This window comes from Tympanuchus pallidicinctus, unplaced genomic scaffold, assembly GCF_026119805.1.
Source record: "Tympanuchus pallidicinctus isolate F22 unplaced genomic scaffold, pur_lepc_1.0 scaffold9, whole genome shotgun sequence".
In the NCBI taxonomy this organism is placed as follows: Eukaryota; Metazoa; Chordata; class Aves; order Galliformes; family Phasianidae; genus Tympanuchus; species Tympanuchus pallidicinctus.
Genome location: NW_026294813.1, coordinates 22,886,861 through 23,023,672, shown reverse-complemented (window position 1 = coordinate 23,023,672; position 136,812 = coordinate 22,886,861). Strand labels below are relative to the sequence as shown.

The window sequence follows — 136,812 nt, the reverse complement described above, 5'->3', positions numbered from 1 at the left end:
CACCCACGTGGAAATGAAACCATGCAAAGAGACTGGCCCTATGACAACATCCTTGCCAGCTAGAGGGAGACACACGGCAGAGAGCAGACAGGGCAGAAGCTTGGAAGCAGCAGGCACTGTGCTCAGCACCAACGTGGGCCCAAGTTGCTTCCAAAGCACAAAGGCTCAAAGGAACCGCGTTTACCCCAGGGGACTGCAGATGGAGCTTCCCTGTTAGTCAGCATTGCTCAGCTCAGGGACGAGCTGTGAGCTCTTTGGCAGGGCCCAAACTCTTTGAACACAAAGAGCCACAATTCAAATACATTTCTATAGGTAGCACTCGCGTCTGGATGTTTGCACAGGGCTGGTGAAAGAGCCAGAATGTCAAGAGATCCATTTTTCTGTGCAAGAAAAAATTAGTATAATTTCCTATCGGCCGAGCTCCTGAAGAGCTGCTGTACAAATATTGAAAGAAAACAGAGCACAAAAAGATTCAAAAATACATGTAACCTTTAATAGATGAAACGAACCCAGTAGTACGGCAGCAGCCGGCAGCAGAGCAGTGGGTGAATCGCAGAAGCCCTGGACAAGGAACAAAAGTGCAACCCTAACACAGAGCCCTGGACTCACTAAGAAGTGCTCTCTGAGCTTTGCAAGGCTGATCAGCAGAAAGTTGGCTGTTGGAGATGACACAGGTGCTCTGGTCTAAGAAAAAAGTCTGCCTTTCTGCTCAGAATATGCAAGAAAGATACTACAGAGTCCTGAGTACCACAAAGCTGCACTCTTGATTTTCTAAATTCCCATGAAATGGCTGGATTAGAAGTGACCATGAAGGTCACAGAACCATGGAATGTAGGATTGGAATGGGCCTTGTAGGTAACAAAAGCATGGAATGCAGGATTGGAATGGAACTTGAACGTCACAGAAGCATGAAATGCAGGGTTGGAAGGGACCTGAAAGGTCACACAACAATGGAATGTAGGGTCGGAAGGGATCTTGCAGGTCACAGAACCATGGAATGTAGGGTTGGAAGGAACCATGAAAATGACAGAAGAATGGAATGTAGGGTTGGAAGGGAACTTGAATGTCACAGAAGCATGGAATGTAGGGTTGGAAGGGACATTGAAAATGAAAGAAGCATGGTATGTTGGGTTGGAAGGGACCTTGGAGGTCACAGACCCATGGAAAGTAGGGTTGGTAGGGACCTTGAAGGCACCAGAAGCATGAAACGTAGAGATGGAAGGGACCTTGAAGGTCACAGAACCATGGAATGAAGGGTTGAAAGGCAACTTAAAAATGGTCGAAGCATGAAATGTAGAGTTGGAAGGGACCTTGGAGGTCACAAAACCTTGGAATGTAGGGTTGGAATGGAACTTGAAGGTCACAGAAGCATGGAATGTAGGGTAGGAAGGCACCTCGAGGGTCACAGAACCATGGAATATAGGGTTGGAAGGGACCTTGAAGGTCACAGAACGATGGAATATTGGGTAGGAATGGACCTTGAAGATCACAGAAGCATGGAATGAAGGGTTGGAAGGGACCTTGGATGTCACAGAACCAAGGAATGCAGAGTTGGAAGGGACCTTGAAAATGAAAGAAGAATGGAATGTAGGGTTGGAATGGAACCTTGAAGGTCACAGAACAACGGAATGTAGGGTTGGAAGGGAGCTTGAAGATCTCAGAAGCATGGAATGAAGGGTTGGAATGGAACTTGAAGGTGACAGAACCATGGAATGAAGGGTTGGAAGGAACTTGTAGGTCACAGAAGCATGGAATGTAGGGTTGGAATGGACCTTGGAGGTCACAGAAGCATGGAATGTAGGGTTGGAAGGGACCTCGAAGGTCACAGAAGCATGGAATGAAGGGTTGGAAGAGACCTTGGAGGTCGCAGAACCTTGGAATGTAGGGTTGGAATGGAACTTGTAAGTCTCAGAGGCATGGAATGTAGGGTTGGAAGGGACCATGAAGGCCGCAGAAGCATGAAATGCACGCTTGGATGGGAACTTGAACAGAACCATGGAATGAAGGGCTAAAAGGGACACTGAAGGTCACAGAACCATGAAATGTAGGGTTGGAAGGGACTTTGAAGGTCACAGAAGCACAGAATGAAGGGTTGGTAGGGACCTTGAAGGTCACAGAAGCATGGAATGTAGGGTGGAACACAACCTTGGAGGTCACAGAAGCATGGAATGTACAGTTGGAAGGCACCTTGGTGGTCACAGAAACATGGAATATAGGGTTGGAATGGACAAAGAAGGTTACAGAAGCATGGAATGTATGGTTGGAAGGGACCTTGGAGGGCACAGAAGCATGGAATGTAGGTTTGGAAGGAATTTGTAGGTCACAGAAGCATGGAATGTGGGGTTGGAAGGGACCTTGAAGGTCACAGAACCTTGGAAAGTAGGGTTGGAATGTAACTTGTAGGTCACAGAAGCATGGAATGTATAGTTGGAAGGGACGTTGAAAGTCACATAATCATGGAATATAGAGTTGGAAGGGACCTTGGAGGTCAGAGAAGCATGGACTATAGGGTAAGAATGGAATATGAAGGACACAGAAGAATGGAATATAGGGTTGGACGGATCTTGTAGGTCACAGAAGCGTGGAATGTAGAGTTGGAAGGGACCTTGAAGGTAACAGAAGCATGGAATGTAGGGTTGGAAGGGAAATTTAATGTCGCAGATGCATGGAATGGATAGTTGGAAGGGACCTTGCAGATCACAGAAGCATGGAAAGTAGGATTGGAATGGATCTTGAAAATGACAGAAGCACGGAATGTAGGGTTGGAAGGGACCTTGCTGGTCACAGAAGCATGGAATGTAGGGTTGGAATGCAACTTATAGGTCACAGAAGCATGGAATGTAGGGTTGGAAGGTAACTTGAAGGGCAAAGCACCATGGAATGTAGGGTTGGTAATGACTTTGGAGGTCAGAGAACCTTGGAATGTAGGGTTGGAAGGGACTTTGAAGTTCACAGGAACATGCAATGCAGGTTTGGAATGGAACATTTAGGTCACGGAAGCTAGGAATGTAGGGTTGGAATGTTACTTGTAGGTCACAGAAGCATGGAATGGAGGGTTGGAAGGGACCTCAACGGCCTCAGATGCATGGAATGTATGGTTGGAAGGGGCCTTGAAGGTCAAAGAAACATGGAATGTGGGGTTGGAAGGAATTTGTAGGTCACAGAAACATGGAATGTAGGGTTGGAAGGGAACTTGAAGGTCACAGAACCTTGGAATGTAGTGTTGGAAGGAACTTGCAGGTCACAGAAGCATGGAATGAAGGGATGAAATGGGACTTTTCGGTCACAGAACCTTGGAATGTAGGGTTGGAATGTAACTTGTAGAGCACACAAGCATGCAATGTAGGGTTGGAAGGGACCTTGAAGGTTACAAAACAATGGAATATAGGATAGGAATGTAAATTGTAGGTCACAGAAGCATGGAATGTATGTTTGGAAGGGACCTTGAAGGTCACAGAACCTTGGAATGTAGGGGTGGAAGGGACCTTGAAGGTCACAGAAGCATGGAATGTAGGGTAGGAATGGACCTGGAATGTCACAGATGCATGGAATGCAGCATTGGAATGGAACTTGTAGGTCACAGAAGCTTGGAATGTAAGGTTTAATGTAACTTGTAGGTCACAGAAACATGGAATGTAGGGTTGGAAAGGACCTTGGAAGTCACAGAACCATGGAATGTAGGGTTGGAAGGAACTTGTAGGTCACAGAAGCATGGAATGTAGGGTTCGAATGGACCAAGAATGTCACAGACCCACAGAATACAGGGTTGGAATGGACCTTGAAGTTCACAGAAACATAGAATACAGGGTTGGAATGGACCATGTAGGTCACAGAAGCATGGAATGTAGGGTTGGAAGGGACCTTGAAGGTCACAGAACGATGGAATATTGGGTAGGAATGGACCTGGTAGTTCACAGAAGCATGGAATGTGGAGTTGGAAGGGAACTTGAAGGTCACAGAGGCATGGAATGTAGGATTGGAAGGGACCTTGGAGGTCACAAAAGCATGGAATGTAGGGTTGGAATGGACCTTGAAGGTCACAAAAGCATGGAATGTAGGGTTGGAAGGGACCTTGAAGGTCACAGAGGCATGGAATGTAGGGTTGGAAGGGACCTTGAAGGTCACAGAAGCATGGAATATAGGGTTGGAAGGGATGTTGTAGGTCACAGAACCATGGAATGTTGGGTTGGTAGGGACCTTGAAAGTCCCAAAAAATTTTAATGTGGGGTTGGAGGGGAACTTGCAGGTCACAGACGCATGGAATGTAGTGTTGGAAGGGACCTTGAAGGTAACATAACCATGGAATGTTGGGAGGAAAACGAGCTTGGAGGTCACAGAAGCATGGAATGTAGGGTTAGAAGGGACCTTGTAGGTTACAGAACCATGGAGTGTAGGGTTGGAATGGACCAAGAATGCTACAGAACCATAGAATACAGGGTTGGAATGTAACTTGAAGATCACAGAAGCATGGAATGTAGGGTTGGAAGGGAACGTGAAGGTCACAGAACCTTGGAAGGAAGTTCCAAGGGGTTGGAAGGAACTTGTTGATCACAGAAGCATGGAATGTAGGGTTGGAATGGACCATGAAGGCCACAGAAACATGGAATGAAGGGGTGGAATGGACCATGAAGGTCACAGAAGCATGGAATGTAGAGTTGGAAGGGACCTTGTAGGTCACAGAAGCATGGAATGTAGGGTTGGAAGGGACCTTGGAGTTCACAGAATGATGGAATATTTGGTAGGAATGGACCTTGAAGGTCACAGAAGCAAGGAATGTAGGGTTGGAAGGAATGTTGAAGGTCACAGAACCATGAAATGTAGGGTTGGAAGGGACCATGAACGTCCCATAAAAATGGAATGTAGGGTTGGAAGGGATGTTGAAGGTCACAGAAGCATGGAATGTAGGGTTGGAAGGGACCTTGAAGGTCACAGAGGCATGGAATGTAGGATTGGAAGGGACCTTGGAGGTCACAAAAGCATGGAATGTAGGGTTGGAATGGACCTTGAAGGTCACAAAAGCATGGAATGTAGGGTTGGAAGGGACCTTGAAGGTCACAGAGGCATGGAATGTAGGGTAGGAAGGGACCTTGAAGGTCACAGAAGCATGGAATGTAGGGTTGGAAGGGACCTTGAAGGTCACAGAAGCATGGAATGTAGGTTTGGAAGGGACCTTGAAGGTCACAAAAGCATGGAATGTCGTGTTGGAAGGGATGTTGAAGGTCAAAGAAGCATGGAATGTACGATTGGAAGGCAGCTTAATGGTCACAGAACCTTGGAATGTAGGGCTGGAATGGACCTTGAAGGTCACAGAATGATGGAATATTAGGTAGGAATGGACCTTGAAGGTTACAGAAGCAAGGAATGTAGGGTTGGAAGGAATGTTGAAGGTCACAGAACCATGAAATGTAGGGTTGGAAGGGACCATGAACGTCCCATAAAATGGAATGTAGGGTTGGAAGGGATGTTGAATGTCACAGAACCATGGAATGTAGGGTTGGAAGGGATCTTGAAGGTCACAGAGGCATGGAATGTAGGATTGGAAGGGACCTTGGAGGTCACAAAAGCATGGAATGTAGGGTTGGAATGGACCTTGAAGGTCACAAAAGCATGGAATGTAGGGTTGGAAGGGACCTTGAAGGTAACAGAAGCATGGAATGTAGGGTTGGAAGGGAAATTTAATGTCGCAGATGCATGGAATGGATAGTTGGAAGGGACCTTGCAGATCACAGAAGCATGGAAAGTAGGATTGGAATGGATCTTGAAAATGACAGAAGCACGGAATGTAGGGTTGGAAGGGACCTTGCTGGTCACAGAAGCATGGAATGTAGGGTTGGAATGCAACTTATAGGTCACAGAAGCATGGAATGTAGGGTTGGAAGGTAACTTGAAGGGCAAAGCACCATGGAATGTAGGGTTGGTAATGACTTTGGAGGTCAGAGAACCTTGGAATGTAGGGTTGGAAGGGACTTTGAAGTTCACAGGAACATGCAATGCAGGTTTGGAATGGAACATTTAGGTCACGGAAGCTAGGAATGTAGGGTTGGAATGTTACTTGTAGGTCACAGAAGCATGGAATGGAGGGTTGGAAGGCACCTCAACGGCCTCAGATGCATGGAATGTATGGTTGGAAGGGGCCTTGAAGGTCAAAGAAACATGGAATGTGGGGTTGGAAGGAATTTGTAGGTCACAGAAACATGGAATGTAGGGTTGGAAGGGAACTTGAAGGTCACAGAACCTTGGAATGTAGTGTTGGAAGGAACTTGCAGGTCACAGAAGCATGGAATGAAGGGATGAAATGGGACTTTTCGGTCACAGAACCTTGGAATGTAGGGTTGGAATGTAACTTGTAGAGCACACAAGCATGCAATGTAGGGTTGGAAGGGACCTTGAAGGTTACAAAACAATGGAATATAGGATAGGAATGTAAATTGTAGGTCACAGAAGCATGGAATGTATGTTTGGAAGGGACCTTGAAGGTCACAGAACCTTGGAATGTAGGGGTGGAAGGGACCTTGAAGGTCACAGAAGCATGGAATGTAGGGTAGGAATGGACCTGGAATGTCACAGATGCATGGAATGCAGCATTGGAATGGAACTTGTAGGTCACAGAAGCTTGGAATGTAAGGTTTAATGTAACTTGTAGGTCACAGAAACATGGAATGTAGGGTTGGAAAGGACCTTGGAAGTCACAGAACCATGGAATGTAGGGTTGGAAGGAACTTGTAGGTCACAGAAGCATGGAATGTAGGGTTCGAATGGACCAAGAATGTCACAGACCCACAGAATACAGGGTTGGAATGGACCTTGAAGTTCACAGAAACATAGAATACAGGGTTGGAATGGACCATGTAGGTCACAGAAGCATGGAATGTAGGGTTGGAAGGGACCTTGAAGGTCACAGAACGATGGAATATTGGGTAGGAATGGACCTGGTAGTTCACAGAAGCATGGAATGTGGAGTTGGAAGGGAACTTGAAGGTCACAGAGGCATGGAATGTAGGATTGGAAGGGACCTTGGAGGTCACAAAAGCATGGAATGTAGGGTTGGAATGGACCTTGAAGGTCACAAAAGCATGGAATGTAGGGTTGGAAGGGACCTTGAAGGTCACAGAGGCATGGAATGTAGGGTTGGAAGGGACCTTGAAGGTCACAGAAGCATGGAATATAGGGTTGGAAGGGATGTTGTAGGTCACAGAACCATGGAATGTTGGGTTGGCAGGGACCTTGAAAGTCCCAAAAAATTTTAATGTGGGGTTGGAGGGGAACTTGCAGGTCACAGACGCATGGAATGTAGTGTTGGAAGGGACCTTGAAGGTAACATAACCATGGAATGTTGGGAGGAAAACGAGCTTGGAGGTCACAGAAGCATGGAATGTAGGGTTAGAAGGGACCTTGTAGGTTACAGAACCATGGAGTGTAGGGTTGGAATGGACCAAGAATGCTACAGAACCATAGAATACAGGGTTGGAATGTAACTTGAAGATCACAGAAGCATGGAATGTAGGGTTGGAAGGGAACGTGAAGGTCACAGAACCTTGGAAGGAAGTTCCAAGGGGTTGGAAGGAACTTGTTGATCACAGAAGCATGGAATGTAGGGTTGGAATGGACCATGAAGGCCACAGAAACATGGAATGAAGGGGTGGAATGGACCATGAAGGTCACAGAAGCATGGAATGTAGAGTTGGAAGGGACCTTGTAGGTCACAGAAGCATGGAATGTAGGGTTGGAAGGGACCTTGGAGTTCACAGAATGATGGAATATTTGGTAGGAATGGACCTTGAAGGTCACAGAAGCAAGGAATGTAGGGTTGGAAGGAATGTTGAAGGTCACAGAACCATGAAATGTAGGGTTGGAAGGGACCATGAACGTCCCATAAAAATGGAATGTAGGGTTGGAAGGGATGTTGAAGGTCACAGAAGCATGGAATGTAGGGTTGGAAGGGACCTTGAAGGTCACAGAGGCATGGAATGTAGGATTGGAAGGGACCTTGGAGGTCACAAAAGCATGGAATGTAGGGTTGGAATGGACCTTGAAGGTCACAAAAGCATGGAATGTAGGGTTGGAAGGGACCTTGAAGGTCACAGAGGCATGGAATGTAGGGTAGGAAGGGACCTTGAAGGTCACAGAAGCATGGAATGTAGGGTTGGAAGGGACCTTGAAGGTCACAGAAGCATGGAATGTAGGTTTGGAAGGGACCTTGAAGGTCACAAAAGCATGGAATGTCGTGTTGGAAGGGATGTTGAAGGTCAAAGAAGCATGGAATGTACGATTGGAAGGCAGCTTAATGGTCACAGAACCTTGGAATGTAGGGCTGGAATGGACCTTGAAGGTCACAGAATGATGGAATATTAGGTAGGAATGGACCTTGAAGGTTACAGAAGCAAGGAATGTAGGGTTGGAAGGAATGTTGAAGGTCACAGAACCATGAAATGTAGGGTTGGAAGGGACCATGAACGTCCCATAAAAATGGAATGTAGGGTTGGAAGGGATGTTGAATGTCACAGAACCATGGAATGTAGGGTTGGAAGGGATCTTGAAGGTCACAGAGGCATGGAATGTAGGATTGGAAGGGACCTTGGAGGTCACAAAAGCATGGAATGTAGGGTTGGAATGGACCTTGAAGGTCACAAAAGCATGGAATGTAGGGCTGGAAGGGACCTTGAAGGTCACAGAAGCATGGAATATAGGGTTGGAAGGGATGTTGTAGGTCACAGAACCATGGAATGTTGGGTTGGCAGGGACCTTGAAAGTCCCAAAAAATTTTAATGTGGGGTTGGAGGGGAACTTGCAGGTCACAGACGCATGGAATGTAGTGTTGGAAGGGACCTTGAAGGTAACATAACCATGGAATGTTGGGAGGAAAACGAGCTTGGAGGTCACAGAAGCATGGAATGTAGGGTTAGAAGGGACCTTGTAGGTTACAGAACCATGGAGTGTAGGGTTGGAATGGACCAAGAATGCTACAGAACCATAGAATACAGGGTTGGAATGTAACTTGAAGATCACAGAAGCATGGAATGTAGGGTTGGAAGGGAACGTGAATGTCACAGAACCTTGGAAGGAAGTTCCAAGGGGTTGGAAGGAACTTGTCGATCACAGAAGCATGGAATGTAGGGTTGGAATGGACCATGAAGGCCACAGAAACATGGAATGAAGGGGTGGAATGGACCTTGTAGGTCACAGAAGCATGGAATGTAGAGTTGGAAGGGACCTTGTAGGTCACAGAAGCATGGAATGTAGGTTTGGAATGGACCTTGAAGGTCACAAAAGCGTGGAATGTAGGGTTGGAAGGGACCTTGAAGGTCACAGAAACATGGAATGTAGGGTTGGAAGGGACCTTGAAGGTCACAGAAGCATGGAATGTAGGGTTGGAAGGGACCTTGAAGGTCACAAAAGCATGGAATGTAGTGTTGGAAGGGATGTTGAAGGTCAAAGAAGCATGGAATGTACGATTGGAAGACAGCTTAATGGTCACAGAAGCATGGAATGTAGGGTTGGAATGGACCTTGAAGGTCATAGAAACATAGAATACAGGGTTGGAAGGGACCTTGAAGGTCACAGAACCATGGAAAGAGGGGTTTGATGGGACCTTGGAGGTCACAGAACCTTGGAGTGTATGGTTGGAAGGGCCGTTGAAGGTCAAGGAACCATGGAATGTCGGAAAGGAAGGGACCTTGAAGGTCACAGAAACATAGAATACAGGGTTGGAATGGAAGTTGAAGGTCACAGAAGCATGGAATGTAGAGTTGTAATGGAAGCTGAAGGTCACAGACAAATGGAATGTAGGGATGGAAGGGACAATGAAGGCCACAGAACTTTGGAATATACGGTTGGAAGGGACCTTGGACGTCACAAACCATGGAATGTAGGGTTTGAAGGAACTTGTAGGTCACAGAAGCATGGAATGTAGGGTTGGAATGGACCATGAAGACCACAGAAAAATGGAAAGTAGGATTGGAAGGTACATTGAAGGTCACAGAACCTTGGAATGAAGGGTAGGAAGGGAACTTGAAGGTCACAGAAGCATGGAATGTAGGGTTGGAGGAAACTTAAAGGTCTCAGAAACATGAAATATAAAGCTAGAAGGGACATCGAAGTTCACAGAAGGAAGGAAAGTAGGGTTGGAATGGACCTTGAAGGTCACAGAAGCATGGAATGTAAGGCTGGAAGGAACTTGCAGGTCACAGAAGCATGGAATGTAGGGTTGGAATGGACCATGAAGGCCACAGAAAAATGGAAAGTAGGATTGGAAGGTACATTGAAGGTCACAGAACCTTGGAATGAAGGGTAGGAAGGGAACTTGAAGGTCACAGAAGCATGGAATGTAGGGTTGGAGGAAACTTAAAGGTCTCAGAAACAGGAAATATAAAGCTAGAAGGGACATCGAAGTTCACAGAAGGAAGGAAAGTAGGGTTGGAATGGACCTTGAAGGTCACAGAAGCATGGAATGTAAGGCTGGAAGGAACTTGCAGGTCACAGAAGCATGGAATGTAGGGTTGGAAAGGACCTTGGAAGTCACAGAAGCATGGAATGTAGGGTTGGAAGGGACCTTGGAGGTCACAGAAGCATGGAATGTAGTGTTGGAAGGGACCTTGGAGGTCACAGAACGATGGAATATTGGGTAGGAATGGACCTGGAAGTTCACAGAAGCATGGAATGTTGGGTTGGCAGGGACCTTGAAAGTCCCAAAAAATTTGAATGTAGGGTTGGAAGGGACATTGAAGGTCACAGACGCATGGAATGTAGTGTTGCAAGGGACCTTGAAGGTAACATAACCATGGAGTGTAGGGTTGGAATGGACCAAGAATGCCACAGAACCATAGAATACAGGGTTGGAATGTAACTTGAAGATCACAGAAGCATGGAATGTAGGGTTGGAAGGGAACGTGAAGGTCACAGAACCTTGGAAGGAACTTTTCCAAGGGGTTGGAAGGAACTTGTCGATCACAGAAGCATGGAATGTAGGGTTGGAATGGACCATGAAGGCCACAGAAACATGGAATGAAGGGGTGGAATGGACCTTGTAGGTCACAGAAGCATGGAAAGTAGGGTTGGAAGGCACCTTGGAGGTCACAGAATGATGGAATATTAGGTAGGAATGGACCTTGAAGGTCACAGAAGTAAGGAATGTAGGGTTGGAAGGGATGTTGAAGGTCACAGAACCATGAAATGTAGGGTTGGAAGGGACCATGAACGTCCCATAAAAATGGAATGTAGGGTTGAAAGGGACGTTGAAGGTGACAGAAGCATGGAATGTAGGGTTGGAAGGGACCATGAACGTCCCATAAAAATGGAATGTAGGGTTGGAAGGGACGTTGAAGGTGACAGAAGCATGGAATGTAGGATTGGAAGGGACCTTGGAGGTCACAAAAGCATGGAATGTAGGTTTGGAAGGGACCTTGAAGGTCACAAAAGCATGGAATGTAGGTTTGGAAGGGCCGTTGAAGGTCAAGGAACCATGGAATGTAGGATTGGAAGGGACCTTGAAGGTCACAGAGGCATGGAATGTAGGGTTGGAAGGGACCTTGAAGGTCACAGAAGCATGGAATGTAGGATTGGAAGGGACCTTGAAGGTCACAAAAGCATGGAATGTCGTGTTGGAAGGGATGTTGAAGGTCAAAGAAGCATGGAATGTACGATTGGAAGGCAGCTTAATGGTCACAGAAGCATGGAATGTAGGGTTGGAATGGACCTTGAAGGTCATAGAAACATAGAATACAGGGTTGGAAGGGACCTTGAAGGTCACAGAACCATGGAAAGAGGGGTTTGATGGGACCTTGGAGGTCACAGAACCTCGGAATGTAGGGTTGGAAGGGCCGTTGAAGGTCAAGGAACCATGGAATGTCGGATAGGAAGGGACCTTGAAGGTCACAGAAACATAGAATACAGGGTTGGAATGGAAGTTGAAGGTCACAGAAGCATGGAATGTAGAGTTGGAATGGAAGCTGAAGGTCACAGACAAATGGAATGTAGGGATGGAAGGGACAATGAAGGCCACAGAACTTTGGAATTTACGGTTGGAAGGGACCTTGGACGTCACAAACCATGGAATGTAGGGTTTGAAGGAACTTGTAGGTCACAGAAGCATGGAATGTAGGGTTGGAATGGACCATGAAGGCCACAGAAAAATGGAAAGTAGGATTGGAAGGTACATTGAAGGTCACAGAACCTTGGAATGAAGGGTAGGAAGGGAACTTGAAGGTCACAGAAGCATGGAATGTAGGGTTGGAGGAAACTTAAATGTCTCAGAAACAGGAAATATAAAGCTAGAAGGGACATCGAAGTTCACAGAAGGAAGGAAAGTAGGGTTGGAATGGACCTTGAAGGTCACAGAAGCATGGAATGTAAGGCTGGAAGGAACTTGCAGGTCACAGAAGCATGGAATGTAGGGTTGGAAAGGACCTTGGAAGTCACAGAAGCATGGAATGTAGTGTTGGAAGGGACCTTGAAGTTCACAGAACCATAGAATACAGGGTTGGAATGGACCATGTAGGTCACAGAAGCATGGAATGTAGGGTAGGAATGGACCTGGAAGTTCACAGAAGCATGGAATGTCGGGTTGGAAGGGACCTTGAAAGTCCCAAAAAATTTGAATGTAGGGTTGGAGGGGACGTTGAAGGTCACAGACGCATGGAATGTAGTGTTGCAAGGGACCTTGAAGGTAACATAACCATGGAGTGTAGGGTTGGAATGGACCAAGAATGCCACAGAACCATAGAATACAGGGTTGGAATGTAACTTGAAGATCACAGAAGCATGGAATGTAGGGTTGGAAGGGAACGTGAAGGTCACAGAACCTTGGAAGGAACTTTTCCAAGGGGTTGGAAGGAACTTGTCGATCACAGAAGCATGGAATGTAGGGTTGGAATGGACCATGAAGGCCACAGAAACATGGAATGAAGGGGTGGAATGGACCTTGTAGGTCACAGAAGCATGGAAAGTAGGGTTGGAAGGCACCTTGGAGGTCACAGAATGATGGAATATTAGGTAGGAATGGACCTTGAAGGTCACAGAAGCAAGGAATGTAGGGTTGGAAGGGATGTTGAAGGTCACAGAACCATGAAATGTAGGGTTGGAAGGGACCATGAACGTCCCATAAAAATGGAATGTAGGGTTGGAAGGGACGTTGAAGGTCACAAAAGCATGGAATGTAGGGTTGGAAGGGACCATGAACGTCCCATAAAAATGGAATGTAGGGTTGAAAGGGACGTTGAAGGTGACAGAAGCATGGAATGTAGGGTTGGAAGGGACCTTGAAGGTCACAGAGGCATGGAATGTAGGATTGGAAGGGACCTTGGAGGTCACAAAAGCATGGAATGTAGGTTTGGAAGGGACCTTGAAGGTCACAGAGGCATGGAATGTAGGATTGGAAGGGACCTTGAAGGTCACAGAGGCATGGAATGTAGGATTGGAAGGGACCTTGAAGGTCACAGAGGCATGGAATGTAGGGTTGGAAGGGACCTTGAAGGTCACAGAAGCATGGAATGTAGGTTTGGAAGTTACCTTGAAGGTCACAGAAGCATGGAATGTAGGATTGGAAGGGACCTTGAAGGTCACAAAAGCATGGAATGTAGGGTTGGAAGGGATGTTGAAGGTCAAAGAAGCATGGAATGTAGTGTTGGAAGGCAGCTTAATGGTCACAGAAGCAGGGAATGTAGGGTTGGAATGGACCTTGAAGGTCATAGAAACATAGAATACAGGGTTGGAAGGGACCTTGAAGGTCACAGAACCATGGAAAGAGGGGTTTGATGGGACCTTGGAGGTCACAGAACCTCGGAATGTAGGGTTGGAAGGGCCGTTGAAGGTCAAGGAACCATGGAATGTCGGATAGGAAGGGACCTTGAAGGTCACAGAAACATAGAATACAGGGTTGGAATGGAAGTTGAAGGTCACAGAAGCATGGAATGTAGAGTTGGAATGGAAGCTGAAGGTCACAGACAAATGGAATGTAGGGATGGAAGGGACAATGAAGGCCACAGAACTTTGGAATTTACGGTTGGAAGGGACCTTGGACGTCACAAACCATGGAATGTAGGGTTTGAAGGAACTTGTAGGTCACAGAAGCATGGAATGTAGGGTTGGAATGGACCATGAAGGCCACAGAAAAATGGAAAGTAGGATTGGAAGGTACATTGAAGGTCACAGAACCTTGGAATGAAGGGTAGGAAGGGAACTTGAAGGTCACAGAAGCATGGAATGTAGGGTTGGAGGAAACTTAAAGGTCTCAGAAACAGGAAATATAAAGCTAGAAGGGACATCGAAGTTCACAGAAGGAAGGAAAGTAGGGTTGGAATGGACCTTGAAGGTCACAGAAGCATGGAATGTAAGGCTGGAAGGAACTTGCAGGTCACAGAAGCATGGAATGTAGGGTTGGAAAGGACCTTGGAAGTCACAGAAGCATGGAATGTAGGGTTGGAAGGGACCTTGGAGGTCACAGAAGCATGGAATGTAGTGTTGGAAGGGACCTTGGAGGTCACAGAATGATGGAATATTGGGTAGGAATGGACTTTGCAGGTCACAGAAGCATGGTATGTAGGAGTGGAAGGGACCTTGAAGGTCATAGAAGAATGGAATGTAGGGTTAGAAGGGACCTTGAAGGTAACAGAACCTTGGAATGTAGGGTTGGAAGGGACCTTGTAGGTCACAGAACGATGGAATATAGGGTTGGAATGGACAAGGAAGGTCACAGAAGCATGGAATGTTGGGTTGGAAGGGACCTTGAAGGTCATAGAAGAATGGAATGTATGGTTAGAAGGGACCTTGAAGGAAACAGAACCTTGGAATGTAGGCTTGGAATGTAACTTGTAGGTTACAGAAGCATGGAATGTAGGGTTGGAAGGGACCTTGAAGGTCATTGAAGCATGGAATTTAGGGTTGGAAGGGACGTTGAAGGTGACAGAAGCATGGAATGTAGGGTTGGAAGGGACCTTGAAGGTCACAGAAGCATGGAATGTAGGGTGGAAAACGACCTTGGAGGTCACAGAGCCATGGATTGTAGGGTTGGAAGGAACATGCAGGTCGCAGAAGCATGGAATGTAGAGTTTGAAGAAAACTTAAAGTTGACACAAGCATGGAATGTAGTGTTGGAACGGACAAAGAAAATCACAGAACCTTGGAATGTAGGGTTGGAATGGACCTTGAAGGTCAATGAGCCTTGGAATGTAGGGTTGGAATGGACCTTGAAGGTCACAGAACCTTGGAATTTAGGGTTGGAATGGACATTGAAGGTCACAGAACCATGGAATGTAGGGTTGGAAGGAACTTGTAGGTCACAGAAGCATGTAATGCTGGGAGGAAAACGACCTTGGAGTTCACAGATGTTATACAAACAAGCAGAATATGAATTTTAAGAAGAATGTAGATTTCACATTTTCGGGGCAGAACCTATTTGGGTAGAGCACTTCAACAAACTCCGTGAGATTGGGTGCTACCATTTAGTGCTGCCTCTGAAAGATGGGTCTCAGGTCCCCAGGCCACCATGACATGTCCCATGGGATAAGCCCCTCCCCATGACCTCAGGGAGATATAGAGTAGGAATGGAGCTTGGAGGTCACAAAAGCATGGAATATTGGGTTGGAAGGGAACTTGAAGGTCTCAGAAGCATGGAATGTTGGGAGGAAAACGACCTTGGAGGTCACAGAACCTTGGAATGTAGGGTTGGAATGGACCTTGAAGGTCACAGAACCTTGGAATGTAGGGTTGGAAGGGACATAGGAGGTCACAGAAGCATGGAATGTAGAGATGTAAGGGACCTTGTAGGTCACGGAACCATGGAATGTAGGGTTGGAATGGAACTGGAAGGTCACAGAAGCATGGAATGTAGTATTGGAATTCACCATGAAGGTCCCAGAACCTTGGAATGTAGGATTGGAAGAGACCTAGAAGGCCCAGAAGTATGAAATGAAGGCTTGGATGGGACCTTGAAGGTCACAGAAGCATGGAATTTAGGTTTGGAAGGGACCTTGAAAGTCACAGAAACATGGAATAAAGGGTTGAAAGGGACATTGAAGGTCACAGAAGCATGGAATGTAGGGTTGGAAGGGACATTGAAGGTTACAGAACCTTGGAATGTAGGGTTGGAAGGGACCTTGGAGGTCACAGAATGATGGAATATTGGGTAGGAATGGACTTTGCAGGTCACAGAAGCATGGTATGTAGGAGTGGAAGGGACCTTGAAGGTCATAGAAGAATGGAATGTAGGGTTAGAAGGGACCTTGAAGGTAACAGAACCTTGGAATGTAGGGTTGGAAGGGACCTTGTAGGTCACAGAACGATGGAATATAGGGTTGGAATGGACAAGGAAGGTCACAGAAGCATGGAATGTTGGGTTGGAAGGGACCTTGAAGGTCATAGAAGAATGGAATGTATGGTTAGAAGGGACCTTGAAGGAAACAGAACCTTGGAATTTAGGCTTGGAATGTAACTTGTAGGTTACAGAAGCATGGAATGTAGGGTTGGAAGGGACCTTGAAGGTCACGGAAGCTTGGAATTTAGGGTTGGAAGGGACGTTGAAGGTGACAGAAGCATGGAATGTAGGGTTGGAAGGGACCTTGAAGGTCACAGAAGCATGGAATGTAGGGTGGAAAACGACCTTGGAGGTCACAGAGCCATGAATTGTAGGGTTGGAAGGAACATGCAGGTCGCAGAAGCATGGAATGTAGAGTTTGAAGAAAACTTAAAGTTGACACAAGCATGGAATGTAGTGTTGGAACGGACAAAGAAAATCACAGAACCTTGGAATGTAGGGTTGGAATGGACCTTGAAGGTCAATGAGCCTTGGAATGTAGGGTTGGAATGGACCTTGAAGGTCACAGAACCTTGGAATTTAGGGTTGGAATGGACATTGAAGGTCACAGAACCATGGAATGTAGGGTTGGAAGGAACTTGTAGGTCACAGAAGCATGTAATGCTGGGAGGAAAACGACCTTGGAGTTCACAGATGTTATACAAACAAGCAGAATATGAATTTTAAGAAGAATGTAGATTTCACATTTTCGGGGCAGAACCTATTTGGGTAGAGCACTTCAACAAACTCCGTGAGATTGGGTGCTACCATTTAGTGCTGCCTCTGAAAGATGGGTCTCAGGTCCCCAGGCCACCATGACATGTCCCATGGGATAAGCCCCTCCCCATGACCTCAGGGAGATATAGAGTAGGAATGGAGCTTGGAGGTCACAAAAGCATGGAATATTGGGTTGGAAGGGAACTTGAAGGTCTCAGAAGCATGGAATGTTGGGAGGAAAACGACCTTGGAGGTCACAGAACCTTGGAATGTAGGGTTGGAATGGACCTTGAAGGTCACAGAACCTTGGAATGTAGGGTTGGAAGGGACATAGGAGGTCACAGAAGCATGGAATGTAGAGATGTAAGGGACCTTGTAGGTCACGGAACCATGGAATGTAGGGTTGGAATGGAACTGGAAGGTCACAGAAGCATGGAATGTAGTATTGGAATTCACCATGAAGGTCCCAGAACCTTGGAATGTAGGATTGGAAGAGACCTAGAAGGCCCAGAAGTATGAAATGAAGGCTTGGATGGGACCTTGAAGGTCACAGAAGCATGGAATTTAGGTTTGGAAGGGACCTTGAAGGTCACAGAAACATGGAATAAAGGGTTGAAAGGGACATTGAAGGTCACAGAAGCATGGAATGTAGGGTTGGAAGGGACATTGAAGGTTACAGAACCTTGGAATGTAGGGTTGGAAGGGACCTTCGAGGTCACAGAACCATGAAATGTAGAGTTGGAAGGAACTTGCAGGTTGCAGAAGCATGGAATATAGAGTTTGATGAAAACTTAAGGTTGACACAAGAATGGAATGTGGGGTTGGAAAGGACCTTGAAGGTCACAGAAGCATGGAATGTAGGGTTGGAAAGGACCTTGGAGGTCAAAGAAGCATTGAATGTAGGGTTGGAAAGGACCTTGAAGGTCACAGAATCAAGGAATGTAGGGTTGGAAGGGACGTCATAGGTTAAGGAACCATGGGATGTAGGGTTGGAAGGGGCCTTGTAGGTCACAGAAGCATGGAATGTAGTGTTGGAAGGGACCTTGAAGGTCACAGAACGATGGAATGCTCGGTTTGAAGGGATGTTGAAGGTCACAGAACCTTTGAATGGTGTTGGAAGGGATCTTGAATGTCAGAAAAGAATGGAATGTAAGGTTGGAAGGGACCTTGGAGGTCACAGAAGCATGGAATGTAGGGTTGGAAGGGACAAAGAAGGTCACAGAAGCATGGAATGCAGAGTTGGAATGGAACTTGAAGGTCACAGAAGCATGGAATATAGGGTTTGAAGGGAACTTGGACGTCACAGTACCATGGAATGTAGGGTTGGAAGGGACCTTGAAGGTCATAGAAGCATGGAATGTAGGTTTGGAAGGGACCTTGAAGGTCATAGAAGCATGGAATGTAGGGTTGGAAAGGATGTCATAGGTTAAAGAACCATGGGATGTAGGGTTGGAATGGAACATGCAGGTCATAGAAGCATGGAATGTAGGGTTGGAAGGGACCTTGAAGGTCATAGAAGCATGGAATGTAGGGTTGGAAGGGACCTTGAAGGTCACAGAAGCATGGAATGTAGGGTTGGAAGGGACCTTGTAGGTCATAGAAGCATGGAATGTAGGGTTGGAAGGGACCTTGGAGGTCACAGAAGCATGGAATGTAGCTTTGGAAGGGAACTTGAATGTCACAGAAGCATGGAATGTAGGGTTGTAAGGGAACTTGAAGGTCACAAAAGCTTGGAAAATGGGGTTGGAAGGGAACTTGTAGGTCACAGAAGCATGGAATGTAGGGTTGGAATGGACCTTGAAGGTCACAGAAGCATGGAATGTATGGTTGAAATTGAACTTGAAGGTCACAGAACCATGGAATTTAGGTATGAAAGGAACCGGGTAGGTCACAGAACCTTGGAATGTATGGTTGGATTGGAACTTGAATGTCACAGAACCATGGAATGTAGGGTTGGAATGGAAATTTATGGTCACAGAACCATGGAATGTAGACTTGGAAGGGACCTTGAAGGTCACTGAATTTTGGAGTGTAGGGTTGGAAGGGACCTTGAAGGTCACAGAACCATGGATTGTAGGGTTGGATGGAACCTGGTTAGTTTAGAGTGACTCTGCTTTCTCTTTCTTTTTCTTACCAAATTGGATTCTGGTATTTCAAGGCTTTTTTTAAAATATCATTTTCTCTACCAGAATGCCTGCAAAAAATGATTCCACCACCATCCTTTACTTTCCCTCAGATGCTACAGTTTCTGAGGCGAATGGCTCATCCTTACTGTCAGGAATTCGGGTATTCCCAGTCCACAACAGGTGTGTTTTGTGGATCTGAGCCCTACAAACAGTAACAGATTCCATTTTCCTGTCAGCCCCTCGGCTCCACGCTGTGTGGTGCAGCACTGCAGCCATTCTCTGGGATGTAAACCCATCTCCTCATTTCAGCCACTCACCTGGTGAACTTAACTGCAGTGGGACCCCACAGAGCTACGTTTACAAGAAGGCCTGGCAGCACAGCAGTACCCTAAGCCCTCGTGTCATCTTTCCACTGTCAGAATCCTGCAGCAGCCCCAGCATTCTGAGTTGCTGTGGATCCCAGTGACCACAGGAGCCAGCAAAGCACAGCACGACCCAGGGCTTTGTGGCTTGACTTCCCTGCAGCCGCCCAGTCCTCCTGCACGTGGCACAGCAGTGTTTGAGAGAGACGCAGGACAGGAAATTGCCAAATATTTGTAATTGCATAGACGACAGAATCACAGAATCGAAGGTTGGAAAATGCTTCCAGGATCATCCAGTCCAAACACTGACCTAACTAAAGTATTTCCCCACTAAGCCTTGTCCCTCAGTGCCACATCTACCCCTTCCTTGAACACCTCCAGGGGCAATGATGCAACCACCTCCTAGATATATGCATATCATTGCCTGCAGAATAAGCTTTGAACTCTTTATTTAGTAGCAACGTGGGTGTGATACAAAAGATTTCGGTACAAAAGGTGGGTACTTTTTTTTTTTTTTTTTTTGTAATTAAAGCAAATGTGATATTCTGCATTAACTGTATTAATTCTGTATGTGATATTCATGCATTAACATCATGAATTCTTTCAACAGATGAGAAGTGCCTCCATAATCAAAAAAACTGCTTTATTCCAACAGCAAAGTAAATTTAGCACAGGTTTAATTGTCAGATATTGTTTATAATCACCTGTGGTTGTTGGGGCTGCAGTCAGTACTGCCACACCTCTGTAAATCACAATATTCAATGATTCACTCCAGCTACAAACACTTCTGGGGCAAACAGGCAGAGTTTGGTCCTCCTTCGGCTTTAGGAGAGCAATCTTCTGGGAGTGAAACGTAATTAGACAACAAGTAACTCGTACGATGTATTTTAATTAGTGGTTTTGTGACTGGCATCTCTCAGTTGCATAAATATCAGTGCAGTGGGAAATGCACTCAGGGGAAAAGGTGGTGACTGAGAGGCAGATTTCAGCAGCACAGCCCACCAACGGCCCCCCTGCAAACATCACAGCATGCAGCCAGCAGCCACCCGAGCAGGAGCTGGGACGGACTCGTCATGAAGGGTTTTTCTTTATCATGTCATCCCAACCATCACTTTCAACCCTCTGTGTTGAAAAAAGGCGAGCAGATCTGCACAGGGAAACAGCCCTATTCATTTTTAGCCCGTCTCTGCAGCGTGGTACAAAAACCCTCTCTGTTTCTTGGGTAGGCAAGAACCCACCCAGCAAACACTCCTGAGGACAGACCACAGCCTTTCAAGGAATAAACAGCCTTGCTGCACGCAGTGAGAGAACTGGAAGTCCTCACAGCCTCTGAGATCGCTCCTGTGCGTGTTTCTTCCCCAATAAACAAGCATATCTATTTATCTATCTATATACATATACATATATAAAACACATACTATTATATACAATATTATATAATATTATATATTATTATATGTTATACATATTATTATATATATATATACATACTATACATACATATTATATAATATTATATATTATTATATGTTATACATATTATAATATACATATATACATACTATAAAGACAGATATATATAAGTGCATGTAACTAACGAGATTTTATATATGTAATTATTAAACCACAAACACACACACACACAAAAAGGGCGGTAAAACATGAATCTAGCAGGTTGGACACGCCGTTTTAAGGCTATTCAAAGGACGAACTACACGCCACCGCACCGCAGCCCCGCACCGCGGCGCTCGGCCCGCCCCGCACGGCCCCACGGCTGCCAATGCGCTGCGCCCACGCCACGACGGTGGCCGCGAGAGCTGCCCGGCAGCCGCCTGACCCGAACGGCTCGGCCGTGGAGGAGAGCCCCGCCGCGCTGCTTGTCCCTCTGCTGCCCCGCGCACAGTCTCGGCTCGCTCCGCGTAGCTGCCTGCTCGCGCTCCCGCCCCGATCCCCGTCGGCCGAAAGAGCGTCAGGCACCTGCGTGAGCAGGCGGGGTCCTGACGTCAGGACCCCGATCCGCGGTGCATGCCGGGAACTGTAGTTCATCAGCGTTCGCGCGATACTGGGCGCGGGCGGGGCGAGCTGGAGAAAAGAACTACAAATCCCGGGGAGCCGGGCGCTCCGGCGGTGGGAGCGGTAGGGCCGCGGGGCTGCGCTGGAGACGAGCGCTCAGAGCCGGGGATCGGTGCTTGTCCGCGGGCCGCCATGGATCTCTTCGGGGATCTGCGGCGCATGAACAAGCGGCAGGTAGCAGCGGGCCGGGGCGGGGGGTCGGAGGCGGCTGTCCCCGGGCTGACGGCATCTCGGGGCGTTGGAATGCCGCCGGGTCCCGGAGCAGCCGGTGCGTAAGCGCTGCTGGCGTATGGCTGCGGCCGGAACGGCGCTGCGGCTCGCTGCTGTGGGCCGGAAATCTGCCTCGTGCTTAATGTGACACCGCAACTTGTGAAAACACGCTGAACATGTTCTCTCGTCCCGTGCAGCTGTATTACCAGGTCCTAAATTTTGCGATGATCGTCTCCTCTGCCCTCATGATATGGAAAGGGCTCATCGTCATCACTGGCAGCGAGAGCCCCATCGTTGTGGTGCTCAGGTGAGTGACGGTACTGCGCTGCTTAAGGCGTCGGGCTCCTTCCCTGCTCCACAGGCAGCTGTGCAGGTCTGAATCGCACCCGCACGGAGCAGAGCTCCCTCCGTGCTTAGAATGCAGGCTGTCAGTAATGTGTGTGGAGCAGCAGCTGTGTGAGACCTCGGTCTGTTTCCTTAAGGAACGGAGCAGCTCCCTGAGATCACTCATGTTGCCCAAGGAGGCTGTGGATGCCCCATCCCTGCAGGCATTCAGGGCCAGGCTGGATGTGGCTCTGGGCAGCCTGGGCTGCTGTTTGGTGACCTGCACACAGCAGGGGGTTGGAACTGGATGAGCGCTGTGCTCCTTTGCAACCCAGGCCATGCTGTGATTCTATGCCTGAGAAATTCTGTGTTGTGTTTTCTAAAGGCATTGAACAGTGTTAGGTCTATTTGTTAATTTATTTTTTACCACATGGACGTTTATTTTAAAGCTATATTATGGTAAAACTCCTTTTATTAGTTACGGTGGAGCATTGCCTCTCTCTCAGTGGTAATTTATGGCATGTCAAGACCCAGTCCTGCAGGCTTCTGTGTGCTCATCAAATTAATGAAGTTAAATGTATGTTCATGGAAGGTTCAGCCTTAGAGAAACAGAATGGACATCAGTAAGGAATCATGCAGAAAATAACAGCATTTTAATGGGAAAAGTCCATTACTGTGACAGGTGACAGAGCCCGAAATCCTACCTCGAAAGCTATTACCAAAATAACAAAAAATGTCTGACTGGAAAAAAGACATCAGTTTTTCTGATCATTACAGAATCACAGAACGGCCCTGGTTGGAAGGGACCTCAAGGATCACGAAGCTCCAACCCCCTGCCACACGCAGGGCCACCAACCTCCACATTTCAGAGCAGCCCAGGCTGCCCAGGGCCCCATCCAACCTGGCCTTGAACACCTCCAGGGATGGACGGGGCATCACAGCCTCTCTGGGCAGCTGTTCCAGCACCTCACCACTCTCATAGCAAAGAACTTCCTCTGACATCCAACCTCAATCTTCCCTCCCTCAACTTCAAACCATTTCCCCTTGTCCTGCTGTTATCTCCCATTTCCAAGAGTTGACTCCCCTCCTGTTTGCAGGCTCCCTTTAGGTACTGAAAGCTGCCATGAGGTCACTCCGCAGCCTTCTTTTCTCCATGCTGAACAAGCCCAGCTCCCTCATCCTGTCCTCATAGGGGAGGTGCTTCAGCCCTCATTATCATGATCATGATTAGCCATCATTGATATAAAAATAAGCCTCATTCCTGTCAGTTCAACTCTACCCAGAGAAGCATTTCGTGTGTTTCTGTGAAACACTTCCTGGCTTTTGTCTGTCACATTGTCTTAACCTGAATGGCTCATTTTGTTCCTTTGTTGGTACTGTATGGTACTGTTACTTTTCTGTACAGCTTGTTTGTTACTTTCACTGAGGCAGTGAGGATGTCTTCTAGGGGCTGGCCCAGACTGGGGCTCACTGGGCTTTGGGTTGCATGTTAGTTATCTGCGTGGTGTTCCTGATGGTGCTAATAAACTCTTTCCTTCTCTTTTTTTTTTTTGTAGTGGCAGCATGGAGCCAGCTTTTCACAGGGGAGACCTCTTATTCTTAACAAATTTCCACGATGACCCAATCAGAGCTGGTGAAATAGTCGTGTTTAAGGTTGAAGGCAGAGACATTCCAATTGTTCACAGAGTAATCAAGATTCATGAAAAGTAATGCAGCTTGGCCTTTCCCTTCTTTCTAAATACAATTTCCCTCACTGTGACTTTCAGTTGCTTTTCAGTTTGGGAATATCTCATGAAAAGGAGCACTTGAGGATTTGCTTTAATGTGCAGCTGGTCAGTAGGATGTGATCTGTTCCCAGTTCTGGGGCGTGCATCCTGTGACCCTGCCTCCCATCCTTCAGCAAAATTGCTCAGGTTCAAAGTAGGTCGATTTATGCCACAGGGAGTTGTGCTGTTTTTACCCTTCTGGCACAGGCCTCACATCATGAGCAGTTCTTCCCAAGGCAGTTCTGCTTTTGCACAGTGAAAAGGTAGTGTGCATATAGGAAGCACTGGAGTATTTGCTCCTTAGGAGCTCTGAGCAAGTGTTGAACCAAAATCCTGCATGTGTCATCCACACATACATAGTGCTAGAAAGGGAGCAAAACTTGACAGGTTTTCTAAGATCAGCACTTCGAATTATACCAAACAAAGCACAGAAAACACTATTTCCATTTGAAGCAGTAGGGAAAGGTTATTATTTGGGTAGGTTTAGGGTTTAAAATCTCTGTTCCTGCAAAAGGAATGAACCTTCTTAATGGCCAGAAGTTGGGGTATCAGCACTGCTGGGCCATAGCCCTGCACACAGGGTTTCCCATGCAGTAACAGCCCCACAAAATGTTTCGTCCACTCGATGATATTTAAAGACTGATGACCTGTATTATTTTTTTATTCTCCCTTTTACAAATACCAGATACAACTGAGGTTTTGCTGTACGGTGTCACTAAAGAGTGAGTGACTTGAAAGTGTGTTGCAGTGACAAAATGTTGAGTTATGTGCAGATTTGCAACTGTGCTAATTGATCGCTAATTGATTTGTATTAACCTCAGAGGAGGACTAAGCTAAATTTTGATTTGAGATCTTCCATTAAAATGATGCTTCCTCTTAAGGAGGGGGGTTGGTTTTATGGTTGGGTGCTGTTGTTTGTTTTGTTTTGTTTTTTAATTAGTCTGTGCTCTCCTGAAAATACAGAGAGTAGCAATGTATGTGTGGGGGGTTGTTTTGTAAAACAGCAAATACTGTTTTAGTTCTAAAAAATTAAAAGTGAGTGCCTTTCATAGTCATCACATAACTGCTGACATCAGGTGCCAGTCGGGGAGCATTTTGTACCACCTCTCCTGCTGAAATTTGTTGTCAGTAAAGGCTGTAATGTTGATGACTTAATGGTGCCTGTTAATAAGCAGGACTGGAAGTAAACCTGGTTATCTAATCTTGTAGTACTTCCCGTCTCCATTGTGTGCTTTCAGGATGTTGATTGAAGTTTTTGCATTAAGTGGTTCAGTTTATCACCTCGTTGCCTTTTAGAGAAAATGGGAACATCAAATTTCTGACCAAAGGTGATAACAATGAAGTTGATGACAGAGGCTTGTACAAAGAGGGGCAGAACTGGTTGGAGAAGAAAGACGTTGTTGGAAGAGCAAGGGGGTAAGTAATGCAGAATGGCTGTGTTCTTTTTTACTGAAACAGAGAACAAGTGATGACCTTAAATCTGGGTTCTGCTGGGTACAGAGTGAACAGTGTGGTATTTTTGAACTTCTTAAGTAGGCTGGTAATTAAGCTAATTTCCGTGGGAAAGTTACTTTCTGCAGTCTGCTCGCTGTTCTGGAGTGGCAATTAATTTCTTGAAGAAGCAGCGTGTAATAAAAATAGTTCACCAGTGTGCAGCAGTCAACCAACCTTTTCTTGTGGCTTCTGGAAGCTGCCAGGAAATGATTCCCACATCCCACAGTGATTCTGTGTAAGGTTTCAGCATTTGTCCACTTCCCTGCTTGAGAAGAGGATTTTCTCAAGTTATCCGTAGTTTTGTGTAAGAAATTTGCACCTGGAGCAACTCCTGCTTGGAGCCTCATGCCGTTTGTGGGGTGCACACGTATTTCAAATGCTGTGGATAATATTTAGCAAGGTGAGGCATCTGTGTGATGGAAGGAATGGGCGCTGTGAGAGTCTGCTCCTGAGTTTGCGTTGTGAGATGCACATCATCCTTAAGGCCCTTGTTGTCTGCTTGAGTGTTTGTTTCCTCTGAAACCCATTATTGGACACTCCTGAGGGTTCATTTTACCTTCCTCTGTTCTTCCGTTACAGGTTTTTGCCTTATGTTGGTATGGTAACCATAATAATGAATGACTATCCGAAATTTAAGGTATGTATGCAGGCAGCTTGAATACGTAAATCTAAAGCTGTAAAATACCACGTAAGGTAATAAGGAAAGAGTCTGGCTTATAGAACAGAATTTGTTACCTAGTGTAGAAGGAGCATTGTTTTCTTGTCTGCAGCCTGGCAGAAAGTGGTGCTTTTATTGATTCGAAGGCAGTTTACAGCTACCTCATGAATTAAGCACATACAGTAATGCTTATTTATAAAGAATATTGCTGTATACGAAATATTGCTGTAATTCTGCAGGAACTGCAACTGCTCGCTGCCGCGTGTCATGTTGCAGGGGGCACGTTTTGAGCAGTTTGTCATGTCAGAACTTCCCTGGAGAAGAGTTGTCATCAGTCTCCTTTCTGTATTTTCTTCTGCAGTATGCTCTGCTGGCAGTGATGGGAGCTTATGTGCTCCTGAAACGGGAATCCTGAGGCACAAAAAAGGAAGTCAGCTTTCCAAGAACGACGTATCAAGTTAAATATATGGGGATAAAAAAAGCGTAATATATTTCAGATGTTTTAACTTCTGTCTACGGTTCCAAAGCTGTGCAAACTTTTGTCTTGTCTAAATAAAGGGTGTTACTGATGAGTGAAGCTTTTGGCTCTGGGTTCATTCCTTAATGGCGTATTTGCTATCTGAAATAAGCAGTGCTTCCACTTGGCCTTCTGCAGAAGGGAGATAGTGACCGTCCAGAGCTGGAGCAGCTCATGCACTCCTTGCTGTGCTGTGGGTGCATTGCTCTCAGACTGCAGTATAATGGAGGCTCCCCTCGCTTTCTCCTGCCTGCCTGTTGAGGTGTTTTGCTCTTTCTGTTCACAACCTTACGAGCTTTTCTGTCAGCACTTAGAAAGACACAGTGCACATGTCTGAATGTGGTGAGCTGTAGGAGTTTGGCCACACTTTTACCTAAAGAAAACATGCTGGGTGTGGGTCTGGAGGAAGGAAAAAATGCAATAATACGGAAGCAATAACAAAAGCAATAACACAGAAAGGAACTTTCACTCTTCATTGAGAAATGGAAACTTCTTTTCTCTGAACGTGAAACTTGCTCCTTGATGTTCTAGCGATGAAGAAGGGAAGGACCTGATTTTTTGGGTCATGACATGATTCTAGAATTCAGGCTGTTGACGTTCTTGCTTTTGTGTTCCTACCTGTGAAATAAAACCAACAAATTTTTCCCGGGGCTTTATAGAAACCCGAATTACTAGATGAAAAGCACAGTGGTGCGCTCAGTAATATTACCAGTCAGGAAAAAGCATAACCCAGATTCCTGTTTTGAGGACGTGTTGTTCTGTCTATGACACCTGAAGAGTGTCAGACATAAGACTGATCTTTCATTTTAAGCTAAGAACAGCCTTACGTGAAGTCCTGGGTCTCCTTGGCTTCCAGTGTCAGCATTGTACCCTCAACAAAGCAGAACTTGTTTTCTTGGCGTGCTTTGTTTTTGTAGCTCTGATGAGGAACAGCGTGATGCTTTCTTTCCTATGGAGGTCTGTTTCTTCTGCAATCCCCCACCTCTGCAGAAATACGCCGTTACACAACCGTGGCACCCCTTCTGCTCCAACTGAAAGGCAGGCAGCTGCTGGGTTCTTCCGAGCACTATGCTTCTTCTGTGTCCTACTGAGCAGTTATCACAACAAACCCTAATATAAAAACGAGTTATTCAATTGGTGCAGAATTAAAATTGAGCATAATAAAGGGCCTGTCAGAGTAATGCAGTTATTCTTAATGCAGTCTTTCTGGAAGTATGTCATCACGGTTAAGTAAAAATGCAGTAATTTTTGGGGGCAGTGCACGGGTGGTGTTACTCAAATTGGAATTGCTTCCATACAATCACAGTCCTCACTGTGAGACTGGGACTCTGCACATAAGTGCTATGATAAATTCTGCCCGTTTTGGTGGGAATTTTGTGCTGAGGAAACACAAAGTGGGTAAAAACGAGCCAGGATTGACTTAGCTGTGCTTGGAAGATTGTAATTCTTGAGAGTGAAATCCTGCGTCTCGTTCTGGCTCCCTGATAACCCCATCCTGTGGAACTGGCTGGTGGTAGAGTTAAATGCAGGTGCACCTACATTACCTGCTCTTATTGCTCGGCGTTGTTTGTCCTGCTGTACCTGCTCTTCGGTGCTGTGCATGACAGCACAGCTCCACTTACCTTCCTGATTTCAGCTGGATACACAGAGAGCTGCTAATCGCATCCAAACTAAGCAGCTTTTGTAAACCAAAACAAGTGTGCAACTTGTTCAACCATCCGGTGCAGACAATCCACCTCTTGGCCTTTGCAGTCTGCTGGGACTGAGGTGGAGGTGCTGTGCTGAGAACAGCCTGAGAATAGGTCTTTTCCCAGTGCCTGCCTCCTGAGGGCTTTGTGTTGGTGTAGGAATGAGATGTCTGATGCTGATGCTTCTTGCATCAATTTGTTGACGTATCTGAGAACTAGAAGAACTGAAGACCAGACTGGTACAAAATGAAGGGAGGGTCTTTAAACACTGATGTTTGGAGGAGCCGGTGCAGCTTGGCTGGTTGTTCTCCGCTGGGTCTGTGAGTGGAGCAGACTCATCAAAGCCTCTGGGAAAAAGAAAAGCAAATGCTGGCTAGCCTGAGAGATCCTCATATCTGGGGTGGTGCTGGAGGAGCAAAGAAACACCACGAGATAGATAGCATCCAAAGCCATAAGGCACAGAGCTCTGTGGGCACCTGAACCCTTCCTTGCACTGACGTTCTAACTCACGGCACTGAGAAGATGTGAAATTAAACCACCTGAGGGTTTAGGGTGCCTTACAGTGCCAAGGCCCTACACAGCTCAGTGAGAGCATTTGTGCTGTAATCATGATACTTCTGTCAATGCAGAATATGAAGCCTCTTTCTCAGCAGAGAGGAAGCGATACTGAATATTAAGCCTGATTAATCACGTCTCTTTTTCTCAGAGAAAAAAAATGCAAATGATGCAGCACATGCCTTTTGCAGAAGGGATGCTTTGCACAGCGCCAACAGCCTCGCTTTTCTGACACCAGTGCTGCTGACAGCACTGGTATAAACCCACGGAGAAATCCTTCCAGTACTCAGCTCTTCACAGCGCCAAAGAGGTGGTTCAGACTTCTCTCTGCCTTTTCTGCTCATCACACATTGCTCTCACTGTCTTTTCTTACTCACTCAAGAGCCCCAAGCCCGCAGCTGAGGGTGCTTTGAAAGGCAAAAGGGAGAGAAAGCAGAAGCGCCCACAGACTGCTGTACGCCTGTCCTGCGGTGGCTGTCAGTCCCACCAGGAGGAGACGGGGTGCCCACAGGACCAGCCCAGCCCTTTCTCTCTGTGTTTAATCAAGATAGTGACCAACAGTGATGAAAACAGCCATGTCCTTTGCCTGCCTGTGTGGGTTCTATCAGTGTTTGGACATCTCGTGGGCCCAAAGCAAACAAAATGTAAAGGATGAAAAGTTAAATGTTTCCCTGCTCTATAGCTTGGCTTGATTCAGTCTGTTCCACCTCTTTTGTCACCGTTTTCATGCTCCAGCACCTTGCTTTCGTACAGAACCAACTCTGCTTCTCTATCATCCATGTGTAGCGATGCTATCAGCAAAAACTGAAAGCCTTTATGGGGTGCGTGTGTCATCTGCAGGCATATGAAAATCCGATGTGGATGGGGGCAGCATCCCCATTCTGAAGCCATTTGAAAACTGAACATACATCTGGATCCAAATTGAGCAAACAAAGCTGCTACAGACAAAGCTCCATTCCATTCGTGGTGATGTTAGGACAGCAGGACAGTGAAGGTCACATCAGCTGAACTGGAAACTGTGTTTGGGGAGTGGGATGCCTGCATGCCAACGCCAGCAGCTGCAGCATGGCCCAAGGAGCTGCATTGGCTCCTGCTTCCAAGGAACATCTCCTTTTTGCAGCTGCTGTGTGTTGTGGCTGGAGCCCTGGGGCCATTGACAGCCCTGGGGCTTCCTGGCTCTGCCCCTCCTATCACCTCTGCTCACTGCCTAGTAGCAATCCAGCCTCCTGCAATGAAGTTTCCTCCATTTTAGCTTCTCAGCACCTGCAGCTATACATGGAAGGAAGTTGGCACTGGGAAACAAAGCGTAGTTTCCTATTTCCTCTGAGCTTGTTTCTCACAGGTTTAGCCTGCAAACTAAGATGCCAAGCTAAACTAAGCCAAACTAAGATGCAAGCCAGCAGATGAGTCACCTGCTGGGTGCTCTGCTAACTCAGCCACAGCTGAGGAAGTTCTATAGAAGCAGCTCAGACTGCGATGTCAGCCCCATCCCCAAGACACCAAGTTAACATAGTGAGTTCATTTTCACTTGCATTCAAAGAAAGGAGGTAATAAATGAAATGATAGAGCAAGAATAGCACAGAACAAGGCAATGCCCCTAATCTTACTACTTAGGATTAACTACAGTGATTAGGAAAGACACATCACCAATTGCCCCAATATTTTGCTATCATCCAGACCTGCATCCACTGGATGCCCCAGTTGCAGTGAGGGTTTGCTTCCTGGGAGCTGGGAGGTCCTGGCAGGTGAGATCTCCAGCTTCACTACTGGAGAGTCCAGCTTTTCTACCTTTGAACAGACAAGCTTACATACCTTCAAGCATGGAAACATCTGGTTTAATTCTCCCTCTTTGGATTCCACTTCCAGCCTGGCCAAGGCTCAAGGAGGAACCATGGAGTCTGTGTATTAGTGAGCCTTGACACCATGCTTCTGAACAAGGAAAGGTCCACACATTTTCATAATGCTTCATGTAAGCTACATCTCTTGCTAACGAGGCACCTTATCCAAGATATGTATTTTGCTAATGGTCGTATCCATTTGGTTAATGATTGGATACTGATGATGCATAAGGGGTTGTGAGATTCATCCAGAAGTCCACGTTGGTTCAAGGCCTACAGTTCAAGCCTTCAGCAGCACAAACAGTGCCGAATTTCTTAAACTCCGCCTCATTAAACAAATGCACATCACTTCCTGTTGTTCACTTCTGCCAAGCTCCTTGCACAAGAACATCAACAGGACGGAGCTCTTTACAATAAGAGCAGAGAGGCTGGTGCTGCCCCATCCCTGCAGACAGCCGAGGTCGGGCTGGATGGGCTCTGAGCACTGCTGGAGCTGCGGGTGTCCCTGTGCACTGCAGGGAGTGCGACCTGATGGCCTTCAGGGGTCCCTTCCCATGAAGATTCTATGGCTTTGTGGTCTGGCTGTTTGCACAGCGCTGCCCCCCGCCCCGCTCTGCACCATTCAGCATCTCCAACATTTGCAGAGCGCTCCCCGGTGATCGCTCCCTTATTACATTGCTGATGCACTTAAACCCCTGTTTGCTCTGTGCACACATCGGAGCTATCTGCAACGTCAGAACTGCTACAAAAGGCGGTGAGAGGCGCAGTGTTTTTCTTTCACCCCCTTTTATTTCCATAAAATCCGACTCGCTGACGGACCGCGTTTGCCTGAAATGTGAAGGAAGCAAAATAAACAGCAGTGCTGTGAGAGCAGCATTAAAACGCAGCCATGCTTTTCCACACAGTCACTTACTTTGACACGTGGACAGATACATGATGAGCAAAAAGGGGTCTTCAAACAAGGAGAGCTGTTCCTTGAAGCTTGCATACTTGTAGCCGTTACCGGGTTCCTTCTTTAGGGCAGAAGGCACCCCATAGGACTCAGTTTCCTCCTCTGAGCACGTGTTCTCACTGACTTTCAGGATGACTGTCAGCATAAGAGCAAAGGTAAGCCTAAGAAAAGGCAGACAGGCCTTCAGAGCTGCTTCCATTTTGGCTAATCATTGGTTTTCTCTTTCAAAAATCCCTCAAGTGGAGTTTCTATTGGTGGCTTGCTTCAAATGACTCAGCTGAATGCCTGAGGGACTTCAACAGATTTCTGTATTTGCTTCATGACGATGCTCCGAAACGCGTTTCTCCCACCTCCACCCCTCCCAAAAAAAAAGGATTCAAAAAGCCAATGTTAATTAAAAAATAAAAAATATATTAAAAAAATAATAATCACCTCAAGCCCTACTTTGATCCCCCCCCTGCAGACTGTTACTTCTCACCATAATTGCAATGGTAACCTGCAGGGAAACAAATTAAGACGAAGAGAGAAGATACAAAAATGGAAGTGCTCCAGAAGCAGCCTCCAAGCAGAGCAACCCGAGGCAGTGTGAGATGAGATCCAACATGAGAGAGCATCCTTCATCAGGTGGGATGGACGCAGACATGTCATGCACAGGCAAAATCTGAGAAAGGCGCAGCCACTGTGGCTGAGGAAAGCCAAACATTCTGCTTTGGTGTTGCTGTTTATCTGAAAATGCACATTTTTTTTCCTGAGTTTTCCATTTCCTGGCTTGAATGGTGATGAGCAATTGGGATGTCCCACGGACGGCGACGCTGTCACTCAGCACAGAGCATGTGTCTTCCGTAGCGACGCCGCGCACTGAAACTCCTGACTGAGGCATGAAAATGCCATTGTAAATTAAACAAGAACGCATAATGAATAACAAAAATGAAAGAGTGAATCACACGAAGCAATAAAAGGAGACGCAATAAACTGAGATTAAACAAGGGAACAATTTGGCTCATGCAGGAGGGTACACAACTGACTTCAGGAGTGCTTGAGCTGGATAATCCGCCCAGTAATTACGTTACTTTACATCCCTGGTAGCTTCCAGCAGGAAGCACTGTGGGTGCAGCTCTGTGGGGTCAGCTGAAGGACCTGGCTATCCCTCGCAGCCAGCTCTGTTAACAGCATCTCTGACACCGTGACGTGTCTCTCCAGACACAGAACTGTCACATCAACCAATTCCATGCGACTTCACCCCTCTGCCCGTTCCCCTTGGGGGCAAGCAGCACGTCAGGGCTGCACATCCTTCTGCCACGCATCCACCTTCACTCCACTGAGGCCGCTTTGAGGAGCACACGTTTGTGTTCCAGCTCTTGGTGGCCTTTACAGCCCTCTGTCATCCACTTCAGGGACTCACCCACTTCTCCTCCTTGCTCTCAGCAGGGTGGAAATCACAGAATCATAGACTCACGGAATGGCCTGGGTTGCAAAGGAGCACAACGCTCATCAGTTCCAACCCCCTGCTGTGTGCAGGTCGCCAACCAGCAGCCCAGGCTGCCCAGAGCCACATCCAGCCTGGCCTTGAATGCCTGCAGGGATGGGGCATCCACAGCCTCCTTGGGCAACCTGTGCCAGTGAGGAACAGCTTTCCATTCATCAATACAGCTGGCCAGCTCTGGGTGCCCTGAAGTGCTGGAACACCACAAGGAGAAAGTGCTGCAAACCCGAGTTGTATTTGCAAATACCTGCAACAGCAACTTCAGGTGATAACTGGAAATTAAAAGAAACTGCCTCAGAGCTTGAAGTCATGTTGTCCTTTGAGTTTGCTCGTTTTCTAGTGATCTCTCCACCTCAGAAGTGCGGGAGCAACTTTTTTCCCCCTTAAGCTCTTGCAAAAACTTCTCAGCCTGTTCAGGCATTCCCATCCAGAGAGGCAAACTGCTTCTGTGAACACTTGTGCTTTCTGTAAAGAAGATAAGACATTTTTGTTTTTAACTTCTTCCAAAAAGGAGTTCCTGCAGCGGAGATGTCACCCGGCTCCCTGCCCCAAGCCGTATTGACGGCACTTTGCTTTAGCACGTAAATTAGGACACAGACATGAGAACCTGCACGGCCGACGGTAAAACCGCACCGTGCCATGGACATCCCCTCGCTTATGTCCCCTGACCCCCGTGTCCCATTCCGGGTCCCTGCGGCAAAGCCCCCCCCGCCGCTGCTGCCCCGCGCAGACCGACCCGAGCCCGCCGGATGTACCCGAGGGGAAAACCCACTCCTCGGAAGTTTCTAATTCGCGAACGTAACTAATGGTGAAAACGGCCCCGAGCGCCGTGTAGGGCTGTGTCTCCATCAGAGCGAGAGCTGCCACGGCCCGGCTGCCCGCGGAGAACGGGGACAGCCCGGAGCGCCGGCGGCACCGGGACAACCGGGCTCCCCAGGGCCCGGAGGAGCGGGACGAGCGGCACCGGGACGGCCGTCGGGGAGCACGTGCGGCGGATAGGGGCAGCGCCGGGGCTGAGCTCCGGGATGGAACCGACCCCGCCTCCCCCCTCCGAGAGCCCTCCGGGGCGGGGAGGAGGGCGGGGGGGTCCGGCTGCCCGCGGCATCACCCGCCCCCGCCGGAGGCAGGATGGAGGCACGGGGGGCCGGGGGCGGCCGCAGCCCCGGCCCCGTGAGGAGGCGTCAGGCGCGGGAGCTCCGGTCCCGGCTTCGTATAAATGGGGGTCGTCAGAGGCGGCGTGTCAGCAGCGCTCTCGGCCCAGCCGCAGCCAGAGCCGGAGCGCGAAGCCGGGCTGGGGCCGGCCCGCAGCGGAGTGCGGCTAGACGGCGGCGCGGGCAGGGAAGCGGCACCGGCACGATGGGCGGCGGCGGCCCCCGGCGGCCCGGCGCGCTGCCGCTGCTGGCTCTGCTGGCTCTGCTGGCTGCGCAGGGCGGAGCGGCCCCGCTGCAGCCCGGCGGCTCCCCAGCGCTCACCAAGATCTACCCCCGCGGCAGTCACTGGGCTGTGGGTAAGTCTCCGTGCCGCCCCCCGCGCTCCGCTGGCCGCTCCGGGGGCTCCGTGCTGCTCGCCCGCCGCCGCCGTCGGGTCTCCTTCCCCGCTCCGTCCCGGGAGCGCCGGGCGGGCTGTGGCTGTGCGAGACGAGTTCCTACATCCGACATCAAGGCATGGGAAGTCTAAACTTTCAGCTTCTTCACTCACAACTTGTTTCACCATTCTAATCAGGTGCTGCTCCCTATTTCCGGCAAAATGCTTGGTTATCTCTCTCCGGTTTGTAGCAACATCCCCACTGCCGGCGTAAGAAATCAGTTGTGTGTAACACTGACAGCGCCTTCAGTCCCTGCTGTGCTTCAGTTTCAAAATCTTGCTTCCGTTCCCCTTCCCTTTCCTTTTCCCCTTCCTTTTCCCTTTCCCTCCCCTCCCCTCCCTCCATACCATCACTACTCCTAGCTGATGTTTGTACCCTTAAAGCCATGTTTTGCCTGTTTGGATGAATTTCATGCCACAGTCCTTGTTCTTACAGGGCACTTAATGGGGAAAAAGAGCACTGGGGATTTTCCTTATGCTTATGAAGAAGAAAACAAGATCCCATTTTCAGCCTCACCTGAAAATATCAAGCAGCTGGATGACTATCTGCAGCGGGAAGAAATGTCCAAACATTTGCTACAGCTGCTGGAAGGGAATGAAAATAAAAGTTCTCACTTCTCAAAAGGAGGGCTTCCCTGGCACGCCAGGAACTCCTGGGAGACAGATGACAGCAGCAGCTGGAAAGATGTAAGTAAGACAAAATGTGTGAGCGCATTCCTTACAGTTTTTGTTTTAAAGTGGCATACCATCTCTTGACTTCTGCATTGACCTGATCGTTATCAGAAGCGTGTCTAACGCAGCAGTCATTCAGTAAACGCAGCATTCATTCAGTGAAGCAGGATTTTACCCTTGATTAGGAATCGTGGGTCACATACGCCGTGATTTATGAACAATTCACCAGGTGTTCCACAGGTTTCAGTGCCCAGATTCCCTTTCAGCCCCCCCTGGTTGCCAACATTCTTGGTTTTTCTGGCACTTCCCCAGGCTGAGATGACCGCATCAGCAGCAAGTTCTGTGTCAAATCAGCAGAACCGAGCTGAAAAACAGGTGTGCATGCAGGGAGGAGGCAGAGAGCTTTACACATCCTGTATAAAGCTGCCCCACACGGGCTGTGTGTTCTGGCTGCTGTTGCCTGCTCTGGCTTGCGAGGCACCTCATCCTGGAGCTAAGCTGCTCCCAGCTCTGCTTTCAGCACACCCAAATCCCTTCCCCAGGCATCAGTGTGTCTGCCTGATGATGCTGACCACTGCTGTGGTCGTGTTTGGTCCCACGGAATCAATCTCTGCCTGCAGGCGAGCTTTAACGATTGCCGTCCTTAATCCAACCTCTCCTTCCCTTAAGAAACGGTACCTATGAGCGCCAGTTCATGAGGTGTGGCTTTGGTACAGATTCACCCCCATTCCTTTGGGAAACCCCGTGAAATGTACTTGGAAGGATGTTTAACAGAAGGTAATCGAGGTCCAAAGGAAGGCTTGCTGTGTGCACTGCAGAACTTACAGTATGACTCCTTTCTCTGCAAAGCATCGGGTTCCAGGATGGTGATGGAGCTGCACATCTCTTTTTGGGCAGCATTGATACGGTATAGAAAGAGTGACACGTGCTTTTAGAGGCACTGATGAGAAGGGTTTTTCTACCCATTCTCCAGCAGTGCGTATTCCTGTAGAGGTAACTCTGCCCTCCTGAATTCCCAGTGCAGTGAAATCATTGCTGCTGACTTGAATAAGGATTTACTCATTCAATTAAGCTGTGATTTAAGTCTCTTAGAGCACTGATGTGAATGCTGCCCGTGTGTTTGTTTCTGGCTGTGGCTTTATGACAGCGATGTTTAAAATAACTGTGATTGATATGGTCTATAAAGGGAAAGCTATTTGTCTCTTCCTCAGTTCTGCAGCGTGCAGCTCTGTAATCCAGTTAGACAAACTCCATTATGTTATATGGAGAGGGAAATATTTTTACTTCTAAAAGCATTTGGTAATAAATCGTATTTGAATGGCCAGATGTTGCCCTTATTGAATTCTATTCACATCTGTGTGCTTTTGCTCTGAATTAATATCCACTTTTTTTTTGGGGGGGGGGGGGGTCAGACATTGAACGTATTTATGGAATAAATAATGGGGTAATAACAAATACGTGGAATAACATTGCCTTAAATCTCCAGAATTATCAAACGAGTGGCAAAATAAATCACGTCTCCTATGCAACCGTGATACGTGACATCAGCAGAGCCTCGTTTTGCCACAGAACCTTTCATTTCCAGCATGCAAAGTTGCTTTGTCTCTCCCCTGCACCATGAAAGGGGCGCCTACCCCCTGCTCTCCTCTTGCTGGATGCAAACAGCCGATTGCATGCAGCCTGGAGAGGACAGAATGCACTGTTCTTCCACCAGGCTCCAAAAGCAAAACCCCAGCATCCAACAACCCAACACAGACCTTCTGCCTTCCGGGTGCAGGAGGTCTGAAGACCAAAAGCGACTTGCTTTGATGCAGGAGGGCTGTGTGCTCAGATGCTGTCCTGGGGGATGTGTTGTAGTGGGAAATGCTGGCAGGAGGTGGGTGTTGGACTGGATGGTCTCAGACGCCTTTTCCAGGCTTGGTGAACTTGTGATCCTTTCCCAGATGTTTAAATAACGATTGCTGTTATTTTTCTTTCCCGACGAGGCAGTGTTTATTTGCAGGGGCAAATTCAGGTGCATAGGAAATTCAGCCTCACGTGTACACGGCGACATGAGAGCTGACACGACCTCTGGATTTCTGTTCTGTGGATGTAGTGTTGATACCTAAACACACATATTTTGTATACTCTCTGGGTCTGAGGGCTTCCATCTTGCACTTGGCCCACACGCTTCCTGTGCATGCTCAGTGGAGTTGCCTGTGTATGGGGACGGTGGCTGGGCATCAGGTGGCTGAGCAAATGGTGATGGGGCAGTGGCTATGGGATGTTTGCAGTTGGCCCTCGGTGCCGTTGTGCTTTTCCAGCCACAGTGTGTTTGAAAAAGAAACTGACTGTGAGAGGCAGCAGATCCCGTGTTCGGAATTGGTTCGCTGTGAAACTGCCCTTTGGGTGGAGGTACTGAAGTGTGAGCAAGAGTGATTTGTGTGCTGTGCAGCGATGCATTACCTGCCCTGGGACCAAAGAGTGACCAGGGAGCTGCAGGCAGGGAGCAGTGCTGTGGTGCTGAGCACGGGGAGCTGCTGTGTCTCTCCACCGAGCATCATTGAAGGCAGGCGCTGCTGGGAAGGGCTCTGTTCCATGGAGCCTGTCAAATTTCAGTGCAGTTTTTGAATTTAAAATCATAGATTGGAAGTTACTGACCCTGAAGTCAAAAGCTGCAGCAGTAAATTCAGGTCTGCCCTTCAAGTAACTCGGCTCAGAGCCTTGGGTGCAAGCTCTGATTTGTTCTGAGCATTATCCACCATCAGTGCTCATGCTGTGCCATTCAGTTCTCAACAACAACAACAACAACAACAACAACAATAATAATAATAAAATTCGGAAAGACCGAATGGGATCAGTATCAAAACAGACAGTCAAAATGGGAGAGAACTGAGCATCACAGTTGTGGGAATTCAGCGGCGGGTGGAGTGCCTGAGTTCCATCCTTCTGTCTTAAGGCAGCTGTGGGCTGAAGGAAGACTTTGCTGCTCTTTATTCCATGGATAAATTGCAGTTGAAGTGTTTAAAGATCGGAAAGGAAATCTGTCCTGCAAGCTGGCCTTGGTATAAGTCGGACAATAAGCTCTAAACTGTTCCTGTGTCTCGGCTTTTTAGCAGTAATGAGGCGTTATATCAACCGAGATAGCAGACAGAATGCTCTGGGAAATGACTTTCCTCTTACTTTGCTGATTGGCCATTAAGCTGATCAAGACAAAGGATGTCTTTTTGTGTTTGTTATGTGAGCACACGAGGCAGCTGTGTATGAGGCTGATGAGCTTAGAGAGTGACTTCTGCCAGGCCTGCTCTGTAAATGCCATTTTTTCTCTTTTTATCAGATGATGGAGAATTTGCTCCAAGTTGTGAATATGAAGGAGAGCACTCCGAGCTGAAAGGAAGTCTCTAAACCCGAAGAATTGGAACACTTTCCATAAGAGACTATGTTTCACAACCACTTGATTGTTATCAGATAATCAGCAAGGTTTCCTTTCTGTAAACAAGATTTCCGTTGTGTAAGAGACCTAAATACACGTATTCTTGTATGTTTCGGCAAAGACCACGCTCCCTACTTCATTTCCGACGCTGCCCTTTCTCCCTCGAGCGGCTGTGACAGCCGCAATGCTCACGGAAGGGTTCTTACAACGAATTACACCCGCCCGCTCCGGTCGGACACCGCGCGGCGTCCCGGCGCTGCAGCGGATGGCGCTGATGGAAGGAGCCGCGGCTGCTCTCCCGCTGTGCCCGACGCGGCCGCCAGGGGGCGCCGCAGCACCGCAGATCCGGGGCGGTGCGGAGCGGTGCGGTGGGAGGCGCGGGGCGATGAGGGGAGTCCGCCTGTTTTCCCAGTCCTTTCCCAGCTGGTTAGTCCTTCCCGCCCTCCTCCTTCAGTTTTTTCCCTCCTGGAGGATGGGGTTCTCTTCCCCCATTTAGGATCATTGGTTCCTAACAGTTGGAAGGGACCAGTAGGTCCCACTGCCTGCGGTGCACAGGAGCACCCACAGCTCCATCAGGTGCTCAGTGCCCCATCCAGCATGACCTTGGGATGGGGCACCACCACCTTTCTGGGCACTCAGGTTCCTCACCGCCCTCAATGTGAACGACTTTTTCGACCTAAATCTCCACTCTTTAAGCTTGAAGCCATTTCCCCTTGTTCTATCGCCACAGACCCTGCTGAAGCGTCTGCCCCCTTCTTTCCTGCAGCTCCCTTTTAGACACTCACAGGCTGCTCTCAGGTCTCCCTGGAGCCTTCTCTCCTCCCTGCTCTCAGCCTGTCCTCACAGGGGAGCTGTTCCATCCCTGGCACCACTTCTGCAGCCCTCCTCTGGATGCGCTCTGTCAGGCCCACGTCCCTCCTGCGCTGAGCACTCCCCATCTGGACACGGCACTCCAGGTGAGGTCTCACAGCTCGGAGCAGAGGGGCGCATCCCCCCCTCGCCCTGCCGGCCACGCTGCTGCGGATGCAGCCCGGGACACGGTTGGCTTTCTGGGCTGTGAGGTGACACTGCTGGCTCGTACCCAGCTGCCGTCCAGCAGCGCCTCGCGTCCTTTTCGGCAGGGCTGTGCTCCATCCTTGCATCCCCCAGCTTGTACTGAGGGTGCAGGTTGCCACAGCCCAGGTGCACTCCTTGCGTTTGGCTTTGTAGAACCTCTCACAGGCACCGCTCAGCCTGTCCAGGTCTCTCTGGGTGGCATCCTGTCACCCTTGGGCCTGCCAAAAGCACAAAAGCCTTGGTGTCATCCACAAACTGCTGAGGGTGCGCTCAGTTTCTACTGCCTGTAGGATGGCACTGGTGGTGATGCGACAGGGAGGGAAAAAGCAGAGGTGCGCCCACGGCAGCTGTGTGGCTGCAGGACCACAAGGCCCCGAAGATCTGGGGCTGCCCACCATGCAGGCCGTGCTGCATCCTCTGTGCTCCCTGTGCTCCCTCCCATACCAGCAGCCCGAGCTGCAGCTCTGCCTCCTCCTAAGGCCATCCAAATCCCTGCTGCCCATCACTGTTCTCCCGTAACTGCCCTGACCTGATCATTTTAACCTCTTTTCTACACAGGACCAAACATTTCAGGGCTTTACTTCACCGTTCTTAGTGCGGCAGGAACTTCGTATGCCAAAGGGCTGACGTGTCGGCCAACATTCACATCACACATTAGCAAAATAGAGAAGGCACGATGTTTGTTCTACCAGAAAGCCCAGCAGTGCTGTCAGGATGGCAGCAGCCCCACTCTAATCCTCCCCAGCTTCTGGTTTCTGTCCCCCCACACGTGCAGGCAGGTGACACGAGCTCCCGCATAGCCCAAAAGGCTTTATTTTGGGGGACGAAACAAACGCAGAGGTGGGTTTGGTCCCCAGGTCCTGTGCCTGCCCTCCCCCCATAGATGGAATGGGCACAGCTCAGCCGGGATCCCAGCACAGTGCCCCCAGCACAGCCAGCACCCAGCGCGCCCTCCTGCCTGAACCCAGCACCATCACAAGGGGCTGCATCTTTCGATAGCTCCATTTACAGCTGTTTTATGGGTGCGACTTTTCCTCGGAGCTCTGGGTAGCCGCAGGGGTCGGCAGCAGGGGCTGGCAGCGCCGTCCTGCTGATGGAATTGAAGCAAAAGGAGAAAGAGCTCCGGCAGAAATGGCCGCGCTAAGAGCCTTAGCGCAGTCAGAGCAAAGAAGTGGTTAAGGATCTAGATGATTTAATCCAGTTTTAAGAAAAGGTTTTACAGTGAGCAATTAGATGCTGGTTAAGGAATTAATCACTAATGGGTCATTAACTCTGACTGCTATTGTACAGTTAACAAGCCGAGGCAGGATTATTAGACTCAGCACCCAATTAAGGAGGAGAAGATATTTACAACAAACGGAACAAACGGGATTTTAAAATGGAACGGGACAGTCGGAAAGCGCAGGAAGACAGAAAACCAGGCGGGGTGCGGGTGCGTTTGTGCTCAGCCCTTTATTGGCTCCGAAAACATTTACCTTTCCACGTTCAGGGGGGCTGAAGTGCTAACACCGTCACTTTCCTCGGAGGACGCGGCTGCACACAGGGGCCGATAATCCGGCGCAGGGTTCAGGCGGACCGCAGGTGACAAAGGAACTGCTCCGTACGTCCGCGGAAGAGTCCCGTCGCCACAGCCCGGCGAGGCACGCCGTCTTTCGCCTGCAGGTTTTGGATAAAGAGCTTGAAGAGAAGCGAACGGGAGTCCGCAATGCTCCGCCGTGCCGAGCAGAACTCCGCGGGTCCTCCTGGCGGCCGTGCGGGATGCGGGAGGCAGCGGGATGCAGGCGGGCAGGGGGATGGTGTCAAAAGGTGGGCGAGCATCCCTGGACCCCAGGGAGCACCCCCGGACCCGAGGAGCACCCCCAGACCAAGGGGTGCTGCTTGCTGACCGCAAGCAACAAGTACTGCAGGAGGTATTCCATCCAGGTGATGCACATGAGCAAGAGCTTCCGAAACAGAAGGATCCCAGTGATTAGCTGCACCCACTCTGTGGACACCAAGGGGCATGGGGGGGTCGGAGGGGGGGGGGGAACGACGGGACTCTGCTGCAAAGGAGGCTGCGGAGGGATGCTTAGGAACTGCTGTCTGAGGTGAAAGAGCTCCCTGAAGTGAAGCTGAGCGGAGCTGACATGCTTGCTCCTGACAGGGCTCTTAAAGATATGCACAGATTGTGAAAATATAATTAGAAGCCAGCCTTTGTCTGGCCACAACGAGTGGGAAATGGTGAAAGCAAAGGCCTCCCGGCCGGCATTGAATCGTCCCTGGGACACAATAAGGGCGCTTGTGCATCCTTCTCCTTTCCCTAATGAGAAATGTTAATTGCCACAACCTCCAGAGTGTGCAGAGTGCCCCGTGCCCAGCGGAGGAGAGGGGCGGTTTCATTACAGCTTCTCAGCCCCATTACGGGCAGTAACGGAGATAATGGAAAAAAAAGGGACGCTGCAGTTACAGCTGAGGTGGCTCAGGAAGGGTGCTGTGCTGCAGGGGGTGATCATGGCCCTGCACCCTGACGGCACTTGGCCCCACAGCACTCAGCCCCACGACGCTCAGCCCTACAGTTCTCAGCTCCACAGCCCTCAGCCCGACAGCGTTCAGCCCCACAGCGCTCAGCCCCACAGTGCTCGACCCCACAGCACTCAGCCCCACAGCGCTTGATCTCACATCTCTCAGACCCCTCCGAGGTCGAGCCCACGACACAGCCCTGCTACGCTCAGCCCCTCAGCACTCACTCCCTCAAAGCTCAACGGCGCAGTGCTCAGCCCTGCAAACACTCAGCCTTGCAGCACTTGCTCCAGAGCCTCAGTCCTGCAGCACTTGAACCTGCAGCACTCAGCCCCACAGCTTTCAGCCCCGCAGCTCTCAGCCCCACATCACTCGGTCCCACAGCTCTCAGTCCTGCAGTTCTCAGCCCCTCAGCACTCAGCCCCACAGCTCTCAGCCATGCAACTCTCAGCCTCTCAGCTCAGCCCCGCAGCTCTCAGCCCTGCAGCTCTCAGTCCCACGGCTCTCAGCCCCGCAGCTCTCAGCCCCACAGCTCTCAGTCCTGCAGCTCTCAGCCCCACAGCTCTCAGCCCCGCAGCTCTCAGTCCTGCAGCTCTCAGCCCTGCAGCACTCAGCCCCACAGCTCTCAGTCCTGCAGTTCTCAGCCCCGCAGTTCTCAGCCCCATAGCACTCAGTCCCACAGCTCTCAGCCCTGCAGCTCTCAGCCCCACAGCTCTCAGCCCCATAGCACTCAGCCCCACAACTCTCAGCCCCGCAGCTCTCAGCCCCGCAGCTCTCAGCCCCGCAGCTCTCAGTCCTGCAGTTCTCAGCCCCACAGCTCTCAGCCCCGCAGCACTCAGCCCCGCAGTTCTCAGTCTCATAGCACTCAGTCCACGGCTCTCAGCCCCACAGATCTCAGCCCCACAGCTCTCAGCCCCACATTGTTCAGATCACAGTTCTCAGTCCCGCAGCTCTCAGTCTCGCAGCTCTCAGCCCCGCAGCTCTCAGTCCTGCTAGTTCTCAATCCTGTAGTTCTCAGCCCCACAGCTTTCAGCCCTGCAGCACTCAGCCCTGCAGTTCTCAGTCCTGCAGCTCTCCGTCCTGCAGTTCTCAGCCCCGCAGCACTCAGCCCCACAGCTCTCAGCCCCGCAGTTCTCAGACCCATAGCACTCAGCCCCACAGCTCTCATCCCCACATTGTTCAGATCACAGCTCTCAGCCCTGCAGCTCTCAGCCCGGCAGTTCTCAGTCCTGCAGCTCTCCGTCCTGCAGTTCTCAGCCCCACAGTTCTCAGCCCCGCAGCACTCAGCCCCGCAGTTCTCAGACCCATAGCACTCAGCCCCACAGCTCTCATCCCCACATTGTTCAGATCACAGCTCTCAGCCCTGCAGCTCAGCCCGGCAGTTCTCAGTCCTGCAGCTCTCCGTCCTGCAGTTCTCAGCCCCACAGCTCTCAGCCCCGCAGCACTCAGCCCCGCAGTTCTCAGACCCATAGCACTCAGCCCCACAGCTCTCATCCCCACATTGTTCAGATCACAGCTCTCAGCCCTGCACCTCTCAGCCCGGCAGTTCTCAGTCCTGCAGCTCTCCATCCTGCAGTTCTCAGCCCCACAGCTCTCAGCTCCGCAGCACTCAGCCCCGCAGTTCTCAGACCCATAGCACGCAGCCCCACAGCTCTCATCCCCACATTGTTCAGATCACAGCTCTCAGCCCCGCAGCTCTCAGCCCCACAGCACAGCCATCCCCTTCCCTGCGCAGTCACCGGGGAGCACAGGGCTTGCAGGATCTGTCAGTCCTTTTCTCTGGGGTCAGTGTGGGCCAGAAGCACAGGGTAAGGTGGCAAAGGACATCTGGACCTCAGGCCACCCTGCAAAACTGTGCGAGGATGGCAAGCACCACTGCGCCACAACCCTGGCAGAGCTCCGTGGCGGCTGAGGGAGCACCATGGCCACACTGCGGGACAGGAGGACCCCAGGGGCTGGCAGCCCTGGCAGCCCCTTAGAGCACACAACCTGCAAGCCAGCGGTGCCACTGAATGGCACAAAAGCAGAGGACCCTTCCCGCACCCTGCGGGTCACAGCATCCAGGCACTCCATGCATCTCTGCGCTCTACAGCAGCTTTTATTGCGACCTAAAGCATCCAGCCAACGAGGGAGAGTGGCAGAGCTTTTCCTAAACTACAGCCCAGCCCCAGCTCTGCGGGACACACGGCACAGGGGGTTCAGAGGACCACGAAATACAAAGTCGGGACGCGGACGATGTCAGCAACGGAGCGGTTCGGGGGCGTCCCACGGCCTCCCAGCAACCGGCGCTCTCAGCAGCCGCAACCCAGCGAAGGGAGGGAGCTCAGATGGTCTGCCAAGGCTTGCCGATGGACTGGATGTGCTCCTTGGCCTTCATGCGCAAGGCGGCGATGCTGGTGTTGCGCGGGTCCCCTTCGTCCAGGGGGAACTTGTCCACAAAGGCGGCCCCGCACTGGTAGGGCGGCGGCGGCCCCATGGCTCCCAGGGGCTGCAGCGCGTGGGTCACGGCCGGAGAGTTCAGGAAGGGCGGCGGTGTGTAGCTGGCAGGCAGCCCCTGAGGAGGGGCCGCGAAGCCGGGCAGGCTCTGCAGGGCCGCGCCGCCGGGCACGGGCGGACCGAGCCACGTCTCCAGCGGCAGGCTGCTGCCCAGCGCGCCCACCGGGGCCGCCTGCGGGGAGCGGCTGAAGGAGAGGATGGGAGAGTCCTGCAGCTTCATGGAGCTCACCTCCAGCTTCTCCTGCCGCCGCCACTTGGCCCGACGGTTCTGAAACCACACCTGCAAGCACAGCCGCGTTATTCGGAGCGGCGCGGCATCGGTGACCGCACAGCAGTGCCAGCCCCGCGGCGGAGCCGTCCTGCCTTCCCCGGCCGTCCGCCGTACCGGCACGCAGCGCCCGGTAGGGACACGGGGGAGAAACGGCGGCGGCCGTGCCTGGGAGCCCGCAACCGAGGCCGCCCAGACGGAAAGCGGCCCGGCGGGTCTCCGCGGTTCATCCCGGCCGGGGACAGCCGGGACAGCGGCATCGACAGCCGCCGCCGCGAGTGCGCAGAGCCGGGCCGGGGCTTCCGGGGGACAGAACGCGGGGTCGAGCCGAGCCGAGCCGAACCGTGAGGGACCGCCGGCAGCCGAAGCGCGGGCGTTACCTGCACGCGGACCTCGGGCAGGTTGACCTTCATGGCCAGCTCCTCGCGGCTGTACACGTCGGGGTAGTGCGACTTCTCGAAGGCGCGCTCCAGCTCGTGGAGCTGGTAGGTGGTGAAAGTGGTGCGGTTCCGCCGGTGCTTCTTTTTGGGCTGCTCCTCGTCCGACGGTTTCCCGTCGCTGCCGCCGCCGCCGCCGCCGCCGGGCAGCTCGGGGCTGGCGCTGCCCGGGCAGTACGGCTCTGCGGGGAGAGACAGACGGGTGAGCGGCGGGGCGGCCGCCTCCGGGCCCTCCCCGGGGCGTGGGACACGCGTCCGCCGCCCGCCGCGCTCACCTTGGAAGCGGCCCTGGTGCTCGGCCGGCGGCGGCTCCGCGGGTCCCTTCGGGAGGCAGTGCCGCGGTCCCCGCTTGTCCGCCGCTTCTTTGGCGCTGCCGGCGCCGCCGTCGGGCTGGAAGGGGCCCAGGAGGCCGTCATCCTTGGTGAACCCCAGGATGGCCTCGATGCTGTGCAGCCTCGACGGGTTCCCCCCGGGGCTGCGCGCCGCCGGAGCCGACAGAGAGAAAGCGCCTTCGGCCATGGCGAGCGGGGAGCCGGGAGGGTGCATGGGGCGGCCGGCCCGGGGCGGCGCGGGCGGCACTGGCACGGCACTGCGCGGCGCGGCGGGCTGCCCTCCTCGGGGCGGGGGAGGAGTGCCGAGGGGCGGTGGGCGACGGGGAAGGCGAGGCCCCGCGCCGCTCCGGCCCGGCGGGGGGAGGCAGGGCATCCCCAGAGCCCCGCCGGCGGAACCCGCCGGCCCCCCCCTACCCTGCCGCCACGCCCCGCCGGCTCCGGGCGGCCCCGGGCGATGCCATTCGGGGCCCGCGGGGCGGGGCGGCCCCCCGGCTGCCGATGGGGCTGGCCGCAACAGGGCAGCCGAAAGCGACCCGCGGCTGCGGACCCAGAGGCGGCCGAGAGCCGTCGGAAACCGTCGTGGTACGGCAGACGGCGAGAACCGGCCCGGGAAGGGCGCTCCGCGACGGGGCTGCGCTGGAACGGGAGCACCGGGCTGTCTGGGTCAGGGGCCGATGGGCAGTCGGCTCCGAGCCCCAGCCTGCGCCTGTCCCGTGAGTTTGGAAGGCACGTCGGCCTCGGGGCGGTTTTGCCGTGGCACTGCCCGGTGGTTAAGCGCACAGAATAAAAAGCACTGCGGGGAAAAAGCTGCTGCTGTCGGGGTGCGCCCTCTGAGTCTGACTGCCTTCGAAATCGTGTTTACAGACTGAGTGAAAATGGGCTCTGGAGGAGCGGCCCTCAACCTTTCAGCTCTCTTCCCGTGGAAGGCTCGAGAGAACATTTATGGGAGCAGTTTCCAAGTTGCTGGTATTGCTTCCGATAGGAGAAGAGCTGGTTCCACATCCCCGTACCCTGCGGAGGACGTGGGACTGGGGGTTAAGAGGGCAGGGCTGTCCCTTCAGGTCTGTGTCCTCCTCCCAGTTCGCAGCGTTTCCTTCTGCCCTTGCCCACACCTTTTTAAGGTTCATGGGCTGATGTCCCAGAGTTTATTCCTTCCAGCACTGCTCAGCTTCTCCTAAGAGTTGCAGGTGAGGTTGTTGGTCACCAACTGCTGCTTGGAAGAGATGGGGAGGGGGGGGAGGTGTACAGAAACAGCTCAGCCATCCATTGGCAAGGAGGGAAGAGGCCAACAGAAGAAGCAAGAAAAGGTTAGTGTGGCTTTTGTGCACAATATAAAAAGCAAGTCAATGCCATTGGAGGGGCATTGGAGGGTACTCAAAGCAATCAGCCAGGGGCCATTGTGTTCCTTTAATCTACATGTGTATTTCCCAAGAACTCTATTAATGAAGATGAATGAACTGTGCAATGTCCCTAATTTCTTGTAATTCGGAGCTGGGTTTTTACGGCACTCACAACCAGTGCAAAACATGTCTGGCTCTCCAGAAGATCTGGGCATGCTCGGGAGTTGTTTTTTTTTTGCCTGTCTTAGTGGGAAAGGAGACAGACAGCAAGGTGAGGTGAAGCTGCATAGCCCTGCTGCAGACTCTGGGCCGGCAGTAAAGTTCCCATGAAGGGAACTGGGTCCTGGTGCAATTGCTTCCTCTTGAGCACCTGTTACTGCTATTAATCATAACGTGACATGCAGCAAAATACTTCCTTTCCCAAAGAGGTGTATGTATCCCCATACCTGCCCCCTATACCTCCTTCCTGCGGATGCAGAATGAAATCTGAAACGGGAGTGATTTTGCTCCTGTTGATGCTTTTGAGAGAAGCGTATGGCGTGGAGCTTCAAGCCACGAAACCAGCGCATAAAATGTCGTGGGTTTTGCTTCCTTTCCTGTGGTCTTTTCTTTCTGTTGAATGGGAGTAATGAGATCAGCCTGCAGGTGGGTCCGTCGCTCTGCACACCGGTGATGTGCAGCAAGGATCACTGCCCTGAGCGATGGACAGCACAGCAAATCGTGGAGAGGAAGGTGGGAGCAAGGTGAAAAGGGGAGTGTTTGTTATCAGGAGCCTGTGCCCTGTTTGCTGATTGCTCTGCGTTACCCAATGAGCTCAGGCGTTGGGCTCACCTTGCTGATGTGCCCCTCCGGAGCAGGGGAGTGGAGGTTCATGCTGTAAGGCTATATTAATGCAATCCTTCTTTACTTGTTTTCCAATTAGCCTAATTGAATTCGGATTGCTTAAAAGTGGGCACCAGAGACATTTATCTTGATGGGATGACGGCCTTGAGCTCTAGCGATCCTATTAACTGTAAGAACACAAATCCCAGGTAGGGCCCGACCAGCAGTAGCTCCCATGTGACCTAATGCCTTTAATCTGCTCCTCTGCACACACACACACACACAGACAGGCATGCACACATGTGCACACATGCACACAGGTGCGCGCGCATGCATACATGTGAGTTTGTGCACACATGTGCACAGAACACAGACGTGCAGTGCCTGCCTGTCAGGAGAGGAAGTATTCTATGTCAGGATTTGGAGAAAGGCCTTTTATTACCCTTAGGATTGGAATCAGAGACCCATTAACTGGTTGGGTTGGGCAAAGCCCTCTGTCCCTCCGGTTTCTCACTGCCCCAGCACTGTGCCCAGCCCCGTGCTGGGGGGCTTTGCAGGTCCCCATGGAGCAGCCCCCAGCTCCCAGTCCCAGCTCCAGCACTGCCCAGCACAGCAGTGCTGCTGGGGGCAAGGGCTGCTGCTGAGCTCCAGGCTGTGCCCAGTGCACTGGGCAACACTGCAAAGACCTGTCTGCGCCTTCATCGCATCATCCCTTCAGGTGTTGATATGCATGGGGTTGAGGCATGCATAAACGTGGTGGTGTATTCATATACATTGAGTTGGAGCAGTCAGTGTGCTGCCTGTCTGCTTTGCTACCTCACTGTCTGACCCCCAGGGCTTTGCACGGCTCAGTGCTGAGCTCTGTGAATGCCTCCCCTGGGGAAATGCTGTACTGCTGCAGCTGATGGCTCTGCCCAGCTCGGGGGGCTCTGTGCCCCAAGCTCCATACTGGCTGCTGAGGGCTGCAGGAGGTGGGCATGCTGCTGGCCCTGCCGTTTCTGGGGTCCTCTGGCTTCACCCCCAAGCTAGCTGCTGCTACCTGCAGGTCACTGGTGGTGTTAGGGTTACGGTTGCACTGCGCTGCATTGCACTGAATCGCACTGCATCTCGTTTCATTGCATTGCATTGCATTGTATTTTGCATTAGGGTTAGGATTGCATTGCATTGCACTGGTTTTGGGTTAGGGTTAGTAGCACCTGGCAGTGCTGGTCTTGAGGTTTTGGTGACCACATGCTGCAAGCTCCTACCACCCAGGGACGCTACAGCCAGGATGCCGTCCAGCACCTCGTGTGACCTGACCTTGCCGTGCCTGGCTGAAGCTTTTTATGTCTCTGGCTCTAAAAATGGTGCCTAAGGCACTGTAGGCCCTGCCAGCAGCAGATCAGCTCAGCTGTGCCCAGTGCCGGGCCAGGCAGCCTCCCTCACTGTAGGTAGGGGGCTCTCATCCCACCCATCCCATCCCCCAGCCACCTCCAGCCCCGCTGACCCGGACCGCATTTTGGAATCTCGTTAATCACTCGTTTGCTGTTTCTGACTGTACTTTCTTCTCTGACCCTTTAAACCACAAAAACGCTGATCCTGTATGTGCTTACGAACTTAATTAGCTCCTTTAAACCACCAGATGCTTTCAATAAGATTTTCAGGATGTCCCAGGCACATTTTAATTCAAAGGTCAAAAGTCTTAGGCCTGTTTACCGCGGCGTTTTATGGATAGGATAACTCAGCCTGAAAAGCAGCAGAACAGCACAGAAACACTTAATAACTTTATACAGATGCAGAGGGAGGTGGATGGATCCTTGTTAATCAGAGGCCAATGGAGCTGGGCTGGAAGGGGAGGGGAGGGGAGGGGAGGGGAGGAGAGGGGAGGGGAGGAGAGGAGAGGAGAGGAGAGGAGAGGAGAGGAGAGGAGAGGAGAGGAGAGGAGAGGAGAGGAGAGGAGAGGAGAGGAGAGGAGAGGAGAGGAGAGGAGAGGAGAGGAGAGGAGAGGAGAGGAGAGGAGAGGAGAGGAGAGGAGAGGAGAGGAGAGGAGAGGAGAGGAGAGGAGAGGAGAGGAGAGGAGAGGAGAGGAGAGGAGGGGAGAGGAGGGGAGAGGAGGGGAGAGGAGGGGAGAGGAGGGGAGAGGAGGGGAGGGGAAGGGAAGGGAGGGGAGGGGAAGGGAAGGGAAGGGAGGGGAGGGGAAGGGAAGGGAGGGGAGGGGAGAAGAGGGGAGAAGAGAGGGGAGAGGAGGGGAGGACAGCGGAGGGGAGGGGAGAGAAGGGGAGAGGGGAGGGGATGGAGGGGAGGGGAAGGAAGGGGATGGAGGGGAGGGGAGGGGTGGGGAGGGGAGGGGAGGGGAAGGGAGGGGAAGGGAGGGGAGGGGAGGGGAGGGGAGGGGAGGGGAGGGGAGGGGAGGGGAGGGGAGGGGAGGGGAGGGGAGGGGAGGGGAGGGGAGGGGAGGGGAGGGGAGGGGAGGGGAGGGGAGGGGAGGGGAGGGGAGGGGAGGGGAGAAGAGAGGAAGGAGACAAACCATATTTAGTGCACTTATTCATTTTGAATGAATATTTTTATTTGACTGGGTGGAGGCTGAGAGAGAAGAGACTTACAGACCTGTAGGAAGGTGCTACATATCCCCATTTGCGTATTTAATTCACAAACCACTCTTGAAGAATTTACAAAGTGCTTCATTTTACGTAATATCAGGGCCCTGTATGAGTGCTATTACATGTATCAGCCACGTGAGAGAGCAGTGTAGCTCCTGTGTGGGATGTTGTGCACAGTGTCTCATTGCTATGAGCGTCCTGCAGGTCCCCATCACATCCACACACAGTGACATGATTGATTGTCATCTTATGCTTCACTTTTTGCCTGTACGTTTACAACATCTGCGACCAGAACCAATGTATTTTTAAAAGAATTCTTGCAAAATGTTCAACATTTGAATATTGGCTTTGCTTTAAAATGTTTAAAATGAGGTGTTTCCATTACATATGTGTATTTCTGAGGGCAGTATTAAAGGAGTGATTACCTGTAGGTCATGCAGTGGAAGCACAACTGTAATTGACAATGACACATTTAGTAGCATTCTGAACACTTTGGAAAGGCACGCTTTTCCCCCAGCATTTGCTTTTTTTTCCCCATTTTTTTTTTTTTTTAAAGCCATCTTTTCCTTGAGGAAAAATGTTATATTTTAAAAAAATAAATAAATAAATAGAATCATTTCTGCCTTTACACTAAGCAACTACAGCACCTAAATATACCCCCCTGGAGGTTTTGGTCTCTGTCTCTCTCTCATATTGACGTGTGTTGCCATGGGGCTGGGTGTACCCCTCTGCCCTCCCTCCCCCTCAGCCCTGTGAGGTGGGGTTGGACTGACAGCCCTGGGGTCTCCCCTACATCACAGAACATTTCTGCTCAGCAGCCTGTTTGATTTCGGTGAAGGTGGCCTGTGCCTTTTCCTTGATCGCGTCCATGTCCATGTTCTGAATGTTCTGCAACTGTCCCAGGATAGAGTCCTTGTCCTCTTCCTCTATCTGATCCTCTGCCACCATTTTCTGGAGGTCTTCTGGCAGCCCCACGTCATCTCCAGCCATCTGTATTTGGTTCTCATCCAGTTCGCTCTGACAAAGGACAGAAAACAAAAGCAGTGCTCTATGGGATTTTGGGACCTAACAGCGAGTCTCCTTTGGTTTGTTTATTTTCACAGAACCGATCACCAAGGTTGGAAAAGACCTCCAAGGTCACCCAGTCCAACCAATATTTCCCACTAAACCGTGTCCCTCTCTACAACGTCTGAACGTTCCTTGAGCACCCCAGAGATGGTGACCCCACCACCTCCCTGGGCAGCCTGTTCCAGTGCCTGACCACTCTTTCAAAGAAGAAATTTCTCCTAATGTCCAACCCGAGCCTCCCCTGGTTCCTGTACCCTTTTGTGTTTGAGAGTGGGTCAACAAGTTGAGTTCACTGTACGGATATTTGCATTGAAATATGTTGTAATCACAAACAGGTTCTGCTCCAGAACGGAATCATCCACCACTGCTGTGTGATGTTGGCCTATTGCCCACGGTCACAGAACTGGTAGCAAATCAAAGTAAATCAGACAAGTTGGGTGCTTTGTACATATCTGTGCAAAGAGATCTGCAAAAACAATCACGGTGATGGGGTCTACCACAGACCCACAAGCACAACCACAGCACTTCATTCTATATTCCAGCATCATTCAAGTCACGCTAGTTTTGACGTCTGTTTTCTGTTCCTGTTTTGGAGTTTCATCCTGGAAGGCTCCTCCTATTCTTGCATTTCATATACTTTCTACTGGGAAGAAATAAGCAGAAGGCAATGATCCAACTGCACGTTGAAACAGAGGGCATTTCAGGGGGTGAGCTGCGGTCTGAGCAGCTAGACATGCAGAAGAGGACCAGAAATGGTCTGCAAAGAAAGTAATCTAAATTAAAAAACAAAAAAGGGTACAAGTAGTGCTTCTGACACGAGGTCTGAGCGCTTCTCCAGGCTCTAGGCTCTCTTCCCGCCTGTCGCTGCTGCTGTGTCGGTTTTAGACAATGGTGATGCTGTTCACATTTCCTGGTGGATTCCCGACGCATCCAGAGCTCCGAAGAACAGGATATTTTGACACAGTTCACACATCAAAGATAAGCATTAATGCCTCATTACGTCTCCAAAATGAAGCATGACAGCAGCAAAGGGCTGATATGAATAAGCGTCAATGCTGTCAGCAGGAGGTGTTCTTGAGAGTGAGGGATCTGCATGAATGAATGAACGTAGGAGTGAATGGAAGGATGTATGTGAGCAATGGCTGGGCAGTTTCAGGGCTCTGCAAGGACAAGGCAGGTTGGTATGCTTGACTGCACGGACTGATTTTAATGTTGCGTTTATTTGCACTGTGTTCTGTCTGCACCAACTGTGCTGCTCTTAAATCTCATTTCTCCCCATATGAAAAACACAGAGGGGTTTTTCGTAATGGATTCTACTATGTGGCTAAAATGGATGAGGGTGCTGCCAACAGGTCTGTGGGAGATAGAAACCACATCCCAGTCAGTGTAAGTGTTCCTTAAAGCAGGAGCAATGTTTTACACTTTCCGTCCACGAGCACTAGCTGCAGGATGAGTTACCCTTCTGAAATGCTCAGCACAGGGAGATAAAAAGGTACGGAGTGTGTTATTGCACTCCCTCTAAACAGCCCAACACTCGTTTTCTTTCTCTTAGGGAGACCTATTGAAGACATCATCACTGCATGCTAGCAGATATTATGTGTAAAAATGGCCACACAACACACAGAGTCCATGTTGGCAGTGCCAAGTACTGCTTGGCATGGATCTGCAGCAAAGCCCTGCTCTGCTGAAGCCTGAGATGTGACGCACAATGCTGTTTGGGGTTTCAGAGGATCTCTGACCCCAGCTGAATGTGTTCAGATTTGGACGAAGGTAGCACAGTTCTGCCAGAATCACTGGAATTACACCTGCATTCAGCCCGGCCCTCAGCAGCCCTAACACGAGCTTCAGCCATGAGGGTTGCACTCCAGCAAATGAAAAAGACCACCAAATCTGCATGGCCTCTTCTTTTTCTTCTGAAGTTTGCCAGATCTGGCTCTGTCACCTGAGTGACTAAAAATGAAACACTGCATTAAGTGTCTGATTAAGGCATCTGAATTCCGTGTTTGTTTTCGCGTGTCTGGCTTTTAAAACCCGGTGGAAGTAAGGTTTGTTTTCTCGCGAGGAGAGGTGAGGTTTTCCCACAGGATGTTCTGAAAGTCAGTCTAACACCACAAGCGTGCACACGCAGCGTGCATGCAGCTCCAAGTGCTCTGCATGCAGTGCTGCTGATGCACCGCTGCGCTGTCCTGCAGCAGTGCAGGTCAGAGTGCAGCTGGGGCCGCAGCTCCCTGCTGTGCCAGCACACACGTGGGACAGGACTGCCCCTCTCCCAAAGCCGGGTACAGCCCTGTGTACAGGATACACCCATCTCTGCGAGGTTTCAGTCACCCTTTTAGGATCTCTGCCAGAACAGAACATCTATTGCTAGTCCATTAAACACGCCTGGCAATGGCCTCTTGCCCCAGGGCCAGCTGGCCTGCAGTGAGGCACAGCCATGCTATTGAGCTCTCTCACCCTACAAAACTGGGTGCTCCCATCCCGTTGGGAATGCCTGTCCTCGCTCCCAAAGCAGCCCTGTAAGCTGCTTGGGAGGCTGCCCAGGCCAGAACTGGGGCAGACACCACTCTGACCATTCAGCAGCACAGATGATGGAGCCCAGCCTGGGAATGTTCTTTGGTCCAGACCGTGCTACTGATGCAGTCAGACTCGGCCAGGTCTGTTCTGCTACAGCAATGATCCAGCAGAGCTCTTGATACAAGCATGGCACACAGGCATAAGTAGAAAAGAGTCTAATCGTATGTTTACATCAAGTCTGTAAATAGAAGCAATGAAAGCTTGCAGTGCATCCAGAGCTGTTCCACTTTGGGCTGTTAAGGAAAGATTCAGATAATCAAGAAGAATCTCCAAGTTCAGCATTTTTTTTGTTTGTTTGTTTTCAGGTACTTACCTGAAGCCTGCATAAAGAACTCCTGAGATAAGTTCCTCTTCCTGCCTGGCTGATATGCATCTCCTGTGGCACAGCTGAAGGCAATATTCATTAAAATGGGGCTTTGCAATATTCCCAGCTCAGTGCAATAGAGCAAAAGCTGCTTGAGATGACACCGTGTGTTCTGCTCACAGCGAGGTGCTTTCCTTTCAGATGCCTTCATCAGCACTTGCTATTGAAACAGCACCTGATGGCATATGAATACTCACTCCCTCTAAATACCAGTGAATGACAGACTGTTCAGCAGCAGAGAACTGGGGGAGCATTGCCCACGTCAGTGCTTTGGGCAGGGATCCACCTGCCTGGAGCATATGGCACAGCTTCTTCCCAAGGTATGCAAAGTTCAGTTGTCAGCACAGACCCCCATCCCTGGGGCAGAAGGCGTGCCTTGTTGTAACCATACTGTGACAGAATGATGGTGTTTGAGAAGACACAGTGGATTTATGTGCAGATTGATGGCTTGAGAGGGGTGGTGGGGCCACGGGAAGGAGTTGCTGTGCTGCAGATGCAGTCCTTGGACAGGTTGGATGGGTGCAAGATCAGATGTTCCTCTCGTGCATCACTGGCACTATCACCTCAAGCTCCTGTGATAAGACCTTGCAGAATTCAATTGATTCCTGGATTCCAGCTCAGAAAGAAGGCAAAAACTGAATAAAAGTCTTTATGTGGGTTGTTTCTGTGTGTGTGTTTTGTTTGCTTCTTTGTTAATTTAGCACGAATCATTACTTGCATCACCGCGCATTAGCACAAGCTTAGCATGCACATCTTCTGGCAATGCTCCTCCTCCTCCTGCACATGGAGCTCCTCAGCCGCCCGCAGTGGGACATTGTGAACCCCAAGCATCAATCAGAAAGATCAGAGAATCAGAGTATCACAGAATGGCCAGGGTTGGAAGGGAGCTCAAGGATCACGAAGCTCCAACCCCCTGCCACACGCAGGGCCACCAACCTCCACATTTCATAGCAGCCCAGGCTGCCCAGGGCCCCATCCAACCTGGCCTTGAACACCTCCAGGGATGGACGGGGCATCACAGCCTCTCTGGGCAGCTGTTCAAAGATGCTGGAAGCAATCTGCGTGCGTCCCAAACATGCACTCGCCAGGACCCTCTCATTTCCTCACCTGACCTTCTTGCTGCATTCAGTGGTTATTACCAATGCCTCTTTCTTGGTTCTAGGCGTGCGGTGTCCCGAGGCAGTTCCATGGTCAGAAGGGCTGCTCTACACCCATCCTAGTGGTGTTTTAGATTAAAGCTTTTCATTAAACATCTCTAAACTTGATCGTATCAGATGAACAGCTTTCAAAGCGTATCTGATGGTGGAACCTTTGTTTTCACCCTATGGCAGATACCAGATCTGTTCTTAGGTGACCCCGCATTGAAAGCTGCTTACAAATAAGCAAGCTGAACGAAATCAGCTGGCAATATCACATGAAGAGCAGTAAAAATGCACTTTCTTTTGTTTGGAACTGATGTGCTGACTACTCTGCAAAGGAAAAATTGTCCACAGATTGAATGTCTCATGGCTAAATACATCTTTCTGACGACAAACCTAAGTTGACAATTCTGTTAATAGGATTAGGTTCATTAAGGGACTGCTTTCTCTTATAAATCTATCCCAGATAGCATGGAGCTTTAGATTTTGCACTGAAAAGGAGGCCCTGCTCAGCCCTGAGTTTCATGCTTTCATTTACAACGTATGCTTGGTGGATGATACTGGCAATATTCAGAGCTCCTCTTCCAGGCTGTGCTACCTGAAATAATTGCATTTTTCAGAATAAGGAATGCATTTGGGCTGAGTTATCACAAGTTGCAGCACAGAAAGTCGACTGTAGCCTGTGCTGCATCAAAGCAGTGCAGCCAGCAGGGTGATTGGGGATTTGCAATAAGAGGGGGGAGGCATTGGCACAGGTTGAGATGATGGTGCCCCATCCCTGCAGACAGCTGAGGTCGGGCTGGATGGGCTCTGAGCACTGCTGGAGCTGTGGGTGTCCCTGTGCACTGCAGGGAGTGCGACCTGATGGCCTTTAGGAGTCCATATCATCCTTATGCCATTGACAGTATCACTTTTGAGGGTTTAAACCCACATCTTTGCAGAGCACGGTGAGGCTGCGGGGAAAATGCCATCCAGCAGCTGTCTCAGCTTCCAAAAAGGAAAACAAAGCCTAACATACACACACAAAAAAAATCTCATGATATTTTACTGCTCATCCACTAATTAAAATGCTGGTGTTTAGAGATTTAAGCCTACAATCCAATCAACCACTTAAAATCTTGTACTTCCCTTTTTTACATAATTAATCCTCCTGTAATTAAAGTTGCCCTCAGGATATCTTTTCCTCTTTCTGTGCTTGTCACTCTGCTGAGCAGTTGCAGCCTGGAACAAGAAGCATTTTGCCACTTGTGAATATAGAGAAGCATGGTGGATCCTCCTCCTACCCTGGGGATGCCACCAGTCACACTCAGAGCTGATGGACATCCACGTTTCTTGCAGGAATGGGAAGATCCACTGTATCTGTCCAGATCTACAGGCTGGATGGGTTTCTGGGCATCCAGTGGAGCTGCAGGTATCCCTGTTCACTGCAGGGAGTGGCACAGATGGTCGCTGTGAACCCTTCCAACCCAAACCATGCTATGATTCTATAATTAATGCTCATTCACAGCAGAAGGAATAATGGTGGAGTCCACACTTTTACTGCTGACTGTCAGCATTCCTGTACAGGGTCACACAGCCTGCACCCTGAGTAGTGAACAAAGAGATCAGAGCTTCAGAGGTCCTCCATTGGTGAAGACAGAAAACTGTGCATCTTCGGACAGCTTGAAGAAACAAATGCCCTGACAGAGTCTGTGGATCTGAAATCATTTGCTGTATAGAACTGCACTCACTTCCCATCTGCTAATGACAGCCTGCTTCTACGCTGTACATTGTGAGGAAAGGGCAACTGGAGGTGGCTGAAGTGAGGCTTTCTTCACATAATTATTTCCCTTGCTTTTGTTTTTCTTTTTTTCCTTTTTTCCTCTTTTTTCCTTTTGTAAATTTTTTTTCCCCATTTTTCCTTTTTCTTTCTTTCCCTTTCTTTCCTTTCTTTTTTTCTTTTTTTCCCCTTTTTTATTTTTCTTTTTTCCTCCATTTTTCCTTTCTTCATTTTCTTCTTTTTCCCCCTTTCTCCCCCTTTTTAAATTTTACTTTTTCTCTTTTTTTTTTCCTTTTTTCCCTGTCTTGCCTTTCTTTTTTTCCTTTTTCCTCCTTTTCCTTTTTTTACTTTTTTTCCCTCTCCTCTCCTCTCCTCTCCTCTCCTCTCCTCTCCTCTCCTCTCCTCTCCTCTCCTCTCCTCTCCTCTCCTCTCCTCTCCTCTCCTCTCCTCTCCTCTCCTCTCCTCTCCTCTCCTCTCCTCTCCTCTCCTCTCCTCTCCTCTCCTCTCCTCTCCTCTCCTCTCCTCTCCTCTCCTTTTCCCTTCCCTTCCCTTCCCTTCCCTTCCCTTCCCTTCCCTTCCCTTCCCTTCCCTTCCCTTCCCTTCCCTTCCCTTCCCTTCCCTTCCCTTCCCTTCCCTTCCCTTCCCTTCCCTTCCCTTCCCTTCCCTTCCCTGTTCCTTTCTTCTTCTCTTCTCTTCTCTTCTCTTCTCTTCTCTTCTCTTCTCTTCTCTTCTCTTCTCTCTCTCCTCTCCTCTCCTCTCCTCTCCTCTCCTCTCCTCTCCTCTCCTCTCCTCTCCTCTCCTCTCCTCTCCTCTCCTCTCCTCTCCTCTCCTCTCCTCTCCTCTCCTCTCCTCTCCTCTCCTCTCCTCTCCTCTCCTCTCCTCTCCTCTCCTCTCCTCTCCTCTCCTCTCCTCTCCTCTCCTCTCCTCTCCTCTCCTCTCCTCTCCTCTCCTCTCCTCTCCTCTCCTCTCCTCTCCTCTCCTCTCCTCTCCTCTCCTCTCCCCTCCTCTCCTCTCCTCCTCATACCTGTTTCAAAACATCCTCTCCTGCTCTCTAGGTATATAACACTCCCCTCCCTTGGGAAGCCAGTGAGCGACGTCCGCTCTGCAAAAACCTCTTTATTTCTCTTAGAGAAAAACGTCTTTTCCAACCCAGGTTACCAACGAGGCCTCCAGGCTGTCTCAGTACAGATGGCACTGCTTTCTCTAAGTCACGAGGCTGGTTCGCTGCTCAACCCAACGGCAGCTTCGCTTCGGGTTGCGCTGTTTGTGCAGGGAAGAGCCATGCACTTCCACGAGCACGGCACTAGAGGGCTGCTGGGCGCTCCGGAATGGGCTCGGCATCTCCAACTCCGTCGGAAAAAAAAAAGAAAGGTGGTTTAAAACTCGAATGTTTGGGCTCCTGTGGGTGAGGCTGCGGAGAATCAGGACAGGAATCGAAATAAATGCCGTTTTCAGAGCAATGCTTGGTGATTGCGAGCAGTGCCACATCAGACTGCTGGAAGAGGGCAGCACCGAGGTCTCTCCTGTTATTCAGAACGTCGTGCAGGCATTCTTCATAGCAGGAGTTCCGTTGATCTCAGGTCGTCCTGCAGCTCCTGCTCCAGTTCACGAGTTCCATTGGGCTCTTCCCCCCGGCTCTCACAGCCTCATCTCAGCCAGAGTCACACCTTTGTTCTCCTGCAGTTACGTGCAGGGAAGCACCATCATCTCAATGTGAAGGGATATTTCTGCCAAACCAGGGGCGGTCAGCCCTTCATGAGGAACAGCAGACACAAGGCCAAGCTGCTGAGGGATCCTGGCCACTCATTTTCTCACATTCCTTCCATACTAAGGGTAAGAAACTACACAAAACACCTTTGCTGCCTTTGGCCAGGTGGGATTCTTCCCTGTGTTCAAAAAGGCAACAGCAAACCGTTGGCACAAAGGTGCTTAATATTGCTGCTTAGGTTGACAGCAGTTTTTCACACACACAAAACACCCCGTTTCTGTAGAAATATGGCATGGGGTATTTTTACTACCTAAAGGTTCTGGCATCAAAAAGCCCCACCTGTTTTAAAATAATACACGTGGTTGTTTTTTTTTTTAAATAATATCCTTTAGATATATTTTCTTTCCATAAGGAAAATGACTTCACAAAGTTTTCTTTTAAATGGAATTGTTGTAAAATTTTCAGTGAAAATATTGTGACCAACTTAAAGAAGAAAAGAAAGGAAAAAAAAAAGAAGAAGAAGAAAAGGAAAAAAAGGAAGAAAAGAAAAAGAAGAGAAGAAAAAGGAAGAGAAGGAAGAAAGAAGAAAATGAAAAGAAGAAGGAGGGGAAAAGTGGGGGGGGGAAGACAAAGAAGGAGAAAGGAAGAGAAGAAAAATAGATATGGCTCCCTTCGAACCATGCAGAGGAGAAAGAAGAAATGCTTGCAAAGTCTTTTCCTTTGGTAATTTTGGGCTGCAGATAGGCCTTTGTAACACAGTGATCCCAATGAAACCAGTGTTGAGATGAAAGGGGGGATCAGATAAAATTGCAGCACTTTTTTCGGGTAATCGATGGCCAGTGAAGGATGTAGCATGGATTAGGACAGCAGCAGCCATCAGATGGCAGAACCTGTCCACGCAGCAGGATACAACCTCACTTCTGTCTCCCTGGCTTCCTTACAGCGCATCCCTCTGGCTGGTGTCAGCAGGCAGGATCCACGCTGCAGCCTCACACGACCACTTCGCAGGGCCTGTGCTCTGTCAAAGCTAAAATCATGAGAGCTGGCAGCTCCCAGAAGGGTTTCCCCTCGGTTTTTCTGCGACCTGGGTCACAATGGGGCAGATGCCCACGGGTTTTGGGGTGTCTTGCTATTCCCTGCTGTGATAGCAGCCCTTGAGCCTTTATGAATGAAATACATTGGAGTATTAATAATTTGTTAACTGAGGGCGTCTTAAATGTGTTGGACACCGTCTTGATAGTTAATTTCATGACTGCTGCTGAATTAATGTAGAGACTAAAAAGTTGCACGGGTTGTTCTCACCCCTGGCTTGGGCCATCACCCCAATTAAATGCCTCACCACAAAACAGGAGGGGCTGGGAAATGTGAGACACGTACTAATAGAATATTGTAATTACACAGAAACAAAAGCCAGGATTTTAACTACCTGGGCTCCGAATTAATGAGGAATATGGGCTCTTTGATGCCCTCACGGCAAAAAAGACATGGAGGCCCTGGAGTTTGTCCTGGAGCTGAGAGGGGTCTGGGGCACAGTGCTATGGGAGCAACTGAGGGAATGGGATGGGACATTTTGGAGCAGAAGATGCTGGGGGGAGACCACATCGTGCCCCACAGCTCCTGAAAGGACGTTGTGATGGCAGGGGGAGCGGAGTTGGATTCTGCTTCTGTGTGACCAGCAATTGGATGAGAGGGAATGGCCTCAACTTGCACCAGGTTGCATTTTAGGGAATACTTCTTCTTTGAAGGAGTGGTCGGGCACTGGAATGGGCTGCCCAGGGAGGTGGTGGGGTCACCAGCCCTGGAGCGTGTAGATAAGGGACTAAGGAACAGGGTTTAATGGTCAGTAGTGGTGGTAGTTGGACAGTTGGACTTTGTGACCTTAGAGGTCTTTTCCAACCCTGATGATCCTATGATTTATATTCTTGAAATTCCTTAATGTTCAGCACATGGAGTACCTTTGTAGTTATGCACAGCAGAGCCAGGAACAGGACTTCAGTTAAACGCATCCCAGTTCATCCTATTTGGAAGCAGGGTGATACAACAAGGGCATTAGACAGAAAAGTCTGTATCTTCATGGGATCAACGGAAGAGCAAGCCCTGAACTGAGCTGACTGCAAGAAATGAAGCGAGAAAAACACAGAGACTGCACAGATCACAAGGTCACGGCATTGTCTGCAAAGGGAGAAGCAGGAAGCTGAGGAAGATGAGCAATCAGAACGTGGAGTGGATAATGACGGTGTTCTCAGGAGGTTTGGATGGATGAGACTTGAGGTGCTGATCTCTTTGCACTGATGAGTGTCCCCACGTGGCTGCTTTGGGTTGAGTGCTCTGTGTCAGAGCTAACAGTGCAGGGAGGTTCGAACAAAACGGAAAAGCAAAACCAAATGCCACAGACCCACTTGGGTGAACAGAGAGGGGTTTCATTTCTGTGGCCCAGAGGAGAATCTCAGGTTGTGGGGAGTCCCGAAGTGCACAGTATATCACGATTAAATGATTGCAGATAACGTGGAGATATTGCAGAAAGTGGAAAACAATGCCCTTTGGGTTTGGGGTTTTTTTTTGGGGGGGGGTGGGGAGGGAATAACGAATGGGGGAGTTGTTTCACATTTTTCTGTATTTCCAGAGGGAACAGGAATGGGATTCCTCTCCTCTAAAGAACAGCAAAAGCCAGGCACCTAGCCTGATGTTAGCACCACTGCTGATGGAGACGTCCTGCGGAATACTTTCCATCTCATCTGGTGTTTGGAAACAGTGGTGTAACGGTTCCTTATTTAGTGCCTTCATGACACTCCTGGTCTGACACACATCCATCATATCCCCTCACATCTGACGCTCCTGTGCCAAGGTTGTTTGGTATTTCATCACTTTTGCTGTTCTCTTATCGTTATTTTGAGACAGAACAATCAAAACCGCATTACAAATTCAAGTTGCTAAAGACAGCTGCTGCCGTCCAATGATGTTTTCTGGTTTCGCCATCTATTCCCTTCCTAATGATTCTTCAACCACCTGTTTCCCCTCCGTGGCTCCACCGACGTTTCCAGCAACCCACCTGCGATGCCTCTGAGGCCATTTCCTGGGCAGCAGCAGTCCATTTGGAGCCACTCACCCGCACCCCGCAGAGACGGAGAGGGCTTTCCTTCCCTTCCCTCCCACCCCACACCAAGGCACTGCCCACATCACCAGCTCTCCCTCCAGTTCCTCATTGTGAGCTTTCCTTTCAACACCCTGAACAGCCATTGAATTCCTCCTCTGGCCAATTATGACACGAAGCAGCATGGATTTCTGTCAGCATGTTGCTGATGGTCCTCTCTGCTGTAAGGACGGATCACTCCCATACTTTCTGTCCCAGCTCTCTGATCTGATTTGGGAGCCAGCAAAGCTTTGCTTGCTGTTAGGAAACCTGCACGTTTGTGCCTTGCCATTTCTGCTCTCTGTGCTTCGGTTTCCCTGGGAGTACTTTACAGTATCAACAATGTTAAAGAAGAAAAGGACATGGCAGGACTGCTTCCACTTCTAGGAGGACAATGGTACAAATCTGTATTCTGGATTCTGGAGACAGCAAGCGTAGAAGACTTTTCAGTGGTTTTCCCTGTTTGCTTTCAGGGTGTTTTTGCACTGTTTTGTTTTTTAACCGGTGTTGTTGCTGAGTTACAGCCGTGCACACTGCTGGTAGGGCTGGATCTGAGCAGAGATCCAGCTTGTCTGCTCTCTTATTTCAGACTTAATGTTACGGAGATAACTACAACCATACAATTCATCTACTGAGTGGGAAAAACGGATCTAAAGCAGTGACCAGGCAGAAAAGAGGGCTCCAGGGAGACTTGAGAGTGGCCTTTCAATATCTGAAGGGAGTATAGGGAGGAAGGGGACAGACTCTTTAGCAGAGTCTGCTGCGATAGGACAAGGGGAAGTGGTTTCAAACTGGAAGAGGAGAGATGTGGACTGGATACAAGGAGGAAGCCCTTTACAATAAGGGCAGTGAGGCCCTGGCACAGGCTGCACAGAGAGGTGATGGTGCCCCATCCCTGCAGACAGCCGAGGTCGGGCTGGATGGGCTCTGAGCACTGCTGGAGCTGCGGGTGTCCCTGTGCACTGCAGGGAGTGCGACCTGATGGCCTTCAGGGGTCCCTTCCCACCCAAACCGTTCTGTGATGACTCTACAAGAAATGTCACCTGGGGCCCCTTTGCGTCCCGTACTGCAGTGCCATCCCACTGACAAAGGCAGGAGCTGCTTCCAGGCTCTGTGATGCAGAGCTGTCTGCTCCACGCGCAGCCGCTGGGCTGAGGCAGGGCTGTGAGCTGCGCCTTACCTTGGGCAGTCGGTACTTCTCTCTCAGGTGAACCCTCAGGCAGGCTCTTTCCGCCTTCTTTTGTGCAAACGCCGCATCTCTTTCCATCCTGGAAAATAAGAAGGGAAAAAAAGTTGTTTCTTCGAGATACTGATAAAATGGCTGTCCTTTACGCTGAGGCAGCTGCTGGGCTACAGAAGGTTTGGTGCAGCAGTTACCCCTAAGGTTATCTAACTTGCCCAAAGGCACAAAAGAAGTGATAACAACAAAGTGATGTCGGGGGCTTAATCCCAAAATCAGTAGCTGAGGAATTGCTGGAGCTGGAAATTGTCCCTACATCATCAACAGCCCTGGGTGCCCTCTGCCAGCTCCAACTCCTCCCAGTCTCTTCTGAACCCATTTATTGCCCTATCACAGCACATGCCAGTTTCTCCTCTATGGAAAAGAACTTCCTCTAGCTGCGATTTTATAAAATGCACTCATTGAATTTGATTCTTGCTTAGATCACTTATATCTATTTGCACACTGTATGTGTTCAAAGATCTCTGATGACGTGTACTTTCTGTTTTTAAAAATTGTTATAAGCAGGAGGGGAATAAACTCTTGGAAAGGGTAGATAGTGATAGGGCAAGGGGGAAAGGTTTTAAGCTTAAGGAGGGGAGGTTTGGATTGGATGTCAGGGGAAGTTCTTTGCTATGAGAGTGGTGAGGTGCTGGAACAGCTGCCCAGAGAGGCTGTGATGCCCCGTCCATCCCTGGAGGTGTTCAAGGCCAGGTTGGATGGGGCCCTGGGCAGCCTGGGCTGCTGTGAAATGTGGAGGTTGGTGGCCCTGCGTGTGGCAGGGGGTTGGAGCTTTGTGATCCTTGAGCTCCCTTCCAACCCTGGCCATTCTGTGAGGTGATGTTGAATGTTCTTCCCCCCCATCTTCTTCCCCCCTTCCTTTTTCATAGGAATCCTCAGCCAAAATTTGTTTTGCTCCAGCCAGCATCCAAACTACTTGCAAGATGAAATGTTATTTATTTTCCCTCCCCTTTTGCAAATGAGTTTTTGGATTTTTTTCCTTTCCGGTTCTCATTAGCTGGAAGCCAACTTAAGCGTCATTCAGCCAGAAATTAGGGGGATGGTTGTGAAGAGAAGGTTTGTATGCTAGTGGCCTGTTTTCCCATTCGTTCTCAGCCTTTCTCTTCCTCGGCCACTCCTCCACAGGAGCAGTCAGTGGTCGTACAGCGTTGGGAATACCCCCTCTGGGACATCACATCCCTTCCAGTGATGCCTGTGAGAAGTGGAAGGGGGGGATTCTCTGCTCGACCTGAGCTTTTCACTTGCTCTGATGTTGCTGGAAGACTTGGCAGCCTTCCCCCATCACCCGGGTCCTGTTATGCTGCAGGGTTTAATTATGGGAGGCAAAGTGCTGCAGCTACAGGAGCCAGGTATAGGGGCTGTTGCATGACAGCCAGGAGCAGGTGTGCAGCACTAACTGGTGGCTCCTTGCCCTTAATGCTGGAGATTGCCAGCAGAAGACACCTGTTTGCTCCTCTGAACTGCATGTTCTCCTAACAAACAGCAATCCCTGCCTTTCTGGTGAGCTTTGTTGCATTATAAAAATAAATGAATGCACCAAAAGGCCAACAAAGCACAGAATCCTGGCCAACGCCGGGACATCCGTGTATCAAAGGCCATGACTCCAGCAGAGCTCGTCACCTCCCTGACTTCTCTTACATAACCCCACAGCATGGACTGTCCTCAGCAAACTGCTTTCTGACAGCAATTCCCATCTTCCAAACTGAAGCACTCCTGCACTGGCTCCTCAGCACATTTCTGTATGTGAAGACACACCACTCTGGTACAAATAATACTCTTTACAAGAGTTTTCCCCATCCCAGTGACCCTGGTTTGCTCTCCAGCCTCAGCAGAGAGCCCTTCCACCCGCAGCTGATGACAAAAATGTGAAGCAAAATATCCTGTATTTTATTCCAGATCAACTGATACCTGTTTGAGGTGATATGATAGAAAGGGCTGCTGCTAAATACAGACCTGGATACCTCAGATTCCACCGGTCATTAACCTTTCACCTATAATCATCTTACACACAGGATTTACACAATCATTATGTAATTGATCATTAGAAGAACAGATGCATCTCAGATTTAAAAGTCAATTGTTTTCTCCATAATTATGCACGATTTGAACTCCCACATGCTAAAAGTCCTCTGATTTACTCCCGTTTTCATACAGAAAAATAAATAACATTTGTGGAATTTAACCAGTTGTGAAGGGCTGATCGATTTAAGCTGAATTTACAAAAAGTAATGAAAAGTGCAGCAATAGAAAGAAACCATTTAACAACTTTCCTCTAGGTCAACATCACCCTTGTGGCACAACACGCATTACTTTTTCTACATCTGCCACGATCAACATGGATGAAGAGAAGTTTACTCTGCACAGAGTTGCAGGAGAACAAATCATGCCCTGTGAGAATTCATTCCTGCACCACAACCATCCTCACACCTATGGGAAAATGTGGTAGATAAAACAACCTCTGTTCGGATTGGATCCAGCTGAGGAGAGGACAGAGGGAGCAGAGGAGAGAGGGAGAGTCAGAGAATGGGGGGGGAAAGGGCAAACACAGCATTTTACCATCTGCAGTTGGTGAGCTGCTGCTTGGGAAGCCTCTAGCAAAGATTGCCCTATTTAAAACAGAGGTGGAGGGGAGAGCTGACGTTTGGGTTTCCTCTTGGGATCTCTCTACCTGCCCAAGGTCACAAAGACGCAGCCCCATGCTGCTGATAAGGGAACTGGTACTCACTTCTCCTCAACCATTTGCTTTTGGTACTCCTCATACTCCTCTCTGGTCATTCCTGCAGCAGCTGCTGGGTCGGAAGGAGTGCTTTCTTCTTTGCTTTCTTCTCCTCCGCCTCCAAGCCCCAGATTCTTCACCTGGTTGCTCAGCATGCTTTTCATCAGGAAGGCCATCCTTAAGAGGAAAGGAGCTACGAGCAAACCACCACGGGAAAGCCAAAACCAACCAACAAACAAAAGAGTAATTTCCAAAATCAACAGTCGCAAGCAGGAGAGTTTCTACAGCCACGGCAGCTCCTCAGGGGCACAGTGCTAGTGAAACGTGAATGCCAAAACCAGTTTGTCAGCCATAATCTGGATTAAAGAGTGAACTCCTTAATATCTAGAGGCAGATGGTTCAGATTACACGCACACACACACAGAAATCATTAGATGCAGCTACCTACTTTTTATATTAATACCTTAAGCTAATTACAGTTGAAAAAAGAAGAGTGTGCAATTGCACTTTGACTTCTTCCATTTAGAACTCTCACTTTCCCAAGGACCAAGGCATCCCCAGGACCTGAAATAAATCCTGATCAAAACCAAACAACACCTTCCTGCTTTGTGCTGGTTCATTCCACTTTTCCCCATCCTGCACCATGACCGGTGCTGCCCACGATATCTGTTGGTTTGGATCTTAACTCTCAGTAAAGGAGAAATGAATCTGAGCTACAACGCATCCTTCACGTGGATCCTCTGTGCAGCCTCCTCATCTTTCCCAGTTCTGCTTACACCATGGCTCCGTTCTGGTGAAAGTCTGCAGGATCTGCTATCTGCACCATAGATCACCTGGGGAAAAGAACATCACCTGCTAGAAGTTCATGATTTGGGGTTTCGAATGTTTGCTTTACTGTGCCTGGCTGCACATGGCTTAATGGAATATTCTGTAGTCTTGATTATCTAAATGGTTCTCTCAGCACTCTCGTAATTTCACTGAGATGGGAGGATTCCAGTCTGCCTAATGCCTTAATCTGCATTAGAGCCTTTCTAATTAAAGCAGCCCTGTTACTATTTAAAAATGAAAAAAAAAAAAAAAAAAAAAGATAAAAAAAATAAACAGGACCTTCTGTAATCCTGGATTATTAATGATTAAACGAGAAACTTGGGATCTATTTTTCAGATGGAGTTATCACGGCAACAAGAACTCCGAATCACAACAAAATTACTTTGATAGACTGCAGATAACAAGTACTTCCTTTGTTTTAATCAAAATCGATTTTGAAGCTCATTATGTGCTTTCAGGACTGTGTGTAAATGGGCCCCGTGAACTTGAGAACAGGCATTTCAACGTTAGATTTGAAACTGAAGACAGAAGTGTTGTGGAAGGTACTGAAGTTATAAAGCAATGACTGTACCTTGCTGTTTACACGGATCACTGACTTAACAAAAGCTTACAGCCAGGTGCTTGTAAGTGCTGGTGTTGCTACTGTCTCAGCTTTAAATCAACGCCCTTTACTTTCGGTTTAAATTCAATCAAGACTAAAGGCTCTGTTCCTGTGTTACCTGGTGGAGCTGAGCTTTTTTCTTTAAAAGAAAAAAGCCCCTGATTTGTACATCCAAAGAACAGAGGCATCTCCAGCATCAGAATAGACTCAGGAGTCCTGAAACAAGCAAATCAAAGTCCAAAGGCCTGTGGAAAAGACACACAAAACCACTATAGATGTGCAAGCATCCGAACAAGAGACTGTGCTCCCAAAACAGCAGAAGCAGACAACTCTGACCACACAGCTCAGATGTATCTGTGCATCTCTGAATGGTCCTCTTCATTCCTCCAGAACGAAATTCCTCCCGCCTTTCATGCAGCAGTCTGAACACAAGGTCACCTATAAAGAGATAAATGGGATCTCTGAGTCTTTCTCAGCTTGAAGAGCTTCACTTAGAGATACATCTGTGTATCAGTTTGCTCCTGGTTGAGGAAAGCCGGTGGCAAATGAGATCGCTCAGATTCTTGCAGGTTACAGCAAACAGTTACTGGATAGGACAGGATAAACGAAACAAAACGTGAGACGTGCATGCACAAACCATGAAAGCTGATTGAGGAGACTGGCTAACTTGTTTTGGGCTGTTGTACCCCAAGAAACCAGAGCAGAGCACCAAGACGAGGGCAGTTAGGGAACCCGGAGGAAGAACTACAGGCATATGTGCAACCTTCAGCCCAGAACAATTAGGTCGTTTGTTTAATCAAAGCAGCCAGCAAGTCACTTAATTCACTGCTAAGAAACCTCCAAGCTGGCACGTTGCTCTTCACTTGACCTTAAACACCCAGCGTCAGGCAGGGCTGAGCTGAGACCATGAAGCTCCCTTGAATGCTCCCCTGGACCTCAGTGACACATAAGAGATTACAAGAAAGAAGTTTATTAAAAATATGCATCTTTATTCAAATAAGGTTATCTCTGAACTCCCACCCTCTGTTTACATCAGTCAGAAACAAACAACAGGAAATGTCAGCTGTGTGTTATGTTTTTTAAACAGCAGAAAGTCGTCAGTGTTACAGTAATCGATGTACTGATGTCATTTTCTCCAATCAACCAACACAGTAATTCACAAATGACTGAAATTTGCTAGAGAGATTCCAGTATGACCGTTTATTTAATAAGCTTTAAGACAATGAGATCCCCTTGACACTGCCAAATATTTGCTACCTCAAATACTGTTATTTTCTTGGTCTCCTCCATATTGTCAAACATATTGGATTCCAAGTTGCCTTCATCTGCAAGTCCCGAAATTTCACTTGACAAAATGAAACGCCCTATATCAGTGTTGAAAGAAAATTCTAGTAGCCCACCACAAAGAGAGGCCATACTGACTGACAAATATCCTCAAAGTCCGAATTTGTTGCTATCACCTCAGGTGGGACAGGGTTTGGGCTGGGTAACTGGGAGTTTTCCTTTGATCCAGTGAGTGGCGAGGCAATTACTGATGTTCCAGGGAGCGAAGACTGTGAAATGAAGCAAAGTTATCACTTTTAGGATGGTGCACTTCATACCCTCTGCTCACTAACACAAATGATTCCCAGATGCACACAGACACAGGTCAGATCTACTAGCAGCATCAACGCACAAGCTGAGCCCCATACTGAGGGTACAATTGTAGATTCAAGTATGTTGCTAGCCTCTATCCCCAATTTTTTTTATTTTTATTTTTACAAGAAAAGACAACAGCATTGTTTGTCCAGCTTTGAAACAAAGTTGTAATTGGAGAAATTCACAGTAACAAGAAATGCAGGCTTCCTCCAACTGACACATTGGAGCTGTTCCTCATCATGCCAGATGGACACACCTGACTTCTCAGAATACGCTTGTTAGCCTTCCTGCCTTGCAAAGCCTGTATTCAGAGAGGGAGCTCACTGAGGTGTTGCACTGTGCAGGAAAGCTAGCAATTGACACGAACAACACTGTTCTCAGAGCAATTTAAGAAAATATATCCAGTTGTAATTGCTTAGACTCAAGGCACCTGTAAATATTTGCTGGTGTTAGAACTGAACGGATAAATTCCTGTGCTGTTCTGGGTTCTTTCATTGACTTGTCCTGCTTATCCAGCAAGATGAGCCTGAAGCAGGAGTTTCTCCAATTAGTACAGCAAAGTCTCAAATTTGGAAGTGAATGTATAAAGCTCTATCATTTACAGCATGCTACATACTGTAAGTACATCAATAGGTGTGCAGGTAGTATCCATTTATTGGTACAGCACGAACACCCACTTCTGGAGCTCTGTTTTGGTAACAAAACATATTGCATAGATTTATCACGTCTTCAAATTGTCAGGCACAATGCTAGAGTGTTCTTCATTACAGTGAATTTGGCAGCAAGCACTGCACTCCAAGAGAACAGACTGTGGAACTGCAGGAGCATCATGCTAGATTACAGACACATTTTGCAGATTTTCAGACAGACTCATTGTTTAGAAGTGAAACATCCAGACACATCTGTGTGTTTTCACAGAATTGGAAGGAAAAAAACCACAGAAATATCATCATTCTGCACATAACTCAATGACAGAGTTACCACAGGTAAGTAAACATGTCAAAACAAATTCATTTCACGATTCTAGTTTGAGCTTTCTCATTTGTTTCACTCCTGAAGCAAAGCGTTCATCTAATGATATCAACAACATGTGACCAGCCTTATGCTCTTGGTATTAAACTGGGAACTGACACACAATACTGCTTCTGCAATAGCTGCTGGGCTAACAAACATGCCTGAATCAACAGCTTGTGAAGAAACCCTTTCACAGTCAGTATGTGTAGTTCAGAATACTTGCCAGGTCAGCATTTAAATCAAAGCATCTGTATTCGATACACGAAAGACACGAGACAGCTTTATAACAATAAAGGCATATTCATCAATTAAACACACCCTTAACAAATCCAGATTGGAAGAGGTATCAAACTATGGCACCCTTCCTAAAAATGTTCCAAAATTTTCTAAAATTAGACAGACCTGAAACTACAAAAAAATCTTTCAATACACCAGAAGAAACTACAGTATGTTTTCTCTCACTGCCTAAGGACAGAACCCAGAATAAGGAGACAAACATCTGTTAGCCTGTCCCATGCAGCCTGCATTCTATTCCAGGTATTACTAGCCTGCAAAAGGCCTCTTTGTGTCCATGCACTACAGAGAACTTAAACTCTATACTTGACAAAGACCTAAATTTCCAAAAATCATTCTTGAGCTATTAGATCCAAATAATAAAAAAAAAAAATAATGAAATGTTTATAACAAATTTTCACCAGAAAAAAAGAAAAACAAAACAGAAAAGTGTAATTTTAGTGGGTTTTGTTTGTTTTTGTTGTTTTGCTTTTCATTTTGCCTTGTTTCGGTTTTGGAGGGTTTTAGAGAGCAGTGGTTTTATTGTTTGTAATTTTCCTAATCTGATACGGATTCTCAGTGGCAAGATTTCTGCACAGGTCTCATCATCAACAGCCACCTAACAGGGGTCTTTCAAATCCCTCCACTGAAATTCTGACAAAATAGGAGGAATTCAGTGTTTGCCTTCCAGCATTGATCAGAAATCTCATTGAAAACAGAGACCTAGCTAGGACTTGTAGTCTCCCCCTGCCTAGCATTTGCTCTGCTGCTCCCAGGTCTGTTTTAATTCTAGAATTAACAGCCTAAATAAGAACACGTTTTGTTTGACAAAATTATGTAATTCACAGTCCTGAAGTACATCAAACACTAAATTTTCCCTCATGTACAGAATTGCATGGTTTTCTGTGCATACATACTGCTGTTATGTACACACAAAAGGAAGAGGTCATCAAAAGAACTTTTTGGCTGCTGCTTCCTGTTGACTCCTGAAAGAAAAATCAGAAAAATATTCATTAAGCACGTAGAAAAAGAAACAAAGAAAACCAACTAGCTACCAGGTTTAAACAAATATTTATTTTGTTTTAGGATTAAAAGTATTCCTCCTCAACAGAAGCCTAGGGAAATGGAGTACAAGTCACAGAATCACAGAACAGCCCGGGCTGGAAGGGACCTCAAGGATCACGAAGCTCCAACCCCCTGCCACACGCAGGGCCACCAACCTCCACATTTCACAGCAGCCCAGGCTGCCCAGGGCCCCATCCAACCTGGCCTTGAACACCTCCAGGGATGGACGGGGCATCACAGCCTCTCTGGGCAGCTGTTCCAGCACCTCACCACTCTCATAGCAAAGAACTTCCCCTGACATCCAACCTCAATCTTCCCTCCCTCAACTTCAAACCATTTGCCCTTGTCCTGCTGTTATCTCCCCTTTCCAAGAGTTGAGTAAAAAACTCATATCTTAAGTCATATAGTAGAAAGTAGAAATTCCCTCTATACAGTTCCAATTCTGCATCACAGACAGAAACAAATTCTGGGTAGAAAACAAACTGTGTATGGATCTTAAAAATAAATTCTCTAAAGCTTCTCAACATCTGATTTTCCTTTGCCTGACAGGAAAGGAAACGTGCAATTAAGAAGTGATTAATGAGCTTGCTTGAAATGGATCTTCCTTTTCCCTCTGACACAGAACATTCTTGTTTTTCTCAGTGGATATGGAGGCAGTGGATCTATCATGCACAAAAGCTAGAATTACAGAGCATCAAGAAGAACTGAAGGAGATTTGCTCATTTAATCTGGGAAGCCATCTTGATGCCACGTTGATGGCATAACGTGACATACATAAAGAATGTACTCCCTCCACTTTGTGGAGAAGCAGACACACAAACAAAAATGCCACCAGCTATGTTAGTATCATATTAATAGCAGTTATCCTTCCACAGAGACAGCAAACTGCATTTTCTCTTTGAAGAATACTGCAACTATCTCGGTCCACTCATCTTGATAGGAGTATGCAGCAGAGAAACAGGAGAGAGGACAACCAAACAAGTCCTTACACTCCACGTGTTTTCTTTTTCATCAACGTTTAATTTAAACATTACAGCGTCACAGGGAGGAAGAAGAGAGAAGAGCAAACATTCCAATTTGAAAACAAACACACACAAAAACCCTACATGACACTCAGAGCTCCATCAACGATCAATGACCCTTTATAATTAATATCATTAAGAAAAAGTTGACAGAGGCATTTTTGTCAATTTTGTCAGAGCTGGTAGATACACGCAGTACAAACTCAGATGACATCAGATCTTGTTAAGATGTTAATGAACTTCAGTAAATCCAATAGAGGACCACAGGAATGGTCAGGGGCCGACATGCAGGCCTCAGGTGGACTGGGGAGCAGAGGCCAGGGGAACGGGACTTCATGCTGGACAAAAGCAGCCTCAAGAGGCCTTGACACACTGGAAAGTGTTAAAGAAACTGAGCTTTTTTAGGGAGATACATATCATCAGACAGAGAGACAAACTGAAGCAAGGAAGGTTTCCACTAGATAATACAAGGAGGAGGGAAACAAAGTAAGCCTCATTATGCTAATGAAACACGGGAAAAGGGATCCCAGACAACTAGTGAGTTTGAGGTTCTGAAAGATCTGATCAGTGAAAACCCTAAATGAGCTGGTGTGAATTCAGTGCTAACTCTGCTTTGAGAACAAGGCTGAACTAAAGACCTCCCAAGTCTCCTCCAATCTGAATGACTGCTCATGTCACTGCAATTCCATTTCACCTCAGAAGTTCTAAAATTACTTGCCTGATGGCTTCAAAAAAATACATACTTACCTATACATGATATAAGCAACGAATAACACTGTTTGCACTGCTACAAAGATGAAGAAGTGCATTGTAGATAAGCATGATGGAAATGGTGGCAAATCTGGACATTTTGGTTTCTCATTAGATGGCTAAAAAGACAAGAGAAGCAGCAGTTGAGAAAAGAGTAAGCAGGATACACCACTAAAAGACTGTTAAATAAGATACAAAACAAGGCCTCTGTAACATGATCTAGAAATTAAAACACAAACAGAAAAATACAGACAAAAATGACAGCCACTCTGAGAGCAAGCTGAGTAACACTAATCTGAGGTCAGAGGGGAAAGAGTAAGTCTTTAGTCAATTATTGCAGAAATTAAAAAGCTTGCATGGGATCACAAGCTAATTCAGCTTAATTGTTACCTAAGCAAGACTAAAGGTGCTCCTGAATGCTAACACTGTCATCTTTCACACTCAGAGACCTTAAGCAGCGTTTGCCTAAGTTCTCCCTGATTAAACCTCCCCCTCCTGTGATTAAGTTCAGAAGTCTCCTCTGCACACAGCTGCAAAGCAGTGGGACAAACCCAAAAAAGCACCTAGAAAAACTAATTGCATGACCTTGTTTCCACAGGAATTAGAGTAAAAATCCTGTTCTTTGTGCAAAACTTCTCATCAAGACACAGATCATACAGTTGGGTCAGGGCAGTGCAGTTTTAGCAAAGCAGCTTAATGAAGGATTAATTGCTCTGTAAATTGCATGCTGGCTCATCCCAGCTTTTTACTAACAGCCAAATAAAGAAGTATTACAGTCATGCCTTACTCTATCAGCACATAAATTACCATATTTCGTTGCACTAGATGCTCAATGTCCCTTTTCACTACGTGAAGGTGTTCTTTGATGTCATTGAAATGCTGTGTTGTTTCGTAGACTCCCGCCGCAGGGCCAGGATGCTGAGCTCCACTGATCAGCCTCAGAGTGTCAGCCATGGCATTTCTGAAAAGAGACAGACCACAAAACACCACTCAACACAAAGCAGTTCTTACACAAACAGCGTTTATGCCGCAAATATTATTGAGATCAGCTTAAAATACCTAACTGCCCCACAACAAAAATTTGTAGCTTCCCATCAAGACGTAATTCCTCAATCCACCTCATTAATTCCTCAAACTACCACATTAAATGCTTGATTCCACAGACAGATTCAATCTGTACGGTGCAGCATCTCCTAAAGTTGTGCTGAAAGGAAGACCTGGCAAACATTCTATTGCTACACATCTGCTTTGCCCCACTGATGAAGTCCAAAACAAGCCTTTCATCCACGGCTCCCGCCAAGGCTTTAGGATAAACAGAGTATAATACAATCTTCGAAGAAAATCAAAGCTGTTCCAGAAAAAATAAATAAATAAAAGCAGTCATGTAAGAAATAAAAATAAAGAAGAGAGGCTTTAGGGATAAGAAAAGATTTAGATACAACCTTGTTTCATGATTATCATTTATGCGAGAAACTCATTTCCCATACGCACTGCCATCATACTTAATATTGCCCTCACGTGAATTAATTTTCCTGCTACAACAAATCAGATTGAATCCCTAAAAAGTTTGGGCTCCATACCTACTTTACCTCAAACAAAACTAATCAATGAGAGAAAAATACTAAATCTCCAATCAATACATTTACAGTTTGTTTTGCCGGCTGTGATGTCTCTTTTCAGTTGCAAAGAGGATTATTCTACAGCTAAAATATTTATCATGTGAACATTAATCTCTCCATTATTAACAGAATAACGGATCCAAATGTATGTCTTTGGATTCCTTTTTAATTCACTTATAACTTTACATTTTCGTGCAGATGAGAGCTTGTTTGGATGACTTCGAGGTGAAGTCCTGTCTCCCTGAACAGCAGTCAGCAATTTAATATTAAACAAAACCTGAATGTCATTGGGTAAATCAGTAACAGTGCATCATCTTAAGTGCTATTATATGTTACAGTGACTTTAAGCAGTTTGTATTTGATGGAGAACTCCAGGTTAAGCACCAAAGCCTGTTTCATTAAGCATCTTCATTAAAATGATGCCCATCTTTCAACTTTCCATCATTTGCTCTTCAAGACACAGAATCAAAAGGAATAATTGAAAACAATCATAAAAAAACCTTTAAAAGGTATGATGCATATTCAAAGGCACTGTTACAGCTCTAAAAACTGTAAGCATAGACATGCTTATTAGTTTACAACTGCAGTCTCACCGTGATAGAAGCAGTAATTAGGCACACTGCCTAATTACCTGTAGCTACAGACTAAATCAGAGTTGCATGCTGATTTAATCCACACTATAATATCAGTACCCTGCACACTTCCCATGTTAACAACAAAAATCTCTCCTCACTTCCAGTGATGTTCTGCAAATTCTCTCATCCTTGTCACACTTCTGAAAACTCAATCCCGCTTCCAGCATATGGGCCCTGGGCAGCCTGGTTCAGCATTAAACGTGGAGGTTGGTGGCCCTACACGTGGCAGGGGTTGGAGATTCGTGATCCTTGAGGTCCCTTCCAATCCTGGCCATTCTGTGATTCTGTGTGATTCTGCGATTCCAGCATATCAGGAGAAAAAAAAGTTTCCCAGTTTTATTTCTGTTAATTCCAGGTAAAGTGCTGCACTGCAGACACTCAGATTTATGGAAAACTCTGTGTTTACCTTAGTAGCTTTGTAGCAATATTAGAAAAGTTATCAAGAGATTTAACAAAAGCAGCTGCTTGCTTCTACATGCCACTGCAAGCAGAACCAGGCGAAGCATCCTTCACTTGCTCTCATTCTACATGTCCAGCTTTGAATCAGTACTACTTACGCAGACAAAACGAAAACAGAAAAAAAAGAAATCTGCCATGAATTAATTTAACACAGCCTGGGTAGCATTAGCATATAGTCCAGGAATTATTTCATATTCTTATATTATTGTACGTGTTAAAGCCAATTCGTCCACCTTGAGTGGTCCTTGAGAGCAGCTCGGCAGAGAAGGACCTGGGGGTCCTGATGGACGAGAGACTGAACATGAGGCAGCAGTGCGCTCTGGCAGCTCGAAAGGCAAATGGGATCCTGGGCTCCATCAGGAGAGGGGTGGTCAGCAGGGAGAGGGAGGTGATTGTCCCTCTCTACTCGGCTCTTGTGAGGCCCCATCTGGAGTTCTGTGTCCAGGTGTGGAGCCCTCAGTACAAGAAAGACAGAGAGATCTTGGAAAGGGTCCAGAGGAGGGCGACTAAGATGATCAGGGGGCTGGAGCACCTCCCCTATGAGGACAGGCTGAGGGAGTTGGGCTTGTTCAGCCTGGAGAAGAGAAGCTGCGGGGTGACCTCATTGCACCCTATCAATACCAGAAGGGAACCTACAGCCAGGAGGGGAGTAAACTCTTCAGAAGGGCTGACAACAGCAGGACTAGGGGAAATGGATCCAAGTTGAAGGAGGGAAGATTTAGATTGGATGTTAGGGGGAAGTTCTTCACAAGGAGAGTGGTTAGGCCCTGGAACGGGCTGCCCAGGGAGGTTGTGGATGCCCCGTCCTTGGACGTGTTCAAGGCCAGGTTGGACGGGGTCCTGGGCAACCTGATCTGAATGTGGATGTTTGGTGGCCCTGCTGGGCAGGGGGGTTGGAACTACATGATCCTTGAGGTCCCTTCCAACCCGGGTGATTCTGTGGTTAACATTTACCAGTGCTATAACAACTGATTTTAGAAATACTCCACGGGAGGCTCCTTGAACGACCCCCACAAGCCCCAAAACCAGCACTGTCTAATTAATGCTGACAGCAGCTCTGTCCATCCGCATGCACAGCGCCGTTACCCCCAGCCTCTGCTCTCCGCGCTAAAACAGAAGCGGAGCGGCTGAGGACATGAGGACACCTCCATCCCAGCACCAGCACCCTGTGCAGGGAGCACCGCCAGGCACCGCCGCCTTCCCCCAGGATGATGCACTTCCTCTGATCAAGCAAAATAACTTCCCTAAACAGACACGGCCTGCCTCAAATTTAATTTGCGTGACTCTGGCATTGACAATATCATGCTGTTAAGTTTCTACTGTACGAACGTACAAGATTCTTTTGTAATCAGATGATTAAGAAATCCACAAATCTTGACAAGAGAATTACTTGGACCTTAAGTCCTTTTCCTCTGGGATGACCAGCAGTGGAACAGCAGGCTGTTCATTTCCATCTGTAACATTCTTTTTTTTTCCTTTTTAATCTAAGAAAAATATTAAGATGGCGTTACACCAACTCATACTTAGTAAGCAGTCACTGAAAGGGCAGACTGCCAATGTTAACAAGAAAATCTAATTTGCTTGCAAGGTATAAAGATTTGTCAAGAATATTAACAAAAGCTTTCATGGAAGAACAAGTGCAAAAAAAAAAAAATGGAAGCACTAATCTTTATTCTACAAGAAGCTGACCTACTTAGATGAATTACAAGATCTGCCCTTGAACTAATACTGGAAAAAGCAACAATGACGACGACGACAAAAGCAACAAAGCAAAACAAAAAACCCACAGTTGCTCGTGCACCACAATATCCAGCTGTTGGAATGGTTTCTGTTTGGGATTTTTTAGGATTTTTTTTTTTTTTTAAAGCTGAAGATAATAAATGTTTCATTATATTCATTCACTACTGTGAATGAAGTATTAAACCAACTCAAAGCCATTGCAGCTAACGACAGCAACCATTAAACATCTTGGAAGCAGTATATAAAATATCACCACCAAACAGGAACTTTCTCAAATCCATTTTAGCAGTACAGCACCTTCAAGACAAAGACTTTTGCTTCATTTGGTAACTCTGTTTGAAAAGCATACTTCTCCATCAGTTTTAAGACTTCACCTTAAAGAGCACAACTATGAGTTGTTTGGGAACGTTGCAAGCATCCCTGTAGACACCCTGCAGAAGTTTCCTGAGAGCATTAAATGATACGAGTCCCTGATTAAAGACAAAGCAAGACCAACACAAAGCTGAGAGTCTTAATGTTTGAGTCAGACCAGCCCCACAAAACTCTCACACAAATGAACCCAACCAGGCATGTCAACATCTCCAACTGTCGCTTTCTCTCTTACTGTGATAGCCTTCTGTGGGAACGCAAGAAAAACTGTTCAGAACAACAGCTGTGGGGGAAGATAAACAGCATGAGAACCAAGGACACCTCTAGAAGAAGAAAGAACCTCTCACGGCTCTGACTGGATAAGCACCTGCATGAACGGCTGAAGAGTGTTTGTGGAATGCTCTGCTGGCGTGTAAAAGTGGATGGGAAAGTTGTAGGGGTGGATGGGAAAGCTAGAAAAAGAAAACTTGTGAAGGTATATAAGTGATATGAGAACTTGTAATGAACGATGTGGATCGTAGCAAACACAAACAAAACATCTCAGTCTGTGCATCGGATGCTGCTGCCTTCAGTAGCAAAGGATATTGATTTATCAGATGAAAGGCACTAGAACATAGATATTTAAACCATTAGAACATCCAAAATACCTTCAAATGACACCATGTACCCCGTATATAAAGAACATGCACTTTCATCACAGCTGAGTTTCAAACTATTACCTCCACCAATGTCAAACTCAGGTATTTATACCCATTGGTAACATCCCCCCTTCTCTCCAGGCTTTACAATCCCAGCCTCTCACTTTTCTTTGTAGGACAGATTCAAACCCTTAAGCATTTTCATGGTCATTCATTGGACAACCTCCAGCAAGCCCATATCTGCCTTGTACTACAGACTCTCCCAGCACCCAGGACTCCAGACTGGTACCACTTGTGCTGAGTAAATACAACCCTTGGGTCACTAGCAATGCTCTAATGCAGCCCAGGGTGCAGCCCAGCTGGTGGCCTTCGCCATATGGGCATATTGCTGTTCCACATTCAGCTTCCTGTCCCTCAGCAGTCATGTTCATCTCTGTAAAGCTGCATTCCAGCTGATCAGTTCCCTGCCTGTACTGATGGGCAGAGTTACTGCTTCACAGCTGCAGGACTTTGTAATGAAGGTGACTTCAAAAGTAATGATTCCTATCTCTTTCCAGAGAAAGTACAACAGACACAAAGAGCATAATGACACCATTCGATACAGTAAATTCTAGAACTGCAAAACACTTCTCCAACATGATTGCTATCATCAGCTCTGCATTTTTGGTAGCAGTAAACAAGAGCCCACATACTGTGCCCATAAAAATCTGAACCACAGGAAGCGAGCCACGACTGCTACTGCTGAAACACACCACCTACCATCTTACTATGCTAACATTCACTCTTTGGTTTCCATAAACATTCAGCAACCACTAACCAAAGTCAGTGGGTGCCTTTTTTCCTGAATGGAAGAATTCAGTGCCATACCTTAGCTCCAAACACGCCTCCAAGTCAGACGTCATTCCGTCGCACTGCCCCTCTGCTGCCATGTGACAACACGTAACAGAGTACAGGCAGGAAGCTTCAACCTCTACTGCCAGAGAACCACTATCCACCTCTGACCTCATGGGCCAATATCATTACACAGGAGATGGTTTTGGGGACTTCTGGAATAGCCCTCACACTTGCCCATGTTGAATCTCATGAGGTTCTAGAGGGAATCTCATGAAATCCTTCTGGAATCTCACAACTCTAGGTCCTACTGAACCAGCCACTGAACCAATCAACTGCACAACCATTCCAGATATGAGTTACCTGTAAAACTTCTGAGCATGCACCCAGACCTACTGCCTGTGTCATTAATAAAGATGCCTGAAGAGGACGGGCTCCACTATTGACCCCTAAGGCGCACCAACAGTGGCTGGCAGGTTACCAAACTAGCCATTCCATGGGAAGAGATTGTCTTCAAAGGCACTGTACTCACCTTGTCATTGCAGTGAAATCTCACGATAAATTGAAGCCCATTAGGGAGACTTAATCACCTTACAGACACAAACTTACTTTGTATTTATCACAGAAATGGAAACAGTCACCACTAAGGAGTTAACGTACAGAAATTTGAGTTCTGTCAATATTCTCCTACCGAAACAATAAATAGCATTTAGGAAGTGGGAGGTGTAAAATTCAGAACATATTTAGAAAGCACTCACTTCATTTCATTTACTTGTTTAATGACCTCTTCTTGAGTTTTCACAACTGTATCAATCTCCTGCTGGGAAACCTGGTGTAGAGTGAGGAGGGAATGGTGAGAAAAACAAATCAATGTACCTTGGAAAAAGTAATTGTGCTTTCTGAAGTTAGGCTGAGCTGCCAACTGCAGTGTGTATTTTGAACATACCTGTCCTTGCTGACCTGAAACAGCTGCTCCTCTTTTAGCAATCTCCTCCGTGACTGCAGAAACATATCTCCTCTGCTCATCAAGAATCATGTCCAACTGCCTATTGAGCTGTTTGATTTCGAGATGAATTCGATTCTGCCCTTCAAAGATTTGCCTGAGCTCACGATCGCTTACACTTTCAAAAGGATCATCAGCTGGCAGGAAAAAACAAAGCACAGGTAGCTGTTACACACATGCATTTCTAATTTATTGGACTGTATCGCCCTTGTAGTGTTAAAAGTTTCCATGTGAAATCAGTGGAGAAACTCTCCAAACCAATACTTTCTGAGAGTTGCAGGTGCATGTTACCAGCATGCAAAAAAGGGCTATCCCAACACTCCCTGCAATCAGCTCATTCTGTCAGTGCACCACAGCATCAGGCTTGTGTTCTGAACATCCCTGGAAGCAAACATTTTCCTTGACAACTGAAAAGCTGCTCAAATAACTTGCCTGGTTGTCCCTGCACATCAGGATGCTCCTTTTGAAACTCTTCTTTCTTTTTATCCAATTCTTGTTGAAAGTGTTCAAATTCTTCTTGATACTTCTCCTTATCTTTTTCAGGAATTTCTGCATCTGATGTGGGCTTTAATACATTACCAAAGTAAGAAGAAAGTAGGGAGAAGAGGATTTTAATGCTCTCTACCACCCATACATGACTCATCGTGCAGCAAACACTGTCTAGACTTCAGGTTTGATGACACGGCACAATTAATGAAGCACACTAAAGTTGAAGTGAGGAACCAGACAAACCCATGGAAAATCCTAGCTTTTTCCTAAAAAGTACACTTTCTAGAATCACAATCAAGGACTTTTACAAGGACAGATGCTGTTAACAGTAGAGAAGTGTTCTACAGGAATGGGAAATTGAAAGCAAAACCAGATTATCTGTCCACATTCCGAAGACGGTGTCCTTTTTTTAGTTTATTTGCATGTTTTGTTTTAGTATCACTATTTTTGTTCATTCAGTGCTGTTTCAAGAGTTCTGGTCTCAAGCATAAGTAAAACGATACTGAAACATTGCAGTATTTATCTGATTTTTTCCAAAATGGGCAACAGCAGAGCTACACACAAAAATTCCACACGACTACAGAGCAAATGCTAAGATCTGAGGATTAAATATAAAATACACTTGAACATTTTACAAATTATGCACAAAAACACTTACTACTTCCTTCCCAGGCTCAGTCAACTGGAAGGTCAGGAAAGACAGGACATCATGGTCATCTGGATAAAACAAAATCAAAAATCAATGCTGTGAACTGATCCTCTCATGCATCATGAAACATCCTGCAACTTCTCAGGTCTACCTTGTACTTGCAAAGGATCTTCAGCTGAAAGTATCCTCCCACAGTCCTCCCAAAAGTTCACCCAGCAGTGATTGAGGCTGATTAACACCCCACTCAGGGCAAACTGAAGGTATTTCTGCTCTAGTCAGAGAAAGGCCTGAGCACATCAGAAATTCGGGAGCAGCAGGGCATTAGTTACTTTACCATGATCCAAAATTGGCATAACTGATCAATGCTACCAGTAGAATAAATGCTCTCCTGTAAGCCTTGCTAGTCTCCATACTGTCTGCCATAATGCTTTACATTCACTACCTGCAAGTCCCCCCGTTGCTGCAGATATTCCAAAATATCCTTGTGATGGCAACACCATGTCTTCCACTTTAGCACAAAATTCATAATCTTCCTTATCTGGAGTAAATCCATTGTTAATTAATACCTACAAAGAAACACACCTACAGTTATTAACCACAAAAATCTACTTGTGCCAGCAGTTTTGCTTGAGCAGTATCTCAATTTGGTTGTTAGTTTATAGCAATGGTCACAGTTGCAACTCATCAGATAAACCTGCAGCTGATACCAGAATCCAAAGACTACTTAATCTCTGAAGTTTCCACTGGGGAAACTCATAAGCTGATTCAAAGTTCAACGTGAACAGAATTCCTCATTTTCTATTCATCACTCCCGAAGACATACTGCACAGAAATCATTTTTATATTAAAATATATTCATCTCAGTTTCATGAAGCAGTAGAAAAAAATTAATATATGGAAATATTCATCCAGATCTAAAAATATTAACTCTACCTCCTGAAATTCCTGACCTAGAGATCAATAAAGGTTAGACTCTCAAGTACAAATCCCATTATGATTCTGGGCAACACATATTTGGTGCAGTCCAGTAGAGTCATCCTTATTTGTTCTTCAGTTCATCGAAGCTTAGAGAGATTCTCTTTTTCTCCACAGATTCACTTGCAGAACTGTTAAGGTTAGCAGCACCACTTGGGTCAGGAGTTCTAGGTAAAGCAGTAGGAATCAGGCACACTAAAGAAGAGAGCTGCATCAGAAATTTAATTTCCACTCAAGGTAAATGCATAGCCTTTAACATTACCACACAGTACAAGGTCCACTTTCCTCTAGGTGCCCTCATGTTTATTTTGTGGAGAAACTTTTACCAAATGACAGCTGCGTGCTTTAACTGGCTAATAGTACAAACAGTGTCTGAACTACAATGGTAACTTCTTCACAGAAACCAGAAGAAAGAAAAAACAACTTCTTCATGGCTGCCTGAAACCAGCACACCTGTATTTTTCTCTCCTTACTTGGGAGGTGCCACAACCATCTGAGTGGCGCTTAAGAAGTCTTGAGCACTTCCTTACACCAACGTCTTCTTCAACGTTCTAAGACTTCTTGGAGACAGGAAGCCTTAAGCAGCAAATTTAAGTGTGCTGCCAAAGAGCTTTTTTTTAATTAATTGCTTTTCAATAACCTTCAACAATCAGCTGGAAAACCCTCCGCAGCTCAACAATCAGCTTGAGCAACGCTGTCCAAATTCAACAGCTGCTCGACCACTTGGAAGATGAGGCACATATGCTGGCTTTGGGATTTGGGGCAGGTAGGACACGACTGGAACTGACCTCTAAGAAACACCACAAAAATCAGCAATAGCTGCTGAGTCAGCTCAGGATGCACCGTAAGAACTCATGCAGTGCTTGAACGTAGGGCACCTCATTCCAGCTCCTGAGTTACTAAGCTCGACATTTAACACAGGAGGTGGGGAGGTGTTGAAAAAAACAGCAACCACCTCACACTTAAAAAGCTGAGCAACAGGAGTAATTGTGTTATTTCAGAGTACTTACAGTCAGTGTTTTTTGGTAGTAGGTGATTTTTGCTCGAACAGGATAGGGCTTATTACGAAAGTCCCTCTGACAGGAGGCCAATGCTTGTGTGGAGCCATCGCTATGCAAGAAGACAACTTGCATAAGACTGTATCTTATGACTTATCAGCTAATGCAAAAGAGCATCAATGTATCACTAAGAACCATCACACTTTTTCCAAAACATAAAAGCCATAACAAAATATGTTTCCATTGTGGTGACTTAACTCTGGGCTGAGTGGTGCTACATATTTTACACAGAATAGCACAGATGGAAAACAGTAATGGGGAAGTCTGTTTGCTTTAAGTCATTCCCACGTTCATCAATTAACGATAGTCTGGAACAACCGTAGTTAAGCTAAATAGTTCTCTTCTCAGAAAACCCAAAAATAAGTTAATTTTACCAGAAACCACCACAAATCAAAACCAAATACATCAATTTACGAGAGATCAGTTTCCAGCTAGTCACTCCTTTCAGTTACTAGCCGTGTGTGGAACACATCTATTAGCAATAAAGAGGTAAAAAGTCTGTACATCCACTCATTCGAGCTCACCCATCCCCAAGCCCACTTCAATATCCACTGCCTGTTCCTGTGCTCTTACTGCCAAAACAGCATTTTAACAAACAGAAAAACCCAAACATAGGATGAGGGATGGGAAAAGAAGTTTCATAATAAAAGAAACCTTAAAAGCATTTCTCAAAGACTTCCATGCAACATCTCATCATCCAAAAGAAAAGATTCATGACGAAGTCAAGGCTGAAAACAAACTTACTTCTGGTGGTCATACAGAAGCTTTCCATCGTTGCCCACAACAATGACACCAGGATTGTTTTTCTAAAAAATAAACAAAAAAAACAACAACTATCACATAAATGAAACAGGTTAATTCAAAGTGAAATATGTACAACCCCAGCGACAGGCTTTTTCAATGTCTGAGGTCGTGTATCACACTGCACAGTTTACAAGAGGCTGCCACACTCTTCGTGCTGCTGGGAGTGGGGAAAAAAAGGTTCTTGGCTATCCAACCAATCAGCATCATTTCACAAACACAAATGTAAAACCCGCAGGTAGAAGAAAGGTGTATGCAGCAAATGCACTGATTTTAAAAAGCACAGATGATTACTACATCTGACTCTGGCTGTGTAACTTGGAAAGACAGCTGGCATCCCTCTGACCTCACGAGTCATTACAAAGACCACAGCAGTAGCTATCTGCCAGAGACTGAGCCATCTGCCAAACACACCCCTGGTTATTCAGACCAACAGAAAAATGAGAACAAGCTGAAGTAAGAGCAAAACAGATTTAGTGTTCTGCCAGTTGAGTTTAGAAAGCTAACTCTTCTTTTCATAGGAACACAAGATTACAGAGATAATCTCCCCTTCAGCGTTTCCATTCACCGTCTCCATAAGGAATATACTGTCCAACTGGACAGTCTCATAGTCCTATAGAAAAGATGACAAGCCTTGCCTCTCAGGAGTTCAAGAAAAACCCGATGCTCAATTCACAGCGTGGGGCAGGGTGGTCCTTTAATGCCATAAGAAATCAGCACAGCTAAAGTAAGCGACTGCTTTACTTCACCATGTATATTGTGGCAGTAACAGAACTGCAACCAACACCAAGGAATACATCAGTTTTTACTCCTCAGCCACTGTGCCTGGTTAGATAGATTGCTTCAAATCAGTATTACACACTCTGTACAATCCAAATACTTCAATGTCATCTTCTTACAGTTAGCTTCAGTACAACAATAGTAGTTCTGTATCAATTCAGAACAGTACCAAGAAGAATTAATTTCTGCACAGAGTTGGAAGAAAGCAGTAGGCTATCATTTAAAAAAAAAACAACAACAACAACAAAACAAACACCAACTCTCACAACTCCAGGATTTAAGATGTGTCAGATCAACACAGGCACAGCAAAGGCTTTTCTTTCAGCTGGTTGTCATCATTTCCTTAAAAACAGCTAAATTCATATCACACAGACTAAACTCATGATTGGAGACACAGTTCTGAAGTCCTGGCCAACAGCACTGTTTGCATGCAGCTTTGGACAGATGGCACCTTTACCCAGCCAATGCTGGGGTCCGTGTCCCTGACAGAAGTCAGAAGAGGGGGGGGGGGAAAAAAAAGAAAGTATTTCAAAACTCTTAGTAGGTAGAAGAACATTCCATTTCTAGCCTTCTTAAGATGGGAAATATGAATGCCACCCTCAGCCTGTCAACTTCTATATATGTTGACTGTATTTTAAAACACATCTGTACAAAAAAAAAAACAAGCAGAACACCCTAAATTGTTATACCTACAAAAACAGAGCTAGGACACTGGGGAAAAAAAAAAGAAAAGACAAAGTAGTAACAGAGGAAAGCAAAGCAGATAAACTGTTTTATTTCTGAGGATCTTCAAATCATTCTGGAGCACCAAAAGCAGGTAGATACAGCAAGGCTACCGAATTTTGGGTAGGAAAAACGCAAAGCACTGCCATCCTCATTGCCACTGACTTTTTGCTGTTAACCACTCAAGTCAGATTTGTTCCAAGAGCATTTCCAAGGAAAGACATGGAAATGTGTTTCCCTATGGCATATTTTGTACAATACGCTGCTTCCAAAGCATAAATCTTCAGATTTATCAGCATTTAGAGCTGCCTATGGAAATCCCCTACTTCAGCTTCTACATGCGTTCAAATAATTTTCCCTCCAAAGCTAACAGATGAACCAAAACATGGTAGTCTAGTTATGAGTTAAGCTTCTGCTTTCTAGCTTGAACCCCTTCCCCACTCCTCAACCTTCCACAAAAGAGCATATGGAAAAGGTCTAGATTAAATTGTATTAGAGAAATATGATTGTATTAATGCCCTTTAAATAAGAGGTGGGGGGAAATAGGAAAGTGATGTGCTATTTTTTTCTACAAAGCCTTGAGTGCCAAACAAGCAGGAAATTAAATTTATGTTTACTAGAAGAGTTTGCTTCCAACCAACCTTTCCATCATTGTCAAAGGAATCAAAGAAAATCCCAACACCATTCCACTTGTCAGCTGCCCCAAACACGGGACCTTCCATGCCTTGCTCCTCTGTAAACCAGATTGCCTGTTACAGAAAGGAAGGAAAAAATGTAAGCCTACAGCCACTTTTTTGAGTAAGCCTCTTTCTTACATCAGATCAAACTCAATACCAGCCCATCGGCTCCAATGCGGCCTCTGCCTGTAACTCGAAAGGTCACTTCGACTTCCCAATATTCAAATATTGACTTGTTTTTGGTCCACACCGATCCCTTCTGGCTCTTCAAAGACGTTGTTATACGAATCTGATCCGCGCTCGGTATAGCATCTGGAAGGGAAGGGAACAAACGTTTTAGGTAAACACTCAGCTAGGGAGGAAAAGAAAAATGAACCTAAAAGCAACAAAACATGAGAACACAAAGGATTGTTACTTTTAGCAGGGCAATTATTACTGCTTTTCAAAGCATTTTTTCACCATTTGTTTGGTACAACAACACGCACCTGAAAGAGAAGGTTGATCTGATGGCTAAAATACAAACACAGATTTTTTTTTTTTAAGTTTTTTGCTAGGACGTGTTGCATTTTTTGCTGTTTTTTTACACAAATCACTGTTTTCTCCACACAAGACGGCCTCCCCCTCCTCTGTTCATCCCCAGAACGCTGCCCTTTTGACACGTGTAGCACAACGCCACATAACTGTGAGCCACAACCCAGCACCCAGGGAGCGGGCCCGGATCAACTTCACAAAAATAAAGGGGAAAGAAAAAAGAAACAAACAAAAAAAGCAGACAAAACGACTTCAGCGATAGCAAAACGGGGCCGAGCTGCGCGCCCTGCAGCGCTGCAGGGGCAGCCCCCTCCGCCCGCAGTGACACATCAGCACCGCGCACGGGGACGGACCGGGGCTCCGCACCGCCACCGGGAGGGGGGACCGCCGCCACACGGCGCCGCACGGCCCCGCGCCGCCCGCAGCCCGCTCCCCCGCCACTTACTGCCCGTGTGCGCCCAGAACGGCACCGTGCCGTCCGCCTGCACCAGGTGCGGCCCTTTGAAGCTGTACTTGTACTCGAAGCGGCGGTGCGGCCCCGCCGAGCTCTCCGCCGCCACCGCCGCCCGCCCGAAGGCCAGCAGTAGCCCGGCCACCACAGCTGCCGCCAGCCCGCCTCGCTGCGCGCATGCCGCCATCTTGCACCGTGCTGCGGGACGGCGCGCGCCGCCAACAGGGCGCCACGCGATTGGCCGAGCGAGGGGGCGGGGCCAAGGGCACGGCATGTGGGCCTCCAGGCGGGGCTTCCGGAAGGGGTGGGCGGGGCTTCCGGAAGGAGTGGGCGGGGCTTCCGGGCGGCCGCGCCTCCGCTTCCGCCTTCTCCTTCGCCTGACGAGTCGTGGGGCGTGGGATGATCCCTTCTGCAGCTCTTCTGTGGGGATAGGTGGAGTTAGAGCTGTGCGTGCTAGCTGGGAAAGGTGCATTCCCCATTGGGCGAGGCGTAGACGCTGCTGAGTTGGTGTGGTAGAGAAGTGTTTCTGAGATGAATGTTGGAAGAACTTAAATATCCTTTGTGTTCTTGATAAGTGTTGGCTGAGAAGGAAGTGCTGTAATAATAATAACAGTTATGTAATACCCCTCAGTATCATCAGGCTGTGTCTTGGGTACTGGTGTTTTAAGGGAATTGGGGAATTAAGGGAATAGGGGATACGAAGGGAATTGGCTCTTTCTTCCTTGACAAAACTCAGCTCCATAATTATCTAGAAGAGAATTCATAGAACCTTTGAGTTGGAAGGGGGCTCTGGGGGCCATCTCATCCATCTCCCCTGCAGTGCACAGGGACGCCACAGTTCCATCAGGTTGCCTAGGGCCTGATCCAGCCTGGCTTTGCAGGTCTCCAGGGATGGGGCATCCTGCCGATAGAATCTAGAACATTCTGGCATAGAATGCACAGCAGTTACTTCAAGGGGGTAAAACATCATAAGTGTCGTGAATAAGATGTGAATAAAGCAGCATGAAGCCCTGCCCTGAACATACCATGCGCCTGGCAGTAAGCTTGGAACTTGCAATGGCAGTAAAATAACCGAGCCACACTGAAAGGACAAAAAAGCCAAAAGCACTAGCCTTGAAACAAATCTCTTTATTACCCCCACACATAAGCATGTCTGAAATTCTACAGCTTAAAGTCACAAGCATGGAATAATTCATAACTTAAGAGAACAAACATGGGACTGCAGAACTTCATGACATTACATTAAGTTTTGTTATAGAATCATGGAATCACAAGGTTGGAAACGACCCGCAAGATCACCTGGTCCAACCACCCTCCCATCACCATTGCCACCACAAGCAATAAGCCACATCTCCAGCTCCTCATCCAGGCGCCTCTTGAACACTGCCGGGAACGGCGACTCCACCACCTCCCTGTGCAGCCATTGCAGTGCCTGACCACCATCTGAGAGAAAAAGTTATGTCTAACCTAAACTTCCTCTGGTACAACCTGTGGCCATTTCCTTGGGTCCTGTTTGTTGCTGGGGAGAAGAGGTCAAACCCCTCCTCATCTCAGCCTCCCTTCAGGAGGTTGCAGAGTGCAATGAGTTCTGCCCTGAGCCTCCTCTTCTCCACACTGAACAATCCCAGCTCCCTCAGCTGCTCCTTGTAAGACTTGTGCTCAAGTACTGATGGGTAAAAAAGAACATTATGAAAGGCCGCGCTGGTTGCAAAAACTACTGTTGAGACCACTGTGGTCTCAGTTATAACTTCTATCCCAGAAAATACCCTCATTGCTGAAGTTCTTTAGGTCTACAAAAGCACCTTGTGCTTCACGGAATGTTAACATGAGCTTATTTATCATTGTATTAGTTCTGCAAAGGTGTTGACATCTAAGTTTTTCTACAGAAAGCACAGTGCTATGCACAGTGTGTACCAGCACAAAGGATCTCACTGATACATCTAAGGCGTCTTCTTTAACAGCAAGAACTGTCAGTAAACTTTGCAAGTTTTCTTACACTTCAGAATTGCACACACACGGCAAAGTTGGTGGTAATTTAGTTGAGGACACAACCAGAACGTATTTGTCACAGAATCACAGACTGTCTGAGGTTGGAAGAACCTCTGGTCCATCTGGTCCAACCACTGCACCTTTGGTGCCAGCCAGAGCAGGGTGCCCAGGCCCCTGTGTCCAGGAGCAGTAAAGTACTGCTTCCTGTCATTAACACAGGCAAAATTTTAGAATGTGGCCCTAGCCTGAGATAGTTAGTAATTGGCTTGTCTGTGGTTACATAATAGATTAATCTAACTTCAGTTCCTGCATATCTACATCTACAGGATAGGAATTTACCTCTGCTGTTACCATTCTGGATTCCCTGTATAGCAAGCATAGTGAAGTGAGCAAGGGTCTTTTCATATCATAGAATCATAGAATGGCCTGGGTTGAAAAGGACCACAATGCTCATCTTGTTCCAAGCCCTTGCTGTGTGCAGGGTTGCCAACCACCAGAGCCACATCCATGCCTGCAGGGATGGGGCATCCACAGCCTCCTTGGGCAACCTGTGCCAGTGCCTCACCACCCTCTGAGTGAAAAACTTCCTCCTAATATCCAACCTAAACCTCCCCTGTCTCAGTTTAAGACCATTCCCCCTTGTCCTATCAACACCCACCCTCACAAACAGCCGTTCCCCCTCCTGTTTATACGCTCCCTTCAAGTGCTGGAAGGCCACAATGAGGTCTCCCTGGAGTCTTCTCTTCTCCAAGCTAAACAAGCCCAGTTCCCTCAACCTTTCCTCACAGGAGAGCTGCTCCTGCTCCAAGAGCTCCACATCTTTCCTGTGCTGGGGGCCCTGGACGCAGCGCTGCAGATGGGGCCTCACAAGAGCCGAGCAGAGGGGGACAAACAAGGGGGACGATCACCTCCCTCTCCCTGCTGGCCACCCCTTTTTAATGCAGCCCAGAACACAGCTGGCCTTCCGGGCTGCAAACACACACTGCTGGCTCGTGTCCAGCTTCTTGTCTGCCAGGACCCACAAGTTCTTCTCAGATCCCCAAGTTTTTCTTAAATGGATTCCTGAAAGACATCAAAGTGTACCTTAGAAGTACCATTTTCCTCATATAAATGATAGAGAAAGCAAGGTCTGTGGTAGACATCTCTATCACGTGTGCCTTCATTTAATCTGACACATCGTATGGCTTGGCAGCTGATCTTCCTCTCTTCACCGTCCTTCAGCAGCATTACCTGTTTCTCTCTTGTTTATTGCAGTCTAGAGCAGTCAGGAAAATGCTTCTCAACATCATCTGTATTTGTTCAAACACAAAAAGAATCTTTTTAATCCATTATACAAGCCTTTAGATTACTTTAAAGCAGTCAGAGACATTCCAACAACCATGTTTTAATCATGTACCAGCTTTCCAAAAGCGAATCTCAGTTTACAGATGCCTACATTTGAAGATGTTACAAAGTATGCACGTTTCAGTTACTCTCTGCCACTGGCTGTGGTAATGACTGAAAATGATGTGAGTGGTCCCAGTGAGCTTTTCATGCATAGCTGTGCAAATGCAGAACAAATATCGCTACGGTTATTTAGAATTTTCTAGGAAAAAAAAAAAAGAAAATCACATTTTTATATGAGATTTGCTTTCGTGGCCCTTTCTGGCTTTTCAAACAGTGTAAAGTTTTTGTCTACCCATTCCAAAAACAGAAACAACCCCTAAGCATTACATAATCAAAAAGCAATGCTTAGAACAGCACAACTAAGGCTCTAAATGCTCAGAATAAGGAGTGTCATGAACACGAACAACCCGTTTTTCTCTACTTACCCCATACACACTTCCATCAACTTTCTTAGCCTTATTCTATCTAGAAGAAGAAAGTCTGTCAGTTTCTTAGGTCTGGCTTATAACTGTAGGTCTATTTCTAGAGTCCTGGGCAGGCTGCAGGAACGGGCCATCAAAATCTCCTCAAGTTCAACAAAGGGAAATGCAGAGTCCTTCACCAGGGGTGGAACGCATGCACCAGGAGAGGCTGGGGAACAACCAGATGGAAGGCAGCCCTACTGAGAATGACTTCAGGTCCTGGTGGACAACAAATAGTCATAGCACAGCAAAAGCTCCCTTGAAGCTAAGGTGTCCAACAGCACCCTAGCAGAACAGCATCACTAGCGCATCAGGGAAGATGACTTTTCCTCTTTGTCATTAAATAACAACAATCTGTATTCTCTCCCTAGACTAAGCAGGATAGTGCTCTTGCAATCTGTGGCTTGCACATCCTTCCTTATGCATAAGTTAGATCACTAGCAGATTCCTTAAACATCGGAGGAAAAGAGTTCTTCAGACTAAAAACTGTCAAAATGCAGTTCTTAGCATTAATTACGATACTAACACATTTAATTTCCATCAACTTTCTGGCATCAATCCTTAGTAGCCACATAAAAAAAATACTGAGGATGTGCTTCCAGTTAAATCTGTTGATATCTTTTTTTTTTTTTTTTTTTTTTTTTTTTCTGTTGACTCAAAGAAAGCAGTAAAAGGAAGCAGTGACCCCTAGTTGCATGTTTTAGAAAACAGAAATATTCCGTGGTCTGTGGTCTGTTTCAGCCTTCAAACAAAGCAAAAGTTCCAGCCCTGTAGGCAAGCCTGCTCTGGTACCTGGAAAGGTTATAATGGTACTAGAGGAGCTGACCAGAAGGAGTGTGTACTGCAGCCTCAGAGAAGTTCCTTAGTGCAAACTGCTGACAAAGCAGCCACATTTGAAATTATATGCTGGGCTACAAACTGGAGCAGCTGACGTGCCAGCACACAGCTCTTGCTGCTCCCCACTGAGGCAGCAGTGATCACAGAAGGCCCAGAGAAAGCCTGTGATGACCGTGGGTTGAAATGTCCCATGAAATGCTCAGAGCTTACCTGCTCTGCCATACCCTGCAGCTTAAGAGACCTCGCTGGCAGGGTCTGTTAGTCACCGGGAAAGCCGCAGAAGTCTTTTTTTGTGATGAGTTAATTGCCAGACTGGCTAACTGAAGGATCTTGCTGCCTGCCTTCCTAGGTCCCTCAAGCACTCTTTGTTTTGTTACTCTTTCTCGAACTAATTTGCTCTGTTTTCCCATAGGGAACTGAAAAGCTCTTCCAGACTGAACTAAACTTACACTGAAACTATTCTTATATGCCTACCGACCTTTTGTTAGGATCCTGAAATGGAATATGCCATAGGCTACAAAGCATTATTGTATGACTCCTTTCTATTATTTTTCTAAGCTAGAGATCAAAAGGATATAAAACAAAGAAATAAACAAGGATTGCAGATATCTTAAGAGCAGCTGGGCACAATTTCAAGTGTTTTTTTTTTCCCCCCCTCAAATTAATTATCTTAATTCCCGGTAGTGATGTCAATCCAGCCGTACAAGAGGATCGGTATTTTTAGAAAGGATCTCTTATTCAGATACCTTCATTCCCCTGTTGGTTTTGCTGTAAGAGAAACCAGTCCCAGCTTGCTGCAGCACTGTAGCCTAGCACTTAAAAAGATTACGTAGCATATTCTTCCTTTTGACACTGCTTTGGTCCTGTCTACACAAGGGGATAGCAGAGGACGTGACACTTTGCTGGTTCTTCAACACGTTCTCAGTGGACTGAGAGAGAACGGTAATTGTCTTTCCTTTGTCCCCAGGGGAATCTGTGTCACCAGACCCTGTGCTCTCCACTCATTTATTTATGTATTTAGTCTCTTTTCCTATGGTGGTCATGAGGTTCCTCTAAGCAGCGTGAAAATCTGGCCCACACTTCTCCAAAGAAGGCAGTGGTACCAGGAAGGTCCCTGGCTTTTTCCTAACGTTGCATGGTGAACTTGAAGGCAGAGGGAAATCACTGAGTGCAGCGAGCTTGTTTTTCATCCTCATAGTTTGAATGCAGAATCTGAAAGAAGGGAAGCATGGATTTCCCAAGAAAATGCTTTCTTTTTCACAGTGCATGTGTAAAGCACATACTGGTATATCTCTTATTTATCTATATTTTAGCAAGCATCTCAAAATTCTGTGCTTCTGTGAAAACTAGAACTTTTGGGAGAAGTGCTCAAAACGCTGGGAAAGCAAGCTATGCCTTCAAGCTGTTCTGACTACTTGAGCTCAGTGCCGAGCTCACTGAGTTCCTTCCTGCTAAGGAAACAAAAATCATTTCTTAATTGCTAGAACTTCCTTCAGCACTGTCCTGCAAATAATACATGAATTCAAACGCAGAAAAGAAAGAAAATGGAAAAAAAAAAAATAATACTGAGGTCATGGTGTTGCCTTTCTAAAAAGTGCTGAGGAGGCCATTGCTTACCATTCTAGCGGCACAATTCTGACATATGCTGTTTTGTACTGAGAAATTCCGAGCAGGAAGATAGGTGAGCTTATCTGCAACCTTCATTTGTCACACTGGTGAAAGAAAGGCGTGCTGTCAGAAAACAGAAGCAATACTTTTACAGATACCAACTTTGTTTTGTCTCCGAGGACAGGCGGAAGTAGTGAAGTCACTTCTCGTATGAAGAATATCTTAAAATGTACAGTCATCCTAAGGAGATAATTAATATTCTGACCCTCTTTTGTTATTTCCTCACTTTCCCTGTGACAGCTTTGAGGATTCTCCTGTGTTATTTCTTTTAGTCCAGGAATCCATGTATGAAGCGTGTTACTTAATTTCAATAACCGTGATAATTATAGAAGACAAGCAGTTACTGAATCTTGCACCATAATTAATCAACCTGATACTTACTCACTAAATTGTTCATAGCAGATTAAGCTGTAGCTAGACAAGCAGGACAAGGAAAGTGAGTGACAGAAGCATTATCATGGCACACTGCCTCCTATTGGGAAAGTTCATCTTCCTTCTGAAAGAGACGCCTTCAGGGATCATGTAATTTGAATTCCCTGTGAATTTAGTGTCATCTTAGCTTGACCAGCTCTGGAAGAACATATTAACCTCCCCTTGTGATTTTCAGAAAACCATTCTAATTTAGCAAGTAATTAAGGGTCACATGTAGGATAAGGAGCTGGATAAGCTTGGATTACGCACAGGAAGCTTTGTCTCCAGGGCAACCCGAGCAGAGGGCTGCTGGCGCTGGGGCGGGAGGGCAGGCAGAGCTTCCACCCCGCGAATCGGTGCGAGAAGCAAACGCCCGCAGAACTGGTCATCACTGGGATGCTGGGCAGAAAGCTGCGGCCAGCGGGAGCCTTCTGCCGCGCGAGGTCAAGAGAAGTCCAAAACAATGACGCTCGGCAAAGCCTGTGTTTTTTCAAAGCCGAAATGGCTTTCCATCGTCATCGAGGGATTTTGCTGCGCTCTCACCGTGAGGCCGCCGGCGTCTGTGTAACTGCGGCTGCTAACGCACGCATCCGTGGGCCCCGCTGGGCTGCAGCGACGCCAGCCAGGCGTCCCGGGCTGCGCACCGTGCTCAGGTGTAACGCTGCGCTCGGGCAGCTCTCCTCTCACTGCCAGCACGGAGAGCTAACGTCACCGGCACGGCCAGGAGATCCCGGCTACTTGGCTGGGCACTTTTATTTTTCACTTGGGAGCTATGAAGGGAAAGCAATGCTTTTCTTTTCCCTCCGGAGAAATGGTCAGATTTTTGGTTTGAAACCGAGCCCTCTAACTTCAGAAATTCCTTCTTTTATTTCTGTGAGAATAGCAGGCCCGTGCCTGTGATCACTGTGTGCCACGTCCTTCAGAGCCACACAACCCCCTTCTTGAACACTTCAGTGATGCTGATCCCACCCCAGACAGCCTGCCCCAACCTCACCACTCTTTCTGAGAAGAATATTTTCCAGCCTAAATAGGAGTGGCCTGTTAGACAATAAATGATTTCTCAGTTCATTTGTACCCTACTGATTCCTTATGATCTGTAAGAGAAACAACCATGGGTGTTTTCCAAAGCTTTCTTTAGAACAAGCAAGTGCCCTCTACTGTTTGCTACCATCAGGTGACGTTGTCATACAATGCATTTTAACAGTTGGGCCGTCCTTGCATCCTGATTGCAGGTACTCCTAACTTTATAGCATGCATTTTGGAAATGCTCTTTCACTGTGGATGTGTAACTGATGCTTGATTTCACCTTCCCTCTGCTATTTACATGTGTAGCCTTTGCGCAGAGGCAGGCTGTTCTGCAGCAGGCCACCACTACAGGCACGGGGGGAATTTGCACACTCCACTCTCTCTAATACATACCATAGAACCTGCCATAAAAAGCCAGTTGTGCTGGAGGTTAATTGTTAAAAAGGGTAACGGTCTTTAAAAAAGCAGTGGGTTTAAGCAATTGCGGATAGAATTCATGCAAAACATTACAGCGAATGTTGCGTTTGTTGCAACTGCTGAGCACATAATGTTGACAAGGCCATAGTACCTGCACAAGCAGTTTTCGGAGCAGCCTCCATGCCCTGAGCAAGACTGCTCACCCTCAGAATCCCTTCATTTCTGCCTGCTTCCTGTGATGAGCCTTGCTTTGCTTTATTCTTCAAATTTCACAGTTCCAACTGAAAGAATCACAATACTGTCTTACTTATTTGTTAAAGGACTTGAGCAGCGTTGTGACACTTTGTTTGCATGTGAAAATGCCCTACAGACTGAGGTAGGGACAAACAAGAACAAATAAGGCTCTCTGTTTATTTTAATTGTGAAGAATCAAAAGTAACTATAATGAGCTATAATGAAGTTCATCTGGAAAACCCAACATTCACGCTGTGTTTTTGAACCCCCTGGCCTGCACTAACATCAGAGCCTCTCAAATAGTGTATCCTGGTTCAGACATTATGGTGAGGCCATTTTGTTCCAGAAAGGGTTCTGTGGTGTTGCTCTGAGATGCATGTCTCCCACACAGTGCTGTGGTGCATGCTGCACTAGTACACGTGACTGCTGAGTGAGCCCACAGAAAGCTTTCAGATGTGCCAAAAACCACTTGGAGATTCTCTGGTATTATTTTTTCTTGGTGTGAAACAAATAAAAATATCCTGCCTGACTGAACACAGCTCAGGCTGCAAAGTAATGTTGGTACTTATCTTCTTATTCATGTTGGTGGTTTTAGGCAGAATCCCAGCCCTATTGAGATGCTGAGACTTCAGGAAAGCATTTAGCCTAGCCTGATTTGCAGTTCAGCACCTGATGCAACAGATGTACCAGACAGAACTTTACCAAGGGTAACAAACGAAGCCTGGGGTTAATTTAGGTATTTCTCAGATTAAGAGGTGGGAAACATGCAAATAAGGTTATGATGAGGCTTTGTAGCTTCCACAATGGGTATCAGATACTCTTCAGCAAGCCCTTGACTTCCAGAATGACTGCAGGATTTTTCAGCGCTTCTGTTGAGGAGATACTTACTGTTAATGACACAGAAAAAAAAATGCAAGAGAAGTAAGCAAATACTTTGCACTGTTCGGACACATTGTGGTTCCTGTTTACTCAAATTCTCACAATAAGCAATAGGCTAGTTAGCAAAGGTACAGGGATGAGATAAAGGCAAAGCACATCTTTCTCAGACACCAGTTCAGGGATGCTATCACAGATTTAGGAAAAAAAAAATAAAAGAGGATACATCATTTGCTAATTACTATTCCCAGAGCAAGACTAAACCTTAGAAATAATGATTAGTCACCAACTATGACCTGCTTAGTAAAAAAGGCTAGATTTCAAAAAGATGCATAAATTGGGTGGCTAAATCCACAGACACAAGAATTAATGAACTGCCGAGGGCTTAACATGTTTCAAAAGTCAAATGACTTAACCTAAGTGTGGCCTAAAGCTGCAGAAACCACACGGTGGTAATTAATTATAGTTTTAGCTTTCATAAACATCTGCTGGAAACTGGTGGGTGCATCTCACCACACAAGAATCCTTTTTTGGTCACCAAAAGGCAAGTGGAGTGGCACAGCAGTTGGACCCCAGTCATACTCTCCTCCCTTTGTGCTTTATTCAGTTTTGGAATTGCAAAGTAACGACATTCAGTCAGCTCTTCCTTGATTCCTTGATTCCTTTGACATTTTAAACACTGAGCAGAACTGATTCGGAAACGTCTGAACTGCTTTGAGCACTAGAAGTCATCCAATTTAGAATTTTCAAAAGCAAATGACCTGAAAGTGAATCACGAAAAACACAGAGGCATCCCCAGCTTTGGACTTCTGGCAACTGGAGCTCGTGTGATCCTCATCACAGCTCAACAGGAACCAGCCACTGCTCTCACTGCTGCTTCTCTTCCACTCAGTGAGCCCTTTTCACCTGTCAGGTGTCCGCCCCATGGTATTTATCTCATCTCTGTTATGTTCCTGTTATCTCATTTATGTTACTTAACCTGTCTGCCTTCTCCATTGTATTTGTCTGCCTCCTGACAACTGACCTTCCTTTCAGCAGCTGGGCACGTTTTTAGTTACTTCATTGTTTCTCTAATGCAATATAGCTGTTAATTGTAATGGATAAGATAATGTAAAGAATGATCAGTCCCTAAAGCATTACTTGTGGGATAGAGGACCATCCAAATCACTTTCAGCATAAGAATGTGCACTGCACGCTTTTGCTCTTAGGTGTGAGCAGGAAGGAATCCTCAGCAATGTTGGTACCCAAAGGGATAATTAGTCAGACAAAAGCTCTGCTCAGTTGAGTTTCACTAAGACTACTGCCTGAAGCAGAAGCAACACTCAGAGTTCAGAGGAAAACATATGCTCATACTCTGAGACGTGCTACCAGCGCTGGGTCACTGCAGGAGGGTTCCAGAGCACATCTAGCTCTCCTTTCACTCACCCAGCTCTCCTCTGCCGCTTCATTCCCTGCAGGCATTACTGATGGCAGTGGCTGTGGGAAAGCGTTTTTTTTTCTATAGAAGATGCTGTTCCACTGTATTGGGAATATAAAGGAATAGCTGAGAAATCCCCTTGGAGGTCAGAGATAAGAGATTTATCAGCAGTTGGAGGCAGGAGCCACTAGTTTGGACTCACGCATGATCTGACCTGGAAGTACCCCAAGCAACAAGTTTCAGCAGAAACAGAAAGATACTTCTGCATTAGCAGGTGCAACATTAATGAGAAATGTGATTTTTACCACCTGACATTTGCTACGTGCACTTTGCAACCACTGAACTGCTCACCACTTCCAGAGGAAAAGATAAGGCTTCCAGACCCAAATCCACCGAAAGGGGGGGTGGTTCAAGGCACTTCAGACTCCTCGTTAGCAAAAGGTGTGATATGCCATCCTACAGGCTGAGTGAAGTGGCTTCTACTTTTCTTGCTCCTCTGGTGTAGTAGGGCTGCATTCGTCATCTGTGTGTATCCCTAAGCTGAGGCTGATGAAGCAGCATCCAGAGCAACGAGAAGCTCCCTTCTCGTAGGGTTGGGATCACCAGGAGCTGGGGAAACACCCCAGCCTGTTGTCTTTGCTTCTTCTTAAGAATAGGATCACCTTCAGAAAATGAAGGTAATTTCTACTTAAATTGGCTACGTTTTGCACCAATTTGTGGCCATGGTCATTAGGAAGGGAGGGGGTCCAGAAAGCACCTTGCCTAATAGCAGTAAGGCAAAAAGTGAACTGGAGGAGGAAATGGAAAGAGGGTAGAATATGTTTAAGGATTACATCTTGGCACGCACAGCATGTGATTTTACAACCCAAGTCACACTGGCTAGGGGTAAATCAGCAGCTATTAATCCCATGGGAAAGAAAGGAAACCCAAGGTACTACCTCCTGCAAGGATTCTGTGAGAACTCAGCAGGTAACCATGATGAGAGTGCAGATCTCTGCAGGCACAATTATACCTACCATGGAAAACACATGAAGATTTTTCAGTGCATAAATCGGAGGCAGGAGGAAGATATTTGTTCAATTAAACTTACAGGGAAAGAACTGAAAGATTTTTTAGCTCCACATCTTTTGGGACCTCTCGAAGCAAAGGGCTGTGCTTTGCTGAGCGTCCATAGATGGATAGCTCTGGGAACAAATGTTGAGAGGAATTAATCCTAACTTCATCCACTAGGAAGTTTCTTTCTTTCCAGTCTTTAAGAAAACCCTGGTTTTCATGACAACAGAAAGAAAAGCAAGTGCCCATGCATAAGAGTGAACAGAATCCTATTTAGAAAGTGAATAGGGGTACAAATTACCCAGCATAAACACACATCCAAGTAACTGTCTGTTTGCAAACTAATTGGTTTTTCTAACTATGGTTAGGTATATAGGCCAAAAAGAAAAAGAAAAAAAGATGAAAGGAGAGACCTTGACTGTTATTTTCTCTTCAGCATAAATAGGCCGTCTGAGTTGTCTTGATAAGGGGCGTATCATGTTCCTGAACTGACCGTGTGTTTTATAGTTTTAATTGCTTCTACCACTTTTTTTTTCTTTTTTTTTTTTTCCCAGAGGGATTTTGAAGAGTTTGGAGTCTGTGAAAGAGGGGAGAAGAGTTGGCAATGTCAGTATCACATCCTCTGCTGGAGTTCATATATCGACGTAGGGTTTTACCACACAGCAGTGAGAGTGCTGGCTAGAAAACACAATCCACAGATCACGGAGGTATGCAAAATCTACCTTCTAAATGAATCTTTTTCATGTAATAAAGCCATAGCCATGCCTAACTCTCTTTTCCAAACAAGACTTCATTCCCACTCCAATGAAGTCTAAACAAACTGTATTTAAGTCTTTTCCTAGCATCAGATAGCAAACATCAGCTAACATTCAGTCTAATTGCGATATCATGTTTAATTGTAATGTCATATTCAAGGCCAGGCTGAGTGGGACCCTGGGCAGCCTGACCTGGTGGGGGCAGCCAGCCCACTGCAGGGGTTGGAACTGGATGACCTTTAGGGTCCTCAGAGGTGAGGTTATGGATGGACCCAGCTATTCTATGAATCTGTTCTATTTACTGCCTGACTTTATGACAACTGCTTGTGTTTAAAATCTTACAGTCACCAAGTACAGAATCTAAAGTGCTGCACGAAAGTCCTTTTTTGTTATTTAGGTCCGTGTATTTTTGTGACAGGTAGAAATTGGGAGCACCAAGCAGTGCAGAAGCTCAGCTGAACTTCAGTTAAATAAGCATTTTAGACACTTGACAGAATTTTTATTCACGACGTAAGGTATTTAGAGCTGCCCAGGGAAGTCCCCCTTCCCTAGGGGGAGGTCTAAGAGATGCCTGGCTATAGCAGTAAGGGACACAGTCCAGTGTCAGGTTGATGGTTGGACTTGATGAGCTTGAAGGTCTTTATCAACCCAGGTGGTTCTGGGATGGGCCAACTTCTTCCTGGAGCCCCAAAGGCATCACACGTATGTACAAAACACAGCCTCACGGATGCTGAAAGATCATTCTGTGCCACACGTCTGCGTAGACGACATATAAGCAGACTCAGACACGGCAGAAGATTGTGCTCACCACGTACGTCTGCAGCATCACGTCCAATAAACCTGCGGGATTATTTTCGCTACTGCCGGGCAACGTCAGCAACAGAGCAGAGAGATTCTTCACGTTCTTTCTTAGCGTAAGCGACCCGTCAGCCGTCCCGAAACAAAACGCCTTTTGGCCACAGGCGGCCATCGGGTGCCCGCCGTGCAGCCCGGCTCCGCCGTGCCTGGCATTGCCCCTTTTCTCACAACCCTCCCGTTGACATTTACCTAAATTCAGCCCTCTCCCTTCACGTGCTCGTTTGTGCCGACAGGAAGGCATGCCTATACATGGCGGTGGGGCTGCTTGAGGTCTGTGGGGTGCTAAGCCCTCATTAACTCCACTCACGCTGTCTTACTCTGCTTGCCAGTGCTTAAGCAGTGCTTTTTTTAAAAAGCAACCAATTAGCACCTCATCAGCTCCAATTAGAGGAGACAAAAGCAGTGTAAAGATAACTCAATGAGAGGGGGTGGCACAACATCATGTAATCTTTTAAGACAGCAGTGAGCATTCACTGGGCGAGCTGCGCTGGGCCTATTCACCTTTTTTACTTCCCTCTGGATGCATTTAAGTCTTTTTTTGCTGGGAAGCCGGGCCTCCCAGGAGTCCCAGAGTCTCTCATTCAGGGCTACCTGTTTACAGCTCACCGAACAGAAGGACCTAAACAATCCTATATTGTACGCCTGTTGCTTCCTTAAACTTAGGCCTCCACAATGGCATGTTTTCAGAAGCTGGGCAGAATAAGTTAAAGGCTGGCTTTATACTCATTAAGTGTTCTCCTTGTACTGTCTTCTAATTACATGGCAGGGCAACAATGTATTTTTTTTCTTCAATGGAGTTCTTTGGAGCAGTTAATTTGGTGCCTATACTAAATGCCCCAAAACATTAATTAGTGTGGAAGGAACCCTAATTTCCTCGGTGGCTTTCCTCTCCATTTACTTCCCTTGTTTTCACATAGGCTTGGATGAGCCTCTATAATGAAATTACCTCATTAATGCCTTTATTCTTGCAGAGTAACTCATTCAAGATCTACCATTTAGTTTTAATTTAATGCTGTCAAAAGCAAAAGGTGCATTCATGTCTTTGATTAGTGCTTTTTTTCCCCTTCTCTAAAGAGTGGACAGATTTAAATTATTAAGATGGCAAGTAGTGAGTTATAATTGGATACAAGCAGCACTTCAGTGAATATTAAATGCTTTCAAAGCCTGGTCTATGTGGTCTGCTGACTATTAACTGTGTCCAGTGAGTAATTTGGTGGGTTTTGAATTAACGGCACCTTAGCCACTGTGAAGCAAATTAAGTTTAATTTTGTTTATAAAAAACAATGAAGCTGCATTTATCAACACGACGGCCAGTCGTAACAGAGTTTTTCCCGTTGTCCTGTTCTGACCCCACTGCCTGGTTCCTTTTGCTAACGCAGGGTCTCATCCTGTACGTCACAGTCACGCAAAGTCCAGATGAGACCTGTTCGTGTATGGCCAACAAGACGGAGCCTTTCACTTGCAAGAACAACTGGGTTCTTATCCCTGTCAGGAAGAAACCACTCCATCCACGCATGACCACGTTTTACCCTTCCTCCACACCTGTGCAATACTTCCCAGCCACCAGACTCTTAGCATTTCACAGAGATGGGGAAAACTTCACCCAGAGCAGAACTGAATAACGAAACGAAAGGAGTACTGGAAAACTGCTTTTGCAGCATGGAAAAAGCAACAACAACAACGACAAAAGGATGCGTTCCCACACGATTCCCACGATTTTCTGTACACAAAATGCAGTGAGGTTCATACAGGAGGCGGTGTGCAGTGGTTGTCCTGCATCTGCACCAGCAGCCTGTACCCTGCATTGCTGCAGTGCAGCCTGCCCTCCCTCTGCGTTTCAGCCTTGTGCCAAAGGGGTCATGGCTAAGGGCAGAAGTGTGACCATGCTAATGTTGCCTCTGCTCTTCTGGGTTATGAGAAGCTGGAGCTCGGGCTACTGAGGCCTTTCATTAACTGTAGTAGATTTAAATTAAGCTTTGTCCTTATTTTATATTTAAACTAACAGTCTGCGTATTGATAAACATTGTTTCTCTAATGATGAGGATTTCCAGTTTGTTTTACCCCAGGAAGGAATGTATGAGAATTCTTGAGCAAAGAGAAGTCTTTGGGTTTTTGGACTACTGATGTTTCCAAAATACTGGGCTTTCCCTGCGAAGCACACAAGGGAAATACAGCATCTTAAGGGAGAGATTTTTTTTCTTCAGTTAGGATTTGGGGTAAAAATTTCAGTCTGTCTTTAACTACAGCTCTCCTTCAAGGCTTAAAGTACGACAAAACTTTAATCCTTATTTTTATAGATGTAAGTAATTGCTGCTGCAGGTTTTTGGTGCACTGGCAGGAACACTCAGGTTTGGATATCTGCCTGTTATCTGACTTCTAATTCTGGGTTTCAAGTGGGCATGAGAGCCCTCTCCTAATACATGGTGTTTTTGTGCAGTGTTATTGACAGGTCCCAAAGTGAAGCTATTTCTCTGCACTGGCTTATTTTGCAATAAGAACATGCCACAGAGTCCTGTTCCTCTTCTAGGTCAGCTCAGAATGGTGGGGGTGGTTTAAAAAAAGCTAGTTTCAGTCCAGTCATTGTGCAAATAGCAAATGGTCCTCTGAGCCACATGAAGGCCCCAGTCCAGGTATTTTCTCAGTGTAATGTATGCTGCCAAATTTGTGTATTTCTGAACATTCAGCAGCATTCACTCATGGGTTTCCATTAGTCCAGTGACCGAAGCACTTGCTCAAGAAGCAAGATAGCTTGTCCAACTCTCTTTTAGTCTGTAGGAAGTATGCACATTTCAAATCACCACACCATGTCTTTCTAGGAGAAAGGGTAAGAAATGATTCTGGCCATTCACTTACTGCCTTTTGAAGCAGGGCACTGTGCAGGAAGACAGAAAGGGCAGACAAGACCCTTCAGCTGGGAGCTGTTTTCCCTCTGCTCCAAGAACAGCTCCCATATTTTGTGTTCGTGTGAAATACAGTGCTACTAGAGGCAGGGGTTGGGAGCCTTTTCTACAAGGTTCAGGGCCTTCCTGTAGGATGCCATGATTGTAGGGGTCACCCGAAGAGCTTGGCTTCTCCCTCTGGTCCAGGGAGTATCAGACAGAGCGAGCAGCTCAGGAGCTTGTTCACCAAATGAGCTAGCTGCACATGGCAAATCCAGCAGTACAAGTGCATGGCTACAGGGAGCTGCTCTGAAAATCTGGGCTTCGTATGAGTGCTGATCCCAAGCCTTATTTGCCACAGCTTGAAGACAGTGTAGAATGTACATAGATGTAACCTCTGATAGGTGCCTGTAAGACAGGCACAGGAAAGGAAGCGTAGGTATAATCAGCAGGAATCACAACTGAAGAACACTACAGGGATCAACTGAAGTGACACACCATTTCATTCCTCAGCAGGCATGCAGCAAGAACAAACAGCAGAACCTGTGTCTGCAGAGCAGATGCGAGAAGAGAAGCGAGGGAGTGGTGTAGAAAGGGCAGAAGGCTGGCAGAGCTGACGGGCAATGGGATGGGCACCGTGTTCCTCGGGAAGTCCGTGCTGCTCTAAGGAAGAAGCACGGCAGAGTTGGCCTGGTTCTGTCCTTGCTGGCCCACAGCGAGCACCGTGAGGCAGCAAAGCAGGCAGTGCTGCACTGTGCGGATGTGTTTGGCAGCTCCTTTGCAGCAGCCACGTGCTTGCACCTTTGGATTGCAGCACCAAGCAATGCCGCACGTGAAGGAACTGAGATGGAATAAAAGCAGCTGCTTTGACAGGTTACTTTCAAATCCCCTGATGAAATTCTTTACGCCGTGCCCTCCTGATAGTAGTGCTGATGTGCGGGAGGAAGCAGAAAGAGAAGCAGAGAAGGATGAGATGAGATGAGATGAGATGAAAGGGTCTCAGCCACTGATGGAATGAATTGCTCATCTGTTCTTGAGTTGGAGACAGCATAAAGCAACTTTAGGGAAGCTGACACAGCCGAGGAGCGCATCTTTGCTGTCCGTTTTCAAGGAGTATTCTTAGCACTGGCAGTCAGTTGCAAAGTGGAGAATTAACCACGCGGTGACAAATGATTGCTTGCCGGAGCTGATAGACCCTAATGCGGCCGTGCAGAGACTGCGGTGCGAGAGTGCCCCCTGTTGCTGCAATGAGACTTGTGAGAGTTCTGCGGGAATCGGTGACCGCCTGCACAGAGGCTTCACAGCGATGAAAGGTGGAAAAAGTGGCACGAAAGTGGGAGGCTGACAAAGCCAGGAGGGTGTGTGGCAAAGCGCTAGAGCAGCACAACGAGAAGCAAGAGGCATGTGCATCCGTAGAGCAGAACCTCTTGTTATCCTGGCAAAAACGTGGCTGTAAGGTCGTGCGTTACTCAGGCACAGAGAGGAGTCTCAGAAGAGGTGGAAAAATCTCTGCCCCATCACATAAGAGCAAGAGAAATACCACCACAAAGTAACGTGTCTGTGTGCAGCCCACTCCTTGCTCCCTGCAGCACAAGAATAGACTTAGGCACACGTAAGTAAGTACCTCTCTTTGCCTTCCACTTAGCAGATACCTTTGAAAGGCTTCTGAAGCAGATAAAGTCCTGCTTTGGCAAAATCTTTCTTCCTGTTTGCTGGAGCCCTGGGCATCATCTACGCTGCATACTTCAGAGAGATTTTATTCCTGCACGTCATCCCTGCAGTGTTGAATTCCTTCCGATGACCTGGGGCTGTGAGGAACACCTGGTTAAGTCTTTTATTCAGTTTGATCAAAGGAGCACTGACACACAGCCAAGCATTTAGCTGAATGAGCGCTTGGCTATGAATAGCACAGATATTTGGACTCAAGTGCATGTTAGCAGCAATCAATTGAAATCTTCATAATGAAGGCCTGTGGGAACTAAAGGTGGATGAAAGAAGAGGAAAAGATGCTTTGTAGGGCTAGGTTAGGATATAAAGACCTGCATCTTGTAAGCAGATCAGCTGTTCCACGCAGAGCCAGTAGCATGCAGACACTGGTATTCTGCCCCATTCCCCATCACCAACAATAAGGTGGTTATGGTGAATGCAGGCTGAAATTCACGTCACATACTGGTGGATGTCACAGAACCATCCAGGACCGGGTAGGCTGAGTGATGGCAGGAGAAGAAAGCTAGTGATTAATGCAATACTATGATGGGAAGGGTTTGCATGCTACCCAGGTCTATAGATTGTGTATTGGCACGTGAAATATAGAGGGGTTATTAGAGGCAGCGAGTGAAAGCAACTGTTCTTCTGACAGCAACAGCTGTGACACCAGTGAAAACCAGCAAGCAATAGGATGATGGTTCCTTTTTTGAAAATACTCAGTGCATATTGCTTTCAAAGATATGCACCAGGGACACAGAGCAACACCAATGAAGAAAACAGGCAGCAAAAAGCTATCTGATCGAGCTGTCACGTGGCCTTATCACTTTGAGACAAAATGGGGCTTTCTCCACCTGCTGTAATGTCTATGCGTGCTTTGAGTTTATGGAGACAAAGTTTTTATCACAGAACCTAATAGGGAACCACTGTCAAAACTTAGGAAAAATGCTATAAAAGTAGAATCATCCAGTGATCTTAGTAGTCTGATTCATTGTAGGAGAATCTCCTGAGAACCAGCAAGTTGCAGAGCAGCTGTTTGACCCATATTGTTGATTGCAGTCAAATTGTTTAAGGAAGAACGAACAGAAGGGTGTTAGGAGGTGTAGGGACAAGAAAGGAAAGTTTGTGGAGAGAGGGAGAAAGAGAGGGAAAACATAAGTGCACTGAGTGACCAAAGTTGTGAATGGTGGAGAGATTTGTTTGCACACATGGAGGTCTGAGTGGGGATAATGCCTACAGCCATGCCACTGGAGCAGACTGATCAGCTCTTCCCCATGCAGAGTTCATGGCTGAGAGAACAAGAACCACTGAGGGCTGCAGCACTGCTCTTGGCAACATAAAACACAGCCATCCTCACTGATCTATTGTGGTAACTGCTTATAGTTTTCACTAGAAGGGATGCAGATACACTCCATGTTTGTAATTATAGTCAGTAACAGAAGGCTCACCTTTCCCATCATAAGAAATATAGCTTCACCTGTAATCAGATTAATTGACTGATAATTTGGTTTACCTATGAAGACCTCTAGTTCTTATCTCAACTCTCAAATCATGGCAATTCACCTGCAAAACATTTTATTTAAAGAGGTTCTGTCTGCAGTTTTTGTGCATATGGCAAAGAAAAGATGAGAAAAAATACATAGCTTGTAACTAGAAATATCTATTTGGCTGCAAGGCAATACTGAGTTTTCTGTGCTACTGAGTAAAGACAAAATGAGCAAAGTAGTTAAGACCTCTGTTTGCAGCAGCCATTCTAGAGCATCTCTCAGTAGTGGCTTAGATGTTTTGGCTGATATTAAGGGCCCTATGAACTGCCTTTTGGGTGCTGTTCTGCAGAGGAGAAGCTGCGATCCCTGGCTGCACAGCAGTAGTGAGTTTGGAGTGAACAGCCAAAAGACAATCCAGTAAATTTACTGACAGAAGTGGGTATCTCCTTAGCCAGTGGTCTCCAAGGCGTTCTGGATGAGTTTGGAGATCTCCATGGGAACCTGAGACATTTCTGATAAGGGATAGAAGCAGAAGCAAGAAACCATGCTGAAGGACAAAGACAGTAATTCATGTCCTAAGCCTGTTTACATATGTACCTCGGAAAGGTATAAAGAGCAATTCACTTTCAGCAAAAACAAACCCCTGTACGAAATCACAGAATCATAGAATGGCTTAGGTGGGAGGGAAGCTTAAAGACCACCCCCTCACCATGCGTTTGTTGCTAACCACCAGCTTAGGCTGCCCAGGGCTCCTCAGATGTCTCCAGAGATAGGGCATCCACAGACTCTATCAGCAGCCTTTGCCAGCCTCTTGCCACTCTCTGAGCAAAAAATGTCTTCCTAACATCTCACCTAAATCTCTCCTCTTTTAGTTTAAAGCCATTCCCCCTTGTCCTATCACAATGAGACTGTATAAAAAGTCAGTCCCCCTCCTGCTTGTAAGCTCCCTTCAGTATTGAAGGCTGCGTGAGATCTTCTCCAAGCTAAAGAAGTCAAACTCCCTCAACCTTTCTTCATAGGAGACAGAAGAAGGCTCTTCTGCGGATCTGAACACACAGGGGCCTCACATGGATTGCTCTGCACACTCCGGACTCCTTAATGTGGATTATCTCTGGTGTGAAATGCTTCCTTGGGGATGGCTTGGTGAGTGTTACGCTGGTAGCACCATGTATATGGATGTAGTTCTACACACACATACCCAAGCATATACATATTGACACACTGACAGGTAAAGAATCAGCTTGCTTCACCACCTGGAATTCAGTAGTAACTTCTAACGTACATATGTTAGAGCACCTGAGACCACACTCAATAGCTCTGGGATGTGTCTAGCTTCTCCTAGAGCTCGCTATAGGGCCCTGAGAGACCTCTGTGTCACAACGGAGGGCCCTGGGGTCCATACTGTGGTCCCCTGGGGTTCTGGGTACTGTTGTAGGGTGCCCTAAAGTACACTGGGACCCTTGGGAGACTTAGGAAATCTAGGAAGGCTGCCCTGAAATATGAGAGCAGATTGAAGTGGTGGGATCTGATTGACAGGGAAGTGATTTCCCTGGGAAATGCACTTAAAGAGTGCACTGAGAGGTCTCTGCAGTGCTCTACAGCACACTGTGGAGCTGATGGGCACATGGGGACAAGAAGACCCAGGTCCATAGAGGGAGAGAGAAGAGAAGCGAGAGACAGATGTGTTGTTGGTAGGAAGATTTGCTTGGACAAAAGAGCAGGAAGAACGTGATGGGGACGTGCGGTGGGCGGCAATATGCTATCCAACGTCAGCGTTTCTGATGAGGTTACGTGGTGTGGTTGAGCTTGTTAGTTTAAAACTGATTCACTCATCTTTCTTAGAAGCATTTACCAAGAAGCATTTTAAGAATACAAAAAGGTTTTAATTGGAAGGCCGTCCTGGGCAGCAGGGTGCTGCAGTGTGACTGTTGCTCACAGGGCCTCGGCTGCAGCATCAGCACGGGAAGAAAAGTACAAGGCCGGGCCCGAAGGGTCAGACTGGGTGCAGAACGAGACATCGCCGGCAGGCCTGGGGCCCTTCCGAGAGAAGGAGCTCAAGGCTCCGCGCTGCTGACAGACCTCATGGTCTGCACCGCACCGCCACGTAGCTGCGACCCGCCGTAACAGGAAGTAAACATAGCGACTTCCTGCAGGCCGCGCTAGGCTCCGAGTTCCAGCAGACTCTATGGCCGTTGGTCTTCCATGTGAATCGCGCACGCGTGCTAAACCATAGTGGAGGTCAAGCAGCGCGCATGCGCAGCGGCTCTTTGCTGCTCCCCGCTGACTGCGGTGCGACACTGCACGTACCGTAACGGCGGCACCTGCGCGTTGCCGTGCGCGTGCGTACTAGAGTCAGGAGGCCCCGGTTCAATAGAGCTCAGCGTGCTGCTGGCGTGCCGCTGTCCCTGCAAAAAGACGCTACTTCCGCGTTACCGAGCACGTGCGTTTCACTTTCTGGAGGACTGAAAACCATAGATAACAGCGGACCAGGGGCGTAGGCGTCGACTACAATCAGACGCTACTTCCGGGAACACAGGAGCACGTGTAGCAGGCCCTGGAGATTGTTACCATAGAGAGAGCCGGCTGCAGATTCGGAACGACAGTCAGCAACACTCCGCTGCTCTAACAGCCACTCACCGCATGGGTCAAAACCTGCGCTAGCAGCAAGCTGACCGCGCACGTTCCGAACCGCTAAACGCAATCAGAACTCCTTTCCTAAAACCTTTCAGTAAGACCCTGCGCAAACGCACCACACTCATGACGTTATGCCTTCCCCGTTACTACCTTGGCATCTCGAGACCCCTCCGAAGTCAGAGCGGGAAGCAGTATCGAGACCAACAGCTCTGAACGGCCTTTCCCCGTAGATTCTACGCTGTCTCTTCTCTCTTTCTCCATTCGCGCTCCAGACCGAGCCCCGACACCGGACCGCTTTGCTCCCATCTGTCTCCGCTCAGCGCGCGCTGGAAGCTGATTGGCTTAGCGCCGAGGTTAATTTGCATACTCCCGCCCCCCGCCAGTAGTGCTGAACTGCGCCACCTTCCGGATGCAGCGCGGTACTGCAGCGTGGCTCTGAGGCGATTCACCATCAGCTCCGAACCTGGAATTGATTACTAACTGCAGAGATTCTTAGTCACAGCATTTCAGTTTGCAAATTAAATTTTATAAAGTGGTATTTCAGTGAGCTTCCGTGCCAAGTAGGCTGAAGAGCTGATCAGTGTGTTTATTTCTGTATGATGGAACTTATACACCATCCAGACCTTACAAAAAAATACATTGGATGGAGAAATGCATTACAGTTCAGCACAGCACTTACAGCACAGGAAATCCCCCAGGTGAGTTGCAGGAGGAAGCGTTTTTTCACATCAATCCCTGTATTTTATTCAGGCTCGTTAAGAGGTGTGGATGCAAAATGACAGAGGTTGTGGCAAAATGAAAGAGGCATCACTGTTGCAAAACGTTTTGTAAGTTGGATTAAAATGCTGAGACAAAAAAAAAAAGAGAAGCAAAAAAAAAAACCACCCAAAGATTGCTTTGTTTTCCTTTAGCTGTGAGAACTGCAAACAAAGCAATTTCTGTAATGATGGTTATGTGCAGTGCACAGGAGTTCTTCACACTGAGAACGCTGCTTGGAACATTTCTTCACACTTCCTTCACTGGCAATTGAGAAGCTGCAGGGCTCCTTTTCTCAGCAGAAGCAGAATGATAAATAGGAGCAAATGCTGGCAATGAGATACTGCTTGTTGTTGAATACTTTTCCATTTTTTACACATCTGTACACTATGCCTTTGTTAACAGGAAAATGATATAAGTTACTGTAGTATTCCACCATGGTTAGAGAAAGAACTGTAAAAGAAACAGTTCAGAAGAAACAGTGATTTTTGGTTAAAAATGGGAATTAAACACTCATTTCAGTATTTATATATTGGAAACACTCTATTTCTAATTACATATAGAAGTGAGCATTAGGTATTGTGGTCTCAGCAATGAATGGAGCTAGTGACGCTCAACATAGCAAAGTGCAAGGATTTACACTTGGGCTGGAGGAATCCAAGGCTGGAGGAATCCAAGGCTGTACAGACTGGAAGGAGCGGTCCTTGAGAGCAGCCCTGCAGAGAAGGACCTGGGGGTCCTGATAGATGAAAAGCTGAACATGAGCCAGCAGTGTGCATTGCAGCTTGGAAAGCAAATGGCATCCTGGGCTCCATCAGCAGAGGGGTGGCCAGCAGGGACAGGGAGGTGATTGTCCCCCTCTGCTCTGCTCCTGTGAGGCCCCATCTGCAGTGCTGCGTCCAGGTCTGGAGCCCCCAGTACAAGAAGGACAGGGAGCTGTTGGAGAGGGTCCAGAGGAGCCACAGAGATGATCAGGGGACTGGGGCACCTCCCCTGTGAGGACAGGCTGAGGGAGCTGGGCTTGTTCAGCCTGGAGAAAAGAAGGCTGTGGGGTGACCTCATGGCAGCTTTCAGTACCTAAAGGGAGCCTGCAAACAGGAGGGGAATCAACTCTTTGAAAGAGTTGATAGTGACAGAACAAGGGGAAATGGTTTTAAGTTGAGGGAGGGAAGATTGAGGTTGGATGTCAGGGGAAGTTCTTTGCTATGAGAGTGGTGAGGTGCTGGAACAGCTGCCCAGAGAGGCTGTGATGCCCCGTCCATCCCTGGAGGTGTTCAAGGCCAGGTTGGATGGGGCCCTGGGCAGCCTGGGCTGCTGTGAAATGTGGAGGTTGGTGGCCCTGCATGTGGCAGGGGGTTGGAGCTTCGTGATCCTTGAGGTCTCTTCCAAGCCTGGCCATTTGGTGATTCTGTGGGCTGAAGTGATCAGAGGTAAGTTGGTGGCAAAAAGGGAAAATATAAAATATCTTTTTCTTTATTCCTGTCCCCACTTTCCCTTAAGATTATTACTTGTCACTGCACCCAGAATCATGAAATCAATGGAATTACAAGCAAAACAGCAGATTTTTCTTTTAATAAAAACGCTCATTTTCCTAGGATAAACCTCAAATAAATGTTCTAATTCTCAAAGCCTTCAGCTGAAGCCATGTGGCAATACCTGTAATAAAGTGTAATCCTCCTTTTTGCGACATCCACAACTGCTCTGCCAGCACTTTTTACTCACACAGATGCCACTTCTTCTCAAACAATAGAGCTTCGTGCGGCACTCCGGGGGAAGGATTCCCCACCCAAAACAGGGGCGGAGCACAGGGAAGCCGTCTAGAGATCTCTGCGGCTCTCTGTGGCGACTGTGCAGGTAGAGGCGGCTGACAGAAGCCCGAGACCACTCCACCACCGGCCCGTGGCTCCCAAACGCCCCGCAGGCCGCTCCGCCTGCGGCCTACCCCACCGCCGTTGCTAGGCAACGCGCTGCGAGCCGCCGTTGCCTCACAGCCGATTCGCCCTCAGGTTCGGGTGGCGGCGAGGAAGGAAAGAAATTAAATCAGATTTCAGTAAAACCGAAAACGAATAAATGAAATCAGATTTAAAATCAGATTTAAAGCGGCGGCTGCGATTCAGTCACTGCCTCCCTCGCTCGCAGCGTGACGAATGTGCGGAGGGGTGGGGCGGGGCGGGCGGAGCCGGCGGCAGAGCGGGAGGGCGCGGACCATGGCGCTGCTGAGAGGTGAGGATTTCGCTAGCGCCGTTCGGCACCTTTCGGTTCTTCTCGGCGCCTTTCGACACTTTCCGGCCCTTCTCGGTCCCTTTCGGCCTCTGTGGGCTCTCGTCGGGCGGCTCCCTGCCGTCTGTGGGCCCCTCGGCGCGGCCCGAAGGTCCCGGTGTGGGCAGTCCGGGGTCCGGGCCTGGGAGCGTCCGTGTGGTAATTTCTGCCCGTGGTCGTAGCGACAGCTGAGCGGCTGCGGGAAGCTCCGTCAGCTCCTAAGTGGTTTGCGCGGACGTTTCGGCGGAGCTGCGCGGAGCTGTGGGCGTTGGTGGTCGCCTCCCTGTGCTCTCAGCTGCCGGCACCGCACCGTTCTTCCCTCTCTGCTTCTCATAGGGCTGCTTTTAGCTGCTTACGGGCCCTGAAAGATCGCTCTACCCCGGGAGTAACAGTTGCATAGAGGATCTGCAACGTCTGCCTTTGCCTTTGGAATCCACCCACTTGCAAGCATGCCTGCAGGGCTGCTGGAACTAGACGTTCTTTGAGGTCCCTCCCTGCCCAAACCTATTCTGTGATCCAGGTCAGGCAGTGAGTGCTTAAACCCGCATCCTGGTGTTTTTCCAGTTGAGCTTTTGATTCCTTCTGCAGCTCAGGAGCATCTGTAGGAGTTGTCTCTCACATCTTCCAAAATTGGAGTAATTTCACTCCGAACCCTATTGCGATTGGTTGAGTTTGGCATAACTTGGCTGCTGGGTGAGGTTGTGGTTTCCATATTTCCTTGCTAGTTTGTCTGTGCCTTCTCGTTTTGTCTGGAATTAGTTCTATGGAGCTGCCCCATAGCAGCTGGGAGATGTGGACAGTGGGGCTGAAAGAGAGCTGTTGTAAAACAAGGCTGAAGTGCAAAGTCCCTAACCCCAGTCTGTTTGTAAAGCCGTGCTTTGTGATTCAGCAGACGGTGAGGGTATCTAACCTGCTGGTCAAAAGGAGAGAAAATTCTGCTGACTTGGTCAGAAGCCTGTGCTGACAGCAGCTGTGCGGGCACAACCGTGGAGGAGATGGGCAGGAATCAGTGGAGTGGTGAATGAGAGGCACAGTCAGAGCTGTGCTGCTGGGAGAGCAGGCTAAGGAGCATCAGCAGGCCTTTAAAACAGAGTTTGAATTCTGATTAAATAAGTGAAAAACAACAGTGGATATAGCAGGCAGCCTCATTTTGCTCCACTGTGTGCATGTAGGTTGTAGTGTTTGTCCCAAGCCCACAGCAATGCCTGTGTTCCTTTTTGACCTCTAAACACAAAGGGACTTCTTCAGAGATACATGTTTTAGTGGCTACTCTTAAAAACCTGGGGAGTGGGTTTTTTGGATGCATTATCTTTTAGGTCACTTCCAAGCCAAGTCATTCTGTGGTTCTGTAATCATGCTTACTCCTTGCAGGACATAAATGCTGCGTCTTACAGTTTTTGAGTGGACAGCATATCAGCACTTTAAGGGAGCAGCAGAGTTGTGCTTAGAAAAGACTTATTTTTAAGGTCTCCTCAGTACTGTAGAAATAAGCCCAAAGTGTGAGGGATCATTTTATTTTCCTATTTTTATGGTTTAAAAATCCATGTTGTTTTTCACATTCTTCCTCATCCTTGAAGCTTCAAGGATAATGACCTTGCTCAGTCTGCGCTAGGGGATTTCCCAAATCATCTTCTGAGCGTAACTGTTGCAGTGCTAGGACTTGTCAGTGCAGCATGGCTGCCCTTCAGCAGTTCGGAAAGTCCTTTCCTGCCGAGCATGTGATCTGGGATCTGAATGTATGAGAGATGACGGAGAACCCTGACTCTGACAGCACAGTGACAAAGGCAGTGGATGAGAATCCTTGGAAGCAATCAGAGCAGTGTTCACCAGCAGCTTAATGAGCAGACATTTCCATTTGCAGTTATTCTTCTATCTGTATGTATCTCTCCTGCATTACTTAAAATACCAGCAGGCATTCGGTGGCAGCTGCAGGTGGGTGTGTGAGCTCTGTTGTTCAACTAGGGGAAAGTTCAGAGCCTGCTCCCACTTGTGCTGGCGCACAGCACAGAGCTGTGGTGAGCAGGAGGTGTTCTGGCTGGGGCAGAGCTTTGCTTGAGCAGAGATCACCTTGGGGTCCCTCTGGTCAAGCATTGACAACAACACAACAACAGATTATTTCACAGGTGCGTCCACTGCGGGATCTTACAGATGTCCCTTTCCTGCCTGTAAAACACTGTTATTAATGTCTGATGTAGTGTGTCTTCTCCATAGCCAAGCCATCTCCTTTTTACAAACCTTTTCTTGGAAAAGGGATGCTCCTGGACTCTTCCCAGCTTTTCCTTCTGACCATCAATTCTGGCATACCTCCCCCACCTGAAGTATTGCTGCATCACTTGAACTATTTGGGTTCTTGCAAATTTAGGATGTTACTCAGTTGAGGATAACCTCCTCATTTTCTCCCTAATAAACTCTTTACCTGTACATTTTTTTTAACGTATTCATTCTCTTTGGTATCTCTGTTACCTCATAGAAAGGAACAAAGAATGCAGACCAGCTGTTCCCTGTTCTGTGCAGCTGCATAATTTTTGCTTCTCTTGCAGGTGTGTTCATCGTCGCAGCAAAGCGGACTCCTTTTGGCACCTATGGAGGGCTGCTGAAGGGCCTCTCAGCCACTGACCTGACAGAGCATGCTGCTCGGGCTGCGCTGGCTGCTGGCAAGGTCCCTCCTGAGATCATTGACAGTGTGATTGTTGGCAATGTCTTGCAGGTTGGTAGCGTGGAAATCTGGCTGGTGGGTGAACGTTTCAGTATCTCCTTCACTGTGGTGCCATACATGGTTATTTCTGCTTTGCAGGCAAGAATAAATCAGAGGGCTGCAGATGGGATGGGCGAGTAGCATTCACAGTGTAGTGTTTCCTGTTTGTGTCTAAGGGACATACCCTGCATGATTTGGGACATTACTGGGAGCAAGGCTTAGCTTTCTTTTTTTAGGACTGCAGATAATAGTTTTAAGCAGGAGAGGCTGATCTCTACAACCATACAGATTAATTTAGTGGCTATTTGCTAATCCCCAGCATGTTTTTCCTGTTTTCATGCCTTGAGCTGGAATGAAATCTCGTCGTTAGAACAGGCTGGTGTGCAATTAGAGCATCACACTTACAACATTTCATAGTTCAGTGACTGCAAAGCAGCAGTTGTGTCTGCATTTTTCACTGTTTTGGAGTTTTTTTCCCCCTGAGTCAATCTGAGCAATTCCAGTTTATCTTGAACTAACTGCTTCTTCCTGGTCAGAATCTGATCTTATGTCGGTCTTTTGTGTGTATGCTGGGAAATAAGCAAGAAGAGAAAACACAAGACCTTAAGCTAGTGACTTCAGAGCCTTTATGTCTGTAGCACCATTTCTGTCACGATGTCTCTTATGTCACAGCCTCTGCATATTCAGACATTAGTCCTTTTTGATAATATGTGTTTAATTTTTTGAAGTGAATCAGAACTTTTCTTCCAACTAGCAGGATTTCTCTTGAATGTCCACCTGTCTTCTGCCAGTAATTCTGTCACAACATTTGGACATTTGTCACAACATTTCGACTTCTGACCAAAACTTTTACTTTCAGAAAGAGTGAGTATAACAAACCTACTGTTTGTTCTTCCCGCAGAGCTCTCCAGATGCTATTTACATTGCAAGACACGTTGGTTTACGTGTGGGAGTCCCTGTCCCAGTTCCAGCCCTCACCATCAACAGGCTCTGTGGCTCTGGTTTCCAGTCCATTGCTAACGGATGCCAGGTACTAAGTTCTTTTCTGCTTGTATTTCTTCATTAGTTGTAACTTATCATGTCTTTAGTAAGAGAGATGTGTAGAAGCTTGTACTGTGTGTTTGAGATGAGTCTTACTATGGGTTTCCAGGTACCTTCACGCTGCACGTGCATGGTTGTGTGCCAGAGTTCAGCCTCCACAAAAAAGTGCCATTTTTAATGGCTGGTTTCAAAGATGGTCATTGCAGCTATTTTGAGTTCAGTGTAAGGAATGCAACAAGTGTTAACCAGTGAGATAGAGTTCAGCTGTACAGTGATTGCATTCTGTGATCCTGTTGGCATGAATTAAAATTACTGGGCGTCAGAACCACAGATGAGGGCTTTTATCTTTTGTCCATTGTTTATATTCCCACCTAGTTGGCTGTGTAAGCAGCAATCTGTGCTTTCCAAGTGTTTCTTCCTTCAAAGACCCAAACTCTTTCATGGGTATGATAATTTATAGCAGCTAGGTGAATCATTTAAGGAATTTTTTAGTGGTCAGATGGTCTGTTTGCAGTTTAGGACTTTCAGGCTCTGCAGATGGTAGCAGTGATGAATTAGTGTGTGGTTAGGGTTTCTTTTGGCTGTTTACTTGGCTGATGTTTTCTAAAACTTTTTCTTTTGAAGTTTCTTTGGTTTTGTGGTAGGGATGTTTAAAACCAAGCCAAAACAAAACCACGTGCTCAAACATCTGTTAACGTAACCACACAACCATAGAGATGCCATCAGGTTCTCAGTCCTGTCACGTAGGTGAACCCAAATTCTCTTCCTCTTCACTGGTATGTCCATTCCTCATTGATGGGTGAAGTGAGGAATGTGCGAGACAGAGACAGACCCCAAATCCTTCTGGTAAACCTTTTGTAAATACATGCAATCAAGCATGAGTTCATTCTCAGCGTGGCTTCATAGAGAGCAATGTATTTCTGTAAAACAGTTTGTTCCTACCTTACCAAAGCAGCGTTACATCCTAGGTTTTTGGATTTATTTTTGTTGTTGTTGTTGTTAACAGGAAATATGCCTTAATGACTCAGAAGTGGTTCTGTGTGGTGGAGCTGAAAGCATGAGCCAGGCGCCTTATGCTGTTCGGAACATGCGATTTGGAACCAGACTAGGAGCAGAACTCAAGGTCTGATACTTGTTATAAATTTGTTTTGCAAATGAAGTTGTGTTTACAGAGGAACATATGCTGTGAGGCATGTAGGCACTAGACTCCTGGAAGTGAAGTCATTGCTTATTAGGTCCAGATTTAGATGTTCAAAGGTTATATCCAGTATCCAAACATCACCAAAGTTGTAGGTTCACAATTTTATTAAGAATGCCACTTTTCTCCTACTTCTAAAACAGTGCTTGAATTCCTCTTCCAAGATTAGTGTATTAGTAAAGTCTTAGAGCCAAAATTCATTTGATGCATTCCATCAAAGTATTGTCCATAATATAAAGGCTCTTCTCAAACTTCTCAGGGCCATGTGTGAATGGAACGAACCACTGTAGGGCCTGGTGTGAAATAGAATAGCAAACGAGAGCTTGCATACTGCTTTGTGGTGTGCTTGTTCTAATCTGTGTGCAGTATCTGTAGGTGACTTGGGTTAATTTTACAAGGTGACTTCAGTTCCCAAGAGGCCGGTGGAATAATTAGGAATTAACAATAACAGATGTTAATATTGCTCAACTTTAACGTGTTCTTTAAATAATGTTCCTTGCAGTTGGAAGACACATTGTGGGAAAGTCTAACTGACATGCACATTAAAATCCCAATGGCAATTACAGCTGAAAATCTGGCTGCAAAACACAACATCACACGAGAGGACTGCGACCGATACGCATTGAAAACACAACAGAGATGCAAAGCTGGTTAGTAGATGTAGGAATTGAAGTATTTTGTTTGAGGCCAGTTTCAAATCTTGTTTTTAGCAGCAATTGGAATTATCTTTAAGTTTTATGTAGCTCGTGCGTGTGAACATCATTTGTCTTCTGATTTGAAGAGGCTCCAATTCATGCTTTACTTTGCTCTGGATAGAAAGAGCCTGCTCCAGCAGGGCTGATTTGGAATATATGAACAGTTAGAGCAAACAAAATCTCAAGATGTATCTGAAGGGGGAACGTTTGTTCAGGACCTGCATTTAAACTGTTTGCTGGACACTTTAGATATGGCCGAAGCCATAATTCAGGGACGTTGCATTACTGCAGCTGATTGTTAGTGTCAGTAGGATTGTAGGGCAAAGGAAAGTAGGATGTGTAGTGGTCTTTGTGGATTTCAACATATACTGCAACCCACAAGAAGAAAAGATCTAAGCATACTTTTAGGTTCTAATAATGTTGATTTTAACAGCTGCTACTCTTGAAAACAGACTTAATATTTTTTTTTAATGTGAGTAGGAGTGCTGTTTTTATTCCTCCCTGCTGATCTAAATGAATTCCTGGAGCCTTCACTACAAACGGTGCCACTGAAGAAACTTTTGCTTATTTCTTGTTTTATGTATGATGTATAAGACTCCAGCTTGCTGGTTTTATTTATGTTTGTGCATTCACATTTAGGAGACAGTCCTATGGCTACTCTGGGATGAAAAGAATCTTGTAAAACTTGTTAAAAATGTCAGAAGCCAAACAACATCAAACGTGGCAGTTTCTGAGAGATGGAGCTTCTTGGCTCTCTGATAAGCTCCAGAGCTGCAGAATAAAGTAACAATACATGAATGTATACGAGAAATAAATCCAGTGGGTTAAGGATTGGGGAAAAGTGGTGTTATTTCAAGTTTAAATAACACATCAATATTGGAGGCTTTCTGTGGAGAAGTTTTGGAGTGTGTTTGTACAGGCTTTGTTGTGTTCTGAAAACTAAGCAGTAAGCCCCCAGCTGGCTTATTTAAACAAAATAAACTATAAACAGCAGTGTCTCTGAAGCTCTAGCTAAGACAGATCAAAAGTTGTGGGCACACAGAAGTGGTATTATTGGTCATGCCGGGCAGTCATCTCCTGCTATTTTTGTAAGAGACCTTTTATTTTCTTTTTGTGGTTTCAGCTCAAGATGCTGGTCATTTCAATGCTGAGATGGCTCCAATTGAAGTGAAAACAAAAAAAGGGAAAGAAAGTATGCAAAAGGACGAGCACCCGAAACCCCAGACCACTTTAGAACAGCTGGCAAAACTCCCACCTGTCTTCAAAAAGGATGGGACAGTCACTGCTGGGAATGCTTCAGTGAGTACGTCACTGCCTTGGATTACGATGGTGTCACCTTCAGTGCTCTCCTAATTTGTTGTCCCTGTACTGTCCTGCATTTCCTCACTGGGCCTGCTGCTGCTTGTCTTTGTAGCACAATTAGTATCCTCTATAGTCCAAACCACCTTTTGCTTTTGCTCAGAGCAGGCTGGGAGCTTAGCAGCATGTCGGTAGGGTCAGTTCCTCTTCCAGGCATCATCTTAATTCATTGATTAATGTTCTTTGGGCCAGAATGATTGTTGTAATGATATAATCCAAATTCCTGCTTAAAATAGATCGTAACCACAGTGTGAGTGTCCGTAATGTATCTTTTATAATTGTACATCCATTATCTAATATTAATTGGGCCCCTGCAAATATACAGAATTATGTTTCCAGCGTAAGGGAGACTTAAGTGGAAAAAATATATACTTTTCTGAAAACATTAAAATTAATTAATCATCTATTTGACCTTCATAGTCCACAGTGTAGTGAAAGATCACTGTATGTTTTGAATAAACACCAATACAGCAGCTTATTACATTTTAACAGCAGTGTCATGGGCTCAGTTTTTTTGTTGAGGGACATTTTTAGCTTAAAATGTGATTTTTTTGTTTGTACTTTCTCCACTAAGAGTACTTTTCTGTGTTGCTACAAGGGGGTGTGTGATGGAGCTGGTGCAGTCATCATTGCCAGTGAATCAGCACTCAAAAAGCACAGCCTCACTCCTCTGGCAAGAATAGTTGCCTACCACTCATCTGGCTGTGACCCTTCCATAATGGGCATTGGTAAGTTGTTATAGCATTAAGCACAGTTAAATTCTTCTTCTGTTGGGCATTTTAGGGAGCATGTGCCATGCCTGACCTAGCATCGCAGTCCCTGCACCACTTTTTCCCCCCCCCTTCTTACAGTGTCTGTTAGTAAGTCAAGAAAATAGGTGTGCTCTCATTTAAAAAACAAAAACAAATAAAAAATGGACAGATTTTATCCTGAAGTTTGCCTTAGATTGCCATTAATGTTTAATTATGAGTTGTTTTGCTGAACGAATACTGGCTTTGTCCACCCCTTTCATTATTTACTATGTTACTTAAGTTAAGACTAGGTTCCAGCATCAAGTAAGCCCACTAATCATTTTTTCCTAGTCTCATATTTTATGTTTTCTAATCAAGTAAGCTGTTAATGCAAACAAACCTTCAAAGCTGATCCAGACATGCCAGGGTTTTTCCCTTCTGTTGGGTTTGCAGACAGCATTGTACCCCACCATTACTTTTCCTTTCTGCTGTTTTCTTCAGAGAACTCATTGTTGGCTGGTTTCATGTGTCAGTGCAAATGCAAATGAAGCATTGTCAGATTTGCTTTCTTGCTCAGGCTATCTGACTAAGCCAACCTTCAAAGCAAATGCAGAGGGAGGGTTTCTTTCGCTAGGCTTCTGGAGTCATTGTGCTTTGTAAACCAGACCATTGTTTGCAGGTCAGGCAGCTCTTTTAGTCTGTTTAAAAACTTCATAAATCATACGGAGGAACATTTCAGTCCTTAACTCCACAGCAACTGAAAAAAAAACAGATGAGATTCATAGACATGACAGCAACAGATCTGAGAACAGAGGAGCTCAGATGGAGTGACTGCCCTTTCACATACTGATAATGTTGGGCAGACAATGTCTAAGTGATAGAATGCATTATTTAGAAAAAGAGGCTGTGGAGGGAGGTGCCCTTGGCTGTCCTTGATGGTCTTTGCATTGTCCACAGGAGGCCTTCCCATTACTGTGGTACATAACGAGCATACTAAAATCAGTCTATAAAGAGAAACATTTAGGGTCTGGTATTAAGCCTAAGCCTTTCTAATGATCCACTGAGCTTTGACCTGAGCCCTTTCTTCTTTTAATGTTTCTGTCTTTTGGCTCATTTACTCATTTTTATGTTTTTTATTCTTTGAGCTGTGTGGTGTCAGCATTTCTTGGTAGTGAAACGTTCAAGTCATGTTTTATGATGGCTTTTGTTCATCTAGCCATCAGCTCCCATCTGATTTTGTAATCTTTGACCTACAGGCACATATCTAAACAGCCCTTTCAAATTCTCTTTGAATATCTCTTTCCTTGGGTAGCTGTGCTTTGAGATTAATCTCTCCTACTGACTTATATCAGGTTGTAGCTTTCTTCTAGAGACAGTTTTATTGCCAAATTCTGCAATATTATCCAAAAAAATCCTGTTTGTTTTCGTTCTTCAGTTGGCTGTTTCAGTCTGGGTCTGAGGAATGTTTTGCTATGTGGTATATTTCATTTTATTTTAATAAAAAAATAAAATCTTCAAGTAGAAGTTTTGTAGTTAAGTTTTACGATCAACACAAAAACATCAATACCCATAACTAAACACATGACCACCAGACCTCTGAACGTGTCTTTTTATATGTATCTGGAGGCTGCAAGTGGTGAGGAAAGAATAAGCTGAAGCCAGGAGTACTGGAGAAGGGGGAGTTGCCTCAAAATGCTCTTGATGTCTTTTTTGTCTAGTGGCTGGCTTCTTGACTTGAAACCTATGTGTGTGTCTAACAGTGTAGCTCAGCAGTAAGGGTGCTCCTTGCTTTCCTCAGCAGTTTGTGGGTGAGGCTGCCACGTAGTTTTCAGATCTTTCAGTTCTTTTACCACAATAGTAGAGCAGGTGAGTGACGTATCCAGAGTACACTGCCTTTGCAGGCACTTATGAGAGGCAGTCTGATGAGGCCTTATGAAGCTATCCTATGTGTAGCATGTTTATAAGGCTTAATTTATGTTTCATTTAACTAACTATGCATACCATTTTCCAAACAGGCCCCGTTCCTGCAATTACTGAGGTTCTTAAGAAAGCAGGACTGACTTTGAAGGACATGGATTTGGTAGAGGTAAGAGTCTTTAATATGGACAACGGGGTTGCTGGTCTTTTTAGGAGGAACACTGCACTCAGTGTGTTTCCATTTAACACAAGGTAGGTATTTATGCATGCCTGCAGCCCACCTGTCCTTGCTTGCCTGTCTGACCTTTGTCCAGCTTGTTTCAGCCACACAGTTGCGTGGTCATAACTAAAGTCGCAGACACGTGAAGACTGAAAATGGCCTGATAGCATTCTGTAGGAAAAAAGCTACAACACGAGGCTGTTCTGTTGGCTGTATGTCATAAACACATGCATTAGAACCCTTTTTTTAATGAAGTATAATACATACTTGCTTTGCATCAAGTATGCCAGAAGGATGTGAATTTGTTTTGCTGACGTGATGATTTATATGTCATCTGAATACATGTCAAAAGACAACGTTTAATATTTTTTCAATCAGAATGGCTTGGAGAAGTGCATCTCATTTAATCTTGTGTGTGCCCTGCTGAAAGCTTTTGTGGGAAGTCTGTGTAAGCAGTTGTGTCATTTCTCCCATGTTTCAGGTGAATGAGGCATTTGCACCTCAGTATCTGGCTGTTGAGAAAGTGTTGGGCCTGGACCCTGAAAAAACCAACGTCAATGGAGGTGCCATTGCTGTGGGTCACCCTTTGGGCGCTTCAGGATCACGAATCACAGCTCACCTGGTTTATGAATTAAGGTACGTTCGTGACTTAGAGCTGCTGGTAGTGAATTCACAGCTGCAAAGGAGTTTTAACACAGGTACTGTGCGGCTAAAAATCTTCCAGTCCACTGACCCTGTTACCACCTTTCTCCTCTAGACCATTTCCAGAGATTTTGATTGTTTTGGAATGCTTAGCACAATTTTAGCCTGAATTTTCCACTTTTTTTCTTTCTCTTTCCACTTTCCGTTATCTTCAGAGCAGAGGTCACTGAATGGGATCTCTGTACAGCCTGGTCTGGTGGTTGGCAGCCCTGCATGTGGCAGGGGGTTGAATCATTATGGTGCTTCATTATGGTGATCATTATGGTGCTTTTCAACCCAGGCCATTCGATGATTCTGTGTTTCATTCTATGAGTATTTTGCTGGTGCTTACAACACTCACAGGAGTTCAGCCATAAAGCCTCAACTTGCAACTTGCAAAGAAAAAATGTTTGCTTGTGGCTGTAGAAGAAGGAGCTTTTAAAATCTCCCATGGCAGTATAATTTTACTTGAATTATTGCCTTTTGTAGTATATGAGTTAAAGCAGTAAGTATCCTCGATGGTATTCCTTGCCATTTAGTACATCTAAGATCAATATGCTGTACCAACTTTTAAAAGGTCCAAGACCCAGACCTAGAACTCTTTTTTTTTTACAGAAATACTTCTGCAGCAGTGGAGGCTTTGTGATATTTTTCTAAGAAAAAGAACGTACACATACAAAACCTCATCATTAGTAGTACCTTTGAAATGGCAATAGCCAGTTTCTGTTTATAAAATCAGGACCACTATTACTGTGGCTTTATGAGTACAAGTCATTTTCACTGTTTCTTTTTCGGCACAGGCGTCGTGGTGGCAAATATGCAGTAGGGTCAGCTTGCATTGGAGGTGGACAAGGTATTGCTCTTCTCATCGAGAACACAGCTTGAGGAGTTGTGGAGCTGGCAGCGTTGCCTGAATTACCAGTTCTCTGAAAAGCTTTGGCTTTTCTGATGGTAAACCATCACTGTAATCCCTTCACATACAGCCAATCCTGCAAGGTAACGGTCTGAATTCTAAACAAGAAGATTCAGTAATGTCTAATACCAATATAATTTCACACTGGTAAAGTATTTTCTAAAAGCCTCTTTTCGATCAAGATTAATGTATTGCTGTAGGCAAAATTCTTATCATTTCCTGAGGAAATTGCCTGTCGAACTTTCACCAAATCTGCCTTAAATAGCAATGCAGCTTTTTAAGCAAGTACTGCTTCAGCTTTTCTAATTTCAGCTGCTGTCTGGCACACGTGCCTCTTTTATCATCAGGAAGTGTGAAAATGTAATTGGAGACCATCTGAAGTATGTGTTAATTGTAGATTGATGGCTCCAAATTGTACTCTGCTGTTTTGCAAGGCAAAAGAAAAGGAGAAGTTGAAATTTTTTTTTTGTGCCACTGGAGAACAATAAATTGAACTGATGAAAAGAGTTTTGTATTTGTTTCTTTTAGAAGTAAACCACTGTGAGAATTGTTACTCTTGGTACATCAGTGTTTACTATTGGAAATGGTACTTCCCCCCCCCGTTACAGTCACTGGCACTGAGCACTTTCTAGAAAGCTCTAGCAAATCTGCCAGCCTTCCAGGAAGGTGATGCTGCATCTGGCAGTGGTGTTACGTGTTACTGTGTACCTACTGCAGCCCATTTTGTAACTTCCTCTGATAGCATCACATAGCACATCTCTTGAGCAACCTGGTGTGGGGCTGTTCTCAACTCATCTGAGAATTCCACATCTGAGCCAGTTCCCTCAGCTCTCACTCGCAGCAGGGTTCACATTGTGAATTACGTTGGATACGTGTGCTTGAAGTGAGATCTCTTCTGAACGTAGTCTCTGAAGTACTCTGGGCTCACTTTGCAGTGGAGCAATTTGCAGCTTGCTCAGATAGAATCACAGAATAGAATCATTAAGGTGGGAGGAGACCAAGATCGTCTAGTCCAACCACCAATCCATCTACATAGGTGTCCACATTGGATGCTTGCAGTGAGTTGGGCAGATCCCTTGTCAGAGACAGAGCATGTTTCTCTATAGTGTCTTCTGTGCTACATAGGCTAAAATGGTAGCAAAGATTTTAGTCTTCAGTTTCTTTCATCCTCAGCCTACGGTTGAAATTTTGCTTATCTATGAATTCTTACTGCCCTGGGCTGTGATGATTGTGAAAGAAGAGAGGCCACTCAAAACCAGACTGTCTAGATTAACAAGTTCAGGTCGAGGCAGCTTGTTGGAATGGATGGATAACTGCTGAAATACGCTCATCACAGTTCCTAGCATTTCCTATGGGTTTGGTGTCTTTAATATAGCAGGCATATAATAGTGCAGTTTGTATGGATTAAAAACCGAGCTGCTATAAGGCAGCAAACCACATGTTCATCGAACACAGTTTCTTTTTTTCCTCTTTCTACTGTATTTCAGTAAGTCAGGGTTACCGGGGTTTCATTATTCAAGGTTAAGTTGCCACGTGGATTTTATAAATCAGGATTCATGACTCCTTCCACAGTAACTAATTTTTCCTACCTTCATGAGTGTGGATTATAACTGAACTCTTATTTTCAGAGATCTAGCCAATTTTTTCCAAGGTTTCTTCTGGTACTGTGTGTGTGTGTATATATACACATATATATATAGCTCATCACTCTGTAGATGCAGCCCACATTCAGGCTGGATGGGGCTGTGAGCAACCTGGTGTGGTTGGAGGCGTCCCTCCCTATAGCAAAGGGATTGGAACTAGATGATCTTAAAGGTCTCTGCCAACCCAAACCATTCTATGATTCTGTATAGTAAAGAATAATCCCCTTCACCTGCTTTATTTTGCACATAATGTCTAATTCCCATCTTTCATCACTCAAGAATTTGAAATCCACACGTAGTTCTTGCTGGGAGAGTTGTACTCGCTCATTCTGAATAGTAATGTGTTTTCTGCAAAACTCATCGTGATATTCACTCCTTTTTCCAGACAACTTATATTATCAGCACAGATCACTGTACATCCTGCCAGAAGCCTTATTTCGCTGCATAAATCAACGATTTATTTGCACATCATTCCAACTTTATTCTGTTCGTTTCCTGTAAGAACCTCTAACAAAGGGCTTTCTCAAACCAAAGTGAAATGCTGTCCCATGAGGTTATGGGAGCGTGTTGCACTTCCTAACAGCAGAAAGGTGGTAATATCTGATCCTTGCACACTATTCCAAGTATGCTCTGTTTCCCACATACAGCAGTGACAAAACTGTTCTCTTGCCTATGGGAATTGAAGAGATCTTACTGACAGCAATCTGGATTAGAGGAATTTCGTAGTGTCCGAGAAGAAGCAGAAGATTTGGAAGAAATGCGTTAGATCTTAGGGGGAACATTTATGTTGATTGTAACAACTGTATACGTTTTTATTTTTTTTTTAGGCTCTGGAGTATTCATCATTTTTGTGTGATTAGCCTGCATGATGCACTATAAAAAAATCCGTGTTTTTGCATCTTTCTCAAAAAGTGTGGGAAAAGGAAGGGCTTGTAGAAAGCACTCGTTGTGCCTGGAGTGCTGAGCAGAATTTCGATGCAGATGCAGCTCCCTGCCACTCGGTGGTGCATTTTGGACACTGTAGAGATCTCGATGGGTTGCTGAGGCATTCGTCCTCCATAGAGTAGCAGTGCTTTTCTTTCAAGCCTAGGTTAACCTTGAAAGAGATTAACCCAAACTTGCAGGTCCAGGTTCTCCTGAGATTTAAAGAGGCAGGTGCCACGATGCCAGCACTTCCTGATTTTGAGTTAATTGGATAATATTTGCTCTAGAGTGAGTTCCGGCTGCGATTTGAGACTTATTTAACACGATGATAACTGAACTGCCACACCTGACCCAAGCTGAAGAGGAGACCATATGATTCCTGTGTCCTGAAAAAAAGGTGTTAAAAATTTGTTCTGTGTAAGAGAGTGGGAGAAGATGTGGAGACTTGGTGCAGGCAGCTGGAGGGAGATCAGTGGGGAAGTGCATTCTTCTGGGAGATCACAAGCTCAGGGTTTAGTAACAAGGGTACTATCTCCCTCCTTCTATTATGGGACAGTTCTAACAATACTTCTGCTGAGTGAAATACTTTCACACAAAAATCTCAACTGAAATGAATAGGTAGATTGGACCGTGAGTTTATTCTGCATTTCACTTGTGTTTGTTGGTTTTAATGTTTCAATAGATGAATATTTCTCATGGAATGGGAATGAAGAAGAGAGAAGGTATCGTTTTTAACACATTCAAGGCTGCCATTTGATAACAAGTAGTAACGCGAGCTCAGAATGCAGTAGCCTTAGAATTGCAGGGTGGTTTAGTGTAAACTCAAGTAGCTAATCCATAAGTAGTGCAAATGCCAGCGTGATACCTTCATCCTGCTAGGTGCTATGGCACAGCAGCTACTGTTTATCCTTAAACGTTTGTGCTTGTCCAGTGGTCCAGCAGAAGAAGTGCTGCAGCGTGTTCACACCCTACCTGGACTGAAGTTGTTTGCTGGGAGAGCAGGAGTTACCCAAATGTGGCATGAATGATTGTGAAAGCACAGCTTTGATCTCTTGGAAAATCAGTGTGACGATGAGCTGCAGCATAGAGGTTGAAAGTGACAAGCTCACGCCAGCTACTATACCATATATGTGGAGAGATGATCTAAACTAGAGGCACCTAAACTTGACATCAGCAACAGGCACACCAAACTCCTGTCCCTCAGTGTAGAGGTGGGTGCTGCAGGTTAACTGCAGGTTAAGAGGGCTGGGCACCATGCTCTCACTCACTTGCACCCCAATTGCTCTTCCTTAGGGGTACGAAAGGGAGAGGGAAGACCAAACACATTTTGGGTTGATATAAAAATTGCTTAATAAGCAAATGAGAAGTGGAAGAAGAGTGAAAGAAAACAACCACTCCCACCTCCCATGGGTAGAGTGATGCCCAGACAGCTCCTGAGCTAAGGACCAGCCTCCCTAAACTCCTTTCTCTCCCTTTTGTTGCTGAGTATGGAGCCTGGAAACTCCATCTGAGTGCATCTCAAAGGAGGATTCACCTAGGGCGTGCTGTTCTGAGATTTTAACACAGGCAGCAAGCTGGAGCTCCAGATTTTTATAGCTAAGATTCTTCTGCAAGTACTCTGTCCAAACATGTTTTATTGGTGTTCAGTGAAAATCTACTTCTCTCATCTTCTCTAGCAGTATATTTATTGTAGCTGTTGTCAGGGAGAAAAAAAATCTGAATCCCTTCCTTACAAATATTTATCTCTGGCATAAGATGCTGCACCGAAACCCCCGCATGATAAATTCACTGTTTTATTTGTTTAGTTTGTAAGAATGTTTTACAGCACAGTGTTTACATCCTCTGCTGTGGTTATTTATAAACATAAATTCTTCTTCAGGTCTTAGAAAGGGGTTTGCAAGGGATAGAAAATGTGAGAAGCAGAAGACAATGTAATTTAAACAGAGAAAGCTGTAAGTGAGAGATGGCAGAGTGCTGAGAAGTCAGATTTATTGGACACTGGGTCATTAAATTAACCATTACACAAATAGCATAGTCATGAGGCTGAAGTTCCTCAACTAGACAAAGCTGGGCACAGCTCTGTGGCCCTGCCTGGGCAGGGTGGGGGCCAGAGGGATCTGGAGGTCTTGCCCACCCCAACCATGGTGTACTTCTGTGATCTGCAAGGTTCTCATGAACTTTGTGTTGCTTCACCTTTCAGCTCGCCCAACCTGGTGCTCCCATAAAATGCCTCTCTGTTGTCTCAACGTTGGACTCTGTTGATGTCTCCTGTGCAGGGTTGGTTTCTCTTTGGCCATCAGTGGCTGCCATTGAATGCTCTTGGAAAACTGCAGTTGCAGGCCCCAAAATAGCTGCCTTGATTCAGTCAAACCTGAAGAATCTGTGGCATGCTGCTATCACCTGTGTGATGTCAGTCTGGATCACTGGTGTTGGGGTGGGAAGGGTTGGACTGTGGCCGTCTTGGGAAGGGTGAAGTGTTGGTGACTCCATCAGAATGTACTCTCCCACCTCAACATAATTTTCAGGGGCTAACAATAGCAGAACTGCTGTGTCAGGAGATTCCCTTATTCAGTTTGATGTTGTGAGTGCCCCTACTGTCAGAATCCAGTGTATTTTAGCTGCTGTTCCAAAAAAACAATTAATCGACATCTGAATTTCACATTCATGGTCCCAATCTCATTTTCATTCCAGCCCTTAAGCTCCTCCTGGCACTAGGATTGCTGGATGCCTGTTTCCCAATGACAGAGCAATTGAGGATTACTGCTGAGGTTGGCCAACAGCAGGCTGCAGGTGGGAGCTGGGTGGCGTGATCCAACACCTGATGCTCACATCACTCCCAAGCAGTACCGCCAGCTGCTGATCCCTGGTGATAAATGGATTCAGGTGATGGAAGGAGATACTTGAGGCCCAGGATCCTGTGCTCCCAGAGTAAGAGACATGGCTGTTGTCATGCTAAAAACTGCAGGTTTAACAGTGAGTGCAAATTCTTAGTTTTGTACGGCTGCTTGGTTCATGCTAGCCTGCTGCTTGAGCTCTTCTTTGCACAGCACAACCATTGTGTGCTGTAGTCTGAGTGCCAGATGAGGTAAGGCTTGGTTGTAGTGCTGTGTGCCACACTCACAAAGGCCGATGAAGAAATGAATGTTCTCAGCACTTGCTGAGCAAATACATTTGTGCTGTCTGCTGTTTGTCCTGGGGGAAACTTCGTTTCTTACGTAAATTTATTATTTTTGAGGCTGGTTGAGGCCAGGACAAGGGTCAGCATGGCATATTTTGAAGTGACCATCAGCTATTTTGCTATTAATGAAATTCCTTAGGTCAACAGCCTCTATAAATATTCGTGAAGTTTTTCAAGATGTTTGCTCAGCTGTTAGAAAACTTGCAACTGAAATTCTCTTTGTCTCATTTTATTTTTAAGATTTGGGTTGAAAAACAGGAGGAGAGCTCTTCTTGGGGAAAAGAGAGCTCTAATGGTAGTGACTATGTTAGGTATTTTCTGTGGTTTATAGGACTGTTTGTTGCTGCTCTGAGGGCTTGATGTCACACGTAATGGCTTGGTTGTATTCTCCAAGTTCTCTTTGTGCTGAGGAGTGAAGGAATGTCCTCTCCAGCCACTTCTTCTCCCAACACCTGGATGATGGCAGCACACTTAAGCACACACATGGAGTAATTTGCTAAATGTGATGGGACTCATTGGGCCTCAGCTCAAGGGTTACGTGGGAGGAGCACAGCTTAATGGCAGAATAAGGGAACTTTACAAAGGGTTTTGAAGGCCAACAAATGGGCAACCTTCCTTATCCTCAGAGATGTCAGAGATGATGGTGGTTGCAGTGTGCTTTTGGATGCAAGCCCTCTCAGCCGTCTGGGTCCCAGTTTGGGCTTAAACCTGCTCATCCCAACAGTACAGACAAATAAAGCACAAATTTTTGTACCCTTCATGAGAAACTGGAGGGAGAAAGGTTACTGCTTTCCTGGGAGACACAGAATTGCACTACAGCTACAGGTAGTCTGCCCTCCCTGGTGTGTGGTCACTGAAGTTAATCAGAGCAAACAGAACCGAGTGAGTTGTGATTTAACACAGCAGAGCCTTTCAGAAGGTGTTAGCTGTGTAATGTTCTCAAGGTTTTGATGGTGTGACTTGGACAAACTGTTTCCCAGATAAGCGAGTTCTCCTGTTGTTTATTTTGGCCCAGATTTGAGCTTAATCTCTGAGCTTACTCAGCAGCAAACTTTCTAACAGCTGCTGAGCACTGGTTATACCTGCTCCTCCGTCTCTGCTTGGCCACCACCTATAGATCCTTTACATGATGGCTTGTGGGGTGCTCCTCAGCTCTGGGGCTGTTGCCTTCAGTCAAGTAGAGCATAAAGGGGAGATCAAGATCGCCGTAGTACTTTTGTGACCAGAGTTCTGTGGGGTGATGTGGCAAAGGTGAAATCTCAGTTTCATCTCCTTGAGTGGTCGCTGGAGCTACTCAGGACTAGAACTAGAAGTGAGGGTGATCCTGCTTAAAAGGGCTCCAGCATTTCCTCCTACAAAGATATGGGATCAGTTTTGGACTGAACTTTGCCTGAGGCTGATGTTGCTATGGGCTGTCAGAGAGCAGAAGGGCTCTGCTATGTGAGCAGGTAGAAAACTGCCCTTGAATGAGGCCACCACCACCTAAAGACTGGGGGTGGGGACAGCTGGCAAATGAAGCCTATGAGCTGTGTCTTTGCACTTGGTCTGGAGTTGTCTTTCTTTCCAATGGGAAATCCAATGGGATTGGGATCTGGGTAATTTTGGGTAATTGGGTGCTTGCTGGGGACTTTGGTAGAAATTTGTTGTCAACCATGAGATGTTTTTATGTTGGTGCTTAGTTTGTATGGGTTACACCAGCAGTTCTGCAGGCATAATTTCCACTTTCCTGGACCTCAAAAAGTGAGAGTGAGGATGATAGGTGTGCTTTTAGGGACAGCACTGCTGCAAGCTGGAGGACTGCAAGGCAGTGCTGCAAGCAACAGCTGTGAGGAGTCTAGTGCAAAATAAGGCTGGATATATATAGGGTGGATATTAGGAAGAATTTATCCTCTGAAAGAGGGATGATGCAGTGGCACAAGCTGCTCAGGGAGGTGGTGGAGTCACTGTCCCTAGAGGTGTTCAGAAGCTGTGGGGATGTGGCATGTGGTACACAGTCAGTGAGCATGGTGGGATGTGTTGGGGATACTGGGGGTCTTTTCCAGCCTTAATGATTCTATGATTCTGATGTCATAGAGGATTTTGACTCTTTGAAAAATAGCATTTAGGAATTTGTTTAAAGTTCTCTGCAGGGGATTAGAGCTCACACTGGGAGCACCATTAACCACCATTTAACCACGGTTATGATGCCGTTTATTTCAGCATTCATTTGTGCTATGGTAGTCCTTGTTTATAGTTAACTCCAAATCTTAGAAAAGGAAACGTGGATACGGCAAAGAAAAAGGCATGTCAAGCTCGTGGGATTTTATAGATCTCCCCAGTACCACAAAGTTTCTCTACCAAGTTGTCCGTAATGCTTTAGGCATCAAAGAAAAACGTGCCACAGCCAGCTCCTCCCAGCTGGCCCCATCGTGCAGTGACACACCAAAGTGACACATCAACCAGGAGCAGGAATTTCTGTGGTCTGAACCTCCCAGAAGATTGGACTGTGGGACTGGTGTCTGGTTGGGATCTTCTCCGTGTCTGGGTTGGGAATCCTGCTCAGCTTCCTTGCAACATTCGGCCAGTTCAGTGAGCCGTCACTGTGGGTATCATTTAAGTTCTCATTAAGTTGCATTTCTGAACTAAAAACAAAGGATCTGCCTTCATGCTGTTGGTTGCATTGCACCAAGCTCCGTCTGAGTTGAGAAATTCAGCGCTGCTCTCGTAATATAGCTTCCACTTGTCTGCAATTACAACGCGACCCGTGCAGCAGCGGGAGGTACTGATCTTGTAAAATGGGTGAAGGAGAAGCAAAACAATAAGGAAACACACAGAGAAGGTCTGGAGGCTGAACAACACCCCCGGAAGGTGCGGGAGGATGGGAGCAGTGCCACGCATTGTGCAGCTGAGGTCAGCCCCAGCGGAGCAGCCTTACACAGCCCCACATTTGGGATGTGTGTTGGGTGTGCTCATCCCTCGCCTCCCTCCGGCATCGGAGATTGGCTGCTGAGGAGTCAGCCCATGTCTTGCTAGAGGGAAACTTGAGACCCGCCAAGCCCACATGTGCACAGTCAGATGAATGGCAGCACTCAGCGGCAGCCAGCAGTGGCCCTTCCCACATTTCATCAGGGCAGTGCTTTCCGTCAGAGCTTTGTTTCTCAATGAAACATGTAAAATCAGCTCCTGTGCAGCTGGCAGGGCACGTGGAAATCCGGTGTCTGCTTGAGTTTTATTATTATTTTATTATTTTTAAAAATGATTTTAATCTAATGAGCTCCTTCCTGTCCTCTGCTTGCTGTGGGTGAAGAATAAGTGGCACTAATATAAGGCAAAAGGCATCCACACATCCCAACCTCGTGGGCAGCAGCAGGAGGGGAGATTAGACCCCATCCAGAGTTACCCTGGGACTTCTCCAGGGACTCAGCACACTCTGACTGAGGCCAAGCATTCGGGGTTGTATGCTGAGGATGGGATTTCCCTGCTCCGATTTCAACCCCTGCTGAAGTTTGGCACCTGAGTGCTTTCTGCAGAGGGAAAGAGAAACCCCCACAAGGCACTTCCTTTAATCTGTGTTAGAAAAGGAAGCAAGATGACTGTCGTCCGTTGATGGCCATTTTTTTACACAGCTTATGCTGGGGGAAATGGGTCCCTTTGCACCTGTCACTTGCAGAATGCAGATACTGCTGACTGCGCTTTGGGGCCATGGGATGAGCCATGCTGGGCTGCTGCCACCTGTCCTGCTCTTGTGTTGCTCTAGGGGAGGTTTTGGAAGTGTGAAGTTCTAGAGTGAGGGGAAAAAAAGAGCTTCCTGGGAACTTCTTGGTATTGGATCTTACTTCTGCAAATCCAGGATTTGGTGTGATCCGTTTCCATATTCCACTGTCTCCTCTGCAAATCCCAAAACACAAGGCAGAAGACCAGCGATGTACAGTACGGTTCTATATCTATATAGAATATCTCTCTCTATATATATCTACCTGTATATAGAATATCTGTATCTATATAGTATCTATAAACAGGGATAATCAACACATCCCACTGGAAATTCTGCCCAGACCTGTGGGTGCCCCATCCCTGGAAGTGTCTGAGGCCATGCATGGGCACTGGGCAGTCTGAGCTGGGGGGCAGCCAGCCCATGGCAGGGGTGGGGGCTGGGGGGAGCTGTGAGGACCCTTCCAACCCAACCATTCCATGGAAACACCCTGTAGGTCTATCAGAAGACAAGAATGTCGTGCATCATCATTGGGAATTTTGGTGCTGACCACGGAATTCCAGGAGTCAGCCTCGGTGATCCTTTCGGATCCCTCCCAACTGGAACACCACGATTCCAGTTCTTTCTCAGCTCAAACCAGCATCTGTATCTCGGAGAGCAGCTGTGATTTCTTTCTGTCCAGCAGTGTTCTTGCCATCACTGTTTATTCAAAAAAAGGCAATGATTGGTGAAACCTAAGGGAGCTTTTGCACATAGAAGTGTTGCAACTGGCAGTGTAAATACCACGTGATGTTTCTGGAAATTTGAGTACAAAATGATTGTGCTGAGCTGCCAAATGATGCACAAAATCTCTTTGTTCCAAGAAATTAAGAGAAAAGAAAGACCTTTCTGCCTCCGGGCTTTCAGGAGGCATTATTGGAAGAAAAAAATTAAGAAATGACAGAGATGTAGCAAAAAAAGTACCCAGCTCTAGCATCATCTCTGAACAGCTTTTGTTTTAAGTATATGAAGTCGCATCCACTGCTTTGTTACGGAAACACTTTTTAATCTCTTCATGGAAGTGAAAGGTATTTTGTTAGGACAAGTGGTGAGTCTGTCAACAGGTTCCAAACTGTGGACCAAGATTCCAAAACACATTGCCTCCTTCTGCCAGAAAAAGCTTTCAGGTTCCTAAATAAATTACTAGATTTTTTTATTTATTTTTTTTTTTTAAAGCACTTAGTGACTCCAGTAAATTATACATTTAGTATTGCAGTGTGTTACTTGAAATATAACCATGTACTTACAAACATGTGACCTGCATTCACTTCTTGAGCGTGGCTCGTGACTTCTTATGTATGCTGTTTTCTAATGGAAATAATTGAATTTTGCAAACTATTGGTAGTTAGGTAAGATCTTGAAGAAATCCTGAAATCACAAAAAGAATGGATCTTTTGAGCACTGTTTTTGAACCAGGAGCTGTGGAGCAGAGTTCGGTATTGGTGGCAAAGGGAGAAGAAAGCTGTGGGGTGTTGGGTGGTGCTGGTGGGGTGAGAGCGATGAGGTCTGTGAGAATACTGAGTGATTTGATTTTTAGTTGTGTGAGTAGGCATGTGGAACTCCTGAGTATACGAGCACTTGGAGATGGAAGAAGTACTGGTGAATAAAGAGGAAGGAAGGAAAATATCCTGGAGATTGTTAGAAGCAAAGTGGAGAAGTAGTGTTGATGTTTTGGTATTGGATAATCTTTGAGATGCTTTGCAACCCAAGCCATTCTGTCATTCTGTGATGATGAGGTGGTCCTGGCTGCCTTGTGCTTAGATTCGTGTCACCAGAACAGCTTTTCTGTGTGAGGAAAAGATGAGAGCATTATAGAGTAACAGAAGGTTGCATGGCATTGGGTCTCATGGGAATGCGTGTGCTCCAATCCTAAGAAACTCTCACGTAAGATGAAACTGAGCCTGAACAAGACTACTCAACTAAAGCAAATTCAAGTAGCAGATAAATAGATAGGTTTTGTGAGTGCCAATCCCCCAAAGCTTCTTCTGGAAACCGAAAGTCATCCTGGGCTCTTTCCCATTCACTCATTAACGGGAACAATCCCACGTATCAGTCCTCACTGCTGCCTTTGAGGCATGAAACAAGGCCATGAATAACACAGGAATGAAAATTATCCCCACTTCTCCCAACCATACAGTGGTACATTGCAATCATATGTCTAAAGGAAGAAGTTGCTGCTTGTACAGAGACACTTTCATTTTCCTAATCAGATCTGAGTTTTGGCACGTAGGCTGCTTCAGTGTCGCTCAAAGCTGAATCTTGTCGTTCGGTTCAGAAATTTCTTTGTGGCAGACGAGAGCGGTGGCTGCCTTTGGTTTCATTGAATCACTGAAGTTGGGGAAGACCTCTAAGATCACTGAATCCAGCTGTCAACCCAATCCCCTCCATGCCCAGTAACCGTGTTCCTAAGTAGAATCACAGAATCGTTCAGGTTGGCAAAAACCTCTCTAAGACCATCAAGTACAACCACGACTCATCCCCACCATGCCCGCTACCTCAGGACCTGCCCTCCTCCATTCTTGTCTGTCCACACAAAGACTGCACACACAAAGAGCCTGGAAACGGACTCTGTTCATGCGGGAAATATGTATGCAAATATGTAAGTAATGAAGGAAATAGTATGTAAAAATATTGCAACTGGCAGAGCCTCTTGGCTCCCTGAGATCAGCCCCTGCTTCTCATAGGCTCTGAGATCATGGAGCTGCATTTATGGTTGTAATATTTTCTTCTGGCTTTAGTAACCACTCTAAGGTGTGTTTGGTCTTGCCAAAGCCTTTCTAGGGCTTAGGCATCTTGCAGGATGGCACGGAATGTGCAGTAAGCCTCAGCATGGGCTAGGACTTGCACCTCTGTTCTCTTGCACCCGCTGAACCTGCTCATGCAGTGTGCTCCCTGGAGGCCAGATTCCCACATATGGC

The 136,812-nt window shown here is 46.9% G+C and overlaps 7 protein-coding genes and 2 long non-coding RNA genes across 10 annotated transcripts; 4 read left to right on the top strand and 5 right to left on the bottom strand.

Moving 5' to 3' along the window:
• The first annotated feature begins 1,732 nt into the window (after window positions 1-1,732).
• LOC128074302 (uncharacterized) lies at window positions 1,733-12,056 on the top strand. The gene is made up of 11 exons (XM_052670007.1): window positions 1,733-1,779; window positions 3,158-3,199; window positions 3,953-4,120; window positions 4,632-4,673; window positions 6,184-6,225; window positions 6,979-7,146; window positions 8,078-8,183; window positions 8,520-8,539; window positions 9,177-9,386; window positions 11,490-11,633; window positions 12,025-12,056. Exons 1-11 carry the CDS (start codon window positions 1,749-1,751, stop codon window positions 12,054-12,056), a joined length of 1,005 nt encoding a protein of 334 aa, XP_052525967.1. The 5' UTR covers window positions 1,733-1,748.
• A 9,539-nt stretch (window positions 12,057-21,595) lies between these two features.
• On the top strand, window positions 21,596-26,592 carry SEC11C (SEC11 homolog C, signal peptidase complex subunit). Its single transcript, XM_052670104.1, has 6 exons — window positions 21,596-21,737; window positions 21,971-22,080; window positions 23,654-23,803; window positions 25,160-25,279; window positions 25,937-25,994; window positions 26,377-26,592. Exons 1-6 carry the CDS (start codon window positions 21,696-21,698, stop codon window positions 26,428-26,430), a joined length of 534 nt encoding a protein of 177 aa, XP_052526064.1. The 5' UTR covers window positions 21,596-21,695; the 3' UTR covers window positions 26,431-26,592.
• A 7,314-nt stretch (window positions 26,593-33,906) lies between these two features.
• GRP (gastrin releasing peptide) lies at window positions 33,907-38,838 on the top strand. Its single transcript, XM_052670101.1, has 3 exons — window positions 33,907-34,555; window positions 35,069-35,319; window positions 38,621-38,838. The coding sequence occupies exons 1-3, from the start codon at window positions 34,177-34,179 to the stop codon at window positions 38,672-38,674; spliced, it is 684 nt and encodes a 227-aa protein (XP_052526061.1). The 5' UTR covers window positions 33,907-34,176; the 3' UTR covers window positions 38,675-38,838.
• Window positions 38,839-44,358: 5,520 nt separating this feature from the next.
• Window positions 44,359-46,029, bottom strand: RAX (retina and anterior neural fold homeobox). Its single transcript, XM_052670095.1, has 3 exons — window positions 45,748-46,029; window positions 45,416-45,654; window positions 44,359-45,047 (listed from the first exon to the last, which is right to left on the bottom strand). Exons 1-3 carry the CDS (start codon window positions 46,016-46,018, stop codon window positions 44,595-44,597), a joined length of 963 nt encoding a protein of 320 aa, XP_052526055.1. The 5' UTR covers window positions 46,019-46,029; the 3' UTR covers window positions 44,359-44,594.
• Window positions 46,030-51,334: 5,305 nt separating this feature from the next.
• CPLX4 (complexin 4) lies at window positions 51,335-66,419 on the bottom strand. Its single transcript, XM_052670106.1, has 3 exons — window positions 66,253-66,419; window positions 63,468-63,555; window positions 51,335-51,562 (listed from the first exon to the last, which is right to left on the bottom strand). Exons 1-3 carry the CDS (start codon window positions 66,417-66,419, stop codon window positions 51,335-51,337), a joined length of 483 nt encoding a protein of 160 aa, XP_052526066.1.
• Window positions 66,420-68,640: 2,221 nt separating this feature from the next.
• Window positions 68,641-88,064, bottom strand: LMAN1 (lectin, mannose binding 1). 2 transcript variants are annotated; one of them, XM_052670082.1, is made up of 14 exons: window positions 87,857-88,064; window positions 87,038-87,192; window positions 86,845-86,952; window positions 84,644-84,705; window positions 83,852-83,951; window positions 82,309-82,432; window positions 81,876-81,934; window positions 81,161-81,293; window positions 80,672-80,865; window positions 80,484-80,554; window positions 74,242-74,395; window positions 73,432-73,553; window positions 71,515-71,583; window positions 68,641-69,225 (listed from the first exon to the last, which is right to left on the bottom strand). In XM_052670082.1, the coding sequence occupies exons 1-13, from the start codon at window positions 88,047-88,049 to the stop codon at window positions 71,547-71,549; spliced, it is 1,512 nt and encodes a 503-aa protein (XP_052526042.1). In that variant the 5' UTR covers window positions 88,050-88,064; the 3' UTR covers window positions 68,641-69,225; window positions 71,515-71,546. The 2 variants fall into 2 exon arrangements, with proteins under 2 accessions (XP_052526042.1, XP_052526041.1); XM_052670081.1 differs by having other exon boundaries at window positions 68,641-71,583.
• Window positions 88,065-88,980: 916 nt separating this feature from the next.
• Window positions 88,981-110,245, bottom strand: LOC128074345 (uncharacterized). Its single transcript, XR_008203166.1, has 3 exons — window positions 110,105-110,245; window positions 91,027-91,140; window positions 88,981-90,913 (listed from the first exon to the last, which is right to left on the bottom strand). It is a non-coding gene; the product is annotated as an uncharacterized LOC128074345 (long non-coding RNA).
• Window positions 110,246-111,234: 989 nt separating this feature from the next.
• LOC128074347 (uncharacterized) lies at window positions 111,235-112,818 on the bottom strand. The gene is made up of 2 exons (XR_008203167.1): window positions 112,433-112,818; window positions 111,235-112,125 (listed from the first exon to the last, which is right to left on the bottom strand). It is a non-coding gene; the product is annotated as an uncharacterized LOC128074347 (long non-coding RNA).
• A 35-nt stretch (window positions 112,819-112,853) lies between these two features.
• Window positions 112,854-124,925, top strand: ACAA2 (acetyl-CoA acyltransferase 2). The gene is made up of 10 exons (XM_052670088.1): window positions 112,854-112,933; window positions 115,510-115,676; window positions 116,566-116,694; window positions 117,712-117,828; window positions 118,406-118,553; window positions 119,722-119,897; window positions 120,556-120,685; window positions 122,704-122,774; window positions 123,307-123,461; window positions 124,307-124,925. Exons 1-10 carry the CDS (start codon window positions 112,858-112,860, stop codon window positions 124,389-124,391), a joined length of 1,254 nt encoding a protein of 417 aa, XP_052526048.1. The 5' UTR covers window positions 112,854-112,857; the 3' UTR covers window positions 124,392-124,925.
• Window positions 124,926-136,812: the final 11,887 nt, after the last annotated feature.

Bases quoted from the DNA above. Each gene is read 5' to 3' on its own strand.
- LOC128074302 (XM_052670007.1), top strand. From the start codon at position 1,749: ATGGAATGTAGGGTTGGAATGGACCTTGGAG. The intron at 4,121-4,631 runs GTCACAGAAGCA...TGGACCATGAAG, and splicing joins GGTTGGAAGGGACCTTGAAG to GTCACAGAAGCATGGAATGT. The intron at 7,147-8,077 runs GTCACAGAAGCA...GGGACCTTGAAG, and splicing joins GGTTGGAAGGGACCTTGAAG to GTCACAGAGGCATGGAATGT.
- SEC11C (XM_052670104.1), top strand. From the start codon at position 21,696: ATGGATCTCTTCGGGGATCTGCGGCGCATGAACAAGCGGCAG. The intron at 21,738-21,970 runs GTAGCAGCGGGC...CGTCCCGTGCAG, and splicing joins GGCGCATGAACAAGCGGCAG to CTGTATTACCAGGTCCTAAA. The intron at 22,081-23,653 runs GTGAGTGACGGT...TTTTTTTTGTAG, and splicing joins CCCATCGTTGTGGTGCTCAG to TGGCAGCATGGAGCCAGCTT.
- GRP (XM_052670101.1), top strand. From the start codon at position 34,177: ATGGAGGCACGGGGGGCCGGGGGCGGCCGCAGCCCCGGCCCCGTGAGG. The intron at 34,556-35,068 runs GTAAGTCTCCGT...TTGTTCTTACAG, and splicing joins CGGCAGTCACTGGGCTGTGG to GGCACTTAATGGGGAAAAAG. The intron at 35,320-38,620 runs GTAAGTAAGACA...TCTTTTTATCAG, and splicing joins ACAGCAGCAGCTGGAAAGAT to ATGATGGAGAATTTGCTCCA.
- RAX (XM_052670095.1), bottom strand. From the start codon at position 46,018: ATGCACCCTCCCGGCTCCCCGCTCGCCATGGCCGAAGGCGCTTTCTCT. The intron at 45,655-45,747 runs GTGAGCGCGGCG...CTCTCCCCGCAG, and splicing joins GCACCAGGGCCGCTTCCAAG to AGCCGTACTGCCCGGGCAGC. The intron at 45,048-45,415 runs GTAACGCCCGCG...CTGTGCTTGCAG, and splicing joins TGCCCGAGGTCCGCGTGCAG to GTGTGGTTTCAGAACCGTCG.
- CPLX4 (XM_052670106.1), bottom strand. From the start codon at position 66,419: ATGGCCTTCCTGATGAAAAGCATGCTGAGCAACCAGGTGAAGAATCTG. The intron at 63,556-66,252 runs GTGAGTACCAGT...CTTATTTTCCAG, and splicing joins AAGCAAATGGTTGAGGAGAA to GATGGAAAGAGATGCGGCGT. The intron at 51,563-63,467 runs GTAAGGCGCAGC...GTCCTTTGTCAG, and splicing joins AGAAGTACCGACTGCCCAAG to AGCGAACTGGATGAGAACCA.
- LMAN1 (XM_052670081.1), bottom strand. From the start codon at position 88,049: ATGGCGGCATGCGCGCAGCGAGGCGGGCTGGCGGCAGCTGTGGTGGCC. The intron at 87,193-87,856 runs GTAAGTGGCGGG...CTTCCCTTCCAG, and splicing joins GTTCTGGGCGCACACGGGCA to ATGCTATACCGAGCGCGGAT. The intron at 81,935-82,308 runs GTAGTGAATGTA...TGTTTTATCCAG, and splicing joins AGCAACGGGGGGACTTGCAG to ATGACCATGATGTCCTGTCT.
- ACAA2 (XM_052670088.1), top strand. From the start codon at position 112,858: ATGTGCGGAGGGGTGGGGCGGGGCGGGCGGAGCCGGCGGCAGAGCGGG. The intron at 116,695-117,711 runs GTACTAAGTTCT...TGTTGTTAACAG, and splicing joins CCATTGCTAACGGATGCCAG to GAAATATGCCTTAATGACTC. The intron at 119,898-120,555 runs GTGAGTACGTCA...TGTTGCTACAAG, and splicing joins TCACTGCTGGGAATGCTTCA to GGGGTGTGTGATGGAGCTGG.